Source organism: Populus trichocarpa, chromosome 4 (assembly GCF_000002775.5).
Source record: "Populus trichocarpa isolate Nisqually-1 chromosome 4, P.trichocarpa_v4.1, whole genome shotgun sequence".
Lineage (NCBI taxonomy): Eukaryota > Viridiplantae > Streptophyta > Magnoliopsida > Malpighiales > Salicaceae > Populus > Populus trichocarpa.
In genome coordinates, this window is record NC_037288.2 from 2,296,962 (window position 1) to 2,437,084 (window position 140,123).

General features: G+C 32.8%; 17 protein-coding genes across 24 annotated transcripts in view; 6 read left to right on the forward strand and 11 right to left on the reverse strand.

The window, feature by feature from the left end:
- Positions 1-517: 517 nt before the first annotated feature.
- LOC7479113 (uncharacterized) lies at positions 518-2,223 on the forward strand. 2 transcript variants are annotated; one of them, XR_002981325.2, is made up of 2 exons: positions 518-1,134; positions 1,208-2,223. XR_002981325.2 is itself a non-coding variant. In XM_024599229.2 (2 exons), the coding sequence occupies exons 1-2, from the start codon at positions 1,102-1,104 to the stop codon at positions 1,928-1,930; spliced, it is 597 nt and encodes a 198-aa protein (XP_024454997.1). In that variant the 5' UTR covers positions 712-1,101; the 3' UTR covers positions 1,931-2,223. The 2 variants fall into 2 exon arrangements, 1 of the variants encoding a protein (XP_024454997.1); XM_024599229.2 differs by having other exon boundaries at positions 712-1,134; positions 1,367-2,223.
- Positions 2,224-5,046: 2,823 nt separating this feature from the next.
- LOC7494313 (uncharacterized) lies at positions 5,047-6,608 on the forward strand. The gene is made up of 2 exons (XM_002304940.4): positions 5,047-5,630; positions 6,080-6,608. The coding sequence occupies exons 1-2, from the start codon at positions 5,198-5,200 to the stop codon at positions 6,136-6,138; spliced, it is 492 nt and encodes a 163-aa protein (XP_002304976.2). The 5' UTR covers positions 5,047-5,197; the 3' UTR covers positions 6,139-6,608.
- A 2,816-nt stretch (positions 6,609-9,424) lies between these two features.
- LOC7494314 (transcription factor DYT1) lies at positions 9,425-10,657 on the reverse strand. Its single transcript, XM_024599913.2, has 4 exons — positions 10,475-10,657; positions 10,209-10,385; positions 9,922-10,098; positions 9,425-9,634 (listed from the first exon to the last, which is right to left on the reverse strand). The coding sequence occupies exons 1-4, from the start codon at positions 10,655-10,657 to the stop codon at positions 9,563-9,565; spliced, it is 609 nt and encodes a 202-aa protein (XP_024455681.1). The 3' UTR covers positions 9,425-9,562.
- Positions 10,658-11,994: 1,337 nt separating this feature from the next.
- On the forward strand, positions 11,995-13,444 carry LOC7490687 (pentatricopeptide repeat-containing protein At1g55890, mitochondrial). Its single transcript, XM_002304941.4, has one exon. The coding sequence runs from the start codon at positions 12,051-12,053 to the stop codon at positions 13,194-13,196; it is 1,146 nt and encodes a 381-aa protein (XP_002304977.1). The 5' UTR covers positions 11,995-12,050; the 3' UTR covers positions 13,197-13,444.
- A 1,979-nt stretch (positions 13,445-15,423) lies between these two features.
- LOC7494315 (pentatricopeptide repeat-containing protein At3g13160, mitochondrial) lies at positions 15,424-16,431 on the forward strand. The gene has a single exon (XM_002304942.4). It carries the CDS (start codon positions 15,424-15,426, stop codon positions 16,429-16,431), a length of 1,008 nt encoding a protein of 335 aa, XP_002304978.2.
- A 458-nt stretch (positions 16,432-16,889) lies between these two features.
- On the reverse strand, positions 16,890-21,674 carry LOC7494316 (uncharacterized). 2 transcript variants are annotated; one of them, XM_006383925.3, is made up of 6 exons: positions 21,536-21,674; positions 21,364-21,416; positions 20,629-21,030; positions 18,451-18,504; positions 17,925-18,050; positions 16,890-17,308 (listed from the first exon to the last, which is right to left on the reverse strand). In XM_006383925.3, exons 3-6 carry the CDS (start codon positions 21,022-21,024, stop codon positions 17,102-17,104), a joined length of 783 nt encoding a protein of 260 aa, XP_006383987.2. In that variant the 5' UTR covers positions 21,025-21,030; positions 21,364-21,416; positions 21,536-21,674; the 3' UTR covers positions 16,890-17,101. The 2 variants fall into 2 exon arrangements, with proteins under 2 accessions (XP_006383987.2, XP_024455680.2); XM_024599912.2 differs by having other exon boundaries at positions 21,364-21,541.
- A 6,224-nt stretch (positions 21,675-27,898) lies between these two features.
- LOC7490764 ((3S,6E)-nerolidol synthase 1) lies at positions 27,899-58,905 on the reverse strand. Of its 4 annotated transcripts, XM_052451834.1 has the most exons (8): positions 58,797-58,890; positions 30,628-30,669; positions 30,281-30,548; positions 29,397-29,748; positions 29,099-29,317; positions 28,874-29,012; positions 28,484-28,732; positions 27,899-28,377 (listed from the first exon to the last, which is right to left on the reverse strand). In XM_052451834.1, the coding sequence occupies exons 1-8, from the start codon at positions 58,812-58,814 to the stop codon at positions 28,081-28,083; spliced, it is 1,584 nt and encodes a 527-aa protein (XP_052307794.1). In that variant the 5' UTR covers positions 58,815-58,890; the 3' UTR covers positions 27,899-28,080. The 4 variants fall into 4 exon arrangements, with proteins under 4 accessions (XP_052307794.1, XP_052307793.1, XP_002305633.2 ...); XM_052451833.1 differs by lacking the exon at positions 30,628-30,669 and having other exon boundaries at positions 58,752-58,893; XM_002305597.4 differs by lacking the exon at positions 58,797-58,890 and having other exon boundaries at positions 30,628-30,779.
- Positions 58,906-66,736: 7,831 nt separating this feature from the next.
- LOC7490765 (uncharacterized) lies at positions 66,737-72,131 on the reverse strand. The gene is made up of 3 exons (XM_024599885.2): positions 71,773-72,131; positions 71,169-71,337; positions 66,737-70,787 (listed from the first exon to the last, which is right to left on the reverse strand). The coding sequence occupies exons 1-3, from the start codon at positions 71,884-71,886 to the stop codon at positions 67,006-67,008; spliced, it is 4,065 nt and encodes a 1,354-aa protein (XP_024455653.2). The 5' UTR covers positions 71,887-72,131; the 3' UTR covers positions 66,737-67,005.
- Positions 72,132-89,726: 17,595 nt separating this feature from the next.
- LOC7490767 (BTB/POZ domain-containing protein At3g22104) lies at positions 89,727-92,640 on the reverse strand. Its single transcript, XM_024599886.2, has 3 exons — positions 92,109-92,640; positions 90,413-91,516; positions 89,727-90,286 (listed from the first exon to the last, which is right to left on the reverse strand). The coding sequence occupies exons 1-3, from the start codon at positions 92,169-92,171 to the stop codon at positions 89,840-89,842; spliced, it is 1,614 nt and encodes a 537-aa protein (XP_024455654.1). The 5' UTR covers positions 92,172-92,640; the 3' UTR covers positions 89,727-89,839.
- Positions 92,641-96,463: 3,823 nt separating this feature from the next.
- On the reverse strand, positions 96,464-99,058 carry LOC7490768 (anthocyanidin reductase ((2S)-flavan-3-ol-forming)). The gene is made up of 6 exons (XM_002305603.4): positions 98,542-99,058; positions 97,969-98,135; positions 97,661-97,861; positions 97,338-97,497; positions 97,009-97,222; positions 96,464-96,908 (listed from the first exon to the last, which is right to left on the reverse strand). The coding sequence occupies exons 1-6, from the start codon at positions 98,747-98,749 to the stop codon at positions 96,767-96,769; spliced, it is 1,092 nt and encodes a 363-aa protein (XP_002305639.2). The 5' UTR covers positions 98,750-99,058; the 3' UTR covers positions 96,464-96,766.
- Positions 99,059-103,831: 4,773 nt separating this feature from the next.
- Positions 103,832-105,877, reverse strand: LOC7490769 (uncharacterized). The gene is made up of 2 exons (XM_024599298.2): positions 105,008-105,877; positions 103,832-104,512 (listed from the first exon to the last, which is right to left on the reverse strand). Exons 1-2 carry the CDS (start codon positions 105,588-105,590, stop codon positions 103,872-103,874), a joined length of 1,224 nt encoding a protein of 407 aa, XP_024455066.1. The 5' UTR covers positions 105,591-105,877; the 3' UTR covers positions 103,832-103,871.
- A 9,872-nt stretch (positions 105,878-115,749) lies between these two features.
- On the reverse strand, positions 115,750-117,088 carry LOC18097445 (protein HEAT-STRESS-ASSOCIATED 32). Its single transcript, XM_024598572.2, has 2 exons — positions 116,808-117,088; positions 115,750-116,092 (listed from the first exon to the last, which is right to left on the reverse strand). Exons 1-2 carry the CDS (start codon positions 116,940-116,942, stop codon positions 115,835-115,837), a joined length of 393 nt encoding a protein of 130 aa, XP_024454340.2. The 5' UTR covers positions 116,943-117,088; the 3' UTR covers positions 115,750-115,834.
- A 2,443-nt stretch (positions 117,089-119,531) lies between these two features.
- LOC7490771 (protein DESIGUAL 2) lies at positions 119,532-120,474 on the forward strand. Its single transcript, XM_002304945.4, has 3 exons — positions 119,532-119,722; positions 119,801-120,006; positions 120,087-120,474. The coding sequence occupies exons 1-3, from the start codon at positions 119,624-119,626 to the stop codon at positions 120,301-120,303; spliced, it is 522 nt and encodes a 173-aa protein (XP_002304981.3). The 5' UTR covers positions 119,532-119,623; the 3' UTR covers positions 120,304-120,474.
- Positions 120,475-120,547: 73 nt separating this feature from the next.
- LOC7494319 (probable histone H2A.3) lies at positions 120,548-121,682 on the reverse strand. Its single transcript, XM_002305605.4, has 2 exons — positions 121,405-121,682; positions 120,548-120,957 (listed from the first exon to the last, which is right to left on the reverse strand). The coding sequence occupies exons 1-2, from the start codon at positions 121,591-121,593 to the stop codon at positions 120,754-120,756; spliced, it is 393 nt and encodes a 130-aa protein (XP_002305641.1). The 5' UTR covers positions 121,594-121,682; the 3' UTR covers positions 120,548-120,753.
- A 3,467-nt stretch (positions 121,683-125,149) lies between these two features.
- On the reverse strand, positions 125,150-127,716 carry LOC7490772 (cytosolic sulfotransferase 8). Its single transcript, XM_052452268.1, has 2 exons — positions 126,679-127,716; positions 125,150-125,272 (listed from the first exon to the last, which is right to left on the reverse strand). Exons 1-2 carry the CDS (start codon positions 127,714-127,716, stop codon positions 125,150-125,152), a joined length of 1,161 nt encoding a protein of 386 aa, XP_052308228.1.
- Positions 127,717-131,836: 4,120 nt separating this feature from the next.
- On the reverse strand, positions 131,837-133,320 carry LOC7490773 (oxygen-evolving enhancer protein 3, chloroplastic). The gene is made up of 3 exons (XM_002305607.4): positions 132,909-133,320; positions 132,247-132,542; positions 131,837-132,149 (listed from the first exon to the last, which is right to left on the reverse strand). Exons 1-3 carry the CDS (start codon positions 133,216-133,218, stop codon positions 132,051-132,053), a joined length of 705 nt encoding a protein of 234 aa, XP_002305643.1. The 5' UTR covers positions 133,219-133,320; the 3' UTR covers positions 131,837-132,050.
- A 1,530-nt stretch (positions 133,321-134,850) lies between these two features.
- LOC7490774 (kinesin-like protein KIN-14C) overlaps positions 134,851-140,123 on the forward strand; it is a 6,132-nt gene continuing 859 nt past the window's right edge. For 2 of the 3 annotated variants that reach the window (XR_008059086.1, XM_002304946.4), the window contains exons 1-16: positions 134,851-135,106; positions 135,846-136,091; positions 136,200-136,344; positions 136,883-136,992; positions 137,116-137,235; positions 137,348-137,551; positions 137,637-137,846; positions 137,921-137,995; positions 138,074-138,220; positions 138,293-138,431; positions 138,538-138,650; positions 139,031-139,192; positions 139,275-139,480; positions 139,666-139,747; positions 139,835-139,939; positions 140,020-140,123. The exon at positions 140,020-140,123 is cut by the window's right edge and continues 1 nt beyond it. Coding sequence is in view for 2 of the 3 variants with exons in the window: in XM_002304946.4 (XP_002304982.1) it covers positions 135,062-135,106; positions 135,846-136,091; positions 136,200-136,344; positions 136,883-136,992; positions 137,116-137,235; positions 137,348-137,551; positions 137,637-137,846; positions 137,921-137,995; positions 138,074-138,220; positions 138,293-138,431; positions 138,538-138,650; positions 139,031-139,192; positions 139,275-139,480; positions 139,666-139,747; positions 139,835-139,939; positions 140,020-140,123 (2,213 nt within the window). In the remaining variant the exon portion in view is untranslated. The remainder of the gene's footprint in view (positions 135,107-135,845; positions 136,092-136,199; positions 136,345-136,882; positions 136,993-137,115; positions 137,236-137,347; positions 137,552-137,636; positions 137,847-137,920; positions 137,996-138,073; positions 138,221-138,292; positions 138,432-138,537; positions 138,651-139,030; positions 139,193-139,274; positions 139,481-139,665; positions 139,748-139,834; positions 139,940-140,019) is intronic. The other variant, XM_024600094.2, reaches the window with a different exon arrangement.

Sequence of the window (140,123 nt, forward strand, 5' to 3'; positions counted from 1 at the left end):
TTAAAAGATTATTTTAAAAGATTTTTTTATCTCATATTGAAAAGATATTGTTAGTATATTATCCTTCTAAGTTGAACTATTTCAATCAAAAAAGTATTTTATCACATATTGAAAAAACATAACTTTTTTTTTTATGAACTTAGAGTATATATACTAAAGTACTTCAAATCTCACATTGAAAAAATAAAATATTTTTCTAGTATTTATATAATAAACTTTTAAAAAAGATTAATAATCAACTAAAAAAAATGAGTTTTTGGCTAGGAGAAAAAACACATTTGAAAAAAAAAAAACCGGGTCTCAACCAGGTTTTGTCGGGTTTTTTCTCATTCTGGTTTTTTGTTTTACCCGGACCGGTCCAGCCACCGGGTCGACTGAGTTTCGAGTTGACCTACCGGACGGTTTAATAACTACTTGTTGTACTCTTGTGGGTTACCTGTCTTCTCATTATAATGTCTTGTTAAGCTTACAGCATGGATGATACACTCCTTTCTCAATTCATCCTGTTGAACTTGGATGAAACTTTCCAGTTGGTTAGGTAACAACGTTCTGTAGGATTAACCAATGATAATGACAGACCAACCAACGAAAAAAGAAGTTGCTCCTTGTAGTTTTCCTAAGCTTATAAAGTTGATTCCTTTTCTGTCACATCCATGTCTAACTTTCACACTTGTGTTCTTGAAAAGCAGACTAATCAATGCTCATATGACCATGAATTTCTTGTCCTTTTCCATGGACTAAAAAAGCGTATGCACATGCATGTTTTCTCTAAAATGGCTTGATGGTTGGTTCATTGCAAATATCTGAATTGCTCCCGCATTTGATAATCACGAAGGAAGATTCAATTAGATGGGTTATTAATGCCTAACAAATATATCCTCTTTCTTATCAGATAGGGATTGTATGGTTCTTGTACATAGACAATTGCTAGGTTTTGTGAAATGTGCAGATAAGGTGTTTCTCTTTTGTTGATATTCTTGCAGAGATCTGATTAGCTTATGGAAAATGGTTGCTGGAAACACCATAACATGATTATGTTTTAGTAGCTGAAGATATTAGTTGAGGCAGATTGATCATCAATGGCCTACTACAGCTCCTGCTATGATGATGATTATCAGAGTGAGTACTATAACGGTGAGTCTCTCGAACTCCTTACTATAATGCAATGGTTCTGTCCCAGATATTGATATTCAGTGGCTTATTCCAGCTACAACTATAATGAGCACCAAATTTTTGCCCATGATCCGCTTCCTTATTATGATTTACGATCGTGTCTCAAGTTTACACAAGAATTGCATGCTCTGCCTCTACTTTCTGTGAGCCTGTGTGTATTGAGAATGATCCTGGTCCTTGCTATCATGAACAGACGCGGTTCATTGTCTCGTATAAGGTCTCCGAGTTTAACGAGACTGAGTTCGAAGAATACGATCCAACTGCTTTTGGTGGTGGCTATGATCCTGCTGCAACTTACGGAAAACCTCTTCCTCCCTCGGACAAAATTTGTTACCCTAGTTCAACGCCGGATCCGAATGCCTTATCATTAATGGTGTCTCCTATGGATCGATTACAGCACCTTACGGAAAAGTTGAAGTCAATGAACCTGCTCCGAAACCTCGAAGTGAAAGGAAACCGCTTAGGCTTCCTGCTATTGAAGCAGCGCCGCTGTCCCCTTGAACATGGCAATGGCAAAGGAAATTCCCAAGAGAAGTCTCTAGTCTTGCATAAAGGTGAAGAAAGTGAGGAAAACGAGGGTGATCATCACGATTCTTTGCCTGGCTATGATGCTGGATATTGCAATGGATCAAGTGGAGAACTTGGTTACGAGTATGGCCAGGAAGTGCACAAATTCCATCAGGATATATATGGCTTGGAAGCAATGGACCTTTGTGAAAGTTATTTGGTTACTGGCCTTGTCTTTCTAGCATGCTAGGAATGACAATGATCGTCAACAAGCTACTGATTGTGGAAGTTATGGGAACCAAGGAAGGGAACTGCTGATTATCTATTTGGAAGCTGATCAAATCCTTATGCTGAAAGAAGGGATGCAGGCAGCAGCTATGGGAATGCTATCTATGTCCATGGGAGGCATTATCAAGAGGAAATTCTCTATTAACAGGTCAAGTATATATGTTGAGGATTGCTGGTCAGCTTGAGCATGTTGCGCGGTCATTTGTGCATCTTCTTGAATTATTCATCCATTCCAGCCAAAAGGGTGGGTTTTTAGGTCGTTTTGCAAAAATACGTCTTAAATAATGGACCTTAATAATCTGCAAAGGCTTCATCTATCTTCAAAATCCAATAATTATTAACCCGAACTTGAGATTCGATCCAACACAAAGCCTAGATCACGGTTTGAGCAAGTTTTCAAAAAAATTTAGAAATAAAAACAAAATCAATTTGAAAAAAAATTCTTGAAACAATCTTGTAAGAAGAATAAGAGGGTGGGGTAAAGTCAAAAACAATAGAGACATGGAAATCAAATTCATGTACGAAAATATTATCATTAGAGAGGAAGAAAAGGTCGTAAAGGAAAGGAAAGTGGATCTTTATCACTATGATTATGAACAGAAACCTTTGTTAATCGATATGGCAACCAATGGATTAGTACTATCATATAATATAATATAATACAATAAAGCTTTAAAGCACTCGATTTGTCTTTTTACCTTGGAGAACTTTGGGATGCCCGTGTATTAAAGAAGTCTTGATCTCCCATTAATGGCTGATTGGTTGCCCTTAATTTACTCTTAAGGGAGGCCAATTTGCATATTTTTTTAATTGAGAGAGAGATATCCCTTTGGGTTTGCACCAATGGCTAATGAGATGTGGTCTAATATTTAAGCCTTATGTCTATTCTTGTGCAAAAGATGATGTCATTTGGTAGATAAATAGGTTGCCAAAGGCCCTTGATGACAAGGATTTTACACCAGGATCTGTTTGGGAGTGTAATTATGTTTATTTTTCAAAGTGTTTTGAAATCAGTGCATCAAAACGATCCAAAATATATAAAAAAAATTTAATTTTTAACAAATAAAATTAAACTTTTTAAATTTCAAACCCTTTAACAAGTCAATAATAGTGAATTTATGTTAATTTAATCCTTCAAGTGTTGGCTCATGTGGTCATTTGTTAATGATTTTGCTCGATAAATGAGTTGAACTTAAGGAATATGATGGTGAGAACAAAAGAAACTTTGAATGCGTTAATCTAAATGTGAATTTTTGTTTACATCTCGATAAATGAGTGATATATAACATTAATAAATCAGTTGTTTTAGTTTGTAGATAATAACTATTATTTTAAATTTTAAATTAATCTAAAAAATATATGTATACACATATTTTAATATGTTATGTCATCTCGATAAATTGAGAACAATATAATCTACGTAACTCATGATTGGCTCGAGAATATTTTACCACAAGGCAATATATATATATATATACCTATTGTGTTTAATTAATCAAATTAGACGGATTTATTCAAGAATCTTAATTTGTCAACATTGACTACCAAATTAAAAGATCTTAAGCCAAATTCAATAAAAAAAGAAGAAAAGAAATTGACATGAATGATAAATGTTGTCGTTTTCTTAATGTACGTTTTTGGAAAACATGATAAACATGACATGTCACATACACAAGAAGCACCCTTCTTTGTACAGTCTTGATAAATATCCTTCTTATAAAATATTTTTATTGGTAGTTGTAATTTTCACTCAACAAACAGCCTGTATTTTAAAATATTTTTAAAATTGTTTTTTTTATATTAAATTAATATATATTTTGGATGGTTTTGAATGATTTTTATGCTATTTCATAATATATACGAAATTAATATATATTTCATAAATCTTTTCTCAGGAGACTCAATTATCGAATTGATAAAAACATAAGGACTAAACTGTAAGTTTTCCCACAAACCATATTTGCCATAGAGGGAAAAAACCATGGGGGAGACGAAAGAGAAGTGCTTTTCGAACCTCGAAGTATCCACCATGATCATTTCTTGCCCTTTTGCCAAGTGTCAGCTTTCTGAGTTAGATGCTTTCACCTCTCCTGTTGTTAGGCACAACATACTCTTTGGTCCCAACCTCACTTGACTCGCTACCAAATTTTATGTTTCCCTCATCACCCCTTTGTTCTTTATTACCGATGTTCCTCTTCGTATCCTGTCTTGCTTACTTTACTTATTTACCCTTCTAATATTGTTACCTTGACAAGTCTCCTATTATTTGTTAAAATATAGGTATTCACTATCATATGCTCCTCATGTAGCCTCTCTTGATAAGATTTATATCTGAACTTAAATCATTAAATGATAAAATTAAGAGGGAGTTTGATATAACTTTTATTTGTTGTTAAGTGCTTTTGAAAAGTAAATTTTGTTTGAAAAATTATTAAATTAATGATGTTTTTTTTATTTTCTAATGGTTTTGATGTGTTGGTATAAAAAAAAATCTGAAAAAATTATTTTAATACATTTTTAAGTAAAAAGTTATTTTGAATAGACTTGACGACCAGGTTGAAACGAAGTTTTAATATTATAAAAAATATTAACTTTATTTTTTTTATAAGTAAAACATGAATTCAGACAAAACATATATATACTAATAAATCAAGTGAGATCAAAGTTTTTCTCCTCAAATCTCATACTCATTTGAATTAACTTTGATTTTTATCAATGGCGTATAATTAATGTATACTAAAAACTACTATATGCAATAATGTTTAACAATTTAAAGTATATACATACGAATATGCATAAATATATTACTACTATTTAGTCAGATTATAATAGAAAAACGCAACCTATCATATATCTTACTGGATAAACATTGTGTTATTTTCAAAAAGGAAAGGGCCAATATCCATCAAATCGGACCAAATCATAATCTCAAAAAAAATAAAAAAAGAGGTCATTTAAGTAATTTTGTATAATTAACATTGAGCCCACCCTAAACAAGGTTTATCAAATCAAGGGCAATTTGGACAACAAATCTCGCCAGCACATAATTTGTAATAGGCCTACTCCCACCAGCCTTACATTCACGATCGTCATCACAAAAACTCACTGCCCCAGACTCGAACGGAAGCGAAAGTCCTAAAAACCTGACTTGAAAAACCTCAGACAACACCCATCCATCTGTTAATCTCTCTGAAACTCTGTACTTCATCTGTACACATAAACCTTAACAATGTCTCTGACACAAGTATCTTTCCTCCCTTTCTTTCTCTCCCTTATCTTCCTCCTCTCCACCATCACCACAACCACATCCACTTTACAAAACCTCCTTCAAAGCCACGGCTTACCAGGCGGTCTCTTTCCAAACAATGTCAAGTCCTACAGTCTTGACCAAGATGGTCGCTTAGAGGTGCAGCTAGATGGTCTATGCATGACTAAGTATGAGACAAGAGTGGTCTTTGACAGTGTGGTTAGAGCCAATCTCAGTTATGGCGGGCTTATGGGGTTGGAAGGGCTTATACAAGAAGAGCTTTTTCTTTGGCTTCCAGTCAAAGGTTTTGAAGTAAATGATCCATCTTCTGGGTTGATCTCTGTTGATATTGGTCTTGCTCATAAGCAGCTCTCTCGTTCTCTCTTTGAAGTTCCTCCTGTTTGCAAGCCTCAAGGTAATTAATTCATTTATGGGTTTTGCTCTTCTTTGATTTCTCTTTAATGGGTTTTTCTTAATTTATTTTAGTTTTGCTTGGATTGACTTGAGTTCTGATTAGATTTTGATGAGTATTTTTCTTCAATTCTGCTGTTTTTGTCTCTTTTCTGTTTTTTTTTAATCTCACTTTAGTCCAGAGAAAGATATAAATGGAAAAAAAATGCTGTAATCCTCTCATTCTGGATCATGAAAACAAATGAATTATACACACTCAAGTTGATATGTTCAAACAATTAATTGTTCATTTCGGTAAAAAGAAAAGGAAGATCTTATATCTTTATAAATGGAGAAAATTTTTCTTTTTTCGGAATTTAGCAAATTTGTTTCTTTTAAAGGAATTTCTAGAAAACATTTTGAAATTGAATATTGGAAAGCTAATTGAGAAATTAATTATGTGAAATATTGCAGGGGCTGCAGATCTATTGAAGAACTTTGGAAGGAAAATTGGAGTTCAGTTTCAGAGATGAAAAAAAAAAGAAGCAAATTAAACTCCTTCAAATTGAGACAGAACTTTTTCTTTCTCTTTTTGTTTTTTTGTTTTTTCTTTTCTTTTCTTTCTTGTTTGGATGCTACATAGAGTCTGTCAAAAAGGAAACTGGGGGATTAATTGCGGAATCAAATGGCAAACTTTTGGAATTCTTAGATTCTTAACTGATAAAAATATTTAATTACTTAAAAAAGATATTCAATGATTGTGCTGGTCTGTTATGTTCTTAATGTTTTGCTGAATTTGAAAGGAAAGGTTGTTCGCATCTGAAGACAGGGAAGCTGATGGGATATTTGAAATTTGGTGTGCTATATTATTCCCAACTAGCTTTGTGAATTTATAGCTATAAATTAGGCTAGGAAACATTAAATTCCCTAAATAATTTGTCAGGGAATGATTAATATAGCTAACTGCATTTACTTCTTTGTAAGATAAGGAAATTTGGCTTCATTTCTCTCTCTCTCTCTCTCTCTCCTTTCACTAAATCATTGTTATGTTCTTCCTAAATTTGATTTGAAATAGGGACGACAAAAATAATATTTATTTATTTATTGGAAGGTATATTTGACTTTGTGTTATACAATGGAAATTGTTACCTATTGGAATTGTTAAATTCGAGATTATATTATTAAATTTCAAATATCAAGGTACAAGGATTCGCCAACTTATGGCAAGAAAAACATAGATACGGAGGCGTATGTGAAATTTCAAGACATGAAAAAAATAATAAATTAAACAAAAGGCTGATTTGGAGTACGATTTCTTGTGGATCCAAGTGGGCACCAGCTTGGTTGAGCTAGAAATCCCAAAACCACTTCACATGCAAACGGCTAAAGATACTATTCTATAGATTTGAATTCTTTTATATATATATATAGTCAATAACGTACCGTGGCTGCAGTCTTGTCTTGTCTTGTTTTTTAAACTTGCTATCGGGGTGGGGGTGGATTGGATTCTTATTTCCATGATGAACGGCGCTGTGTTTTAATTTGTTCTTGATTTAAAGTTTGCTTTAAACCTGCAAATCATCCATGTTTCGACACAGAACTAATGGTTGCTGACAATTTACTTCGGGAAAAAATCACAATTCTTGCTTAGAAAATAGAAAGGGAGACAACAAGGGGATTGATTGATGCACGAGTCAATTTGGTTATAAATCGATTTAGATCTTCTTATATTTGAAAAATCAAAATATTTTAAACATTAATGGAACTCAAATGCTTATTTATGTACTTTGAATCAACTCTATTTTTCCTTGATGTTCTCTTGAATATGTGAAATATGAAATTAGCAATCTGAATTAGAAATTTAGTCCCACAACTCACATCATGGATCCATGCTTATCCAGCACAATATCATTGTCAATTTGATTTTCCAGCTCATTGCAATCGCATTGTTCGTGTCATTTGCTAGTTGGAAAATTGGTAAGAGCAGTGATTAACGAAGAAAGTATCTATCAATAGTTTCTTTCATTTAAGATAAAATAATGTAACGATTTGTACTGTGTAGATCTTACATCATCATCGTCTCAAAATTTCAAGAGTTTCTAGGATTCCTTTTTTCCTGAATCCTGAAGAAAAGATAAGTATACATTAGTTAAGTAAGCTGAATCCAACTAACCAAGAGCTATCTCCCAACTTCAAAATTCTTTGAAGAGAAAGAAGAATTCAGGCATCCTGGATTTGGTTTCGTCTCGTGACACGAATGTAACACAAAACCACTGCAACAATGGCTACCAAGAATCCACCAAGAATCACATCTCCCCCAGCTTCAGACTTATCAGAATGATGTCTTGCTATCCGCCTGATCCAGGGACTAGCAGGGATTACTACCCCACCTTCAGATGGTGCTGGACTTGGAGCAGGTGGCTGCGGTAATCCTAACACCGACAGATCAGCCAGCACAATGCTAAGGAGAAGAAGCCTAGCCATCAAGTTACTTGATTATTTCTGTGGCAATTCTTAAATATGTGAATGGAAGTCTTGATCTCATTATATATCCATGCACTGAGACAGCTTTAGATTTGGTCTTCCCTGTCAATATAATAAGAGGACTAGATAAGCAATGTTTGGTTTGAAAAGTTCGGCAGATGACTCCATATGTTGGACTGTGGATCTCTACGCAATATAGGGAAAGTGCTGCTGGGGGAGGTTTATGTAGGGAGATAGATGAATTCCACCATTCGAGGACTTGAATCTTAGGGAGAAGATGAATTCAACCATTCGAGGAATTGAATCTTAGGGAGAAGATGAATTCAACCATTCGAGGACTTGAATCTTAGACAGAATGTTGGGTACCAAACTACCAATGACCATGAGTTTACCATTGTCTTCTGTAATCTTGGGTTTCGAATCCCATTGTTTATCATGTGGGATTTGAATACACAGGTCTGCTGTCTTGATTCTTTAATTATTAGTACTTTCTCGAGGGCTATAATTAATTTATTTTCAATCGATAGACCGTTGTGTCTGTGCTCAACAGAAATGCTGTGTTAAATTTTTTTTTTTTTTAAATTGTTTTGTTGTAATAATATTAAAAATAATTTTTAAAAATAATTTTTAAAAATAAAAAAATATTATTTTAATATATTTTTAAACAAAAAATATTTTAAACTAATATCACAATCTCAAACAACTGTTAATTTATTTATAGTTTTTACATGAATTTCAACTTGAATCATGTATATAAAAATCAAAAGGAGATAAGTCCTAAAACTTAGTTTATAATTTAGTATTATGATAAGGGTTATTTTTTAAAATATTTTTTATATATAAATTTATTAAAATAATTTTTTTATATATAATATTATTTGGATGGCATTTCCAAACCACTTATATAGTCATTTGCATAACTGGTCTTTGGTTTGAAAGTTTGAAAATTGAGTTATGGACTGTTGATATCTCTGCAGTAACTAAACACGTAAGGTGGTGTGTGGAAAAGTTTCCACATCCTAGCCTATGTAAGGGTAAATTTAGGAGTTTAGTGGTGCGATTGATATTACATTTTGTCTAAATTATAATTTTAAAAATATTTAGTTAATTAATACATATTATAATTAGTTTTATATAAATATCACTAAAATTTTTATTTTGAAATCTTGGTTATATAAGAAGGTAGGCAGTGAATATTGTTTTCGACTGTTTTGAAGAAGTGCTAGTGAAAATAGACTTTTCTGCCTCGTCTCAGACACGACAAAAAGCATAAGCAGTTCTGAAAATATATATAAAAAATTGATAATTTTGCACTTTATGTTGAACATGCTGACTTGCATTTATATTTTGAACCACACAGTAGATGATACAGTGTGAATTTTCAAACTCTAAACGAATGTTCCTGCATAAATTAGCTAAATCAACCTTCATAAATTATGAATAATTCTGTAATCAGAAGCACTAGAAGGGTCTCTATATGCCTTTGATGATCTGTGTCAACAGTTCCTTGGTCTGCTGAACTGTGAGAGTATCGCCGAAAGCACCCTGAAATCACATAACATTTGAGCTTAGAAGACAGAAAAACTAACGAGAACTTAGAACACAGAAAAAGGTACATCAGAAACACACAATTATTGGAACATTCTCTTTCTGTTTTATCCTCTTTTTGTCTGTAAATATAGGAACCATGGTGGAATTCTTAGCCTGCTATAACAAGGTAGCCTCACATGTAGCCTTACAAGAACCTCTACCTTGCTATAAAACTAGTCACCTGTCATGGAGGTGCAGAGGGCATCTACTAAAACAAATGACTCTAAATTTTTGCTCCATACCTCAACACAGGCTGTAACAAGCATTGCTCCTTTAGAGGTAGTGACATTGCTGTCAATGAGTTCCAAGCCAAAGCAAGCCATTTTCTCCATCAATCTAGCGAACCCGCCTCTCTTCTTCTCCAAGATAATCTTGATCCAGAGCTTATCCCCTTCGATGTTAGTCACCTGAACATCTTCCTGCAAATATCAACAGAGCCAAACAAATACAAGTTAAGGTTAGAAAAATTACATTAGCAGCTTTTTTAGACTGGTGAAAAAGGCTGTATTGAAGTTTTTTTCAATAAAACCTTAATCCCGCACAGCTTCATTTCCTCAGAAGCGTCAATCTCATTAACCCTTGTCTTGAATTCCTCTTCCGACGATGATGCTTCCATTTCTTGAAGCATGTCAGTAAGAGCCTCCACATTTTTCTTCAGCTCTTGGATGTAAGTAATTGCATCCTCAATTATGGTGCCCTTGTTCATCTAAAAAACAGCCCAAGATTTCATTAGCAAATCATCATTAACTACACATGATCATGTCAAGAAAATAAAATCAAGATTAGGGTAATTACATTTGTGATAATAGGGACTAGTGCACGCAGTGTCAAGAGCCTGTTACTCAGCTTCTCTCTTCTCCTTCTTTCTGCATGAAGGTTCTTTGATTTGTAACCAACTGTATCATCATAACTAGTCCTCTTCCGGCCCATCCTTCCCCAACAACTGCCTTCTTGATCAGCTAAGCCTAACTCATTCATGGCTAAGTATTTCATTGTCATGACAATCGGTACTGACCAAGTGAGAGAGAGAGAGGATGAACTTCTGGATCAATACTACAACTAAAGACATTAGTCGTGTTCTTGGCTTACTTATAAAGCAGTTACTCACACAAGTGAGAAACAGAATCTCTGTTGTTTTAATTGTGTGTGTGAGAGAGAGAGAGGGAGGGAGGGAGAGAATACGGTTAGTTGCATGCAATTTGCCATTCTTTTTGGATTTTCTTTGTTATAAAATTCTTTCGACTGATGATGAATGGTTATTTGCAATGCTTGAGAGCGAAGAAACATAGCAATGTGGTAATTTCAACACAAAAACAATATTATAGTATTAATCAATGTATGGTTACGGCAATAACCGTGAATTATAGTTATGAATTAATCCGGTTAGATGAACTCGAGTCAATTATTTCTACTAAAATTAATCATGTTTTTATCTTAAAAAAATTATTTTTACTAGCACAATTAAATTAAATCGAGTTAATCAAATCACCTTAATATTTTGAGGTTTAATTAATAACTTCCTTTGTAATGTTTGTAATGTTACAAGAAGTGTGAAGAACGAAGGAGACAATATTGTGTCCTATTGAAGGACAGTTTTGTTGTCGAAAGTGTGCTTGGCCACGCTAAAGATGTGTTAAGGGGTGATGTTGTGTACCAAACAGATGCCAGAAACCAAATATTGTGTCGTGTTAAAGCTTTTTTTTTTTTTTTTTTTCTATTTTCACATAAATTTGGTAATCAAAGAAGAAAATATAAATGCTTTTTTTAATATAATTAATAAAATATGAATACTTTTTATTGCTACATTTATTGTAATTACAAATTATTCAATTATATATGAGGTAAAATAAGTACTAATAGTATACTTCTTCTGTCTTTGTTTCCAATAAATTGTTCTAAGTACAATATGAGTGGATTGCTTTTGTATTTCTTCTAAAGCCTTCTGTTCAAAGCTTTTTTTTTTCCCTTTTAGAATTATTACCCTTTTTTGTGTGTGTGAAAGACTCTCATACTCTATTTATTATATATATATATATATATGACTTTATTTATTATGATATAATTAGTTTTAATATTCTTATATCACTTTTATTATGCCTAATGCAGGCGTTAAAAATATTATTATATTTGAAAAAGAAAAAATAATAATCTCAAAACAGAGTCTATGAATATTAGTTGGGTTTGTATAAAATCAGACGCCTACTAGAACAGGGCTTAGGCCCAAGACATCGAACGACAAATCAGTCCAATTGCATAAAGAACGACAAGTCATGCATGAATCGTAAGGGGACATCTTAAACCCTACGAACCACACAACAGTGTCATTTTCACTTTGAATCCCAGGCCCCAGCCTCTCCATAACCCAAAAACTATGTCGGCTTTATCCCGCCTTTTCCGCAGCACATTCTCCACCGCCACCTCCGCCGCAGCAACCGAAAACACCATCGTCAGATCACTCTCTAACGAAGTTTTCAGAGAACGCAGCCTCAAACGTCTTGTTGAAAAATTCAAAAAAGCTTCCGAAAATGAGAGGTTTCGAACTAAAAGTGCCATTTACAAAGACACCATTCGCCGCCTCGCAGCTGCCAAAAAGTTTCGCTACGTAGAAGAGATTCTAGAGAACCAGAAGCAGTATCAGGACATGTCGAAAGAAGGTTTTAATGCTCGTTTGATTTCTCTTTATGGTTCATCGGGCATGTTCGATAATGCGCGCAAGGTGTTTGATGAAATGCTTGAAAGAAAATGTGCCCGGACGGTGCTGTCTTTCAATGCGCTGTTGGGGGCTTGTGTTAATTCGAAGAAGTTTGATGAAGTTGGTGGTTTATTTAGAGGGTTATCGGAGGAGTTAGAGATTGAACCGGATTTGGTTTCGTATAACACGGTCATGAAGGCCTTTTGCGAGATGGGTTCGTTGGATTCGGCTGTTTCGTTGCTAGATGAGATTGAGAAGAAGGGTTTGAAGCCTGATTTGATTACTTTTAATACGCTCTTAAATGGGCTTTATGCGAATGGAAGGTTTGATGCTGGGGAGAGGATTTGGCAGCGAATGAAGGAAAAAAATGTTAAGCCTGATGGCAGGAGTTATAATGAGAAGTTGCTTGGATTGGCATTGGAGAAGAGAATGAAAGATGCGACTAAGGTTGTTGAAGAAATGAAGAGCGAGGGGATTGAATTTGATATCTTTAGTTACAATGCTTTGATTAGAGGGTTTGTTAATGAGGGTGATTTGGAGGAAGCCAAGGGTTGGTATGGTGAGATAAGGAAATCTGATATTAAACCAGATAAATTGACTTTTAAGACATTGATTCCTTTCGTTGTTGAGAAGGGTGATGTTGCCTTTGCCTTTGATCTTTGCAAGGATGCTCTCTCTAGCAAGTTGGCTGTTAAGGAGGCACTGATACAACCTGTGCTGGATGCATTGGCTAAGGAGTCAAAGATCAATGAAGCAAAGGAGCTTGTGGAACTCAGCAAGGCACGTCGTTCCGATTCTTTGAAGTTGACATTGCCTTCAATATAGGCATGCAATTGCCTCTCCGGTTTCGTTTTTTCATCTGGTATACCTGCAGATGTTGAGAAAAGAAGGATTTTATGGAGCTTTCACAGTTAAATAATTCCAAACATCTTATAGCTTGATCAGTGGTACTCCACACTTTCTTTCTTAGTTCGGTTGTCTTTATTTTCTAGTGGTAGTCAATCTATGCTCTAACTTGTCATTGAAATTTTATAGCTTTGCTTCCATTTCTATGTCAAGTTTTTATTGCTGAATTAGTACGTGTTCTTAAGTTTATTCGTAAGTGAGCCAAATTGAAAATTCCGTCTTCAAAGTTTGAGTTTTGATTCTTCTTTTGGAATCACCTTATTGTGGGAAAGACTCATTGTATAAATGGATGTAACCTTGAAAAATTATGCAACCTTTTCACAATTGAAACTGCTTTCATAGATGGTTACCTGTCAATAACAATATCTTTGCTTATGTGACTCCAATATAGACGGTTAAAAAGTACATGGCAGGTGAGATTCTGCCAGCGTCCGGCAAAGTAACTTCCCTTGTGACTTCACCTGAGGTACATTCAACGGAGATTATGATTACAAGTCCTTCCCTTGATTCTTGGGATAGCTTGTAAATTTCTAACTTACTTTTATGGCACACTTGGTGCAAGGCTTAAGAAGTATGCTTCTTCCAAAAGAAAAAACCTGATTTGCCCTTGTCAACGTAAAAGATAGAGAGTGACATGATCTAGTGATAGTGAAATGGTTACAACTTACAAGGTCTGAAGGAATATACTTACAAATGATAATTAAAATAGATATATATAGAAAAGTAATTAATTAAAACTTAAGGGGAAAAATATTATGTAGAGTTGCTAATATTAGAAAAAATTGTTATAAGCATTTAAAATATATATTTCAATTAGTCTCAATTAAAATTAAAATACGCATCAAACACATATTTAATAAATTCATTTATAAAAGAAAAATCCAAAGCTAAAAAAAAAAAAACCAGTGTGTATGCAAAAGCCCCTTGATAGAGGAGTTACTCAACTATAAGAATTAACTTCAATATTAATACATATAAGGATGTTGATAATTTGATTAAAAGGAAGTATTCCCTTCTTAAAATTAATTACTCATTGTAATGATATCCATATTATATTGCAGATTCTTACTGGCTTTTGGGATTCTCAAAGAATCGGTATTCCACTCTAGGTTATCTTTGCAAAGATCCCTTCTTGGTGTTTTGTTGCAGGCATTTCCCATTGCTTGGAAATTAACTGGAAGCTTAAGCTATTTATGTGATGTATATTTTGTGACCTTCGGAGAAGAATCTTAATAAGCTGTGAAATCTGTTCACAATACGAACTCAAATTAGAGAATATAGAACAAAGATCTCAGAAAGCTTTCACAATCCAAACATGTTGATAGCTTACCGCATGAAGACCAAGTTCGCTAGATTCAACAAGAACCCATAGCTAGAGGCGAATAGGTCGCTGACCGACACGGTGATCAATTTACGTCCATCCTTGAAGCAATAGCCTTCTATCCCATCTTCAAAAGAGGAATCGATCGCTGGGATGATGGGCTAGAATTCTTGACCTGGGTTTTCGAGGCTGCTAGAGAAGGTCTTTTAAGGTGTTTGTCTCACGACATGAAGGCTTGTGCAGAGGCCTGTGGCCGCAATGACATGGTTCTCGTTGTCGCCTAGTAGGTCTGGCTGCGACAACATGCTTCCAAGCAAGCGAGGAAGATGAACTTGGAGCTCAACCTTCAAATAAAAGAACAAACCGAAGGAGAAATTTTACAGCAATTCGGCCTCCCTCGATTGTTTGAACAACCAAACTAAAATTAAAGGGTCTGTGTTTTTTTGTGAATTAGGAAAGGTGGGTTCTCTCTCTCTCTCGCAAGAGGAAGGGAGAATTGTTAACATTAAGAATCAAGAATGGGATTGATTGATAAGAATCAGAATTGTTGGGGGACTTAATTGGTATGATCGACGGGTGGGGATCCAAATGAGACATGCATATAGTACGAGGGGCAGATTTTTCCTTTCCCCTTTTGGTTTTAAACACCAACCATTACTAGCAGAGAGGTCTTGAACCCCTTTCTCTCAGTAAGCTCAAACAAAACCCAAAATGATCAAATCGTCCTCTGCCTGTGGCCGCCTCCATGGCATCTTCAAAAGATCTCCCTCCTTCAGACCGCCGGCCGCCGCAACCGCGACCAAAAAAAGAGGCACGCTCGAGAAAATGGTAAGCAGGTTCAAGAAATGCTCAGAGTCCAGCTCATTCCGGTCCCGCTACGACATATATGCTATCACCGTCAAACGCTTAATCAAATACAATCGACTCTCCATGATCAACGAGATCCTTGACCACCAAAAGAACTTCCCTGATATGACAAATGAGACCTTCACTGCGCATCTCATTTACTTATATGGGAAAGCCGGCATGTTTGATGACGCCCGCAAACTGTTTGATGAAATGCCCGATTTAAAATGCCCTCGCACAGTTTTCTCATTTAATGCCTTGTTATTGGCGTGTATTAATGCACGCAGGTTTGATGAGATTAAAAAACTTCTTGCAGATTTTAGATCTGAGTTAGGAATAACTTTTGACGTGGTTTCTTACAGTATTGCTATTAATGGCTTCTGCAAGATGGGTGATTTGGTGTCCGCTGAAATGGTGTTTGATGAAATGATAAAGAGTGATGTAGAGCCGAACTTGATCACGTTTAATACGCTTTTAAATGGGTTTTATTTGAATGGCAAGTTTGCAGACGGAGAGAGGATTTGGAGTCGCATGATGGAAATGAATGTCGTGCCTGATGTAAGAAGTTATAATGCAAAGTTGCATGCTTTGGCGTTGGAGAACAGAATGAAAGAAGCTATTGAAGTAGTTGAGGAAATGAGAGATAAGGGGCTTGAGCTAGATGTGTTTAGTTTCAATGCTTTGATTAGAGGATTTCTTAATGGTGAGGATTTGGAAGAAGCTAAGCAGTGGTATGGTGAGATGAGGAGGCATGGTTGCGAGCCGAACAGGGTGACTTTTCAGTTTTTGATTCCCTTTCTTTGCGAGAAGGGTGATGTTGGTTTTGCTGTTGAGATTTGTGAGGAAATTTTTGACAAGAAGTGGCATGCAAGAGCAGAAGTATTGCAGCTTGTGGTGAATAGATTGGTTATGGAGGCTAAGATCCAAGATGCAGAAAAGCTCGTGCAAGATGGAAAGAAACACAAATATGAACTTCTCATGCCTTGAAATTGCTTGCAAATGAGTGGTACAACGGTTTCTGTTAGAGTGCCAAAGCTTGTGGTGAGATGCAGAGAAAGATGTCACAAGCTCATTCTGCTACTTCAAGTTTTAGTCGAGAAGAGTAGCAATGTTACTGCTATAAATAACTTATCAATCATTGTTGTCCTACTATCCAAATGTTGCATAATAAGCATAAGAATCTTCAATTTTATCCAAGTCGGAATACTGCTTGAAGTTCATCATCATTTACAAAGCCATCAAATTCATTGTTCGTTAATTGCATTATATATGCGGTTTCTTGGGAGGCTGGTGCCATTACAACCTTGGCTATCGGCTTCTCGATCATCGAAAATGTTAGTTTTACCAAAATAAAGTACAATTCAATGTTTGTCATTCTTTTCCCAGTCAAGAAATGAAAGCCCATTAGAGCATTTCAATAGTTTGGTTCCTCCAATCAGAGAAAATTGATCACGAAAGGTTATTTTGATCTTCAAAAAAAGGATTTGTTATAATTACATGTCTGCGGGTAAATAAGCTACTCAAGTCTCAATTGGGTGTAAGATTATCATACAACAAGTAATAAACATCGTAGCAAATGAACAGTATTTTCTTCAAGAAGCTTCTTTATGTTGTTGTATATCATCAGGCACACATTGTTCTTGTACAAGCTTGCATCTCATGATTTTTCCTCAAAATCAACATCAATGATCTCAGGATCTGACTTTGAACTCCTGGTCCCTCTACCACCTCCTGAAAAGAAATCCCCAGGCCCTCTGCCTGGAAAGCCCCCCTTAGGCTGCCACACGATGTTACCACAGCCACCACAACGAATCACTTGGTTCTTGTAACCAACGAACTGTCTTTTACAAGCTGGACAAGCTCCCTGTCCAAATTTGACATATTTATAGTGGAACTCTATGCTAATTTATAAATTACCACAAATAAAGACATAAACAGAAGATGGTGTATTAACTTTTCAGCAGCTCAAGCAAATGTAATAAGCAGTGCAATCAAGAAACTCAAGATATTTAAATTCTTGATGAATGAAAGATGCATGGATTTAAGCCATTCGATCAAGAATTAAGCATGAAATTAGTAGTTTCAGAAAGTCAGAGTTCTAAAGGCACTTAAGGTGCACCAAGTGAAGAAGGGATTTTTTTTAAGAAGAAAGAAAAAGACAAAAGTTGTGCATTTCAATCTTTTTCAAAGACTCCATAGTGTTTGTTCAATCATCAAAATATCAGTGCTTTCAATTGAATACAATATGTTGTGTTCAATAATCTTAATCAAATAAGAACCAGCAACTCCTTATCAACTAATATCCCTAGCCTAATTCTACTAAACATTAAACAACATAAATAAGAAGTTTCCTCTGTTAAAAGGATTTTTTAGATTAATATCAACAAAATTAATTAATGACAGAACCAAAATATCCTTTCTATCAATTGTATAACCATAAAACAATATAGTCAAAAGCAATGTGTCATAGCCAGTGATACCTTGATAACAAGATTATTTGCCAAAGTCCCAATGAGAAGAGGTCCAGCAATCGGCAGAACCCATGTAGCAATTATGAAGAGCCGAAACATCCACCCAGATAATGCAAACCAGAGGAAAAAAATAGTCTAAAAGGCAACAAACAAAGCAAACACACTAAGTAATTCTAAATGTGAGCCTGAAAACAATTAGATAATTAGAAAAGCACAACCAATGGAAAGGAAATCACTTAATTCAAACTAACGAATCCAGAGATATTCATCTATTAAAACTCCTACAAATTTATATTTACACATTGCATTTTCCCCAGAGAAAAACAAAAAGGAATGGACTCCTATTAAACTAGTTTTAATAGGACATGCTTGGTGCAATTTCATGTTTACTTGTTGCATTTTCCCCAGAGAAAAACAAAAAAGGAATGGACCACTATTAAACTAATTTCATTAGGACATGCTTGGTGAAATTTAATGACAATAAAAACATTTTACTTGCAATAACGCATGGAAAGTACAGAGGGATTATACTCACAACAAAACTCCTTCCTATCGGGGTATTGAAAAAGTCATTAATCTGCTTCCTGTACTGCAAAGATAAAATCATTGATCAAACCAAAAGCTCAAATAACTTAGAATGACATTAAAAAAATATGACATCATCAAAACTAATACTATTCCAAACTGTGAAGAGTAAAGGAGACTTGTTTATGCCATTAACTTTATATTAGTGGTAGGCAGAGTTTTTGCCAATAAATTGTTAGTGTCCAACATTAAAATAAATTTTCAATGAAACCAATTAATCAAAACTAAATCTAAAGTCTGTAGGTTTTCCATAATCAATTGCATAATATGGAAAAATTACTATTATAAATTACAAATCCTAGAAAAGCCACCTGGGATGGGGCTCAAATCTTGGTTTTAAATCTTAACTGCATCCATGATAGAGGAGTCAAGTGGTCGTCACCAGCATTATGTAATGGTTGTGGATGTTTCTGTTAAGAATTATTAGCAACTCTATGCAACATGGTAGTACTGCACACGTTAACACAATACCCACACTTTTAGTAGTTATGTATAAGAAACTAAATGGTTTAGTAACTTTTTATGGTCCCTTACTATGGCATTTTTAGCGCATTGTATCATTGACTAGTGACTACTAGAATGTGTAGACCCTGAATATTCACTATGGTGGCAGCAAATATTCCTCAATCCATCTTTGAAAACATGTCATCAAATCAGCATATCACATAAATTTAACCTCAAAATCTTGTGAAATATGCAGCAACCAATATTTAATACACCTCTGGCTACCTAAAGTAAGAATTTGAAAGTTGTGACAGCAATGCAAAGTATGAAAAGAGCTTTATAATATAGGCTAGATGGGGACTGTGGGATGAGTAGTCACAAGCTTCATTTCTTCCAATTCTTTGAAAATGCAAATGAAGTAGCAACTAATTTGCTCCTTTTTCTAGGTGATTTTCACCGGGTATCATTTTCAAGGCTCTCTCAGGGTTATTAACCTCAGTATGTTTTGATTAATTTCCTTGATTATGAGAAGAAACAGAGAAGGAAATAAATATGTCATATGCATGATCTCATCAACAAGAAACTCAAGCAAAAGCGCAATTAAAGATTAAACTAACTTACGTTTCTGGTCCCGGCTTCAACACGGGAGCTAAAATGATTGTAGGTTATTATTTTTCATGTTAGTGTGCAAGCAACTGCTCATAATACAGTGAGGAAATAAATATGTCATGTGTATGATCTCATCAACAAGAAACTCAAGCAAAAGCTCAATTAAAGATTAAAATAACTTACGTTTCTGGTCCCTGCTTCAACACGGGAGCTAAAATGATTGTAGGCTATTATTTTTCATGTTAGTGTCCAAGCAATTGCTCATAATACAGTGCAACACTATGCATAAATATTTCAATTTGTTATATTTAATATACCATGGATCCATTATCGGGGGAGAGGGGGGGTGTATAATTATCAGAATTTCATGGAACTCTATTTTGTTTTAATCAACAGTGTCTGCATGTACTATTTTATCTTCATTTAGTTTTGATAGAGATTAGTTTATTTCAGACAGTTATGATTGCTCGTTATTAAGCTTACATTATCGAAAACTTATATAAGCTTCATAATGTGTTATGTTTTTTTCTAACATTCTTAATAATCTTCAGACGTTTAGTTTCCTGCATGAGGATTTCTACTAAGAAGTGATTCATTAAGCTTACTAATGTGAAGTTATTGGTTCTATAACTAATTTCCTTTTTTCTCACCAAAAAGTCCAGAAACCAAACCAATTTCCCAAAGAATAAATTTCCCAATTCCTATATTAATAATCCCTTACCATATGCTTATTGCCCGAGAACTTACTGCCCTCTACTCCAGTGTCATTGGATCAAGACTTTCTACTTTGTTTCTAGATTTATGATCCAGAGTAGTTTAATGCTTCAGTTTTCAAATTATTATATAGGATTGTTTGGACTCCATGACTTTCTATGGTCCTCGGTTAGACAAGCATGGATTAAAACTCACTACAACAGCCAAGCTAAACAAGTGTATAACAATTAGATGAGCAGATATCTTTTTCTTTCATTTTTTTTTCCATGTATTAAATTCATATACAGGAACAAGAATCATTTTTTCTATTAAAATCACAATATTAGACAGTGCATAAGGAAGGAGAAAGGGAGGAACGAACCCTAGGCCAATTTCTGTTAAAATCCATGGAAAAAGTGCGCCATCGAATACTAATATCATACTCTCTGTCAATCTCACGGGCACGATCAGAAGCAGATTGTGCTACAGCGCTGAGGCGTCGTGACACTGAGTATCTACGGTCAATACGCTCAGCAGTCTTCTTGGCCTCAAAAAGAAACTGCTCAAATCCATCATTGGCAGTGCGCCAAGCATCTTTTGCAAACCTATCAAAGTCACGTCGGAAAGCAAGTGCCTTGCCTGAATGGATGGAGGAGATTGGCCTGTGGATGCGGCATTGGAAAGCATATCCCGTGCCAGCATCAATAAAGGAGCTCGGGTGTGAATGCTTGTGTATGCGTGTGGGCAGCTGGGGCTGCCATGACAGAGCTGTAGCCATAATTACCTGGACAGAATCACAAAAACTGAAGCTAACAAGTCTGCCAATTTCTTATCACCACACTTCACAGCAGAAATCCCAACAAGCAGCCCCAAAAGATTACAAATTTTCATTCAAGAAACTTAACAGTCAAAAGGACCTCTTTCATTTCCACAAAATTTAACTCAAAGAAGCCTCATAAATCATCTTCGAATACATCAACCTTTCAACAAAAATAGAGCCCGCCAACCACTCAAATATAAGAAACAATCCCTTACTTTTCTCAATTTTAATTCAAAGAAACAGGAACCCATATAAATGCAACAAGACTTAAGAACACGAAAGTAAATAAATTTATACCTTTTAAGTGAACTTGTCGAGATAAAAGTGCAACACCCAATTGAGGAACTGACCTGAAAAATCAAATTCAACCATCAAAATTAAAACTGTTCATAATTTTAAAAGAATCCTTTTGCCTGGAATATGTGAGAGAAGAGGGAGTAGAGAGGCTGAGACAGTAGAGACTTCTTACGAGCATGAGCTAGGAAAACGATAATACCCTGTGCCTGGAGAATTTCTGGGGGCGGAGGCAGTTCCTGATTCTTGGGCCAGGAGCTTCCTAGTTATCCATAGAAAAAAAGTTGGATCATTCTGTGTTTGTCAAACCCTTTTGATAAGAGAAATAAATTGAAACAATATTAGTCCAGCCCATATTTTCCTATAAATCAGTCCAGCCCATACAAAAGAGATGCCATTTCTTGCCACTGTTAACTTATCCATGCACTTGGGAATTATTTATTATTATTAAAAAAAACTAGAGGAGAGTTTTGTTGTGTTTCTTCTAATAATATTTTTTAAAATTTTATTTTTTAATATTAAATTTATTAGAGATTAAATTTAATAATTGTTTTTCAATTTACTTTTATAAAATTATCTCAAACTCATGACTCGAACCACAAATTTGACGGGTTATTTTGGTCGACTCAAGTTTATTTTTATAATTATTTTTTTTTCTCAATTTCATCTTTTAATATTAGATTAATGGAAAATTAGACTTCATGATTTATTTCAGTCTGCTTTTTATGATGTTATCCATTTCATAACTCAAGTCACTAGTTCAGCGGGTTAACCCTGATTGACACAAGTTGTTTTTTATGCTTTTTTTTTATAGATTTTTTTTTCAATTTCAAAACTGGATTGATTGAGAATTTGGTTTCATAATTTGTTTTTATTCGCTTTCTATTGTGTTATCCTGGTCTCATGATTTAGGTTACAGATATGACAAGTTAACATGAGTTGACTAGAGTCCATTTTATGGGTTTTTTTTAATTAATTTTTTTCAGTTTCATCTTTCAACATTAAATTTATTGGAAATTAAGTTTTATAATTTATTTTTATTTGCTTTCTATTGTGTTATCATGATCTCAAGTTTTGATAAGTGAATTGATCGGTTAACTCAGGTTAATCTGAATCGATCCAATATATTGTCGTCTTAATGTTTATTAAAAGAATATCATCATAAATATTTATTTTGAGTCAAATTATATTCTTACTAATTATTCAAGTTGTTTTTAAACCCATCAAGATAATCGACTCCAATCATATTAATTCTCATTTTTTTTTACTAAAAGAATTAGCAATGCCAAGATAAGGACTTTTCCACGGAAACACCTTAAAGAATTTAAATATATTTAACAATAGTTTGAAAATCTCATGAACACTACCATATTTTACAAATATTTTAATCTATCTGTCATGTTCATCACCAACTTTAATTAAAATAGTTTTATCAATTTAATAACTTTTTTCTCTCGTAACATATGAATGCTTTTGATCACGTGAATATATCTTGTCTTTACAAACCAGAAAACAATAATCAAAGTAAATTTATTAACATTTCATTTCACGATTTACAATGAAGAATTTTAACATATTTGACATTCGTTTAAAAATCACGTCACCACTGTCATGTTTTTCAATAACTAATCTTTGCATTCATCATACGAAAGTCAACTTTTCTACGTAAAAATAAAAATAATATCTTTATCTTTGCATTTTAAAAGATTAATTTTTTTTTATTTTTTTACTTTAAATTAATATATTTTCAATTTTTCAAATTATTTTAATATACTTATATCAAAAATAATTTTTTAAAATAAAAATAAATATTTTTTTAATATATTTCTAATAAAAAACTTTTTAAAAAAATCATTATCACAATTTTAAACATCTAAATTAATATTTGTTTATGGACCTCTTGAATATAAGAAATGAGAGATTTGGTAATAAACATATGATATATAAATTGAAAAATACTTTATATGGCCTGAATCAATCTATAAGGTACATGGTGGAACCAGTGGTCATGGTTTAAGCAAGGAAAACGTGGATCACAATTTATTTACGTGTAAAGTATATATATATATATATATATATATATATATATATATATATATATATATATATATATATATATGTGTGTGTGTGTGTGTGTGTTTGTGTGAGAGATGATAGTTTTGAAAAACACCTAGATTTTAAGTGGTTTTAAATTATGATAATGATGGTGGTTTAAAATATTTTTTGCTTAAAAATACATTAAAATAAAGTTTTTTAATTTTTTACAAATCATTTTTGACATTAGCATATTAAAATAATTTAAAAATATATATAAAAATTTATCCTAAGCAAAAATAAATTCAAAATTTGATAAACACGCACCCTTTATCAATACATAAATTGCTGATAGGAGGTTATCTTTATTTTCTAAACAATAAATAAATAAAGGTGATACTAACTCATTTGGTTGTTTCACAACAAATTGATATTAAACAATAAGTCTTATATTAAATAGGAAAACTCACCATATATATATTTATTATAAATAGGGATTTGATTTACGATATTTTAATTTTTTTTTGTATAACAAAAATAAGTCTTATATTACACAGCCACGTACACCTTCATGTTCTTGAATCTTGAGGTTAATTTGTCTTCCTTTCTTTCTTAATATTTCAAGATACCTTGAATATTTTGAGATTGGAGAATATTCTAGGCGTCTTTTGTTGACGAATTATAGAGATGGTCTTGAGAACATGGTTTGTCGGAAAAAATATTTTTAATGTTAATCTCACTCCACAATTACTTTTATTATTTATATAGATCAAATTGTGTTCTTAATTTATATTCTTCAAAAATTGATAATATCTCGACATAAAATCTTTTCGTAATTAAATACTATCTTACATACAAATAAATACTATCTTCAACTCAAATTTTTAAATTAATCAGTTATGAGTTCATTATATATATAAACATTTTATTTTTTATTTCTTTAATATGAAATACCCAATTAATGTTCTATTCATTAATTATCAATCATCATATTTATAACTCATTTTTTTCTCATTAAAATATTTTTGAAACTTGTAAATTTTAAATTTGAGGGGAGCCAATCCTAAAATTGTGTCCAAGCACTTCCTTAAATGATTTTTCACTGCTTTCCCAGCTTTCATACAAAACTACAAAGACCAAAACTACATGCTCGTGAGTCGTGTGGATATTCAAATTGCATTTTGCGGTTTCAAACGCGTTTCCATGGGAAAAAGAAAACATTGTGGAGGGAATTATGAGAGTATAGTCAAACAGCCATAGTTGTTGATGGGACGTTAGTATTTTTCATGGTCTAAAAAGCCATAATTAATTGTTGACGAGAATTTAGCAATTCACAAAGACAAAGCCATAATTATATTCGGAAAGAAACATATGGAGGAAATTGCATGCATGCCTTTGAAATATCTGCCAAGAAAAGAGACCTAAATTTCATTAACATATATACTCTCATTAACATATATATTTTTCTTTTTTTCCTCAAAAAACAAAATTCTTTTAGATTCTTATAAACAAAGAATAGTGTGTGTGTGTGTGGATTTATTTTTTTTCTTAATAAATGCAGCTCACATTGCATGCATGCCTTTGAAATATCTGCCAAGAAAAGAGACCTAAATTTCATTAACATATATACTCTCATTAACATATATATTTTTCTTTTTTTCCTCAAAAAAAACAAAATTCTTTTAGATTCTTATAAACAAAGAATAGTGTGTGTCTGTGGATTTATTTTTTTTCTTAATAAATGCAGCTCATATGAATTATCAAACACGCGTTCCGTTTCCATATCCTCAATAGAAATGGACTTAACCTTGCAGGAGGACTCTACCATGCGACGGAGATGTTTAAAAATGAAGTAATGATTATTTTTTAAAATATTTTTTTTATTTAAAAGTATATTAAAATATTATGTTTTATTTATTTTTTAAAAATTATTTTTGACAACAATATATTATAATAATCTAAAAATAAATAAAAATAATTTGAAATAAATAAAAAATTAAAATATTTTTAAATTTTTATAAAATATTTTTAAAACATAAAATTACATAAGTTGATATAACTTGATAAGACTCCTTGCAGCAAGTTTAGCCGTGAAGTTCGAACCATAATTAGCTTGTGTTGGAGTGTAATGTAGATGAACCTCTCAATTTCTTGATAGTAGTTTTTTTTATGATACGAATTAGTCATTATAGAATATATGTAAATTATTTTAATATGTCAATTCAATATCTTAGAATTCTTTATATAAGTTAGGTATCACTAATATTATTCTTAAACAAAACTTCCAATATAAAAGGATTTTTTTTATGATACAAGTTAAAAGAATCTAAACCCCATGGAAAAAAATATTGTACAATAGTGTGAATATTCACTTTCGATTGAAACAATGATTTTACACTTTTGCCCTTCAAAACAAAATCATAAACAATTGGCTTCTCTGATGGTATTTAAAATGATATTTTCACGGGATCCATTATTTTAGAATCGTTTTGAGGCATCTTGGTTTTTTCATGACTTTTCGCAGTAAAATTAATTACTTGATATTTCTTTTTTTTAAGCATAGTACAATAATTTATTTTTCTTTAAGATCAAAATTCTCAAAGCTTACTTACATGGACTTATTTGTCATTTCACAACTGTTCTTTCATAATAGTTATTTGGTTATAGGGGCAATGTGATATTTTGATAAATAAAAAAACAAAAAAAACGCTAACCCATGCACTGCACGCTTCGATCGCTCCACCTTCTTCGGACAACACGTGTAGCTAATTCTGATTGTCAAAAACATTGTTCTGCCACATCATTTGATTTGTCTCCGTGTCCTCTTCCCTCTTAGACATCACATGTGGTTAACGGACCTCTAGTTCGATACTGACATCATTTTTTCCGTATTTGATCTCTTCTCCTAGAAACTAGCACCTGACACAACATTTTGTAGATAAGCTTTTCAATTTTGTTTGCTTTGGATTTGGCCCTCTCATTTTTTACTTATTTTTTTATTTTAATTAATTTTTATAATTAAACTTTTTTTTAATTTCATCATTCTTCAATATTTTAATCTGTCAGATTTGGTCACTATTATTTTAAATGTTGTTTTTTTTATTTGACGTAGTTTTTGAATTTTTTTTATTTCACCCTCCTTTATTTTTTTTTAATTTCAGATTTGATACTCATTTTGTTTGTTACTATTTTCTTTGCTTTGGTAAATATTTAGATTAATAATATTTTTTCTGATTTCATCATTTAACATTAAATTGGTTGAGAATTTAATTTCTTGATTGAACCCGAGTCTATAATTTCATAGTTTGTGAGTTTGAAAGTTTAACTCATGTTTAGAAGATTTGCCCAGGTCAATCATTGTGGATTGAGACATCAAAATTTATAGTTTTATCTTTCAAAAAAATTCACACTTACCTTCCTTCAATTACTGTGGATTAGATATTTTTGAATTGATCGAGGTTACTACTATCTTTTTACAAATGTTTTTGTACAATTAAATTACTAGAATACCCTTAAAAGCAAAATAACAATTAGCTTGGGTTTAGAGGCTTTTTAAAAATTTTATTTTTGAAAGTACAGTGTAATTACTCTATTGTTCTTAAAATCACAATTTTTTAAGCTTGACTTCATGAGCTTATTCGTAATCTCATATTGGTTTTTTTTTATTATAATCATTCGGTTTTAGGGGTAATTTAATCTTTTCATTAATATCAATAATAATTAAATAAAAACTAGCTAGCATTTTTTTGGCCCTTTTTTAAATTTAATTTTTTTTCCTGTTTTCGGTTTTCAATATTTGGTTCATTATAATTTGGCTTCTTGATTTGGTTTGAAATGGGTTTCATGGTTTTATCATGATCTCATACCCCATATTCGCTGGATAACAATAGTTGGCTCATGTCGAGTTAATGTGTTGTCGTCTATGCCGTTCAATGTGTCACTATTTAAGTATTTTAAAAGTGATTTGGCAAGTGCGCATTAATTTGTTTTTAATTTTTGACTTCCTAATGTCTTTATATTTTTTTTTAAGGTTGAAAAAAAATGATCCAACATGTGACATAGTGCAGATCAAAAAACTAGTTAATCACTATATATAGAATATATCCAAGCAAAACTAGATATGTAATTTTTTTTATATAGATATTAGTATTTCAATAGATTAAAATTATTCTATATAAGATAGGCATCATTAGTTATATATTTTAAATACAAACTTTAATATATAAAAAAATAAAAAGAAATCATAGTAACACGTGGGTAATTGGCTAGTTTTATATATCAATGATGACATTTTTTTTATTATTGTCGCTCAACGAATATCACAATTCAAAAAATTCAATTAATTAAGGGCATATTGCCTCTGTGTGTGTGTGTGTGTTGGAGAAGCCTTTAATAAATAAGAACAAGAATTGTAATTCCATTAAATATTTTTCCCGCTAGTTGAGCCAAATCTTACTAAAAGTAATGCAAATAAAAAAGTATATATCGATCGAGATCAGTACAATACTACAATTCCCTTGTGTTTTTTATTTCCCCTTTATTTCTCTTATAAATAATATACACAAAACTAGAAACCGACAAATGAAAACAACAATCGTCCTCGAACGTAGTGATTAGTGATTATTAACTTAATTATATATAGATATTCTTTAGGGTTCTGAATTAAGTAGCACATTCTCTTTCAACCTAGAAAGGTTTACTTTCTAAATGAGCAGCAAGTGACCTCATGTGCTCCTTGAGACTTGCAAGACCAGGATTGTCATCATAACTGTACATCAAAGGAATCATTCTTGCGACATTTAGACAAGCTTTTGTGAAAGACGGTGAAAATGGTGACCGAGACAGACATTCCTGGTTCAGTTTCTTCCACGCATCACAAATTAAATGGCTAACGTGCTCTCTCGCTCTTTCAACCGTAACGTTTGGATGTTCTCTGATGTAGCACTCCAAGTAGGACCCGTCATGACCGTCTTGATTCTCATCCTGAATTCAATCAAAGAAAGATGTCTCAATCATCATATAAAATCATCATTAATGCTATTTTCTTTGTTTATAGACTTTATAGCCTTTTCAGTTTATATAGTTTTACCTTAGCAGTGCCCAAGTCATCCCAAAGACGGAGGATCGTTGCTGTGAATGATATAATGGGAGGAAAGCCAACCACAAAATCAACGGTTTCTTTGTTGATGCCCTGGCCCAGGAGAAAGAACATGTGAACCAGCACCACATGCACACCTGAACTAACAATTCCATTCCTCAAATATTCTTCTGGCTTTGGCAATTTCCCAGAAGCAAACCACTTTGCTTCTTCTAAAAATGCGTTGCACAACTTTTTCCACTGCAACAATCAGATAAGAATATGGCAAACATGTATCATAGATGATCCTTGATGACAAATGTTAGGCAGAAAATATAATGTGTGCGAGAGAATTCCTGGTTGGTTCTAGCATATATTGAATTGTAAATAAATTATGCATACCGATTTCTGTAAGGATTCTATAGGGTTCCATCCATGCTTTTCCAAAATCTTGGTGCTAATGCTCTCAGTGATGTCGAAAAGAGCCTTGAGAGAAATCTTCATGCTTTCTGGTAGCTGATTAGCGGCTGTGAGGTCCCATCTTCAGGCAATGATTTGATGGATTAGAAAATCTTAAACAAAACACACACGAAGAATCAAAGAGAGAGATGATACGAGGGTGCATACTCATTGACTGCTTCTGTGAAGATAGAGAGGTCATTGAGCGTCCCGTAAAGATCGAAAATGTCGTCGATGATGTAGACCAGAGAGATGGGTTTAGTTAATTCGACCCTTTGCTCAGAGAGGTTAGGATCTATGAGGACAGACATGGACCACATGTGCCACTTTAGAGGTTGGTCTCTTGCGAATTTCAACTCCTTAGCCAAGCCTAAGTCTTTCCACCAACTAAAAAAACACAAGATTTTGCATTAGAGGAGGATAATTTAATCTTGTTAGTGCATTTCAAGCAATATATAGTTCTTACTTTGAAATCTGAAGAATTTCCTTCTGATGTATAGATCGTACAATTTCACAATCGATTTTCGCCAACTCTGAAAAAACCTTAATGTTTTCATTTCGGATATCAATATTGTTTAGGAAGTTTTTGACCATGAACCTTGCCAAGCTCTTGTGATAAGGATGCTTCAATGTATTTGCAACAATTTCTGATTCATGATGATTAAGTAGCTTGGCACTGAATTCTCCAGCTTCATCAAGTATATCTTCACTTTCCATACTCAGTTGTGAAGCTTCATACAATGCCATCAAACCCTTTACGTCATTTTCTTGTATCAAATGAAAATTTCCCTCTTCATTCTTGAAGTTGTTAAACACCTCTATAGCACAGACACAACAAAAAAAAATTGATGGTAAATAATTTATTTATTTTTCAGATGCACTAATACTAATCTACATCTAGCATTGGAGTATGACTTGTATTCCTCGACATAGGCACTAAAGCAGTGGTGAAGCGTGGACCAAATTGATGTAGGGTCAAGTTAGAAATATAATGAGGCTTTAGAAGAGAGCTATGAAATATTTTGGATTTTTTTTCTTTTTTTGGTGTCTTAGCAGTAACTCTGGGGGAAGTAGGATGTAAGCATGCCTAAAGTTAGTGAACAAGAGTTATCTTCTAATAATTAATTTGGAGTTCTCATGGCCTCCTCAATCTAGCACGGGGGCTTTTCCTCTGATGACCGAATGTGGTGATGCGGTCCATTACGAAGTGTTATTTCCTAATTTATCTTACTGTGTCCATTACAAAGTGTTTTTAATTCATCGAATTTTAACATATAACAAAACAAATTTACGTACCAGCTAAACATAAAAGTCAAGTTATATTATTCTCTAACATTTTAGTTTGCTCACCTTGAGAGACATTATAACCCTCTTGTCTCAATAATCGAAAGCGAAGAGCAACTCCAAAAACATCAAGAGGAAGATGATTTGGAGAACTAAAGTTCATATATTGAGTATTTAGAAAAGCTTCAATTTCCTCTCGTAAGTGATAGTCAATGCCTAAGCGTTGAAGTGTATCGATCATTACTAAGCCTTCCAGTGGATCTTTTCCAGCAGTATTGCTGAGAATACACCCAGCTTCCTTCACCATTTTTCCATGTCTGAGGCATAGCTCATTCTGCAAAAGTGAAATACAGATTAAGCAATATAAGAAAGCAGAAACAAATTAACATGCAACATGTGAACCGAAACCTTACCTCAAGGCTAGGAAGATGAAAGGATGCTGAGAAGTTGCCATCATTGATGGGAAATGCCATTGATAATATCACCGATACTTAACGAGAAGGGATATTGAGAGATTTGAGTGAGTCTTGTGAATTTGTGATGTGCTATAATTCAGTTTGTGGGACGATATATATAGAGTTATATGTTAACGACCAAGTGCTAGCTAGGACCACACAATGTGTGATTCATGTGTTCTGTCATGTTGACGATATATATAGAGTTACTAGGTGACATGCCCACGTGATGCCGTAGGCTTGTGGCATATTTGTGTATTATCGTGGATTTATGAAAAAAATCATATAAAAAAAAACTGTTACCATCCACAATATTTTAAAGGAAAAAACTACAAAACTATATTCCCAACTAGCTCAATATTAAAAAAAAACAAAATCGACACTTATGAAAAAAAACAAAAAAAAATGAAAAAAAAGAAGATGACAATTTTGGAAGAAAAAAAAAGCAAAAAGCAAATAATAAAAAAATGAAAAAAAAACATGTGGGAAAGGTTAAAGCTAAATTTTCAACCAGCCCAATATTAAAATCATTTAAGAAAACACTGTAGCAATCTATAGTGTTTTGTGAGGAAATATACAATTATAATTCTCAACCAACTCAATATTAAAAAAAATCAACAAAGATAATTTTGACAAATATAAAAAAACAAAAGGAAAAAAAACATGCAGGAAAACACTATAACAATCTATAGTGTTTCATGAAAAAATCTATAGTTGTAATTTTTAACCAGCTCAATATTAAAAGCAATAAAAATGATAAAGACAATTTAAAAAAAAATAAAAAAATCATATGGAAAAACATTGTAGTAATCAATAATGTTTTAAGGAAAAAAAGCTAAATTGTCAACCGGCTCAGTATGAAAAAAATAAATTTGACAAAAACATATTTGAAAAAAAAAACATCGATTAAAAAAACATGTGGGGAAACACTGTAGCAAGGCAAAAATCATGTGGAAAAATACTGTAGCAATTTACAGTGTTTTAAATAACTACAAAGCTAAATTCTCAATCAGCTTAATATGAAAAAAAATAAAATCGACAAAGATAATTCTGAAAAAAAAAATTATTTAATAAAAAACCATGTAGAGAAACACTGTAGCAATCTAGTGTTTTAAAGAAAAAAAATTAAAAAACTACATTCTCAATCAGCTCAATAGTAAAAAAATAAAATCAACAAAAATAATTATGAAAAAAAAAAGAAAATATAAAGAAGAAAGATAATTTTGGGAAAAATTTAAAAATATGAAAAAAAAATGGGGAAAGCTAAAGTTAAAGCTAAATTCTCAACCAACTCAATATTGAAAAAATAAATTCGACAAAGATAATTTAAAAAAAAACATGTGGGGGAAATACTGCAGCCAAACAAAAACCATGTAAGGGAAACACTGTAGCAATCCATATTGTTTTTTTTTTTTTGAAAAAAGCTACAAAGCTAAGTTCTCAACTAGCTCAACATATAAAAAAAATTGACAAAGACTATTTTCAAAAAAAAAAAAGAAGTCAATTTTGGGTAAAATAAATGAAAAAAAAACATGTAAAAAAAAGGAAACAAAAGCGAACAAAAAAAACTCGTGGGGAAAGCTATAGTGTTTTAAATAAAAAAACTAAAAAACTAAATTTTCAACCAGCTCAATAGTAAAAAAATAAAATCAACAAAAATAATTCTGAAAAAAACAAAACAAAAAAAAAGAAAATATGTAAAAAATGACAATTTTGGAAAAAAAGAAAAACAAATAAAAAAATAAAAAAAACATGTGGGGAAAGCTAAAGCTAGATTATCAGCCAGCTCAATATTGAAAAAATAAATTCGATAAAGATAATTTTTTAAAAAAATATGTGGGGAAACATTGAAGCAAAACAAAAACTATATAGGGGAAACACTGTAGCAATTCATATTGTTTTTTTTTAAAAAAAAAACTACAAAGCTAAATTCTCAACCAACTTAATATAAAAAAATTAAAATTTACAAAGACCATTTTTTTAAAAAAAAGAATAAATAAATCATAAAAAGAAAAAAAAAACAATGTATGAGAATATTATAACAATCCACAGTGTTTTAAAGAAAAAAGCTACATAGTTAAATTTTCAACCAACTCAATATTTAAAAAAATTAGCAAAGATAATTTTGAAAAAAAAAAAGAAGAAGAAAAAGAAGAAGTCAATTTTTGATAAAAAAAAAGGGAAAAAAAACATATAAAAAAAAAAAAAAAAAAAAAAAAAAAACTGCTACAGTCAAAAACCTACGCGTTTTAGAGTATTTGTTGATAAGCTAACGAACAAGTGCTAGCTAGGACCACACAATGTGTGATTCATATATATGTTCCGTCATGTTGACTGCACATTCTACAGCAGAGAAGTCTGTAATTTTGTTGTTGCGTTGACTGACTGCACTGTACAATAAAAGTCTAAAATTAAGTGCTGATCATACTTTTATTCTATTATATATTATGCTAAGCTTAAATAGTGAATCTTAACACAAGTAGGCTTCTTATCATTGCTCTTTTTAACTATTTTATATTGTCCCTTCAAATATATATACTCTTACAATTCCACCAAAACTTGATTTGTATAATTTTGTAATATTCAACGTAATGAGTTGAATGAAGAAAGGAAAACTCTGTGATTTCTCATCTTTTATTAACAATATGAATAATACAATTTACATTCTTTATTTAGTCTTCTAATGATTAACACTGTATTTGATTAATTAATATAAAAAAAAAATTATTTTGTTGGTATTCCTGTTGGAAAATATCATTTCTTTTAACATTGTATATCTTATTTGTTCTCACGCGCTTGTAAAATGTTTAATAACTAATGAATCTCGGCTCATTAAAAAATAAAAAGGTGCCCAGATCAAATAAGATTTTAGTTAAATTGATATAATTTTAAGAAATTAAATCATAAAGAAATTCCTATATCCATGCTGAACTCATTTCCATTATTGTTCAATCAATGGATTAGACGCGGGGTGAGGAGGGTCCGGGCCAGCTTGAGCGCACCTCGATTAATCCTACATGTCCTGAAGTTAACGACCATATAAGCCTCTAGTGACCTTGAGGTTTGTGAGACTCGAACTGATGATCTTTAGAAAGCAAACAGAACTATCTATTACTTCATGTGCTAGGTTGTTGGTCGGTTGTAGGGATTTTTTTTTTGGTATTATCAGTACACTTGATCTAGCGGGTCACACTTGAAATTAACTCCCAACCTGACTTTGTTTTTATGGAAAAAAAAATTAATAATACGGTAAGAAAAGATACTCGTAAAATTAAGGATCAACCCAATATGTTTTGTAAATTGCAAGCACTGTTATCTAAAAAAAATACATTATGGTCTTAAAAACAAATCTAAAATAAAACATTCAAACAAATTCTTAGTATTTTTCAATATGATTGAAGAAAAAAATATTGATAAATGTGATAAAATTATATAAAAACATGTATTCAGAATCTTAAAAACATAGATTTTATGTTAAATAGATGTCCATAGTTTTGTTTTTCATATTAGGCACATAATGAGAGAGAGAGAGAGAGAGAATATGGTGCATATTAGTATATGGTGCATTGAAGTCTTAATTTGAGAGAAAAATAAAAACAATAGAAAAACAAGTTAGACGCATAAGCCTAGTTTAGGTAGTCCAGTGCATCGAGGTCTATCCCTGTTTTATTTTTATTTTTTTAAAAGAGGCAGAAGACAAATATTTTCTTGTATTAAAAAAGGTAGGTGACGTGTCATTTATTATGATAGACAACTCCTCACTTACTGCTGCCTAGATTCTAGCCAATGGCAGCTAAAAAGTCAAGGGTTAGGTTTTTTTTGGTTGAAAAATTAAATTTTCAACCAAAAACACATAATAAACACCATAAAAATTATCTTAAATTACCTAATAACTCTAAATCACCTAAAAAACAAAAAATTAACCGAATCAAAATTATACAAGGGAAGTTGATCTCTTTTTTCATGTCATGCATGTTTACATGAAAAAAATCAACGTTATTAAACTTCTATTGTTAAAACCTTTTAACATAAATATTAAAGTTTTTAATCATTGAAAATAGGACAAACTAACAATTTTTTCTCTTTTCATTAATTTTCCAGCTCTTGTCTCTCCCTCTCAAACCATGAACAAAAAAATAAACATAATGAAGTTATGAATCTAAAATAAAATTATAAAAATTAAAGTGGTTGAAAAGGTAATCAAAGGTAAATAAAAGGATTGAGATGATTTTTTTTGCCCAAAATTTAGAGTTGTCATGCATGTTCTTCGTGCTCTAAACTTTGGTCCTTGTTTTAGTCACAAAAGAATCAAATAAAAAAAATTCGATGATGAAAATGCAAAAAGCAAAAAATGGTATTGTGAATTCCTGTAGAAAGAGTCGATGCCTTTTGGTATTTTTTTTTTTTTTAATTGTAATATGAACACTGCATGAAGATTCGACAGCCATTATATTTTGAGGTCACAAGTCGATCGTACATTACGTTCAACAATCTTATGGATACTTCACCACAAAAAAAAAAAAAAAATCTTATGGATAGCTTTCTAGTGGTGTGCTCCACTTTTTTTTGGTCCGTAGAATTGTTTTTTCAAACTATGATTAAATTATAAATTAGTTTCTAGGATTTTATTGAATTTAATAATTTTATTTTTTAAAATTATTTTTTATTCAATAATATAATAATAAAAGTTTTTTATAGAATTATGTATCAACCAAATATCAGGATATTTATTTGAAATTTCAATAACTTCGTAGAAAGTAAATCGAAACAAATTATAAAAAACAATTTAAAATCAATCAAATATTAAATGATAAAATTGATATAAAAAAAGGCAACAAGGATTTAACCAAAAGAAAAAAAAATTGAAAGATGGGATTTTAGAAAAAAAAAATTATTTGACATTGTTATTAAACCAAATACAATAAGTCAATCTTGAAAACTTCCGAACTAACTTCTTATCTAACATGAATTTAAAACAAACTCGTATAAAAATTGACTTTACATGATCTAGTAACTTGACTGGTCCAAAATTTAATATAAAATTTCTTTAATCATTAAATAAAAAATAATAATTATTTTATAAATAATCAGATTTTTTTGTTATTTATTTCGAAGGATGTGGAATATTAATGAATAATTTCTCAGGCTACAACACGTAATCACAATTTGAAGTACAAATTACCAGCATCAAAGAAGTTATTTTATAATACAAATTACCAACTACGAAAATTAGATACTTAAATTCTTTTTATAGATGTCAACACTTCAACATCTTAAAATTCTTTTTATATAAGTTAGACATCAATAATTAAATACGTCTTTTTTAAAATACAAACTCTTATCATATCAATAAATCAGAATTACTAAAAATATATATTAAGAAAAAACACAGTAGCACGAAAGTCATTGGCTAGTTTTCCATATCAACAAGGACATCCTAAGACTAGTATTTAAATTGAAAGTTTTAATTTTTTTTAAGTGTATTAAGTTAATATTATAAATATATTCTTAAAAAGTAAGATATTTCGTGTAGAATGATCGGTTAACATATAATCTAATTCAAAATTACTCGTTATCATCGATAATTAATTATGGGGTGCACAAGATAATAGAAAAAGATTGCAGCCATTGAAAGTAGAAGGGCTAGCTAGAAGGACATTAACATAAATGGACTGCGAGCATTCACTTTTATGCATATAATCAATGAATTAAAGAGAATGTTGCCAGCAATAAGAGGTTCGGTGGAGAGGTAGGTTCCAATGAATGTTGCCAGCAATAAGAGGTTCGGTGGAGAGGTAGGTTCCATCAAAGAACCTCAAGTTAATTATCTTTATGTAATTTTTCAATGAACATAAATGTACTGGGAGCATTCAATTTTATGCATATAATCAATGAAAGAGAATGCTGCCAACAATAAGATGTTAGGTGGAGAGCTTCCATCCAAGAACCTCAAGTTAATTGTCCGTTGTAATTTTTCTATGAAGAAATTTATTTTCCAAACTAGTACTGTCGCACCCTCGTGGAGCACGGCAGAGCGACGACCCTCAATTGATTTCGCGTTGTTTGTTTTTGTGAATAAGGGAGTCGCCACCTAGTATAATGGTCACTAAAAAACCTAAACTAGTCTTTCAGAGATTCTAAGGTAAGGGACTGGTTGCGTAAAGGGAAGGTATTAGCACCCCTAGTACGCCCTACCTATGGTAAGCTGCTTGGTGTTTGATTTGCCTTATAATTGCTATGGTGTTGGTGTTTTCTAATCCCATCAGTTTTCCTAGGATAAGCTTGCTATGATGAACAAACTTGGACTCAAAGTCCAATAAAAAAAAAATAAACCTTGGTCACTGTGGATCACACCTTTAGATATGTCTACAAAAGTACTAAGGAGAATCAATGCATATCTCTTGAAATCTGTGTTTGATTCAGACTAAATTTATAACCTATGATTTATGAGATAGGTAAGATAGAAATCTAAGTAGATTCAATGTGCTTAAGAGCTCATTTTTCCCTTAGTATTTCAAGAGTTTGCGACTCGTAAATCACAAGGAAAAGAGACAAAAAATTTAGAAATTTAAGGAAATTCAGGGTGCTTTAAAAGCTTATTTTTGCCTTAGTGTTTCATACTCTCATGGCTCATAAACCGTTGAGTCAAAAATTGAAATATCCTCAATTATAATCAAGGCTTCTTTCAAGGATGTGTGATGACATATTATTCCTAGAAAATTATTTTGGATATTTACCACTTAGGGTTTCTTTATCCAAATATTAACAGTGAATAATAACAAGTTATTCCCAATAATATTTTGAATATTCATCCTTTTGGAATTTCTTTATCCAAACATTAACGGTGAATAATAGATGAATTCCCCCCCAAAATAAGATTTTTGTATTTTTTGGAATATTGACCAATACCCTTTGGAGTTTTACAAACATGTTGTAAAATCCAGAATGCAAAAAAGTAATTTTTTTGTTGTGTTTAAGAAATCCATGCAAAAACAAATATTCAAAACTTCAAATATTTGTTTTTTTTATATAAAAAAGAAAATTCAAAATATGTTAGGGTATTGGTCGTATGCAACACACACAAAAACATTTTTTATATTTTCTTTGTCAAAAACACAAACATCACGGTTAATCACAATTAAAGTTAACAAACCACATATATATTAGTCAAATTCTTAAAACTTTAATAAATCAGTTATTAAATCCCAAAAAATATATAGAAACATGTTCTTACATTTTCACGGGAAATACAACATGATTTTATTTGTCCCTAAAATACTTGATCATATGCAAATTAAAACATTAATTTTTTTTTGTCTTTTTTGATTTTATAATTCAACAACATATATAAAAAAAGTACAAACACCAAACATCCCTTTTTATTATGTTTTTCTCATACACCCATATGTAATTACAAAAAACAAAAATTTAAAACAAAACAAACAACACATCACACAAATAAAAAAATTACATAATAGCCCCTAAAAATCCAGGAAACTGCTGGGAAGGCTTCTGAATCACAAAAACAGTGGCGGCACGTCTCGTATAAGCGCCACCACCATTAACGGCGTGTGGGTTCACGCGCCGCCGCGAGGAAGAACCTGGAAACAGTGGGATCTGGCTCACCGTAACCTGCAAAAGAAGAAAAACACACGCAATCGATTTTATTTGGGTATTTTTTATTTTTGTTTAAAGCATTATGTTCTCCTCTCCTCCCGATTTGTTTTACTTTCTGCCGATGCCAGATCGGGCGATTGGGGTAGTTATGGGGTTGGCCTTGCTGCTGTGCGTGTGGCCGCTGAAGCTGCTCTTGAGATGGGAGTGGTTGTTCGGTCGACAATGGGACTGTCGATCGGCAGTGAGGAGAAACCGAAACGGCCAGGGAGAGGGAGACCGTGGCTGAGGCAGAGACGGGAGCAGCTAAAGAATACAGCGGGGGCTGCCATCGTGTTCGGTCTGAGGAAAAAAGGAACGGCTGTGGGGCTGCTCCTGTGTGGAGGAGATTGGTGTGTGTGGGTCTAGGAGGAGAAGATGATAAGGAAAAAGCTGGGGGAACAATGGAGGTCGGTTTGTGGGGGAGAGTGAGATCTGGTGAGGGAGAAGAAATGGAGAGTGTTGGCTGGAGGAGGGGAGCCTTGTCCGGCTGCAGGGAGAAGAAGTCGAAGGTTCAAAATCCTAAAGCAGGGTTTCTCTTTTTTTTAGAGAGGGAGGTGGCGGCCCTTGTGTGAAAAGGGAGAGGTTTAGGGTTTTTTTGTGGTTTAGAGTTTTTTGTTGTTCTCTCAAATTGTGCAAAACCCCATGTAAATTTTCTCCTCCCCAGTGCATATGGCTGGAGGTTCACTTATATAGAAAATATCTACACGTGTTATTTAAGGAAATATTGCAATAATTATTGCAGAGATTGTCTTCTATAACTAGCACCAACAAATTCTATATATATGGTATTTTATATTGCAGTGATTATTTTCTATAACCAGCACGAATCAAATTATATATCTATAGTATTTTATATTGCAGTAATTATATATGATTCAGTAATTATCTTCTTGATATATTGCTTCTTTAATATTAGCCCTGATGCTCTATGTTATCGCCACATGTAAACCTTTTTTTTTTTTTTTTGAAAATTTATCAAAACATAGGTCAAAAATTGGGTAGCAACAAGTACACTGAGAAAAATTAATTCCATGTATAAAAAACAATAATGATGCATATATTATATGCATGATTGTGCATGTATTACATGTGCAATAATTGATCGCGTGTATAATAAAAACACAATTGAGTGGTCACGCATATACTACATATCTAATTATTGGATTAATTATTATATGCGTGATAATTGTTCGCGTGTACCGCATGCATAATAATTGTTCGCGTGTACCGCATGCATAATAATTGTTCGCGTGTACAGTAAAATCACAATCGTGTGGTCATGCATATACTACATGCCTGATCAGTACTAGATTAATTATTATATGTGTAATCATTCACGTACCACATGCACAATAATTGTTCGCTCTTACAGTAAAATCACAACCGTCTGGTCACGCATATACTACATGCCTGATAACTGGATTAATTATTAGATGTGTGATCATTCACGTACCACATACGCAATAATTATTCGCTCGAATAGTAAAATCACAACCATCTGGTCACGCATATACTACATGCATGATTATTGTACTAATTATTTTAAAGCCAGATTCCTTTCCCTTCTTCTCCCCAATTGAAGACATGTTGGATTGCATTTACAATTAATACAAGTAGTCAAATCAAATCATTGTGTGTTATATATCATGATTCCATGTAAAGAACATTTAGCATGTTTTAATTAAGTGTATTTTCATGATACATTCTAATCATGGTAGCTAGGTCATATGTGAATTCTTAAATATATTTTTGAAATATGATCGATCATTGAAACACTATGACGTTTATGTTTGATTGAAGTGAAAAGTGTTGCTAATATGTATTTATTCAAATAAAAACTCTATAAGGGATTTAATCATGATATGTTATTAATTTTCTATCAACACTTGATATGTTTTTCGGATTTGAAATGGCTTGGTTAGAAAAATCTAAGATTAAATCATGTCAAATTACCATCATATCCTATGACTTCACTACCAGAAACTCGCTTAATACCAACGGATTTGCCGACGGAATAATTCTGTCGGCCATTTGAGGTCGCCATTACCGACAGCATTCAATCTGTCGGTAATGTCATCGTCACATACCGACGGAAAACATCCGTCGGTATTTACCGACGGACTTACCAACAGAATGTTGAGAATTAAAAAAAGAGGGCAGTTCGCTGACGTGGAGGTTATTATGGGTATTTTTTTACCGACGGAATCACCAAGGGATTCAAAACATCAGCTCCGTACGGTGATGAGATCGGTTCATCGATGAAAATGCCGACGGAATCACCGAGGGATTCAAAACGGCAGCTCCGTACGGTGACGTGTCCTATTTACTGTTAGAATAGTCGGCGGAATCACAGACGAAATATTTTGTCGGTGAATCCGTCGGCAAAAGTTAATACATCCACTCTCACTCGACCCTATTCTCCCCTATTTCTTCTTCCTCATCTAAACTCTCCCCAACTGCAAACAACCAGCCCCCCTCCCAAAAAAAATCTCCCTCTTCTCAGCACAACAAGTCATATATCTTGAAGTCTTCTTGTCACAGCATCCATGTTCTGATTTACCTATGATTTTTTATCAGTTTTTGTAAGTAATTCTATTTTTTAAAATTTTAACATTTAAATATCATGGTTTTTATTGTTTTTTTAGTATATGTATTTTGTTAGTAGATGTACATGTTTTATTGTTATTTCTCAAACAAACTTGTAGTATATGAATGTATAATTTTATACCTGTTATGGTTTGTTTTAGATTTTGTAAGATTGTATTTGTTTGTAAATTGTTGAAACTTTATTGAATTATCGAATTACATGTGTTGTTTTGAAATAATTAATAGCTTGTTTAATGGGTCCGTTTTAATTTTTATCATCAATGGTATTGCGGAGTTGTAATTTTTGTAAATTGATATATATGTATTAATTTGTATGGACGTTGATAATTGATAATGAATATTTAATATTTATGAGAAGTTGTAATTGGTTTGTTGCAAATTTATTTACCTAACATAGTTAATTAATACATGTTGTTATCATAATTTTATAGAGATTCGATAGAAGTCATGAATGATCGTTCATGGATGTATCGAGATTCACCTCAAGGATTGCGGAGGATGGATTATTGTAACGGGGTTCAGGGTTTTATTAATTTCGCAACATCTTTTCCCAGAAATTTTATTGGAGGCGGTATTAGGTATCCATGCAGGAAGTGTAAAAATAAAAAGTATCTGCATCCAGATGTTGTAACGATGCATCTTCTACGCAAAGGGTTTATGGAGAATTATCAGTGTTGATATGCACACGGAGAAGTATTTGTTAGTAAGAGGAGAATGGAAGAAAGGGTGGTTGGGTCAACTTCTAGTGCTAGCAACGTGCATGAAGCAGCAAATGACAACACTAATCCTTACATGAATATGGTTATGGATGCAATGAGAATGAATCAAGGTAATGTCAGTCAATGCCAATTGTAGAAGAAGAACCTAATGCAGATGCAGCTAGGTTTTTTGATTTGTTGAAAGATTCTGACTAACCATTATGGGATGGCTGCACGAACCATAGTAAATTATCGGTCGTAGCACAGGTGTTCACCATCAAGTCAGATCACGGGTTGAGTGAGGCCGGGTATGACAAGATTATTGAATGGGCGAGAAGCATTTTACCTGAAGGGAACAAGCTGAAAGAGAACTTCTATGCTACGAAGTCCATGATGAAACCCATCAGTTTAGGATACCAGAAAATTAACATGTGCCCTAACTTCTGCATGTTATACTACCTTGAAAATGCTGAGATGACCGAGTGCATGACATGCGGACATTCCCGTTACAAACCCGGAACTGGTAGGGAAAAGACTCTAGTGACATATAAAAAACTTAGATACTTCCCAATCACATCTAGACTGCAGAGGTTATTCATGTCACCAAGGACTGCTGAGCACATGACATGGCACCAATCACATGATGCAGTTGATGGAGTAATGGTGCATCCTTCTGACGGCAAAGCGTGGAAACACTTTAATAGTGTGCATCCTCACTTTTCAGCTGAATCAAGGAACGTGCGTCTTGGGTTGTGTATAGACAGATTTAACCCATTCGGGTCATTTGCTGCTCCTTATTCTTGTTGGCCGGTCATACTAACGGTTTATAACTTGCTACCGGGGATGTGTATGAGGCCGGAGTTCATGTTTTTATCTATGGTCATACCAGGTCCGAGCAATCCGAGGCGGAATATAGATGTTTGTCTTCGTCCGTTGATTGATGAGTTGACGCAGTTGTGGTCCTCTGGAGCTTTGACTTATGACATCTCGAGGAAACAAAATTTTGTTATGAGAGCGGCTTTGAAGTGGACTAGAAATGATTTTCCAGCTTATGGAATGCTTTCTAGTTGGAGCACGCATGAGAAACTCGCATGTCCATACTGCATGGAAAACAACAAGGCATTCACGTTAAGAAACAGAGGTAAAGCTTCTTTTTTTGACTGTCACCGTTGTTTCTCGCCATATAATCATAGGTACAGAAAGAACAGAAAAGATTTCTTTGTTGGCAGAGTTGAAAAGGATGTTGCACCCCCGCGTCTTTCTGGTGAAGAATTGCATGATGTTGTAAAATTGTATGGTGGCATTGTCTTTGGTCTCCAATCAGGTAAGCAGAAGTTCCCTAGTTTTGGTTTGACCCATAATTGGGTAAAGCGAAGTATCTTTTGGGAGGTTCCTTATTGGAAGACCAATCTTCTTCGCCATAACCTTGACGTCATGCACATTGAAAAGAACGTGTTTAAGAACATTTTCAACACCGTCATGGATGTGAAGGGGAAGACAAAGGACAACATTGTTGCTACCCAATTTTTGACCCATGTTTTGATAAATTTTCAGAAAAAATCCAAAAATAGCGAAAAGCATTGAAAATCCAAAAAATACGTTTTTAATACATTTGCATCGTTTTTAGCATTTTCAGCGTCATCTAAAAAGAATTTAAATTTTCAAAGGTCTTTCGAACGCGTTCAACTTTTCACGCGTCATTTTTAAAGTTATTGATTTTCCTCATTGAGTCGATATTGATATTGCTTGTTTTAAAAAAAAATAAAAAAAAATTAAGAAAAATCAAATTTACAAAAAAAAAAAGAAGTTGAGGGATCAAGTTGGAAACCTAGCAACATTTTTGCCTATAAATACTGGTCTTCAACACACACAAGAGCAGGGGAGGGCAATTTTGCAAAGTAGTGGGAATCCATAAAAAAACCCTAACCCTAAACCTACCTCTAACCAAACGGCAGCGCTCCCCACTTGAAAAAAACAAAAAGAGCCGCTGCCCCCCCCCACCGGTTCTGGATTTTGCTTCTTCCGTGGCCGCTCCCCCCCGGCCATCTTCACCTTCCCTCTCCCAGCCTCTCCTCTCTCAACCTTTCCCCTCCACAGAGAATCAGCCGACCACAAGACAGCTCCTCAACTCTCATCCAAAGCAGCCGCTCCTTTCCCCAGCCGAAACCAGAGAAACAAAGGGAGCCCCGACCATCTCTCTCTTCCCACAGTTCCCCCTGCCCAACACCATTTCCCTCAACCCTTACAGGGCCCAACAAGCCATCCTCTCCTCTCTCACTGCCTCAGCCTCTCTGTAACCCAACCCCCAATTTTTGCCCACAGACCAGCCACAGCAGCGCCGTCCACAGATTCACCGGCCACCGACAGCTGCAGACCGAACAAAACCCAAAGGCCAGCAGCCCTATGGTCACACCGCCGACCGCTTGAAACAGAGAAGAAAGGGGAAACGAAAAGAAACCGAGCTGCGAAGAGAGATGCAGATCTGCAGAACAAAAGAGAAAAACAAAACTAAAATCAATTGTTGTTGTGCGTTGTTTCCCTTATTGCAGGTGTCGGTGACCTTCACCGCCGGCGTAGGAAGATAGAGAAGAGGAAGACGGCCCCGATCCACCGGTTCTGCCACCTTCAGCGGCGGCGGCGCGTGAATCCACGCGCCGCCACTGTTGCTGCGGTGCAGAAGGCCTTCCCTGCAATTTATGGAGTTTTTAGGGGCTATTTTGTAAATTTAAAATTCTGTAATGTAATTTTTGTTTAGTTTTGAATTTGTATTTTGAAGTGTAGATGAAAAAAAAAACAAAAAGAAGAAAAATAAAAGAAAAAAAATAGTGAAAGTGTATTATGTGTGTGTTTGATTTTTTTTTTATGAATGCTTTATTTATTTATTTATGATAAAATTGCAAAGATTAAAGAAGAATTTAATATTTTGATTTGCTCACGGTCCAGAATTATTAACTTATACGTAAGTTGTATTTCTAATATCCGATGAAAAGACAAAATTTAAAACTTCTTTAACACGTCAAAATCACGAAGCAGCTTACCTCAGGTAGGGTGCGTTAGGGGTGCTAATACCTTCCCTAACCACAACCAGTCTCTTACCCGTGAATCTCTGACAAGACCAGTATATCCGGTTTCCAAGTAGCCTTCAATAAATTACTAGGTGGCGACTCCAACGAACCAATCAAAGCAAAACGCATAAAGAAAAAATCGCCAAGCCGACGCCGCGTGGGTGACGGTCTCCAATCAGGTAAGCAGAAGTTCCCTGGTTTTGGTTTGACCCATAATTGGGTAAAGCGAAGTATCTTTTGAGAGGTTCCTTATTGGAAGACCAATCTTCTTCGTCATAACCTTGACGTCATGCACATTGAAAAGAACGTGTTTAAGAACATTTTCAACACCGTTATGGATGTGAAGGGGAAGACAAAGGACAACATCAAGGCTAGATTGGATGTAGCGTTGTTCTGTAACCGAAAAAATATGGAGTTGGTTTGTGATGGGTCACGAGTCGCAAAACCAAGAGCAAGCTTCGTGTTAGAGAAAAACGCACAACTACTAGTCAACAAATGGCTTAATAGTCTGTGTTTTTTGGATGGACATGCATCGAACATATCAAGGCTGGTTAATATGGAGGAATGCAGATTGTATGGAATGAAAAGTCATGACTACCACGTGTTTATGCAAACACTCATCCCATTAGCTTTTCGAAATTTGTTGCCAAAGGGGATATAGGATGCACTCACAGAGATCAGTCATTTCTTTAGAGATTTATGCTCCAGCAAGTTGAACGTTGATCACATTGAGAGGCTTGAAATGAATATCGTCGAGACACTATGCAAACTTGAGATGATATTCCCTCTATCATTTTTTGACTCAATGGAGCATCTCCCATACATCTACCGTTCGAGGCAAAAGTTGGAGGACCGGTCCATTATAGATGGATGTACCCATTCGAACAGTTAGATATTACAGTTGCAATGTAATTCATATGTAAAAGTATTTTCTTTGTTTTTCTTCATTGAAAATACTTGATTAATTCAATGTAGGTACTTGTTCAATCTCAAGAAAAAGGTTAAGAACAAGGCGCATGTTGAGGCTTCGATATGTGAGGCCTATATTGTTGAGGAGATCTCAACATTTATCTCGTACTATTTCAAACCTCATCTGAGAACGAGAATCAATCGCGTTCCATGACATGATGATGGTGGTGAAGTTTCTTCCAGTAGGAACTTGTCGATATTCTCTAATCCTGGACGACCCACACCTAAAAATGCCGTAAGAGGAAGATATTTGTTAGAAATAGAGTTCAAACAAGCACACAATAATGTTTTATTTAACTGTGATGAGTTGGGACCTTTTATTCAGTAAGTGTATATATGTGTTTTCGTGTTGCTCCTTCGGTTGACTTGGAAGAAAATTCAAATTTTCATGTTTTCAATGATAGTCTTGTTGATGTTAACGCAGAGGAGTTGAATGTTGTTTTGAACTCTAGTGGACAAGCAAATGTCAATGAAGATGATGACCATATTGAAGATTGCGATGAAGGTGATGACTATTCAATTGATGACGAAGAAGAAGAAAATTCTGACTAACTATCAGAATGAAGCCTTTTTTCAAGTAATATAGATTATAGATAATATATCTTGTAACATGAAATATGTATTGTTTAAGCACTGTTGTTATTGTTTTGTGCGATGGACAGTTTATCATTTAAGTGTTTGCATGAAGGTAAATAGGCAATACAAATATAATCTTTCTTGTACACTTACCAACGTCCATACCGACGGACCTTATTCCGTCGATATTTTATAGAGAGTTCGAAAATAATTACTTGAAATGCCACAATTACCTACGTCTATGCCGACGGAATAAGGTCCGTCAGCATTTCATAGAGAGTTCGAAAATAATTACTTGAAATGCCACAATTACCGACGTCTATGCCGACGGAATAAGGTCCATCGACATTTCACAGAGAGTTCAAAAATAATTACTTGAAATGCCACAATTACCGATGTCCATACCGACGGAATAAGGTTTGTCGGCATTTCACACGAAAATAATCACTGGAAATGCCACAATCACCGATGAATGTACCGACGGACCAAAGACCGTCGGTAAATTGTCGGCGGATAATATTACCGATAAAATCACCGACGGAGTGTGAAAATTCCAAAGGGCGGTGCATTAAACGCATCTCTGACCGCGTGATTTTTCCGACGGAACGCGAAAAATATGGAGGGTAATTAAAATTGTTGGTGCGAAATTCAAAAATTACCGATATATTTTCGAACGTCACCGACGGAATAAATTAAAATAATATTTTTTTATTTTCCGTCAGTGAATCCGTCGGTAAAACTGGCCTATATATCCCAACGACCACCCCTTCAGTTCATTTTTTCATCTCTTCCGTTCTTCACCTTCAATTTCAAATTTTTTCCTCTGATTTCTTCAAGGCATTCACCTACATCTCTAGCAAGTGTTCATGTGAATCTTCATCAGATTAAAAGGTATGTGTTCCTTTATTTCATTTACTTTAAGGGTTTTTTTTTGTTTAGCTTTTTTTTTTGTGTTTTTGTTTGGTGTATTTTTATAATGTAGATAAAGTCTTAAAATCAACACATTATTAAGGTAAGCATGTTTCATTCCTAGAGTCTATAGTTTTTTTTTTTTGAATTTATTGAATATATTTTATTGTTGTATTGGCATAATTATTGAATAATTTGTTGAATTGTGATTGTTAATATTGAATTTACCTTAGAATAAGTAATTGAATATGTTGGAATAATAAGTAATTTTACTACATTATTGCATGATTTGTGTTTAATTATTTGCATTAATTTTAATTGTTAGTCTAGAGTTTTTGTTGAATTTATTGAATATTTTTTATTGTTTGTATTTATATAATGATTGAATAATTTGTTGAATTGTAATTGTTAATGTTGAATTTACCTTAGAATAAGTATTTGAATATGTTGGAATAATTAGTAATTTTACTACATTATTGCATGATTTGTGTTTAATTATTTGCATTAATTTTAATTGTTAGTCTAGAGTTTTTTTTTTAATTTATTGAATATTTTTTATTGTTTGTATTTATATAATGATTGAATATGTTGTTAATGTTGAATTTACCTTGTAATTAGAATGAATGTTATATGTATAGATGTTATGTTATATACAATATTAGTATAGATGGAGTCAATTGGTTGTGGCTTTTGTCAATATTTGTAGGTTTGTGGATTTGGGTAGTATCCAGTATAGGGGAGGTGCTGTCGAATTTTTTTTAACATTCGAATTTAATTATATAATTATTCGTATACAATTATGTAGATGCGTAGAACGAAAACCAGAGCTGGTCGCTCACGTATGGTCACAGCTAGTTCTTCTAGCAGCGAGGATGAGGTATCCTTAGGTGCCTCTCAAGAAGAGGCACCTACGCCACTTGCACCATCAACCGATGCTGCCTCTTCTAGTGCGGGTTTACAGCGAAGAAGTGGCGTGCCTTCGCAGCGGAATCAGTTCACCCGCAAGTACGATGCACAGTGGAAGGACGACCTTTCAATGTAAGTTTGTTAAGGTTTTAGTTTTTTCTTTTAAATTATAACATAATTTATGAACATCTAATCAATATTTCATGAATTTAATTTATTTTCAGGTTCACAAACATTGAGGCTGCCCGAGTAATATCATCGGCGTTTAAATCATCAATGGAGATTCCATTATTTCAATAGAGTCAGGTATCCAGACATCCTGAATGGATACCTCAAATCGATGCATGGTTTAACAGATTTGAGGTTGGTGTTAATTTCTAATTTCCAGCTTATTTCTAATAATTTATCAATATAATTGTAAATAAATTATTATTTTTATTTATCTAATTATTTATACACAGCATAAATTCGTCTGGGACAGGGCGCATGACAAAGTTGTGAGGAGGGTGTGGGAAAATCACGCGGCAACTAGGTAACATCGAAAACAATACAAGATTTTTTTAGAAAAAAAATTTATGTTTCAACTTCTAATTTCTCGCTATGGAAGTAGGTTGCGTGATTTTTGGTATGAAGCACAAAAAAAGGCAAAAAACAACCGTGAGAGATAGGGGTTTCCAAGGCTGGAACGATGTGGCGGTTTGGAGGGATTTCAAACCGATATACATCCTGGAAGATATATGGCCGCACTATCTTGAGCACGTGACGTCTGAGCGGTTCACAAGATGCTCATAGTCCGGTACTGGCAACCGGAATTGGCTAATTCATGGCTCGGTGACAATGCGCATCGGCAGCTTCGTTCCGTTTGCTGCACATGCGAACGGATGGTAAGATTAATTTAAATAAAATATATCGTTAAATTAATTTGTTGTTAATTAATCTTTTTTCATTATAGGCTACGTCTCTTGGACGTGAGCCGAGCCCGATGGAGCTGTTTGTGGAGACTCACGTGCGAAGTCAAGACCGCCAAAAGGGGGCGCAACAGTTCGTTGACAACCATGCTCGACACTTCGTGGTATGTTTGTTCAACCATTTTATTTTGTAAGTTATTATTTTTATTGAATTGAATATGATGATTACTTTTTTTATTTTCAGGAGACCTATAATAGCTGGTTGAGGGAGAGATATGGGGACGATCCTTTGAACCATCCGGAATTCGATCCGAATTTGTGGATGGAGGTTGGATCGTCTGGTGGACCCGATAAAAATCGGATTTACGGCCTCTCCAACACTACAACCGAGAACTTGCGGGTGGCCCGTAGTGTTTCAACTATTGGGAGCTCCTAATCATTGTCATAACCCAATTCCGGGTTATTCCCCAAAAATTCACTTTTTTTCAAAATAAAAATCAAAAAATAAAATAAAAGGCTGGCAACGTGGAGAAAGCAGGTTGGGAAATCAAGCTGTAATTTTTAGAGGAAATTCAAGGCCTAATTATACCCCATTATGCCCAAAAATGGAGACAAAATGCAAATTCAAGGTTAAATTAAATGATTATTGGACGAATTTGCATAAAAATTAAGTTCAATGACATAATTAAATTTTTAATAGGCCAATTTGATTTAATCATGGGACAAATTAAATTTTAATTATGTTCAAGAATTAATTTGGGTCCAATTGAAGGATTTAATTAAGTGCAAGGACTTAATTATACTTTAAATGGGTCAAATTAATTTTATTTGAGGCTTAATTGGTGAAAAAATAAGTTTGGGAGCCTAATTTAGGCTTAATTGAGGAGATTGGAATTTTAAGAGACCAAATTTAATTTTTACCAAGTTAATTGATTGAAATCAGGGGCCAAATTGCAAGCAAATTGAAGTTTTGGGGTCAATTAGGGGTTAAATTGACAAAATCCGAGAGCAAGGACCATATTGCGAAAGGCGTGTAACTTCAGGGTTCCAATTGAAGGTCATCAGGGGCTTAATTGCAAACATTTAGGGTCAATTAGGGGTTCAATTGAAAGCAATTAAACGCGGAAGGACGGAAATGCACTTTGGCCAAAACAGAATCCTGAACACTATTCATTATCTTCTTCTTTTTTTCCGGAAAAACTGGTTCAGTCACCTCCTTTGCAGGTGCATTTAATGCACCTAACGTCCACCAAATTTGTCAAACCTTGCACAAAACTGATCACCATACATCCCTCTAAGTCGGGGTATGGTTTTCACCGGCTCACTGGCAAATAAACGGACGTGGAACCACCCCAAAGAGGCCAACTCAGGCAGCCTGTAGCTGCAGATTTGACAATTTGACAGTGCACCATGCCTACTTTGAGCCAACGGTTGGGATCCTTCCCATCTGAATCAAGGGCTGAAATTTTTCTCCATTGTAGAAAATATTTCCCTCTTCCACCTCCTATAAATAGAGGTGGATTTTATGGCCTGAGGAAGGAGAAAATCGGGTCCAAAAATAGCAAAAAACCAGCCTCCCCCTGTTTCCATTTTCCTTCTTTCCCCGTCAGCCTTCTGCAGCTCTCTCTCTACCTCTCCACAGCTGCCTTCTCCGGCGAGGATACCAACAAACCCAGCCTATACACCACCACGAACACCAGCTCCACCACAGGAAGCCAGCACAACCACCAAGCAGCCACCACGACTCTCTCTCTCTTCTCCTTCCGGCCTTTTTCTCTCCTCTGCAAACTTCTTCTTCCTGCGCAGTAGCAACTCCGGCGGCCAAGCTCTCCATCAACGCCGCCACCAGCCTCTCCACCAGCACGACCACAGGCCCTCACCGCCTCAGGTGGTTCTCCATCCCTGCCTTGCATCAACCGCCCGCCCCTGTTGCTCACTGCTGCTGTCGCTGCATGCAGAATTCATTCTGCATGCAGCGACCAAAATAATTAGCTTTGGGCCGGGCCAGTTTTGGCCCAACCCAAATGGCTGGGCTGGATCCGGCCCGGCCCCCATTTTTAAAAAAAAAATTCAAAAAATTTCAAAAATAATTTTTTTAAAAAATGTGATTTTCTCAAATATTTTTCTATCAATTTTGCATAATATCGGGTTGTATATTTACATTCTAAAATACAATTCCGGTATTAAAATACCCGGTTTTCTCCGAAATATTTCAAAAAAAAATAAATAAAAAACATTTAAAAAATATATATATTTTTTATTGCATACGGCCAAATTCTAAAATTTTTCCAAGCATATTTTTCATAAAAAAACAAAAATTGCATCTTTTTCATGTTAAAAATAAAAATAAAAAATGGATATCATAACCAGTTTATGATTATCCATTAGGATTTGGCCAACATGTCAAAAATCTTTTTCCAATCTTTTTAGGATTCAGATGTAGACTTTAATATTTGTGGGGTGTAAAATTACACGATAAAGTACACCCTCAAGTATTAAGATACAAAGTTTAAAAATACGATGTTAAAATTCAGACTTTAGAACGGTTAGGATTTAACCCGATAAGGTAGAGACTCTCTCACGAAGAGAGATCTGCCTTGAGCCTTAGAAAAGACCAACGAATAGAAACTCAACTTAGAAAAAAAAAATCAAACAACAATGCAGCTTACCTTAGGTAGGGTGCACTGAGGGTGATGCGTCTTCCCCTTGCACAACCAATCCCTTACTCAGACTCTCGCAGACCATAGGTTTCTAGTGACCATAATACTAGGTGGCGACTCCTAAACATTAATTATAATTTTATGATTAAATCTGAAAACCTTCCCAACACACAACACCTCACACGGGAGGCACGACAGAGAGCCTCCGCCGTCGCCAGACAACGTCGCGCCCCCCGCGACAATCAGTATTGAGCACCCAATCTAAGGAGTTCGTGGCCTTGCAGCAACACACAGCTCAGCTCACCGAAAAATACGACCACCTATCAGCGGCGTATGCACAACTCAAAGCGGAGAATGCACAACAAAAAGCGGACCATGACCAGCTTCGCGAATTTGTCATGAACATGGCATCACAGAGTGGTGATACTTGTGCGCCTTCTTCTTTTTGGCCGTATAACAACCAGCCTCCTCCTCCTCCTCCAGCTCCGCCATTATGTTAATTTGTAATGAATATTATTTAACTTTAATAGTTAATTTAATATTTTTTTTAAACATATTCAGTTTGTAATGAATATTATTTAACTTTATTTCTTTTGTTTTTTATTTTAATAAAAATTTTATTTGCATAATTGGTTTTTATTACCATTAATTTATATAATTTTATATTATGTATTCTAAATAATTTTTTAAAAACAAATTTAAAAATAATCACAGAGGGTTTTACCGACGGAATATATTCGTCGGCATTTGACAGTAGCTGTCACAGTCACCGATTAATTTACAGACGGATATATTCGGTCGGTGTTAGGGATTCACCGACCAATTTACTGACGGACGTAATCCATCGATATTTTACAGTGCCTGCCACAATGACCGACGAATGTACAGACGGATATCTTCGGTCGGTATTCCAAACATTCACCGATAATTTTACCGACGGTTTTAATCCGTCGGTCTATCACACAATCACCGACGGGATAAATCCGTTGGTATATTTCAAGCGGGAATTTTTTTTTTTGGCACACAATTTTCGTTTGTAAAACCATCGGCAAATGTTTTTTTTTTTTTGTCGACTGATATAGTGATGGAATATGGTATTACCGATGAAAGGAAAGCCAATGGATGTATTCCGTTGGTGTAGACGTCGGTAAATAAATTACCGATGAAATCTTAATCACATACCAACGGAATATTTCCGTCGGTAAAACTGTGAAATCTTGTAGTGCTTTTCCTCTTTTCCTTTTCCAGTGGGGAACATAGTTTCTCTACTACAGTGGTTATTATTTTTTCTATAAAAACTATGGTCGCATATATATATATTGCAAAAGTAGATGTTTAAAATTCTTAGAAGCATAAATTTGAGTATTGTGTTAGAGACAACCATATAATGTTATTTTTCAATGTAAAAGTATGATTTTCACCTGGAGATATCATTCAAATTCTTAGAATGGTTACCAGGTTGTATTATAAGTTATTTTTCAATGTAAAAAAAAAAGTGCAACCGTTATCAAATTATTAAATTAATTAAAAAGCTAACAGATAGAATCAGATTAAAATATCTAAATATTTTGTATCACGAGTTATTATTTAATTTTTTTTATTAAATTATATGTCATTTTTTTAAAAAAAAGTACTAATTTAAATTGTATCAAAATAAGATAATTTTATATTATAATTATTTTTTCTCTTATTAATCTATTTTTCTCATCTAAAAGTATAGTTTTTTTAAGCAATGTACTTCATCTAATATAAACCAAAGGAGATTAGTATAAATATTTAAAAGACTCAAAACTATCCAAAATAAGGATAAAAAAGTTAGTATAAATATTCAAAAGACTCATAACTATCCAAAATAAGGATAAAATAGACATCTTTTTAATTAAAACCTCTTTATCTTATCAATGCAATTTTTTTGGCAATTTGTTTATCCAACTATTTATTTGTTAAGGCAAAAAATTATAATGATCATGAAAACAAAACTTAAAAAATAATGTTTTCATTATCATGTCACAAATGTAATAAAATTAACATGTATGAGTAATACACCTCATTTGCTTTCCCAATTTTTGACCACAGGAATGGTGGTTGAAAAATCGAGTTGGGTATTTTGGACAAAAAAATCTATCTTTCAATCTATTCTTATCTAAAAATATATAATAAATATTTTTATAAAATCAATAAAGTGATTTTTCAACTCAAAACATCCATAAATTGATCCAAAAACACAAAATAAAATCGAAAAACAAATTTTTTAATCTCAATCTCCTTTTTCCAACAAGATGGAGGTTTAAAAACACCTCAAAGAAACTCCTCTTGTTGAATAGAATTCATTAACACCAAGATGGAATGTAAAATGACAAAAAAAATATTTTATGGTCTCTTTTAAAAATACATCTAATTTATATAAAATATAAAAGAAAATAAATTCAAGACATGTGAAACTAATCTCTTCAAAACAAAACAACATGCAAGTTGAAAAAAATGTAAGAAAATCAATTACTATTCAAAAAAAGAGTTAAATCAATAAAAACAATCATTGAAAAGGTATTAAAAAAAATAAAATAAAAAAGAGACCAAATGCCATGTGCAGGGCCACACTTCTGGCTTTAATAAAAAACCTCTGGCCCTCCTCAGGCTATTGTGACCAGAAAATCATGGTTCTTGTGTTCGGACCTTTAAAAGCTTAATTTTCAGCTAGAGGTAAAAACACTTTTACAATATAATATAAATCTATAAAAATTATTTATCAATCCTAAAACATTTTTAAATCACTTTAAAAAACAAAAATCGATTGAATTAAAAAATCAAATGGACCCCGATTTATTTTTTTTGTCATGTTCAGAGAAAAACATCATTTTCATTGAACTCATTAACACTAAGAACATCCTTTATAGTGACCAAAATATAGTCAACCAACTTTCTTTCTTTTTTTTTATTGTTTTTCAACGAGCTTCTCTCTCCTCACTAAAACTCAAAGACTAAAAAAATAAGATTTTAGGCTACAAGTAAAACTTCTAGGAAAAAAAAAAGTGAAATGGAGAAAAAAAGAGAATAGATGGACTGAAAATCACTTTTTCATGTAAATTTGAGATTGGCTAGAAATGTTTCTTTTTGTTTTACACTTTGATCATCTTCTGTTGAATTTTATCTTTTTCTAATAAAATATAAGAAATTAGTCAATGAAGGTTGCAATTGAAAAAGAGATGATGAAAACGGGAAAACATTTTGAGTATTGCACCTAGCATTTTGGTATATTTTATAATTATGTAATTGTAATACAATTTGAGATGAGAAAAAAAAATAGTAAGGATATTGTCGTGCACCCGACATCGCGACGACCTTAAAAAATTTAAATTTTTAACGGAAAGAGCATAATTGCTGGCATCTTGTTCTTTTAGGAAAAAGTCTTGTTTAAGGAGTAGCCACCTAGTATTATGGTCACTAGAAAACCTAATTGATCAGCAGAGATTATATGATACGAGACTGGTTACACAAAAGGAAAGAAATTATCACTCGTTAAGCGTTCTACTTGAGGTGGGCTGCATCGCTGGTATTATCTTAAATTGCTAAGGGTTTATTGTATTTTATCTTTGATGGTCTGCTTATAATATTCTTAACTTTGATGCCAGTGAATATTCGGCTACAGATATTTCCAACTCTAGCGTTAGTCAATATTACGTAGGAAACAAATATGATATTCCTGCCTCCGACGCTAGTGAATAAATTAATAAAATAAATCTAAAACAAAGCATATATAATTTTAATTTTTTTAAGAAAAAAACAAAATGTATCAAATACCAGATTTACATTTCACAGTAAAAATTCACAGATCAAATATACCGTGAAATACCCTAAATTTTAGTAATTTACATATAATTTTTTTTCTTTATTTCTTTTTTTTTTTGGTTTTTTATTTGGCACTCTAAATTTTTTTTATTAGATTCACTTGCTTTTTATTTTTTATTTTGACTTTTGATATGGCTCTTAAATATTATTATAATTTTTTATTTGAATTTTAATCATTTTATTCAATTATTATATATCTGATATGAAAATAATAATACTAATAATAAATTGTTCATATCATTTTTTTATTCTTGAAATTTTTAAATAGATTTTGAATATAATTTTATTATATTTATGATTTTTTTAGCTTTCAATCATACAAAATATAAACATATTATTTTGATATTTTTTTAACTTACTTTAACAATCACAAAATATTAAGGCTTGATGAAGAAAGATTTGAGATATTCTTGATTGCAAATGGCTTACGTAACTGAGCAGCAAGAAAGATTTGATGAAGAAAGATTTGAGATGTTCTTGATTGCAAATGGTCAATAAAAAAGATACCAATAGTTTAGGGAGTGATCGATCGGAACATATTGCCTATATATATGTTGAAGAAGCCTTTAATTAATAAATAAGAACAAGAATTGTAATTCCATTAAATATTTTCCCAACTAGGGGAGCCAAATCTTATTAAAAGTAATGCAAATAAAAAAGTATAGATCTTTAGGGTTCTGAATTAAGTAGCATATTCTCCTTCAACCTAGAAAGGTTTGCTTTCTAAATGAGCAGCAAGTGACCTCATGTGCTCCTTGAGACTTGCAAGACCAGGATTGTCATCATAACTGTACATCAAAGGAATCATTCTTGCGACATTTAGACAAGCATTTGTGAAAGACTGTGAAAATGGTGACCGAGACAGGCATTCCTGGTTCAGTTTCTTCCACGCATCACAAATTAATTGGCTAACGTGCTCTCTCGCTCTTTCAACCGTAACGTTTGGATGTTCTCTGATGTAGCACTCCAAGTAGGACCCGTCATGACCGTTTTGATTCTCATCCTGAATTCAATCAAAGAAAGATGTCTCAATCATCATATAAAATCATCATTAATGCTATTTTCTTTGTTTATTGACTTTATAGCCTTTTCAGATTATATAGTGTTACCTTAGCAGTGCCCAAGTCATCCCAAAGACGGAGGATCGTTGCTGTGAATGATATAATGGGAGGAAAGCCATCCACAAAATCAACGGTTTCTTTGTTGATGCCCTGGCCCAGGAGAAAGAACATGTGAACCAGCACCACATGCACACCTGAACTAACAATTCCATTCCTCAAATATTCTTCTGGCTTTGGCAATTTCCCAGAAGCAAACCACTTTGCTTCTTCTAAAAATGCGTTGCACAACTTTTTCCACTGCAACAATCAGATAAGAGTATGGCAAACATGTATCATAGATGATCCTTGATGACAAATGTTAGGCAGAAAATATAATGTGTGCGAGAGAATTCCTGGTTGGTTCTAGCATATTTGAATTGTAAATAAATAAATCCATACCGATTTCTGTAAGGATTCTATAGGGTTCCATCCATGCTTTTCCAAAATCTTGGTGCTAATGCTCTCAGTGATGTCGAAAAGAGCCATGAGAGAAATCTTCATGCTTTCTGGTAGCTGATTAGCGGGTGTGAGGTCCCATCTTCAGGCAATGATTTGATGGATTAGAAAATCTTAAACAAAACACACAAGAAGAATCAAAGACAGAGATGATACGAGGGTGCATACTCATTGACTGCTTCTGTGAAGATAGAGAGGTCATTGAGCGTCCCGTAAAGATCGAAAATGTCGTCGATGATGTAGACCAGAGAGATGGGTTTAGTTAATTCGACCCTTTGCTCAGAGAGGTTAGGATCTATGAGGACAGACATGGACCACATGTGCCACTTTAGAGGTTGGTCTCTTGCGAATTTCAACTCCTTAGCCAAGCCTAAGTCTTTCCACCAACTAAAAAAACACAAGATTTTGCATTAGAGGAGGATAATTTAATCTTGTTAGTGCATTTCAAGCAATATATAGTTCTTACTTTGAAATCTGAAGAATTTCCTTCTGATGTATAGATCGTACAATTTCACAATCGATTTTCGCCAACTCTGAAAAAACCTTGATGTTTTCATTTCGGATATCAATATTGTTTAGGAAGTTTTTGACCATGAACCTTGCCAAGCTCTTGTGATAAGGATGCTTCAATGTATTTGCAACAATTTCTGATTCATGATGATTAAGTAGCTTGGCACTGAATTCTCCAGCTTCATCAAGTATATCTTCACTTTCCATACTCAGTTGTGAAGCTTCATACAATGCCATCAAACCCTTTACGTCATTTTCTTGTATCAAATGAAAATTTCCCTCTTCATTCTTGAAGTTGTTAAACACCTCTATAGCACAGACACAACAAAAAAAAATTGATGGTAAATAATTTATTTATTTTTCAGATGCACTAATACTAATCTACATCTAGCATTGGAGTATGACTTGTATTCCTCGACATAGGCACTAAAGCAGTGGTGAAGCGTGGACCAAATTGATGTAGGGTCAAGTTAGAAATATCATGAGGCTTTAGAAGAGCTATAAAATATTTTGGATTTTTTTTTCTTTTTTTGGTGTCTTAGCAGTAACTCTGGGGGAAGTAGGATGTAAGCATGCCTAAAGTTAGTGACAAGAGTTATCTTCTGATAATTTGGAGTTCTCATGGCCTCCTCAATCTAGCACGGGAGCTTTTTCCTCTGATGACCGATCGAATGTGGTGATGCGGTCCATTACAAAGTGTTATTTCCTAATTTATCTTACTGTGTCGAATTATTCTTCATGTCATCATGTTTTTAATTCATCGAATTTTAACATATAACAAAACAAATTTACGTACCAGCTAAACATAAGAGTTAAGTAAATGATTAAAATCTCGGTAATGATTATATATTGTTTTCTAATTTGCTCACCTTGAGAGACATTATAACCCTCTTGTCTCAATAATCGAAAGCGAAGAGCAACTCCACAAACGTCAAGAGGAAGATGATTTGGAGAACTAAAGTTCATATATTGAGTATTTAGAAAAGCTTCAATTTCCTCTCGGAAGTGATAGTCAATGCCTAAGCGTTGAAGTGTATCGATCATTACTAAGCCTTCCAGTGGATCTTTTCCAGCAGTATTGCTGAGAATACACCCAGCTTCCTTCACCATTTTTCCATGTCTGAGGCATAGCTCATTCTGCAAAAGTGAAATATAGATTAAGCAATATAAGAAACCAGAAACAAATTAACATGCAACATGTGAACCGAAACCTTACCTCAAGGCTAGGAAGATGAAAGGATGCTGAGAAGTTGCCATCAATATTGATGGGAAATGCCATTGATAATATCACCGATACTTAACGAGAAGCAGATATTGAGAGATCTGAGTGAGTCTTGTGAATTTGTGATGTGCTATAATTCAGTTTGTGGGACGATATATATAGAGTTATATGTTAACGAACAAGAGCTAGCTAGGACCACACAATGTGTGATTCATGTGTTCTGTCATGTTGACTGCACATTCTGCAGCAGAAGTCTATAATTATGTTTTTGTTGACTGACTGCACATTTTCCCATGTTTTTGTTGACTGTACATCAAATTAAAGTCTAAAATTAAGTGCTCATATATATTATTATGCTAAGCTTAAATAGTGAATCTTAGCACCAAAACTTGATTTGTATAATTTTGTAGTATTCAACGTAATGAGTTGAATGAAAAAATAAAAACTCATATAAGCACATTCTTCTATCTTAATCACATGAAACCACTATCACTATCTACATCATAAATATTTGATGAAGACTTATATACTATTGAGAAATATCTTTAGATCTAGTTGTATTGTTGAACTCATTTCCATTATATCTAGGTTACTTCATGAGATCCAAAAATATTCGTGGAATTTTTTGGCATTATCAATACACCTAATCTAGCAGGTTACTTGGAATTAAACTCCCAACCTGACTTTGTTTTTATATAAAAAAAAATTATTTAATAATACAGTAAAAAAAATACTCGTAAAATTAAGAATTAACCCAATATATTATTTTGTAAATTACAAGCACTGTTATCTAAGAAAAACTACATTATGGTCTTAAAAACAAATCTAAAATTAAAAATTCAAACAAATTCTTAGTATTTTTCAATATAATTGAAGAAAAAAAATATTGATAAATGTGAGAAAAATATATAAAAACATGGATTCAGAATCTTAAAAACATAGATTTTATGTTAAATAAATATATATCCATGAGTTTTGTTTTTCACACATAATAATAATAGAGAGAGAGAGAGAGAATTCCCATAAAACAAGCCTATAATATTATTTAAGAAAAATAAAAAAATTGAATAATAATTTTATATGGTGCATTTAAGTCTTAATTTGAGAGAAAAATAAAAACAATAGAAAAACAAGTTAGATACACAAGCGTCTAGGTAGGTAGCCCAAAAAAAAAAAAAACTTATTGATAGCTTTCTAGTGGTGTGCCCCACTTTTTTTTGTTCGTAGAATTGTGCTCCACTTTTTTTTTGTTCGTAGAATTGTGCTTTCAAACTATGATTAAATTATAAATTTGTTTCTAGGATTTTATTAAATTTAATAATTTTATTTTTTAAAATTATTTTTTATTTAATAATATAATAATAATAATAATAATAGTTTTTTAATTATAGAATTGAGAATCAACTAAATATTAGAATATTTGTTTGAGATTACAATAACCTCGTACAAAATAAATCGAAACAAATTATAAAAAGTAATTTAAAATCAATCAAATATTGGATAATAAAATTGATATAAAAAAAAAGGTATAAAAGATTCAACCAAAAGAAAAAAAAAATGAAAGATGGTGGTTTAGAAAAAAAAATTATTTGGTATTGTTATTAAACCAAATTCAACAAGTCAATTTTAAAAACTTCCAACTTCACTTCTTATCTAGCCTGGGTTTAAAACTAGCTCACATGAGAGTTGACTCTATATGATCTAGTAACTTGATGGGTCCAAATGAAACTCGGACATCTGGTAAAAGCATGGTTTCACTTAAAAATATTTCAAGATGATTTTTTTAATATTGAGATGACAACATATTGAATCGTCCTGTGTTTTATGATTTAAGATGCAAAAACCCGTAAACCGAATCATGCATGGACTCTACTCCACTGAGTTTATTTAAAAAAAAATTATTTTTTATTTATTGATATGATAATAAAAAAAATAGATATTTGTAAAAAATTGAGTATTAATCAAATATCATGATATTTGTTTGAGACTACGATAAAAAAAATAAAAAAAAATTATGATGATAAATATAAAATTAATAAAATATTAAAGAATGAAATTAGAAAAAAAACAAATTAGAATGTAGAATTAAAAAAAAAGGAAAAAGTGTTTGAAATTAAAAAAAAAAAACTGGTAAAAATTGAGGTGAAAGCACCATTAGGCAGAAGAGTGCTTGATTAAAAATCAAATTAATTGTGCAAGAATTTTCTTAAGCAAAGATTTTAATATTATCAAAATAAATATTTTATAATACAAATTAATCATTATATAATATATCTAGTTAGTAAAATCGGGTATTCAAATTTTTTTTGTTATGTCAATTCAATATCTTAGAATTATTTTATACAAGTTAGGTATCATTAATTATGTGAATAATTAAAAAAAAAACTTAAATAGTTTAATTCAAATTATGATTAACTGTTATAATTTAAAAAGGTACAATTTACATCTCATCAATAAAATATTTCAAATATGATAAATTTACTATAATACCCTTATATATATAATATTAAATGAAATAAAAACATCTCTCTCAAACCACAATTTTTCTCTTTTTAAACATTATTTTCTCTCTCTTCAAGATTTTTTCTTACAGATGAAATCAAAACCAAAATCTTAATAACCACTGCTATAACACGAAATTTAAACATGTTTATATTAACAAATATCAGTTTAAAAACCCATTTAAAAGAAATTGAGTGCACATCAACAGTACCAACCTCGATAGTTGCATCACCAAGAGAAATACAATTGAAACTGTTTTTAGATATTTTTTAAAATTGTTTTTAGATTAAAAAAATATTTTTAGTGTGTTTTAATAATTTTAATGTATTGATGTTAAAAATAAAAATAAAATAAATATTTTTTTAATATATTTTTAAGTAAAATAATTATTTATATACTTTCAAACACCTCCTATCAGGTCAAAGAACAACACCATCAAAATCTGAAACAGAAAAACAGCATGATAAAAATAAGAACAATAAAACCAACATTTTCCTCCTTGTCCAAAGACTCTTCAGACTTCTTTAAACCAACCAATGCTTTAATCTATTTCCCCGAGACGCCCATGGTGCCACTTCCTGTTTGAAAAAAATCAATCAATTTAAATTCTTCTTATTTACTGCCAAAAATAAAAATAAATTGTTAAGATTGTGAATAAGAAAACAGGTAAAATTGCCTAAAAAACAAAACCCTACATAATTCCAATTATGAAGAATTAAACGAGCTTTCTTTGTGAATTTGAACCTAATCGACCCAATTAAATGCAGAATTCATCATTTGATCATAAGAAGATACATTTTTAATCGTTTGACACTACAAGCAATTATTTGAGGTTTAGGGTTGGGATTTAAAAAATGAAGGAAAAAAGATTGAAGGCAGTGGCTAGGGTATTTTTTTTTAATTTAATGATAATGTCGTTGTAATATTTAATATAAAAATTCTTTAGTCATTAAATAACATTTCATAAATAATCAGAATATTTTGTTATTTGTTTTGAGGATATGGAATATTAATGAACATTATAAATTAAATTTTTAAATACGGAATCACAATTTGAAGTACAAATTACCACCATCTTAATATCAAAAGAAGTTTTTTCATAATACAAATATTTACCAACTACGAAAATTAGATATTTAAATTCTTTTTATAGATGTCAATACTTCAACATCTTAAAATTCTTTTTATATAAGTTAGAAATCAATAATTAAATACGCATTATTTTAAAATACAAACTCTTATCATATCAATAAATCAGAATTACTAAAAATATATATTAAAAAAAAAAACACAGTAGCACGAAAGTCATTGGCTAGTTTTCCATATCAACAAGGACATCTTTCTTCTATTATTTCTCAACGGATATCACGACATCCATATGAATGGTGTTGGCTATGTTCATTGACGAAGAAAATGATAGGAAGAATATTCCACGTTATTACAAGACAAAAGGCGTTGTCTTTTCCAACACCATCAAAAGGGACCGCGACTTTTTGTTTTTGTTTCTCTGTTTCAATCCCAAGACTAGTATTTAAATTGAAGTTTTAATTATTATTTTTTAAGTATATTAAGTTAATATTATAACTATATATTTCCCTTCAAATATATATACTCTTACAATTCCACCAAACTTGATTTTATGCATATAATTAGGAAATTAGCATAAATGGACTGGGAGCATTCAATTTTATGCATATAATCAATGAAAGAGAGAATGCTGCCAGCAATAAGATGTTAGGTGGAGAGGTTCCATCCAAGAACCTCAAGTTAATTGTCCGTTGTAATTTTTCTATGAAGAAATTTATTTTCCAAACTAGTACACTGAGAAAAAGTAATTCCATGTATAAAAAACAATAATCATGCATATATTATATGTGTGAGTGTGCTCCAAGCCCAATAATTGATCACGTGTACAATAAAAACACAATCATGTGATCATCTATATACTATATATTTAATCATAGTATATAGATGATTATTGAAATAATTATTATATGTATGCTCGTTCACGTACCATATGCGCAATAATTATTCGCACGTACACTAAAATCACAATTATGTATGCCTCATCACTGGATTAATTATTATATGCATGATCGTTCATGTCCCTCAAATTCAAAACATGAAAAACTAATCTCTTCAAAACATAATCCAACTTGAAAAAAAATATAAGAAAATCAATTACTATTAAAAAAAAGTTAAATCAATGAAAACAATCAATGAAAAGGTATTAAAAAATTAAAAAAGAGACCAAATGCTATGTGCATGGCCACACGTCTGGCTTTAATAAAAAAACTCAGGCCCCTCCTCAGGCACATCGTCCACTGCTTTTCTTTGTTTTTTATTAATGGTACCTGCTACCTATTGGTTTATTTTTCGGTTGTCTACGGTGACCAGAAAACCAGGTTCTTGTTTTTTTATCTAAAAAACTTAGAGTGTGTTTGGTATTGCGGTAGCTGTTGTGGTTGTGGTTTAAAAAAAGTTGTTTTATAAAAAGTACTTTTAGTTGAGGTTGATTTGAAAAAATAGGTGTTTGGTTAAAACTGTATTTGAAATTGAGGTTGAAGAAAAAGTAGTTTAATGTGTTTGGTTAAGAATGCTTTTGAAATTGAGGTTATAAAATAATTTAAAAATATATATTAATATTAATGATTTTAAATTTAAATATTGTAAAATTAATTACTCCTATTACATCATGAAATAAAAAATACTTTATAAAAAATACTTTTTATTATTCCATTAAACTATTTATAATGTCATTACATACAAAATTCATCCGAGAAGAATTACAATTTTCATAATTTTTTTAGCGTAGATAAAATATTATCAGATTAATTCATTTTATACTAGTGTTTTTTTTAAAAAAATGTTAAAAAAATTAACACACTGAAAAAAAAAAAAAAAAAAAGAATTTCACGTGAACAGTGCAATTCTTGCACTGTTCACATGCCTCCACTGTTCACTGAACAGTGTACCAACCTCTGAATTGAGAGCCGCGCAAAAAAGCACCATTTTTCTGCTTTCTATCTGCTTGCGTTTCACACGCAATTTATGGTGGGACCATGTACAGTAAATCGCTTTTTTTGGTGCGTTTTTGACAAAACGCAAACTCTAACGTGTAGCCAAACGTATTTTTAATTTTTAGCTCAAAGTAAAAATATATTCAAAATACAATATAAATCTATAAAAATTATTTATCAATCTCAAAACACTTCAAAATCACTCTAAAAAACAAAAATCAATTGAATTAAAAAACCAAATGGACCCCTACCTATTTTTCTAGCTATGTTTAGAAAAAAATATCACTTTTATTGAACTCATTGACACTAAAAACATCCTTTATAGTGATTAAAATCTAGTCAACTGATAACTTTTTTTTTTTGTTATTTTTCGACAAGCTTCTCTCTCCCCACTCAAACTCAAAAACTAAAAAAATGAGTTTTTAGGCTAAAAGTAAAATTTCTAGAAAAGAAAAGTGAAATGGAGAAAAAAAAGAATAAGTGGACTGAAAATCACTTTTTCATATAAATTTGAGATTGGGCAGATATGTTTCTTTTTGTTTTACACTTTGATCATCTTTTATTGAATTTTATCTTTCTCTAATAAATTATAAGAAATTGAGGCTTAGGCCAGTTTTTTGCTGCTTTTTCCTTTTTTTGGGGCTGGGTCTGACCCAACCGTACGAGCTGGGCTGGACCCAGCCGGTTTCTACCCGCAAGCATGCGTGAATTGTTCACGCACGCTTGCTACAGCCACAAGGTAACTGTAAGTGCAAGTGCACATTGTTGGTGAATTATCTTGCACAGCTGGAGAAACTTACCTGGAAGCTGGACGAAGGCGATGGCGTGCTTGGGACCCCTCTGTTCCTCCTTTCGTTTTCTTTTCCTCTGGTTCTTTCTTTTCTTTTGCTTTCTCTCGATGCAACCTTTGTCTATGTTTGTTTGTTTGTTCTGGTGCTTGTCTGTGTCTCTCTATGTTTATCTCTTCTCTGTTCCTCTTCTTCGTTTGTTCCCCCCTTGGTTTCTCCTCTGTATTTTTACTTTCTTTTCGGGTTATCTTGGTTTATTCTCTTAAAAAAAAGGAATGAGAATTTAGAAATTGAAAAAAAGGTTATCTCTCACTGTGCAGGCTAAGATCCATTAAAGCATTGATTGAGAAAAAAAATTAAAATTATTTTAAAAGGATTAATTCTAACTTAATTTTTATGTATAAAAAAATAAATAATGAAAGATATTAATCTATTATTAACCAAAACTGAACGAGGAGGTAAATTTATTTTTCATCTTCTCGTAAAGTATTACATATTAAAATAATATTTTTGTTTTTTTAAATTGATTTATTTTTAATTTTATTATTCAACATTATATTGATGGAAAATTTAATTTTATAATTTATTTGGTTTATTTTTTATGAGATTATTTTAATCTTATGATTTAATTTGTGGGTTTGACATGTTAACTCTAATTTATTCAAGTTATTTTTTATATATTTTTTATATTTTTTTAATTTTATTATTTTTGAATAATTTTTTATTTTGTTTTTTAATTTCATCTTTTAATATTGGATTTATTGCAATTTAAGCTTCATAATTTGTTTTAATTTGTTTTTTATAATGTTATTACAGTCTTATAATCCGGATCATAAATTTGATAAATTAATTCAAATTAACCCTAATTAATCTAATATATTATCATCTCATTATTAAAAAAAAAAATTTAATTAAACTGCAATTTAACCATTTGTTTAAGTGTTTTTTTATCCTACCAAGTCACTCGAGACATATTTGGTCAACCTTAACACACTTGGGACACATCTAGTCCCGTAACACGGTCCAATAATCCAGTATTTGCTATATAACCTATATTACTCAATTTGTAACCTTATAGAGGAACAGTAGAAGATAGCACCATTGTTTATCATAGCAGTGAGAATTAGTGTAACGGTGTGTGTGTGTGTGTAAAAGAGATGATAACTTCAATTACAGGATCCGTATGTTTTCAAAGATGTTCAATTCACAAACCAAAGCTCTTGTTCCTCTGCATGAAGCTTGAATTCTATAGAAAGACAAGCGGATTAAGAATATAGAAGAAGAAGAAGAAAAGAATAAACCAGGGAACAAAGATGATGAAGAAAGGAAAAGATTAAACCACTGGAAAAAGGCAGAAAAGCAACCAGCACTTCAGTTCATGCATGTAAGTTCATGTATTTAAATCTGAAATTAGTAACATAACTCCAAAATTTTCGAATAACAGGGAAAAAAATGGTGGGGCAATTTCTAAATGTCCTCATAGAATCTCCAGGGGACTTCACAAAGTTTCTCATTTTTCACAAAATTCATTGTCAGGCAACAGTTTGTGAAAATTCCCAGAATACCTGTCATTGAAAAATCATTAGTTGCTAGTGATAGAATGGTCAAATCTGCAATACTGTTTAACGTTTGAGCAATTATAACATGCAATCATAGAAACAACTAGAGATGAAGCCAAACAGCTCAAACTGTTGTCGTTTTTTAAAATAAATAAATCAGACATTACAGCAGAGAAGAACCTGCTTGAGAACCATTTGAGAACTCTCTCTCTTACCATAAAGGTATGCAAATTCATGTGGTAGGTACACTGTCCCTCTAGTTTCTATAATACAAATTCGTACGGATCCAACGTGGGAAAAGGAACTTTATTTATCTCTAATCCAAATGTGTTCCTGAAAACATACTTGGAAGATTCTCAAGCATCCTTAATGATCAAATTCATTCCAAGGAATTTAGTTTCTTTTCATATAATTTGGCCCGTCGGAAAGCATCCAAAGCTTCAGCTTGCTTCCCTGCACGTTTCAGATTTACTGCCTTTACCTTCTCTGTCTTGATCCGTTCTTCCATCTGATTTCTTTCCTGGCTATTTTTTTCACTCTTGGTAGGACTAACTTTTGCAGGTCCTGGTCTCTCTGAACTTTGTGATATAATACTGCTATCTTCAATTCCAATTGCTTTCAAGGCAGATAGAAGTTGAGGATCGAGAAAATCTTCAACAACTACATCATCTACTGGTTCTGCTATGTTGACAGAAGACTTTCCAGAATCATTAGAAGACATTTCATCCAACTGGGCTTCCAGAGCCTTGGCCAATTCAAACTCAGCTTCTGCTTCTTCCACCTGGCCTTCTCTTCGCAGCTTTAGGGCCTGACGTTTGTGGCTCAGTGACTCCTGTTGCAACTTAAATCGATCACGCCCAGACAGTGGTTTTGGAGAAAATTTTGGGGCACTGGGATCCTTTTGTTGAAAAGGGGGAGCATTTGACACAGATGTTGACCCATCATGGGTACCACTTACAGGCTCAAGGGTCTCGACCTCAAGACTCTTCTCCAACAGCTTTGCCTGCCGAAGTTCCTCTCGAGCCTCCGCCAATTTCCCTTCTCTCTTTAACGCAACTGCCTTCCTCTTACGAGCCAAAACTTCTTGTTGAAGGGCATTTTTGTTGTTCTGAGAAGCCAATCCCTGAGCAGAATCTGTTCTATCAACATGGGGCTTCTTGCCTGAATTAAATGTTTCTTCTCTCTTTCCAGTTCTAACATTTTCTGTGCTTCCAAGATCCATAGGTGCATGTATCATGGAACCCATATGAACATGGGGATCAGGAAAATGGAAAACATCAGAAATAGAATTGGCTTCTCTGTCCTTGCTTCTGAGATTTTCAAGCCCACTTCTCAAGGAGCCAACATGAACATGAGGCTCAGGCAGGCAGGATATATCAGAACCAAAATCGACTTTATCTTCAAATTTTCTGGCTGGTATTTGAGGACTACTCCAATCATCACCAGTCAGCAAATCCATCGGATTCATAGACTGATGAGGTGGAGGAAAGAACTCGGTGCCTTGATTTATTCTCGAGTTACTTAAGGATCCCATTTCATCCAATAGATCAAGCTCTCCTACAGATGGACGGTTGTCTTCATTGATCTCAAAAGGCACTGGATTGACAATATCAGGACTCCATGAGGGAGGAGCAGTTTTGTCACTTCCCTTTCTTCCTAAACCAGTGAATGACTCGATAACTTTTTCATTAGGATCCACTGCTGCTGCCGCCGCCGCCAATTTTTCAATCATTTCCACTGAGTTGTTCACATTATTCTGCTTTACATGATTATTCAATGATCCAGTACTCTGATATTTTTTGTCTTCAGAAGCATCAGGGAAAAGCTCCTTCTTTGGAGCTTCCAGATCATCTATTTGGGACTCTAGTACCTTGGCCATTTTCAACAATTCCTCAGCTTCCTGATTTTCTCCATTATGCCTAAGGGAAAGGGCCTTTCTTTTCAAACCCAAGAGCTCTCTCTGGATTTCACCTTTGCTTCTTGGTCTGGCAGCTGAAATGCTGGAAGAGAGCAGAATTGTGGATGGATCAGTTGAATGCATCAAATGATCCAAAACTTGTTTAGATGGCTTTGCTTGCACGGTTACAACTTCAACTTCATCATCCTTCCACCCTAAATTCATTAGCAATGAGAGCAGGGATGGGTCATGCATATCTTTCTCTGCAATATCATCTACATCTCCTTCCTCTGCTGCACTGCTAACAGGTCTGACAATTTCATCCTTGGGCTTGTTAGACTCAATCTGAATTTCTTTCTTCCGTGTTTCCATCTCTGCAATCTGGGTCTCCAATGCTTTTGCTGCTATAAGCACTTCCTCTGCCTCGTCAATCTTACCTTCACGTCTTAAAGTAAGAGCCTTTCTTTTCAGGCCTAAAAGCTCTCTCTGTATTTCACCTTTGCTTCTTCTTGGTGTCCTCAATGAGATATTGGATGTAGACCGAGTGACTAAAGGATTGATTGTTTGAGTAGAAAGGTTATCACTTTCCTTAGGAGGGTTAAATGGAGAGTTTGCATGCTCATTGTCATCATCTTTCCAACCTAAGTTCCTTAAGAGTGAAAGGTATGCTGGGTCATGCATATCTTGATCTGTTACATCCTCCTCCCCTTCTCTAATTGGTGGACTTCCAGAAATACTAGGATGTTCATTTTCCAAATCTGGGTTCTTACTCCCAACAGCCACCTGTTTCCCTTTGACATTTGAAGCATTGTCTATCTCTTCAAGCTGCTGTTCAAGAACCTTGCCTTTCTTCAACTCTTCCTCTGCCACATCCAATCTACCTTCCCTTTTCAAAGCAAGAGCCTTCTTTTTTATAGCCAAGAGCTCTTTCTGAATCATCAATCTACTTTTTGGTGCAGGTTTAGAACTCGGAGTGCTCTTTGCATTAGTGTTTTGGGAAGGTGAACTTTTCATCATTCGTGTGGTATCATGTGCAATTAAGCTGCCCACTTCACCTCCCAAGCTTTCAAGGTCCCTCTCAAGCAACTTTGCCTTCTTTAGATGAGCCATAGCCTCTACAACATTGCCAGCTCGTTTGTGATTAAGTGCTTCTCTTTTCAGTGAAAGAATTTCACTTCGTAGAGTTTCCCTATCAATTGGGACAGACTGTGTAGCAGTGGTTTCCAAAGTATCAGAATCATCAGTCCAGCCTAATGATTTAAGTGTAGCAGCTAATTCTGGATCCACCAGATCCTCATCTGTCACTTCAAAGTTACCATCAACATGGAGATCATCAGCTGTGCCCACAAGGTGATCAAAATCAAAACCATGACCCTGCTCATCCTCAGCAAATAGCTTGTCTTCTTGATCACTGTCCATGCTAGAGATTAAAGCAGATATCTCATCATCAGAATCTTCATTCACACCCAACAACTCCTGTTCTTCAAGCTGCTGTTCTAAAACTTTTGCTTTCTTCAATTCTTCCTTGGCTTCGGCAAGCTTTCCTTCACGTTTCAAAGCTAGCGCCTTTCTTTTAAGTTCAAAAACCTGGGTTTTGTCAATGCCACTGCTTCCCGTGTTCTTATTAGTTCTACCAGAGATTTCTCCAAGAAGAGAAGACAGTTCACCCTCCAAACTCATTTTCACCAGTTTTTTGTCTTTGTCATGGAGATCCATATCAGACCACCCTAGTTCTCTGAGTTCAGCAGTAAAGCTGTCCTTTTCATTGACTTGAGCAAGGCGTTTACTTTTTCTGACAGATTCTTTGGGGCCATCTTCATTCTGAATCTCAACTGTGTTGCTAGAAGACAAAACCTTCCGACGATTTTTTCTAGTAGACAATTCCAAAGCATCAGCCTGCCTCTCAAGCTCCTTTCCTCTCTTAAAGGCTTTCAAGGCCTCCTCAGACCTCCCCTCAGCTTTCAAAATTTTATACCTCTTCTTTTCATCCAAAGCTTGTTGATGTAATTCCTCAGGAGTGGTTGATCCCACCTCACTATATACATGATTGCGATCATCCACAGAATGACTTCTATGTATTTCTCCTCCATCCAGAGCATCAACTTGTTGAGTATTTGAGTAGGAAGCACAGCTACTTGCCCTTTGAATGCTAGAAAACATGTCAGTGTTCGACTGTCGTCCTGATGAAGAAGATTCCTTTCTATCAGTGCCTAGAATCTCATTCAAAATTTCATCCTCGTTCTTTGGCATCATTCTTGAACTTCCTACACAAAAATCCATCTAGGTTTAGACAAAGGTACCGTTTAAAAAGAAGATGCATTGTATCTCACAGTGCACATATTCATGAACATCAGACAGTGTGCATTTGCATGTCCAAACATCATTTCATGAGCTAGAGAAATGAACTTCAACACAAACTAACAGATTTTCCAAAGTGATTATTAAGCCAGGGAAAGAACGAAGGGGGCTAAAAGTAACCTTTCTATAAACTTGAGTAGCCAAACAACAATCCTTAGATATATTGAATGAATGAAGAACTAGAAGGACAAAGAGAATTTTGCAGTGATGCAATGAGTAAAACAGTACATAAATGAGCTATGTAATGCAAGAAACATCAATGATCATAATCAAAAACTAAAAAATACCTTTCCCAGCTCTATTCTTGTGTCCGTACCGCGTCTCAAAACATGCAGCCTCTTCTAACTTTTTACAAGGATCACAAATACGCACAGAAGAATCACCTTGACCTCGCAAAACCATTCTTTGCTGAGTGCAATTGCCACAAAACAAACCTCCACATCTTCGGCAATAATGCTGCAAATCCAATTACACATGAATCAATATTTCATAAAGTCTAGGCAAGATAAAAACCCATATGGAAATCAACAGTCATCTCATTATAAAATCCGATAAACAAGCTTGCATGATACTAAGAACCAATAATAAACTTATTATAGATTTTTAACATACAAAATTAAATCAAAAGCTAAAACTTATGACAGTTGATATCTACAACAAGCACAAGTCTAATAATTATGAATAACTTCAACTTATGATCCAAATATTCCTAACTAAGCTATAAGTGAGCATCATAACATAGAAATCAAAGAATGAACAAATCATGATCAAGCGATTATACAAAGAGAGAACTGAAAGAAGACATTTGGTGACATGGGTATTGAAGAAAAGATAAAAAAAGATTGAAAAGGTTCAATTTTTACTTTAATAATAATTAAAAAAAAAAAACACCTTGCGATTGATGAAAGTGAACTGAGAAGAGCATCCCTGACAATGTGAAGCATCAGCTACCCAATCATTCCCTCTCAATGATGGCCTTGCTGGTAATCTAATCTTCTCCAACATCTCTCTTTAAGTATAAATACAAATACAGATCAATCTCCACCTCTTTTCCTCGTTAATGGTCAAGAAAACATCAAGGAAGAAACAGGTCAAAAGGGCTATCTGGGTCTTATTTATGTGCTGTTTTAATGGAGAAGTAAATGAGGCAATGCAAGTTTTCTTGGTCTGTGAGTGACTTTTTACGTTAAAGACATGGATGAGTTGATGAAGACGACGGGGAAAGGACTTCGTGTTCGGTCGATTAAAAGCAATTACCAGTACGAACGACTCGTCTTGTACAGGGATTTTTCATTTTACTGCTTATTAATTATTGGGTGAACTTTTTTCTTTTCTTTTTTCTTGAGATAGATGGATAAAATATATATATATTATTTATCCTATGAGTTAAACATTATTGAACCTGGTATTTTATAATTAAATTTAAAAAATATAGTATTGTTTCTGTGTTTTAATTAAATTATCACAAAAGAATTTCAATATCATCTTTGATAATTCAATAGCTAATGGACTTAAGAGAATTGTTTTATTTTATTTTATTTTATTTCCTTTATTTTTATTTTATATATTTAAATTAAGAAATTTGAGACATAATAATCAGCAAATCAATATATCAATTGTTATATCAATAAATATACTAATTTAATAATTAATTTGTTAAATTATCCACAACTATGTTAATATATCAGTTGATGTACATTTTTTTCTAGAATTACATTTTAGTATTGGAAAAAAATATAGTTGAACTCTTTAAAGATTTGATAAAATATCTTATATTATAGTATCTTTAAAAAGTACTCAAAAATCTTCTTTTAAAAAAAAAAAAGACTTTGATAAAAATCAAAAAGTGAATTCACTATTGAAATTCGTTTATTATTCACATAGAAAAATTCCCCTGTTTTGAGAATTATAAAGATAATATTGAAAGGTTTAGAATGTTAATATTTTTTTCAATTTATAATGGCAAAGTAAATTATGGGATTGAACATGGTGGCCATTAGCTAGAGGGTTGCTAGTATTGGATTGGTAGTGGTATGGTACCCAAACATGTCCTAATTTAAATTGATATGGATTTAAATTTTCAAACTGAGCTTTTAGGGTTAGTTTTATAGAGTGATTAGAAATAAGTGTAAATTGTATTTTAAAAATTTTAATTTTTTTTTAAAATAATTTTTTATATATGTTTTCAAGTCGTTTTAATGTACTAATATCAAAAATAATTTTTAAAAAATAAAATAATTTTATTTTAATATAGTTATAAAAAAAAAGTACTTTAAACTGTCATCACCGTCATAATTTCAAACAAGCTCCTAGTAATTTTGATAATGACCGTGGGTTTTTTCTTGGAAACTTAACCATAATAAATAATAAAAGGACAAAATGCTTCTTTTCTTTTTTATAATTTCCTAGAAAAATCAAAGAAATAAAAGAGGATGTTTCTCATTAATATATTAGCTATATATTAGCTATATATATATATATATATATATATATATATATATATATATATATATATATATATAAACTCACCATGTTCAATTGAGTATCAAGCAATCTTAAATTGTCATCTATACAATATTTGAGTTAAAAAATGTGTTGAAATCTTAAATTTAGGATTTGAATTTTATAATTAATTTGGTAATATGAAGTTGAAAACTCAGGTGGATCATATAATTTGACACTATGAATTAAGAACTTCTCCCATAAGCCAAGTGAAAGTGTTTGTTTATGTTAGTGGAACAATTTTAAGTAAGAGTTATATATAAGAAGAGAGTATAGTACTTTTAGGGTGTGTTTAGTAATAGAAAATGGTTATCTTTATTTTTTAAAAGTTTTTTTCCTTTTTTAATAAAAAAATGAAAAACATGTTCATTTGTTGAAAATAAAAATGAGTTTTTTCCACTAAAAAAGCTAAATCCAATACATCAAAATTACAATTATTTTTTATAAAAAATCAAAACCATAATTTATAATAGTAATCTTAATAATTTGTATTTGTTACAATCTCATTATAGAATATTAATTTTATTTCATTCAAATTAAAAATTAATATGAAAATGTTATATTGTTAACTCAATAAAAAAACTTTATATTAGATTTATAATAAAATTTAAATTTATAATACTAATTAAATATGAAAATATAAAAAATAATTTTAATATTTTACATTGCTAAAAAATTGCTTATATATTAAACAAAAATTGTATCATTAATTTTTTTTCTTTATTTGAAAAAAATGAAAAACTATGAACAACCTGCTTTTTAAACTCGATATAAATTTGAAAAATTAAAAGATTATTTTTTAATTTTTGGATGGAGAAATATTATGTTTAAACATAAAGTTTTAATTTTTCAGAAAATTAAAGTATTACTCTGTTTTCAAACAACTCCTTAATACGTTTATAATATTATTCTTGCACTTCTACATCATAACAATAAATGGGAAACCTTAGTTTTTTTTTTATTTTTAATGAATGATGAGAAGTTTATTAATAGTGGATATAGCCATTAAGAGTTTATTTGGCAGTGTGGTTGCGGTTGCTTTTTAAATAGCTTTTCGTGCCAAAATGCATGTCAATGATGTTTTTTTATTTTTTAAAAATCATTTTTGACATCAGCACATCAAAATGATTTGAAAACACTAAAAACATATTAATTTCAAGTTAAAAAAAAATAAAATTTTTTTAAATTTTATCAAAAATACTTTTAAAATGCAGAAACAAACAGACCCTAAAAGCAACAAAAGGATGAAACAGGGTTAGAGTTTCAGGCTCCTTACAAGCAAGCTATAATAACAAAGCAACTAAAACAGCTTCTGTATGGTTGTTTTTTTTATTTTTATATTTTAAAATTAATTTTTTAATTAATATTTTTAGATTATTTTGATATAATAATATTAAAAATAATCTTAAAAAATTAAAATATTTTATTTTAATATATTTTCAAATAAAAATTATAATTATATCAAACTAACAGAACCTGCCATGTTTTTTTTTTAAAATCGAGAAGTAGCATATAAAAAGTCCAAGGGTAACCACGAAAAACCTAAAAGACCTCACTCTATCTTCTCCACACAGAAGCCGCCGTCCCCTGCTTTTGCCTTGGAATTTTCGGCTCCCTCTCCCAGCCGCTACTCACCTTTCTTCGTCCCCAGAAGCCAGAGAGCCCCTCACTGTTCTCTTCGAGCCGCCACCTTCACTCTCATTTTCCCTCCGCCTTCTTCCTCCATTTCCCCCGGCCACACCAATCTTCAAACTCCATTTCCCTCACTCTCTCTTCAACTGCAGCCTCCCCACAACCTTCCCCAACCACTGGTCGCCCTTCCTCTTCCCTGATATCTCCTCCACCTCCCTTCTCTATTTAGCCCCCAATTCCCTTTCTTCTTCCCCAGCCGCCTCTGTCTCTTGGCCAAACCAGGGCCGCCGCTCACTAACACAGGAAACCAACCCCACAGGCAGCCCCTTCACTTTCCTCTCAGCCGAACCATCGGCCTCCCTCTCCTGGCCAACACCAACAGACCACCACCCGATCTGTCTTCCTCTCTCGCCTGCCAAAACCAGCCACTCTCCCCTCTTCCCTCTTCCCTCAGCCGCACACCGTCCCTTTTCCTCTCTCAACCATCCCCCTCACTCTCCTTTTCCCTCGAGTACCAGCCAAGACTTTTCTCTTCCCCATCGCCAGTTCCCTTCATCTCCTTCGACCAGAACCGCAGCCACCTCCCCTCTCTCTGTCATTTTCCATCTTCTGCAACCATCCTCTCCCTCACAGACCCATAGCCTCAGCCACGGGCCACCTCTCCATCTCCATCATTTCCTAGCCGTCCTTCCTCCCCCCCCCCCTCTCAGCCCACAGCTCCTTCCTCCTGAACCAGCCGCCAACTCGCCAAGGCATCACTCCTAGCTAAAACCAGAGCCACCTCCCATCTCCTCTCCCTCTCCGATCTCCACCTTCTTCCCAGGCCAGCCGCCAGCCGCCAGCCCGCCAACGCCTCTTTCCTCAGATCTGCCAGCTGAGAAAGGGAAGAACAACAAACCAAAAAGAAAAAAACAGATCTCAAAAAAATAAGTGAAGAAAAGTTAAAATCATCTGCTGTATGTGTGTTTTTTCTCTTGATGTGGGTTTCGCTTGTTGCAGCTTATGAACCCACGACCCGTGCTGAAAATTTAAAAGTAAAAGCAGGGGCAGCAACTTTCTGGGTATAGAAAATAAATTTAGATTATTTTTAGAGTTTTTTTTAGAGTTTTTTATGGATTTTATTTTTATTTTTTATATGATTTCTCTTTAATTATTTTAAAATTTTTTTATCCTTTTTGTATGTGTTGGAGATGAATATTTATAAATACAGTGATTTTATCTCTAAATATATTAATTTTTATTTTTTTAAATTTTGATTTTTTGATTTTAATTTTTTTTTTAAATGAACAATATCAGTGTGGATCGGATTTAATGAAAAAAATTAATAATTTTAAAAATTAAAATATTAGAATTTGATTTGATAAATTTTAAAAGATAATATTTTTTAAAAAATTAAAGTTAATTTTTAATATATTTATTTTTAAAATCATTAATTTTTTTATTGAGTAAGAAAAATCAAAATTTGCAAAAAAAAAAGTTGAGAAACACACAAAAGAAAGGGAAATTTTTTAAAAGAATCAGGGGGGGAGTCATATGAGAAGTAAAAGAGGAGAAACACAAAAAACTCTAAAAAAAACTTAAATCGATTTTCTCTACACAGAAAGTCTTCATCCTTCTACTTTCGCTTTTGAATTTTCAGCTTCCTCCTAGTGACGGGGTGTGGGTTCATGTGTTGCTGCAAGCAAAATCCACGAGATTGGTGGATCTGGGATATCTTCTCCTCTCCCCTTCTGCACCGGTGGTGACAACCATCGTTACCTGCAAAAGCAACAAAATTGCAACAAGTAGTTTGTTTTAGGTTTTTTTTTTGTTTTCTTCCTCAGTTTTAATTCTTTTGCAGATGGCTGGAGAAGATCCAAGGACTGGCGACAATCTGTTGGAGGAGCGTGGAGTGACTCGTATGGTTTGAGACTCGCTGGATCGAGTAGATCGTTGACCCTTTTTTCTTCTTTGGTTGGCAGTGAGGCATACAGAGGAGAGGTTGGTTCGAGCGACAGTGGAGATGGAAAAGCTGGGGAAGACGGAGGAAGAGTGAGGGGAAGAGAGGAAGTGCAATGGTCAGGGCTATTCGAGTGGTTGAGTTAGCAAATGGGGAAGAGGGTGAGGTGGCTGCCGATAGGGAATGGGAAGGATAGATCTGGGGAAGAGAAGGAAATGTAGGGAAGCTTATGTTGATGAGGGAAATAACGGGGCTCTGGTTTGGTTTTGGGAATGATGGGGAAACGGTGAAGGAGGGGAAAATGAGGCTCTGGTCTTGGGAGATGATGATGAGGATGGGGGATCAACTGAGAGAGGGGACCGTGGGTTTGTAACTGGCTGAAAAGGGAAGATGGGTCGGCTAGGAGAGGGAGAGTGACGACTAAGGCAAAAGAAAATGTAGGTTTAGGGTTTTTTATGGTTCCATAATGGCTTCCCCTAAATTCTTTTAAAAAATTTATCTTTTTTTTTTTGTGTATGTTGTAGACACCTAATAAGTAAAGTGACTTCGTCTCCAAATAAATTGCTCTCTCAACTTTTTTTTTTTTTCAAATTTTGATTTTTTTTATTTTTTTGTGTTTTGATTTTTTTAAAAACGAGCAATATCAACATCGACTCTATGAAAAAAAATCAATGATTTTAAAAATTAACACGTTAGAAATTGATTTAATAAATTTCTGAAAAAAACCAAAAATAGCAAAAAACAACGAAAACTAAAAAAAAAAATACATTCATAATATATTTGCATTGTTTTTATTATTTTCAACGTCGTCTCAAAATAATTTAATTTTCAAAGGTCCTTTGAACGCGTTCGACTTCTAATGCGTCAATTTTTAAAATCATTAATTTTTCTCATTGAGTCGATGTTAATATTGCTCGTTTTTAAAATACAAAAAAAATCAAAATTTATAAAAAAAAAAAACCATAAACCCTAAGAAGTTGAGGACTAATATGTTTGAAGATAAAGTCACTTTATCTATAAATAGGTGTCTACAACACATACAAAATAAATGAGGGAAGATTTTTGGAAAGAATTAAGGGGGAGCAATATGGGAAGTAAAAGAGGGGAACCATAAAAAACCCTACAAGAAACCTAAATCTATCTTCTTTACACAGAAAGTTGTCACCCCTTCGCTTTTGCTTTTGAATTTTCGGCTTCCACTCCCAATCGATACTCACCTTTCTTCTTCCCCACATACCATTTTTTAAAGCTTATGTTAACGAGGGAAATAGAGGGGCTCTGGTTTGGTTTTGGGAATGGCGCGGGTAAACGATGAAGGAGGGAAAAGTAAGGCTCTGGTTTTGGGAGATGATGGTGCGGATGGGGGATCAGCTGAGAGAGGGGACCGTGGGTTTGTGGTTGGCTTAAAAGGGAAGATAGGTTAGCCAGGAGAGGGAGAGCGGCGGCTAGGGTAGAAGAAAATTTAGGTTTAGGGTTTTTTGTGGTTCCCTAATGGTTTTTCCTAATTTTTTTTCAAAATTTTTTCTTTTTGTGTGTATTGTTGACATTTATTTATAGGTAAAGTGACTTTGTCTCCAAATATATTGGTCCCTCAACTTTTTTTTTTTTTTTTGTATTTTGAAATTTTTTAAAAACGAGCAATATCAACGTTGACTCAATAAAAAAAATCAATGATTTTAAAAATTAATGTGTTAGAAGTCGATTTGATAAATTTTCAAAAAAACCAAAAATAGCAAAAAACAAAAAAAATACGTTCATAATATATTTGTATTGTTTTTAGCATTTTCAACGTTGTTTCAAAAGAATTTAATTTTCAAAGGTTTTTTAAACACGATCGACGTTTAACACGTCAATTTTTAAAATAATTGATTTATCTTATAGAATCAACATTAATATTACTCGTTTTCAAAAAAAATTAAAATATAAAAAAAATCAAAATTTGCAAAATAAAAATAAAAATTGAGGAATCAATGTGTTTGAAGAAAAAGTCACTTTACCTATAAATAAGTGTCTATGAGTGTGTTTGGTATTGCGGTAGCTGTTGTGGTTGTGGTTTAAAAAAAGTTGGTTTATAAAAAGTACTTTTAGTTGTGGTTGGTTTGAAAAAATAGGTGTTTGGTTAAAACTGTGGTTGAAATTGAGATTGAAGAAAAAGTAGTTTAATGTGTTTGGTTAAGAATGTTTTTGAAATTGAGGTTATAAAATAATTTTAAAAAATATAAATTAATATTGATGGTTTTTAATTTAAATATTGTGGATTTAACTATTGCGGTAACATTATGAAATAAATCATACTTTATATAAAAAAAATTTATTGTTCTATTAAACTATCTACAATTCCATTACGTACAAAATTTATCTGACAATAACTACAGTTTTCATAATTTTTTAGCGTGTAATAAAATTAGATAAAATATTATCATGTATAAAATTCACGCTAAACTAGTTTTTTTAAAAAAAATTAACAAAAAAAAAACTTAACACACTAAAAAAAAAAAAAAAACAACAACACCGCAGTGCAAGTGAACAGTGGAAGAGAATTGCACTGTTCATTTTTTTAACATGAACAGTGCATCATTTGCACTGTTCACGTAATTGCACTGTTCATTAAACAGTGCAATTACGTGAACAGTGCAAAAAAAGCAAGCAATTCTTGCTTTGCAAATACTGCATTTCCAACGCAGAAAAAAGGTGGGACCCAATGAACAATATACCATAATTTTTTATAACCAAACGGCTATAACTATGTTTTAAAAAAAATACAGCCGCAGCCGCAGAGCCAAACGAGCTCTATAACACAGAGAGATATTTTTAAAAAGAATTGAGGGGAAGCAATATGGGAAATAAAAAAAGGAAACCATAAAAAACCCTAAAAAAAACCTAAATCTATCTTCTCTGCACAGAAAGCTGCCGCCCCTGCTTTTGCTTTTGAATTTTAGGCTTCCTCTCCCAGCCGTTACTCACCTTTCTTCTTCCTCACAAACCAAAGAGCCCTTCACTGTTCTCTTCACCACTACCGCCTCACTTTCCCCTCTATCTGCCAAAAGCAAACCAAAAACTAGCTCCTGCTCCCAGCTTTTTCCCTTTTCTTCTTCTTCTCCACCGAGCTTCCCCATCTCCCAAAACTAGCCAAACCTTTTCCCGTCATCTTCCCCTCTCCCAACTGACCCATCAGCCTCCCTCTTCTGGCGAACACCAACAGACCACCACTTGGCCTCTCTTCCCCTGATCTGTCTTCCTCTCTTCTTCCTGTCCCGACCAAACCCAAACCAGTTCTCCAAGACTCGAACCAACCTCTCCCTGCTGACCGAACCAGGTCTCCATCTCCACCAGTCGCCGCCCAACACTCCCTTCTTCTCCATACCAAAGCCTTCAAACACCGGCAGATCCATCACCTTCCTCGTTCAACCGTTAGCTACTCAACCACCAGATCTGCCACCTACAGAACAAGAAAAACAAAACGAACCGAGGACGAGAGAAGGCAAAAAATTAAACAGATCTAAAAAGGATTAAAATCAACTGTTTGTTGCATTTTTTTTCTCATGTTGCAGATCACGGTGAAAGCCACCACGGGCAGTGAAGGGAAGAGAAGAAGAAGTCAATCCAGATCCCCCTCGTTCCCTGTTTTTTTTCTAGCGGCGACGCATGAAACCACGTGCCCCACTGTTCCTGACACCCAGAAATTTCCAGCATTGTTCCCGAGTTCAAGCAACTTTTTCCAAATGATTTTTGATCTTTGGAAGGTTCATTTTGTAATTTTTACATGTTGGCTGGAATGTGTATTTAAATTATTGTTAGCATTTTAAATTTCTGTGACATTGGAAACTTGTAATTATGGGCGTGGGAGTAAATTATAATAAAAAGAGAATGTGTCTGTGTTTGTATTTTTTTAATGTTAAAATAAAAAATCCAAAAAAAATAAATGATTTAATTTACATATGGCTAGATTTTTTTAAAAATATAAAAAATCATATTGTATTTTACATGAAAATCCTAGAATATGTTTTTGCATATATTTTAGGATTTAATAACAAGTTTATTAAAATTGTGAGAATTTAGTTTATATTTTAAAAAATATCAAAAAATATTTTTTTAAAATTTAAAATTACAAATTTATACATAAAACATGTTTTTGATATTAAATAAAATGGTACTTTTATTTATTTTCATAACAACGATATAACAGTTAGATTTTGATTTTTTTTTTACCGAGAAGAACTTTTATTTTGTTTTCATATTAATGTTAGAACATTTAGATTTTCTTTACATGATAAGAATAAGATCTTTTTATTGATGAGAATTTTTTTTTCTTTTAGGATCTTCTTATTGATAAGAACTTTTTTTTTTTAATAAGTCGTCAACAAGACAATCATCAAAATCTTTAAACTACATTTAAATCACAGAGCAGCTTATCTCAGGTAAGGTGTCCTAGGATGCTAATACATTTCCTAGCCACAACCAGTTCTTTACTTTTGAATCTCTGACAAGACCAATATACCCGAGTTTCCTAGTGATCCTGAATCAAATACTAGGTGACGACTCTAAAAAACAAATGACAATTCACCTCAACACTGCGCAAGCACGTGCGACAAACTCGCTAGGCCAAAACATAACCAAACATCAAGCATAAAAGATGTAATAAAACTATAACTATACTACTAAATTAGCTTTCATATTAACTCCCTACCTAACCAAGTGTTTCGCTACATTATTTCTTTATGTGAACTTGTGTAAAATTCACAGAAGAAAGCATGTTACATGCATTTGAAATATCATTAAAATGTCAAAGCATCATGGTTGCATGATATGTTTGAATTAATCCAAGTATTGGCATTGTATAAATCAAACTCTACAATCCGTCTTCAAAAGAAATGTAACAATAATCAATATCTAATTGAAGAGCTTTTGAAATATTAAAATCTCAATTACATTGGACTCCTTAATACTTGTAGAATATGAGAAAATACAAAGAAAACTATCCTCATGATCTCTTAGTACACCGCTAATTTCAGAGGGAACTAGTTTGTCATTTGTAGAGGCATCTGCAATCTACTTTAACTATCATGTCTGTCTTCGCAATCCAGATGTAGAGTCTCTCAAAAACCTAGTTTGATTTGAATTTATAACCAAATCAAAATTCTTGATTACCTCCCGGATCTCCCAAAACAAATAATTAATAGAATTATTTTGAAAATCAAATCCCATTATGCTTATAAACTTCAATCTCACTTCACACTCATTAAAGAAAAGTGATATATCAGTTTTAGTTTTCTCCATGCCATAGGTATAATCATCTTTATTTGTCCCCATTATATCTGATGTGGAAAGCACATCACCACCATTAACCTTGGTAAAGGGAGAAGTTTTCATGGTATGCTAAATAACATCTAAAACCCTCCAATGTCTTCCAAGAAATAGTAACTTCATAGCTATTCCAGTTATCTGTGAAAATAATATCCTCTATGGAAGTTCTATTATGAGAAGTGCTAATTAAAATTTTTGCCTTAGATAAATTCTCAAAAGAACTTGTAAAATTGTCCACACCAATCACTTAATCATGAGAAGGTATAATAGCTTGAAACTTTTCCTTTGTCCATGCCGATAATAGTGAACTAGCAATCTCAATCCAACAAAAGCAGTCAACAACATTATCTGATGCACTCCAAGGCTTGACATCATCAGAAAAACGACGACAACATAGACTTCATGTACCCTAAGGAGTATCTCATAGATCTAATACCATCAAAAGTCAAAATAGCCCTTGATGCCTCAAGAAAACCTAGTTTGAGAAAAGATAAACCATAATTGGTTAAGTCTTTTGCCAAGGTAACATAATTCACTCCCTTCAAAATATCTCAAACCAAACTGCAATTTAGCCACTCTTTTGTATCATTTAAGGAAATTGCACACACAGACCTTTTATCACAATTAAAATTTTCTTCGAAAACCTCTATATAAGTCTATTTGTCTCTAAGTTTCAATAGAGCTAATTCTACAAGTGATATCGTAATAGGTTTTTCTAATGGCTTTGTCACTCTAACAGTCCTAGTAGGTTTTCTTTCCTTTTATCTCTCGAACTTGGCATAATTAGCATGAAGCTTGAAACTTCCATACCAATTCTCATTAAGAGATTTCATAATTGTATCAATGCTTAACTCTGATGCAATCTTGACAAAGCCAAATCCTTATCCTCTCTTATTTTATTTTTGAGCAATATAGAGGTCTAAAACATCTCAAAAAATCAGAAACTATTTTCTCAAAACATTGGCCTTCAACCAAACCGGAATCATCCAAAATAAAAGTTTTGGAAAATATTGATATTAAAAGCTCAGATGGTTGATAACTTGTAGCATATAATGTTTGGTAAGCTAGATGACCGATAGCTAGTACCTATAAAAGATCCTCTTTAATGGATGTGGGGACTCTTTGATGGTAAAGTTAGTAACTTTATAGAGAGAGAAATGCAATTATATTCTAGAAAGAGATGCTTTGAAAATATATATGCAATAGATAATGAAAAGATTGTAAACCTTTGGCTTGAAGGATTCATTGTGTATTTATAGCACATGAATCTTATCTTTTTATAGAGAGAAGGGGCTGGAATGTAATTTTATGTTTGTGATATTTTAAGTTATATTCTACTAAAAAACTCAAAATAATATGTATTGGGTCAATATAAAATATTGAGGGACCCACATGGGGTCCTGAAAAAATCTTTAGCGAGTGTTGGGCTCGGGCCCATTAGAAATGAGAAATGGGTTCAAGCGCGTTGCCTGAACCCAAACATGTTGGGCTCGAGCGCGCTCCCGAGCCTAAATCCACGGGGCATGTCACGTCCACGCTGGGCGTACACCCTGCATACGCTCGGGCTTCTTGCCCTAGCCCATGTCCTATAAAGAGTTGGGCTTGGGCAGTAGCCTAGGCCTCTTGCGTTTTGGGCTCGGGCTACCATGCTCAATGGATGTTCTTGAAAAAATACCAACGAACATTATTTATCGATGATCCTATATGCATTGAACACAATGAATAGTTTCAAAATAAAAGAAGTGAACAAATTGGACTGTTCAACATACAAGAAGGGAACATAAATGGCTCCTTGGTTCAAACAAATTGGAAAGCTGAAAAGTGAAGAATTACCATCTTCAAAGATGTTTTTTTTCCCATGTGAACCCATGTTTTATGCTACATATATATTGCAATGGTGATATCAAGAATGTTGGTCCATGAAGCTCCGATGGTAGGAGAGAAGCATCTATAATTCAACTTGCATTTAATGTGCATAAAAAAAAGGACGTCCAACACTCCATTGTTTTTCCTAAATTTACTACCCCTCTAACTTCAGCACTCGCTCATTCTTCCTTCATTTTTTTTCAAATCAAGTGCACTTGCTCATTGTTCATTATTATTATTATTATTATTATTATTATTATTATTAAAAATAACAATCTCATTATACTAAAGAAATTACAATTTGTTTTAAGGGTCAAAATATTATTGAGTCGCCGTGAAGTATCAAGATTAATTCCTTTTCAAGTAAGATTTTAAATAGATATGATAGAACTAAATATTGATCAACCATTCTTGAACAGATACATTAAAAAAAAAATCTTAAATTCAAACCAACAACAAAATGAGAAATAAAAAGCAGAAAGGAAGGTTTTTTTTTTTTAAAAAAAAATGGGGGTAGTACTGTAATTGTAGTGGAGCTCTATATAAATAAAAGCATGGGACATATTTGTTTTTACATTTGTCTTATACAAGAACAAAAATGTATGGCATGGTAAAACACCATGCCTTGGTTTTTGGAACTCCATAAATTAATCTGTCTTGTTTCTCCGGGGCTCTCTAGATTTTTGTTTGTGTAGTGAGCCCTGCAACTCGCATGCTATAAGCCGCATAGGTCGCTGTTGCAGTCCACTCTCAATATTCTTTAGAAACAACCATTGATTCTTTGTTTAGGAAAGGACATGGATGCCTCCATCATCTTGGTTTGTTCAATAACCTACAAAAAGGGTATTAACCTTGTTTCACATAACTATGATATGAACATTGAATCTTTAATGTACGATGTATTAAACCATCATGACCATTATTCCACATTTTGTTTGGTTTGAAGCTGGTGGCGCCAGATCTCTGTTTGATAGGATAGGCTCACAAAAATCACAATTTTTAAACTATTCAAGAGTCATGATCATCTCTTATATTTTGTGAGCTTGGCTGCTACTGCTGCTGGTGCTCAGTGGAGACATGGGTGGTGAGTGGCCGGCGTTGATAGAGATGAGGGTGGCTGGTGTTGATTGATAGAATGTTGGATTCTTCACGGCCTGAATTAGGCTAGATTTTGTTCAAGAACTTAAAGTAAGAACAGGATTCTGGGTTGCTCTATGGTAAAGAAATTCTATTACCGGACGGAGAAAAGAGAACATCAAGTTTAATTAGGTAAACTGGTCACGGATTAATCCAATAAATCACCCAAATTTAACATGATCAATGTTCAAAATAGTTCAAAATAAAAACCAGTACAAATCAAGTTTTAGTTTGCTAATACGAGACTCGGAGTCCCGAGTTTAATATTTATGCTTCAGCGACTTTCTTCTTCTTCTTCTTCTTATTTCTTGTTTTTTGCGCCTTAAACAGTTAGATACCAGTCACACCACCCTATTTACCTCTCGTGTGAGGAACTTAATATTGTGGTTTGTTGCCATTCTAATAAACTATGTGGCATGTTAATGATTCAAGTAGCATTATTATAGAATTACTCTAAATGGTGTGGGGGAATCACTGTTCCCCACACACATTTCACTGTGGATTAGAACAGTAATCCACAGTGATTCTTCTCCTGTTTTTTTTTTCTTTTCTTTTTTTGCTAACTTTCCCTCTTTTTTTTTCGTTTTTTTTTCAAATTTTTTTTCAACTTTCCTATTTTTTTCTTTTTTTTTTCATTTATTTTTTTTTCAAAATTATTTTTATTGATTTTACCTTTTAAATATTGACCTGGTTAAAATTTTTGCTTTATAATTTTTTTTCTTTAAAATACTGTGAATTGTTGCGATGTTTTTCCACATAGTTTTTCTATTTTATTTCTTTATTTTTCAAAATTATATTTGTCGATTTTTTTTTTTATATTGAGCTGATTGAGAATTTGGTTTTGTAATTTTTTTCTTTAAAACATTGTTGATTGCTACAGTGTTTCTCCGCATGGTTTTTTTTCTCCAAAATTATCTTTTTTATTTTATTTTTTAATATTGAGCTGGTTAAAAATTATAGTTACAATATGTTAGGAAAGCACTGTAACTTTTTTTGAAAATTACTGTTGATTGCTACAGTGTTTTTTCCCACATGGTTTTTTTCTGTTTTTATAATGTTTTTTCCTAAAATTATCTTTGTCAATTTTATTTTTTAAATATTAAGCTGGTTAAAAATTGCAATTACAAGTAAATACAAGTTTTTTCTCACAAACACTATGGATTGATACAGTTTTTCCTCACATGGTTTTCTTCCAGTTTCTTTTGTGTTTTCTTTTTTTGTGATATTTTTTTCCAAAATTATCTTCGTCAATTTTTTCTTAATATTGAGTTGGTTAGAATTTAACTTTGTAATAAAGCTTAATCATGTGGGGAAAACATTGTAGCTTTGCTCATAAAACATTGTGGATTGCTACAGTGTCTCTCCGCATGGTTTTTTTTTTTAATTTTTTTCAAATTATCTTTTTTCATTTTAATTTTTTAATATTGAGTTGTTTGTAAATTATAATTACAAGTCATTACAAATAAGGCTAAATCATGTAGGGAAGCACTGTAGCTTTCATTACAAAACACTGTGAATTGCTACAGTGTTTCCAACATGATTTTTTTTCCTTTTTTTGGTGTTTTTTTTCTTCTAAAATTGTCTCTGTCGATTTTTTTTTAATATTGAACTGATTAAGAATTTAGCTTTGTAATTTTTTTCTTTAAAACATTGTGAGTTGTTGCAGTGTTTTCCCATGTGATTTTTTTATGATTTTTTCCAAAATTATCTTTGTCAATTTTTTTTTGAATATTGAGTTGGTTAAGAATTATAATTACAATAAAACTAAATCATATGAGAAAAGCGTTGTAGTTTTTCTTACAAAACACTGTGGATTGCTACAATATTTCTCTAAATGGTTTTTTATTTTATTTTATTGGGAAAAGCGCTATAGTTTTTCTCACAAAACATTGTCAATTGCTACAATATTTTTTCTCATGGGTTTTTTTCCTTCCAAAATTATCTTTGTTTTTTTTTTTTTTAATATTAAGTTGGTAGAGAATTTAGTTTTGTAATTTTTTTTCTTTTTATTAACTGAAAAGTTAAATCATGTGGCGAAAGCACTGTATTTTTCCTCACAAAACACGGTAAATTGCTACAAATCATTTTGTTCAGTCTCTAAGTTTTTGATCACCAACACAACTTTTTTTTCGTCATGAAATATTTGCTCCATCATATTTTTAATTTCTATTACTTATCTAGCGCTGGTTCACAATTATAACGCTATCAAGTGCATTTGTTTTATAAGCCTGCGGCAGCGCGCGGGCATGTCATCTCGTAGAATACTCTAAAAGGCGTAGGATATTCACTGCAGCAGCAGGTTTTTTTTTTTTTTTTTTTGCTTTTGTTTTTTTTTTACATGTTTTTTTTGCTTTTTTTTTTACCCAAAATTGATTTCTTCTTCTTTTTTTTGTTTTGTTTTTTTTAAAATTTTTTTGTTTCAAAATTATCTTTGCTAATTTTTTTAAATATTGAGCTGGTTGAAAATTTAACTATGTAGTTTTTTTCTTTAAAACATTGTGGATTGCTATAATATTCTCATACATTGTTTTTTTTTTTAATGATTTCTTTATTCTTCTTTTTTTCAAAATGGTCTTTGTATATTTTATTTTTTTATATTAAGTTGGTTGAAAATTTAGCTTTGTAGTTTTTTTTTAAAAAAAAAACAATATGGATTGCTACAGTGTTTCCCCTACATAGTTTTTGTTTTGCTGCAGTATTTCCCTATATATTTTTTAAAAAAATTATCTTTATCAAATTTATTTTTTCAATATTGAGCTGGCTGATAGCTTTAGCTTTCCCCATATGTTTTTTTTATTTTTTTTATTTTTCTTTTTTTCCAAAATTGTCATTTTTTACATATTTTCTTTTTTTTTGTTTTGTTTTTTTCAGAATTATTTTTTTTTATTTTATTTTTTTTACTGTGGTTGAAAATTTAGTTTTTTTATCTTTTTCTTTAAAACACTGTAGCTTTCCCCACGTGGTTTTTTTTTCGCTTTTGTTTCCTTTTTTGTACATTTTTTTTTTATTTCTTTTACCCAAAATTGACTTTTTTTTTTTAGATAGCCTTTGTCGGTTTTTTTTATATATTGAGCTGGTTGAGAGATTAGCTTTGTAGCTTTAAAAAAAAAAATACTATGGATTACTACAGTGTTTTCCTTACATGGTTTTTGTTTGGTTACAGTGTTTCCCCCACATGTTTTTTCTTTAAAATTATCTTTGTTAAATTTATTTTTTCAATATTGAGTTGGTTGAGAATTTAGCTTTAGCTTTAGCTTTTTCCACTTTTTTTTTTCATTTTTTTAAATTTTCCCCACGTTTTTTCATTATAATTATAATTATAATTATTATTATATTGTATTATATTATATAACTGTTTTTTTTTTTTAATGAATTTCTTTTGTTTGATTTAGTTTGTTAATATTAATTTTTTTTTTAGTTATTAGATTTTCATGATACGAATCTCGGGTTTGATGGGTTAACCTGATTTGACGAGTTATTTTTTTTCATTTAGTTTAGTTTGTTAAAGTTAATTTTCTTTCTATTTAATTATCAGACTTTCATACTTTCATGACACGTATCCTGGGCTTGACGGGTTAACTTGGTTTGATGGGTTAACCCGGTGAATTCTAGGTAAACCCGTCATTTTTTTTCTATTTAGTTATTAAACTTTCATGACGCAAATCTCAGGTTTTACGGGATAACCTGGTTTAAAAGGTTGACCCAATTAATTCAATGTTTTTTTTTTCATTAGTTTTTTCCTTCCTGTTGATTTTTTTTTTGTTTTTTTTAATTAATCTATTTAATTATCACACTTTTATGACACGACCTTATAGCCAAACCCACATCCAGTATTCATGGGTCCGGTGTTACAGCCAGACTCACTTAAACTTGGGTCATGTAAGTTTAATTTTATTATTAATATTATAAATATTACTCTTAGGTCAGGCGTTGCAGCCCAACCCAAGATTATTGGGTATAACTTTGCAGAAAAACTCAAGATTTTTATTTTTTTTATTTGTTTTAATATGTTTTATGCAAAAAAAAATGACCCGCAGCATCGTGCGGGTATCAAAGCTAGTATTATCCAAAGGACAAGCAAATCTCAAGTTACTTTCTAGCATGATGGCTCATGCCTGGCATTTCTATGAAATAGCACTGGTATTTGCTTAAAGTTGGATGGGTTCAAGACCTCAAGTTTGCTTGGTTTCAAAGAAGTGCTTTAGATAACAAATCAAAAGTATAGATTAAGGTGCAATTAGAATTGAACATTTTCCTCACTTTCACTTCGAGGATGCCAAAAGATCAATTCCAGGAAGGCCAGTGGAAAATGATAGTGCTTACATGTTTTGATAAATCCCCTGCAACGTTTTCTTAGTGGTGGTGATGCCAAAGTCTTGTAGGAGGATTGTGCTGTCCTAATGCAGTTCAATTCACTCCCACTCTGCTAAATATGTGCTCTGCACCGAGCTTTGCTAGAGTGAAAGAAAGAAAGAAAGAAAGAAATGCCATATTTACATCAATCCAATTTTCATACTATATACACAATTAGCCAAGGCATAATGTGAAAATCACAAGAATCTTGAGGCCTAATTCCTATCATGAACAAAGTTTCGGCAATGATCTAGCCTTTCCAGGGCCATGCAATCTTGATTTTGTCACACTTGACATCTCCGAATGCATCATTGTACAAACTTTCTCCAATTCTGTCACCTTTTTCTGCATTCCTTGCAATCTGGTTTCAAGATTGTCAATCTCCTTTGAATGTCCATGCTTTCTAGCATAAATAAGGATTTGATCAAAGCCCTCTTGTTCTTCCATGGCATTGCTATGAAACTTCAATTGGCTTGAGACTTCGAAATGAGATAAGCGATTATGGATTAAGCAATTGAGCTTGGATTTCTGAGTAATGAAACTTTTGAGTGTTGATCTTGTTGGAAAGTTTGAGTTTCGAGCAAGGTGTTTGGAAGCTTCTGCCGAGAGCTTATCATGGTTGACAAAAGAACATAGTCTCATCTTTACCTCTTCACATAATTGAACATGGACCTGTGTTAAGCCAAAGTCATTCCAAGCATTCCAAATTTGAAAAGAACACACATAGATTGGCTCAGACAAAATTTAGATATCTTTATGCTTTTTTGCTTTTTAAATGCCATAAGTTAACTAGCATACCTGGAGATACATGTCAATAGCGTGATAGAGTCTGTCACTGAATTCTCTAGCAGAATCTGGCAAAACCATTATCAATGCTGCAAACTTGGAAGGTTTCAGAAGGATATCTGGGGCTACTTCTATAAGGTACGAATCCATCAAGCTAGCAACCTTCTTCAATTGATTTCGAGACATCGTTGAACCTTCAAGGAAAAATGCTTTTAAAAGCCTCAAAACTAAATTCACATCATACACATGATGGTTCCTGTGTGGAGATGGAACAAGTAGATGATCCAAAGTTGCTTGATCTAGCATTGAACCAACCAGATGCTCTAGCTTGAGTGCGTAAAACTTGCTTATATTTTTCAACCTTGAGACTGCTAGTAGAATATCAAATAAGCCTCTGCAAGAAAGAGAGCTCCTATCAAGCAGTGAAAGCAGATTGATTGCAACCTCTGTGATTTTGCACTTCTCAGATGCCGTGACACTGAAATATCTCGATTTTAGGCGAAAAACGATGAACTTAAAAATGGCAGCATGATCTAGTTTCTGGGACATCATCATCCTGATTACTTTGTCAAATGAATTAACATTCAAAACCAAAAGATCTTCAAACCACCAAGTTGTTTGAGACCAGTTGTTTCTCATACTACAGGTGCTGCTTGTATCACATGAGAACTGAAAACTGGAATTGTTTGAAGAACATGTAAATGGGCTTGCCATAGTTGGCAAAGTAAGCCTCCCTACAAGGCAATCCAAGACTTTATCAAGCAAAAATGAAGAATTTATAGTAGGAAGTAAATCTTGGCACAGTTTAAGGGCTTGCAGGAGGTCAGACCAAGTCCAGTAGTTGATCCCTTCAAGAAATTTCTCAGTCTGATCTACTAGATTAAGCTTTGCTGAGCTATTACTGCCCATCTCCATGTAATGAGCAGCATGGTTTAGCAGCACAATGTTAGAAGGAGTTATCTCAATGGTGCCATTGTTGTAGCAAAACCTTGCCATGAGCTCGAAACCATATGCACCTCCTGGAAAGTTGTCAAATATTACTTTCAATTTTCTTGAACCATCAGTCAAATCACCAAATAATTTGCTGAGCCTATCTGAGAAGGATGAAAGAGTTTTCTGCAAAAATTTACACACAATATGACCACATGGTTAAAACAGGACATTTACCAAATTCCTGCAACGAACTCAATGAGAAACTGAAAGTTGAAAACAAAGCAACAACAAGTCAATGAAACTTTCCATGACCAAAGTAGGCAAAAAAACTAGAAAACTTGACAAAAAAACACATTGTTCATTGGATCCTTCTAATCCCAAACAACTACCGACAAGAGAAAGGTATTAAATGCATCAAACAGAACAGTGAAACAGTACTCGAGGACATTGTTGAATCTTGCATTTAATGGAAACTACGGCAATATGTTGCTGGCAGCATTAAATGGTGAAGACCCTATTACAATTTGTGGAAGAGAACAAAAGCTTGGGTGAAAATAACAATTAATGGAAACTTGAAATATGATGAAGAGCCTCACACCATCGTACAGTGGTTTTAGATTAGATAGACGAGAGGCAGGCAGGCAGCAGAGATATTTATTGAGCATAAGAATTAGTACAAAATTCAGTGCAGAAACCACCACGAATATGGATAGAGAGACCTATATAGACGCGAAAGGTAGGCAAGGCTAGGTAAAGCAAAGCGTAGTGTTCTTACCTTGTCCACTATGAAAATTTCTTCTCCATTGACATCAACTTCAAGAATGTAGCAAACTTCCATTGTTGACCAAAAAAAAAACAATAACAGGAACCCTCTCAAATCAGACTGTCATGCAATTGAAAAGGTCTTTTGCCTGAAAAAGAGGGACTTTTCAGCTTAATCCAAAAATGATAATTGAGATATGATTATGATTATGTTTATGATTATGATTATGATTATGAAGAGCTCATTCTCTGAGAAGGGAAAGAGGAAAAGTAAAAAGTGGTGCCTTTGAATCTGCTGTTGCTTGGTCAATGTGCACAGAGACAATGTTTTTATAAGACGCAACGAGGCACTTTCAAAAAAAGAAGAAAATCAACCAAGACTTGGAGGAGACAACAGACAATTTGCAAGAAAATGGGAACAATGAACTATCTAGTTCGCTATAGAAGCTCTCACAACTTTGCGTACGCCATGGCGACAAGCTTTCATTACTGTAGTGACTATTGTCATCCTGTTTTGTGTCAACTTCGTTTAGACATGACATGAAATATCTTCATTTGTAGCTTCAAGCTTTGTGATTTATGCTTGGTAGTATACATTGAATCGAAAATTTTATGATTTAAAATTTAACCTTAAACTATTTTAATTTAAATTAAAAAAAATATTGACCAAATTAAAATCAGTTCATCTATTACGATTTATTGATAAAATTCAGACAGGTTAACTCCTAAAAATTAAAATAATATTATTTTAATAAAAAATAATTAATTCAAGTTGATTTAATAATTTGATAATCTAAATTATTTTGAAGTCAGACGTCTACTTGAATCTGACAAGTATATTTGGGGATTGATAATACAAGTGTGAAAGATAAATTTAATATTTTTCATGGCATTATGATATTTTTATTTATTTACCTATTTTTTTTATAAAAAAAACTTGAGGGATTGTTTAAACAGTAGCGTACCCAAGAATGACCTAAGGCTTACGCTCAAGAAACTACTCTCCAAATTTATTTTTCATAAGAATTTAACTGGACTCGAGCTAGACTTATACACATTAAATCCATACTCATAGGATGCTACTTGCATTGCATCAAGCAACAAATATAGAGGACCAGTGATTGGCACTTGACAGTGTCAAAGTTTTGCTAATGGCATGGTGGATTGGTGGGGATGACCACGCACTTGGAGAAGCTCGAAACCCAAGGTAGTTTTCTTTTCTTTTTTTGTTTTCCTGAGTCTGACTTTCCTCATGGTTCATGGTGTTATTTTTATTTTGAATTCTCATGTGATAAATTCTACTCGACCTAATCACCTCCGCCTTTTTCCGTCACTTGCGCCGCCTATCCTTGTAGTGGCTTGACTCCGAGAGCTGCATTTCTAGTGGATACTGGAGTCCCACATGAATAAAATAATGGAAGAAGCAGCTGACCGGGATCCATAGCAACTGGAAGTGCAGCACACACGTTTTCTCTAGTTCTGTACATACTAGGCATCGCCTTAAATCCAGAAAATGATCCATTCCATGGAAAGCGAAGACTGAACTGGGCTGAGGTGAAGCTGGGAGCTCCTTCCTCGGCAAACCTTCATATAAAACCCAGTTTATCCAAATTTTCATATACCTTCGTTGTTGACTCTGGTTTATCCAATTTTCCATTAGGTAGCTTCGATACATGAGACTGATAGAGATTGACAAAAACAAATTCACTTTTATGCATTGTTATAAAATCTAGTATAGCACAGCTCATTGATCTGATGAATCTCAAATCCTGCCTAAACCGGGTTTATTTTTACTTGTTTTGATGGTTTATCTTATTAAATTTAGGTAAATTAGGAGGTCATTTCAGTTAATTCAATTAAATTTAAATAAATCTTATTATATTATTCAAAACAAAGTTATCTCAATAATTTTTTTAACTTTTTCTATTTAAAACAGAGTTTTTTTTAAAATATATTTGGATTAATTTTACAAATCTATAATCATGATATTAAAGCAAGCCAAACCCTAGACTAGAGCAGACAACTATGTTTTTATTGTTCTACCTCTTGATATCCTGATATGGGACAATGTTGTCCTATCCAGTACACCATCCTATCATATCCAATCCAGTCCTCCATCAGCTCACCGAGCCCATATTCATAGTCTGTGTAGAGTGTCTCATATGATTTTATAGCTTATGTTTCTATCCATGCAAGAGTTAACCCATAAAAACCAAATCCAACTGCTGTTAGAAGCTTAGAACATAGGAAAAGCCAGGAAGATAAACAAGAATTTCTTTTTCCTGTTAGCTTTTTTTTTTTTGCAATCTGATCCATGACAAAAGACCAGCACTAAAAATCCCTGGAAGAACAGAGGAAACATGGGAATCTTAAATTTGAATCCCCAAGCTAGACCTTTACAGTTTCTAGATGAAACTATATGCAGATAAGCACTTGTGCTGAGAATCAAAGTAATAAACAGCCATCGGTCGGGAAAAAGGCATCCTCATGTTTCCATGGAGGCTCCTTCGGACAGAACATCGATCAGCTAATTTTGTTTATTCTGCCTTTCAGAAATTTGTTTCTTACAAAGTACAAACATCAGGAATCTGTAGTTTGTGGGTGTTGATTGATAGAATGATTGAATTTGATTACCCATTTACCCATTTAAAACTTGGCCCAATAAAGTATCAAAAAGGAAGATAGGCCTAAACAGACAGAAGGCAGCAACTGCAAGTCTTTTATATATATATATATATATGCAGGTCAGGGTCATTAATATCCCATATATTTTTATATTTTAAAAATATTTTTAAAAAATAAAAAAAATTAATTTTTTTTATTTCAAATTAATTTTTTTGTATTTTCAGATTACTTTGATGTATTGATGTTAAAAATATTTTTTTAAAAATAAAACAATATATTATTTTAATGTATTTCTAAGTAAAAACATTTAAAAAAACAACTGTTACCACAATTTTAAATACCTTTTAAAATACAATTCCCTTGAAAAAACCACCATTTTTAGTATGAAATCATTATAATTATAATGATTTCAAAAAATGTAAAGGACATGGATTTTTTTTATTATTATTATTGTTGTTATAGATCTCTATTGATAAACAAGACAAAAAATAATTGTGGATTGCATTGTCCTCTGAGTGCAATGGTTATTGTTCCTAAGATGTGGAGAAGTATACCTTAGTCCCTGTACTTTTAGATTTTTACATCTTTAGTCAATGTAGATTTCATTGTTGACGTTTCAATGCTGAATTTTGTTTTTTCACATTTCAATCCCTATAAATTGAGAGGAGAGAAAAAATTACTAAAAACCAGATCAAAATCCCCAAAGTTTATTTTTATTTAGTTTTGAAACTAAATATAAGATATTTTGAGATTGAAAATAGAGTTATTGAGGTTTTTAAGATATTTTCAAAGCATTTTAAGAAAATAATTTGAGTTTTATTTGGTTTCGGAGTTAAGATTATTCTCTATACCAAGTTTTTATACTTGTATTATTTATTTTTATTTCATCATTACAAATTATACTCATGACATGATTTTATATGTTGTGATATATTTTAATTTGCAAGCTCTAGCATATTTGATATGTCATAAAAAGTTTTAACATTAAATTAAAGATTGATTTTTTGAAGAAAACAAATTATGTTATTATTAAAAAAAATAAAAAAAAAATCAAAGATTAAAATCAACATAAAAAAATACCTCGTTCCTCTTACATTGTTCAAAAGATGTGAAAAGTTTAATATGATCATTCAAGTTCCATCTTTTATAGATTTGATCCCTGTTTTCTTTTAAATTTTATATTTCAATTATAGAACTTTCTGGATGCAAAGCAGCAGTGCATGGTTGTTTTTATAAAGTATTTTTAAAAAATTTAAAAATTATTTATTTTTTTATTTTTAAATTATTTAAGATGTTAATATTAAAAATAATTTTTTTAAAAAAAATCACTACTGAACTTCAAACTTTCAAACAGCTGGGCAACTTTTCTCTCTCTTTTTTTATTTAAGAATCGGTCCATTCCTTGGAAAATAGAATGTGAACAGGTATTATTTTTCTCCAGAATTTAAACCATTGCCGCAATTCAAATATCCATTTTAATTGGTATATAATTAAATTTAAAAAGAAATAAATAAGTGCTCTGCGGTATGAGATCAAGTATTTATGTGTGCATTTATTATTTACCTTTTATAATAAAAATCAACTTTTCATTTTAGTTTTAAATTAGCATTAACAATTTTTTTTTTATGATTTTCAGTTTTTTTTTTCAATTTATCTTATTAAATGCATAATTATCCTTTTAGTTCTTAATTAAAAAAAAAAAAAAACGATACTAGAAAACGCATCAACAAATTCTAGCTGTGATGCAAGAAAAGGATCAAGTGTTTTATTTATTGATCAGACATTGTTCTCTGATGACGAACAAAAAGGGGAAGGGCAAGACGTTCTGGATTTCAGTTTCGGTAAATTCCGGGCAACGTCCGGTACATTCTGAATGGGAACGTGCTGTCTGGAAATAAAGACGCTAGATTGCTTCAGCATAATAGCAGTACTACACTTCCTTAATATTAGAGGAATTATTCTTTTACACCAGATACAGCCAAGCTAGAATTTCTCCGCAGTCAAATGCCAATCCTTCTAATGAAGGTGACAAATAACTAGAACTCTTCAATTCAGCAATCCTTTGGCCTTGAAGTATTCCACAGTTTGGTCATAGACCTCTTCAATCCCATACTTGAAACTGAAACCCTCACTGATGAGCTTCTCTGAAGTGATGGCCAACTTGGCCTTGGACGGGAAATCCCCAAAACTGTATATTTTAACAGGAAAAGTTGAGAGAGATTCAGAGGCAGTATAGTTTCTATAAAATGGAAAATTTAAGGTCTAAAATCCTGAGGCTAGTAGCTTACTCAGTTGGGACTTGATACTGAGGGTATCTTTTATTCAGGAACTCTGCAAGCTCGACAACACTGGTATTAACAGCACAGCATATATATCTACCAGAAGCAGATTCCTTCTCAGCTAAAAATATATGGGCTCTACAAACATCCTCTACGTGCGTGATTGAGATCGAGCCTGACAGCATTTGCATACCCTTCAAAGCATTTTTCAGGAATTCATTCCCTGCAATTTGTTGAAAAACCCATAAAAGGGCCAATTATCTGTTAATTTGAACAGATAGAAAACACAAACAAAATAACACATATTTTACTTTCTAGACTTCTAGCTGGTTTAGCACCTGTAATCAATGACATTGACAGGTGTACGCTGCTGGGAATATCTAGCGTGAGAGAAGGACCCGTCATGAGGCTAGGGATGACAGTAATGAGATCGATGTTATTTTCTTCAGCAAATTTCCAGGCTGCCTTCTCAGCTAGTGTCTTGGAGGCAGGGTAGCCCTGCATATAGATTCACATAATTTTGTCAGTGATTAAACTTCTAAAATCTGTTCGGGTATATAGGCCTGCTATACACGTTAAGGATAAGCTTGATTTAGACTGCTAATTTTGTTCAAATAGATCTACTACTATCATGGAATTATGCAAGTAAATTGTTAATTACCCAGGTGGGTGGTTTCTCAGAAGTCAAGAACTCAACATCTGTCCAGTTCTTCTCATCCATGATCAAGCCTGTGCCATTAAGCTTATTGATTGATAAAGCTGCAGCTGAGGATGTCAAAATGACCCTTTTAACTGTTTTTGCTTTTGCGCAGGCTTTCAGAACATTATGTACTCCTTGAATTGCTGGCTTGATCATGTCATTCTATATTCACAGCACAAAAAGTAGAAGCAACCTCAATACCAAAAATTGCAACATGATTAGAATTTCAAGTGACTGTATTACTAGCGTTGTTCTGAGATTTTTTGTACCTCAGGATCCTCAGAAGCAAAATTAACTGGGGTTGCAACATGGAAGACAAGCTCACAGCCTGCTATGGGAGCATTGAAGCTTTCTTCATCAGTCAAATCTGCTCCGAATATGTTTAGGTCCCCCAGATTTTGTAGTGCTATTAGGTGAGCAACCTTCTTTTGATTGTCTGCATACACAAAGCACTACATTGTGATTGTGTAATACAAGTTTTGACAAGTGCCTGAATAAACATAGCCATAACTTAAGAACCATGGAGCATGTTGATAGCCCCTACAGACCACGGGACAGAAGACGAAAGGACTTCTAGATCGTTGACCACTATAAACTATAAAGGGCTCAAATCAGACGAAATTTTAGGTGGAGACTAACCTTTTTCATGGGCTCGATTGACTTGCCCATTTGGCCATCAGGGCCAGGCAATTTAGCAAAAGGGAAAAAAAAAAAAACTAAAGAAACGTCAGAACAAAATTCTCATATGTCTCCCAGGTGTTCACAAGAACGGAAACAACAAGGACCAGGAAACAAAGGGCAAGCCAAGAAAAAGGTGCAAGAAGAGAAAAATGAGCACCAACCTGGGTCCCTGACTGTGGTGTTCACTGCATAGCCCTTCTCAAGCAGCAATTTCACAAGCAAAGATGCCACAAACCCTGTGCCGCCGATCACACAAGCTGTCTTTTTGGTCAACTGGGATGCCATGCTTGATGAAAATATTTGAATTAGCAGAGAATTCTTTCTTAAAATGTGATGGAGAATTATTGTTATGGTATTTATTTCTCTCATAGAGATGTTACTTAATTTATACTGACGTTTCGTTTTCTAGACAACCGAGCGAACAATCCGGCTTGGAGCTACTAGGTAGAAGGTGAGCACGTGAAGTCCACCTACGACTCAAACCAATAACTCTTCCTCTATTTCTTCTTTATTTATTTTCTTTTCTTTTCTTTTCTTATTCTATAATGTAATGAAGAACATATACAGAAAAAAGAGAACATATTTGATAGCAGGAGCAGATCTTGGAAAGAGGGTAGGTATCCGTCTGCCTGAGGTTAGGTGCAGCATTTCCATGTCGGTTAGGTGCTTACTCTCAGCTCCCATGAAATTTATTTACTTTTCATAGATGAATTTAGCTTATTTTATAGATGAAATGGCAGACAACGACCTAACAATCTTCATCTGATGTTTTAAGAAAAATGAAATCAGCCCCACATATGCAAGGCTTCATCCAGTTATATGTATACATGTAGGCAGTCCACCCAAATAATTCAAACCCAAGTCCACACAGCAGGATTCATGTTGTGGTTTCGGCCTTGTGTGTCAACATGTGTGGACAGCTATGACTGAAAAGAACATCGTATAGATAACTTTAAAGGAAAGTACGTTAATAAGTTGGTGCTACTGTAAACAGTATTTTTTAAAAATGTTTTTAAAATAAATAATATAATGTTTATTAAGATTATTTTTTAAAAATATTTTGTATCATGAAATTACAATTACTAAAAAAATAATTGAAGACTTGATAGAAATCCCCTATTAATCTATAGAATGTCCTTAATCACTATTTATGAAAAAGTTGTTGGATTAAGAAAATCTAAAAATTAGAGAAAGAATATTAAAAAAAAACTAAATTTTTTTTTGAATAAAACTAAATAGTGAAATTAATATTGTTCGTCCTAAAAACTAATAATGCCCTATTTCTTCTTCTTTCTTTTCCTAACTTTTTCAAGTTTCTAATTTAATTATCTTTTTTAAATGGTAATTAGGGGGCACTTTGGGTACAAAAGGAGGTTTATAATATATTTTTAAGTTTGAAGGAGTTTTTGTCAAATTCTTTAAATTCATGATTAATAATCTCTTCAATTTCACAATATCTTGAGGAGATTATTATAATTTACCCTTCCTTGTTATTATATATAGTTATCCAAATATTATTAGAATCAATATTTAGGAGAATGAATGCATCAGGACAGTTTTTTTATAAGCCTATTTTAATGAGATTATTTTTATATAGTTATCAAAATGGAGGACAATCCTTGTGATGAGGTTTAGTATCTACTATCTATCCTGGCAAGCTTTTGCTTGAGTGTCATTTATTTTCGAAAATTAATTTATATATAGTTAATGAGTGCAGTAAATAACTAAATATGATGAACAAAATTTTTATACTAATCACCGGTTTGAGCTCCTCAAACCTAAGAGTCACTAAAGACTTACATGGTCGTTAATTTTAGGGCCCGTGGGATTAGTCGAGGTACGTGCAAGTTGGCCTGTAAACTAGGGGTGAGCACAAAAATCGAAAAACCAATTAAACCGGAAAAAAAAACCAAAAAAACCGAACCGGAAAAAAAAACCAATTAAAATTTTGAAAAAACCGACCGGTTCGGTTCGGTTTTGTAAGCCTAAAACCAAAAAAACCGAACCGAACCCAAACTGAAAAATCGGAAAAAACCGAGCCAAACTAGAAAAAAAACCGAGACAAACCGAGCCAAACCGGAAAAAACCGAGCCAAAATCAAGCCAAACGAAAAAAACCGAGCCAAACCGATTTGAACCGGTTTTTTTCCTAAAAAACGAACCAAACCGAAACCTGTCGGTTTGTTTCGGTTTTTTTTTAAAAAAAATTAATTTTTAAAAATGAGTAGACTTTTCCATTTTTAATGTTTCATAGGCGTGAGAATCTATACTTTTGACCCTTAATTTTTAATTATTTAAAATCTGATCCTTTTCATTTTTGTATTTTTCATCTCGATCTCAAACTTCATTCTTTTTTCGTTTCATTCCTTAAAATCTTGACAGAGTAGAGAGGGAGTAGTCAGAAAATCTTGACAAGAGACAAGAGTTTTGAGTGACTAGATCTTGATCACCAATTATTTGGTAAATAACATATCGTTTACCCAATTAAAAAAACTGGAAACCATGCTCATTAAGGGAATTCAAGACCAAGAAAAGGTTGACTTTTTGCCAGCCCAAACACGCCAGAATTTCATGTGGGCTAGGTACATATGTCCAGCCCATGTATGGCCCTTAATTTCTTCATGCCATTGTTTTTTCTTTTTTCATATTTTTTAATTAAATTATTTAAACGAGGTTTAAATAATCACTCAGTTATGCCATTATTTTTAAATAATATTTAGCTTCTTTTATTATAATATTAACAATTACTTTCTTAATAGTTATATATGAAGCTAAATGCATAATTTTATAAATGTGGATGAAATATCTTTTTAATATATACACATCAAAATTATTAATTTATCTTATTTTATTAAAACACTAATATTAAGATTATGATAATATTTTATTTGAAAAAATAAAACCACTGATAAAAAAATATTTTATCAAAATAAAATAATATTTTGACATCCAAACAGCCTACCATATTATGAAAATGACATGAAAATTCAAATAGCCTACTATTTTTTTACTATTTTGACATCCAAACGATCTATCAGTTTGTTTTTGTGTTTTTAAAAATATTTATATTTTTTTATTTTAAATTAATATTTTTTTTATATTTTCAGATCATTTTGATGTGCTGATATCAAAAATAATTTTTAAAAAATAAAAAAATATCATTTTAATATATTTTCAAGTAAACATTTTAAAAAACAACCACAACCACGCTTCTAATCAGTACTAAAAATTGGCTTGTATATACCATTTTTTTACCCCCATCTTCATCCTTTCACCTAAATTCTGCACTGGTGGTTTAATGGCGTGTTTAAACGGTCCTTTTCTAACCCTGTGGTGGTGTTATTGCTTGCCTATACAGAGCACATGTCGTTCCACTGCCATGAAAACAACACCTTTCCATGCCATTATGACCCATTGGTTTCAAGCCATCATTATTCATGCATAACCATGTCGTCTTCTCTGAAATTCTGTGCAACTACAGAAGAAAGTCTTTTTTTTTTAAATTATGTGAAATCATAACAAAATACACATTTCATAAGTCTAAGCTTATAGTGAGTCGTGTTCATCTAATAATTTTTTTATATATAAAAATGAAAGAAATTTTTTTTTTGCTTGGAATTATATTTTTTTAGTGTTTTTAAATTGTTTTGATATGCTGATATTAAAAATAATTTTTAAAAAATAAAAAAATATTATTTCATGTAATTTCAAGTAAAAATACTTTAAAAATTAATGTGGCATGAAATTTGATGACTGGGACGAAATATTAACAAAACACTAAAATAATACGGCTAAATCACTACAACCGTACTCATAGAAAATTATTTATTAGAATAGTTTTTGTGTTTTTTCTTTTGCTATTTTAACGTTTGTTTTTTCAAGTCCACCCTCAAAAACCTAATGTTTTTTTTGAAAAAAAAGATTTTATCTTTTAATATTATATTTTTTTTGTGAATTATGATTTATGATTTTTTTTGTTGGGCTATATATTAATCTTATGGATTTTTTTTTTAATTTCAATATTAAATATTAGATCTGTTGGAAATGAAACTTCATAATTTTTTTAATTTATTTTCTATGAATTTATTTTGATTTCATAATTTAAATCGCTAGTTTAACAGGTTAACCCGAATTGATTCATGAATTTAAAAGACTATGAGTTTTTTCCTAATTTATTTTAATTTTAATTTTATAATTGTTTTTATTAAAAACAAACAAATTACTAATGATTAGAGTTTTTTTTTTTTAAAAAAAAAATACCATACCCAGAACACACGACTGTGATCTAGTTCCTTGGATTGAATGCGGTAGTGTTAAATTGTAATAAGAAGGCATAATTTTGGATATGCTTGTGAGTAGATTGTTTTTAAAAATATTTTTTATTAAAAATATATTAAAATAATACTTTTTATTATTTAAAATTTATTTTTTATATTAGAATTTAAAAAAACTAAAATTTTAATTTAAAATAAAAAAATTTAATTTTCAATGCAAGTCTTAGTGCCTGTTTGAGAATGTCATGCAAACCGTGTTTTCAAAATATTAATTTTTTTTTTTATGATTTTAATTGTTTTAATGTGTTGATATCAAAAATAATTTTTAAAAAATAAAAAAAATATTATTTTAATATATTTCTAAATAAAAAACACTTTAATCCGTAATCCTTCCAAATAAACTCTTACTCGGCTTGTACAGTCAGCCAGTGTCCATGTGTGAGCAATGCAGAAAAAACTCAAATTAATTGACTTTTGGAAGTGAGCAACCTGTGCAGTGAGAGGATAGGGGACCATGCAGTGTTTAATGCACACTGAACCTCCACCAGGAGTGTCAACAGCCTCCAGATAAGCTGATCGGTGGTTACCAGAAAATAAAAATCATGGAAGAAGGGACAAAATCTGCATCTCATTGGGTCATTTTTGTATATAAAAAATCTGAATTCCTAATCCATCCTAGGGTTTTTAACTATTTTTCTCCTCCTTTATAGCAACGAGGACTCCATGCGGAGCTGCGTCCTATTAAGTACCAATTAACCCATGCCCTCAAGATTTTTAAGACGATGGAAAGAATTGAAAAGGCCGAGACATGGGACAGATGAAGCATTATTCAATAACATAGAATGTATGTGCGCTCATGTGTGCTGGTCTTGACGTGCATTTAAAATAATCCATTATTTCATGGCACATTCAAGTTGAACTGGTCAACAAACGTTGTGAGCATATGAATGTTTTTGTTTGTTGTTTTTTATTTGAAAATATATTAAAATAATATATTTTTAATTTTTAAAATTTATTTTTCACATATCAAAATAAAAAAAAAAAACTGTAAATATTCGATTTAATAATTTTTCAAGTTAAATATATTTTTAAAATGCATCAGAACACAGTGACAAATGAAAAAAAAAAACTGTAACTTAAAATTGTATTTCAAAGTGGGGAGAAAAGAATCAAGAAAATGAAAGCAAAGAAGAATTTGCATAACTTGTATTTGATCTCTTAACATTCATGATTACAAGTTACCACAAAGCAAGGAAGGAGAGCTTTGGGATTTAGCAGATACAGTTCCTCAAGTAGATGTGAATTTTGACCAGCTTTCCCAGCAAGTGAATCAAAGCCTGATTGACCTGCAATTTCTTGAACATTTTCCAAAGGCCTATGAACCCTACCAGCAATAACTCTACATAGTAACAAAGCCTTTCTTACATCTTGGTTATCTTGACTTACTTCTACAGATTCCAAGGCTCTTCCACTTGTGGAAGTAGTAAAAATTCCGACCCCAATGCCATTGACATCTTTGTCAGTGAACCCATGTCTCAAAATCTGGCATACACCGCATTTCTCCATTCTACAAAGGCTAGAGGAGCCATTCAGACCAAGAGAACAAGCAACAGTTGTGCCATGGAACCTCAAAAGCTCATTGCCGTCGGCGAGACAACGCGAATGTTTCGTAGGCAGTTTGCTAGCTTTGATTTTCACCATTTCTCTATGTTCTTCAAATTGAACAAGGGTCATTTGCATGTTGTGGACCTTCAAAACCCTCTCTATAGTAACACAGTTGTTCTCAGATTGTAACCACCTTGTTCTGCAGATTAATTCTACTATCCTCCTAGATGAGTTCCCTTCCACAAGTTCAGTAACTGCAGAAGGATAATGACAAGTGGATTCTATTGGCCAATTGAACTAAAAAAATTAAATAGAAAGGACTGCTTGCTTATAAAAAATTGAAACAGTACTGTCAAAGTATAGTTATAATCAGCAATAAGTTGATAGAAAAGACAACACAACTGCAGCAATCATAACAATGGCAGTGACATTTCAGAAAACTGAAATCTATAAGACAAACTGACAATAATGTTCAAGATTTTGACTTAAAAGGTCTCTAAAGTAGACCTGTTGTCATAATAACTCTAGATTATTTCTCTTGATTTTCATCATAAGAAGATGGATTTGTGCAGAAGAAAACACAAATGCAGGCACCCAAATTTTCTGAAAACCAGCGTATTAAGATGAACCTTCAAACATGTTGATTTGAATGACTTTCTAGAGAGATAAGATTGTTGTTAAAAAAAAGCAGGAAAAACTTGATTATACACAGATTAAGAGACAGAAGTTGTTGGATTGAGGCCTCTTACCAGCATGGTTTGAAAGATGATGTGCCTCAAAAGCATCCAACTCCTTAAATTTTGCATGACATTTCTTGCAAACTAAAGATGGAGAACCATAAGAATCTGCATCATGAGAGCTTTTAGGCTTGGAAGATACACCGTTCCCATTACAATATATAGGAGAATCACCATGTTTCTTCCTTGAATAGCTACATGACCTTCTGGGGGACACAATGTCATGTCCTCTAGGACGAGGTGTCCGTAGCTTAAGGATATCCTCAAAGGACGAATCACCCTTGTCACAACCTCTGCCACCCGTAATCTTTAGTTCACATTTAGTGTCACAAAGGACTACTTCATGTGCTATGGAGTTGAGAAAATCAGTGCTTTCTAGAGATCTTGGGCTGCTAGTTAGTGGCTTCTCTGTATACCTCGTGCTCCCATGAATGATCTCTCGTAGATTTGACAAGGATCTTGAACATCCAGACTTGATTGAGTTTCTTGTCTGAATGTTGCTCAGATCGCTCTTGGCCCTTGGATCATGCACGTCTGATGGCTTTAGTTCGCACTTCAATGATTTCTTCACAGAGAACCAAAATTTGGAAGGCATCCCTTCTGTTTCTCCTCTTTTTAATCTTTATTTAGACTTCAAACTCCAAACACTTCTGACGAACTCCATGAGAAAGCGATTTCTGTAACGTTTGAATTGCGAAAGAAAGATGGACTGTCAAGGAAAGCCGGTTCTTACAATGTTGTTTCTCTTTAGTGGACTCCTCGCCATTACTACTAGCTAGTTTCCTTTCTAGGACCAACCACCAGCCACAAAGACAATGACAAGTTAAGAAAGTGCCGGTGTAAATTTTGAGGATCCATATGACAACAAATAATGAGAGGTAACGTTTGGTGTAACAATATCCATCTGAAATATTGATCCAATAAAAAAATTTAAGATGATAGTAAATAAAAACTCAAAGATCATTGATTAGTAACTCATTATTAAAAAACATTTATATTGTCTCCTCGTTTTTTTTTTTTTTTTGTCTCCACTCTCTCTTTCACTCAACAGTCAACAAAACACCCCGTGCAACCTCTTTTTTATTGATTTTTTTCTTGTTTTCATTTATATGGATGATATTTTTCTCCTCTTTTTTTTTTTCATTTATCAGGGCTGATATTTTATTTGTAAATATGATTCTTTCTCTAAAGAGTTCTATGTTTCCAGATATGAAAGATTATGACCTTTGAATAAGAATTTTAAAATTATATCTTATTATTTGAAAAGGATTGATATCTATTAATATTGATGAAAGACTAAAATGTAACATCCCAACATCTGAATATGAATTTTCTTTATAATAAATCCAAAAACAACTTTTTTTTTTTTCAGTTTGAAACAAAATTAAACCAATTTTATTTATTCAATCTAAATAGTCGACCAGTTCATATAGATCTTCCTAAAACTTCAACTGGTCAATAAAATGATCGACCAATTCTATTGATCTAATTAGACAAAAGTAAATTTTACTGTTCATTCTATCTAAAAGGTATATCGATTTGTTTGGCAAACTGAACACTAAGTGACATTCATAATTTCCATTATGATTTTATACTGATAATTTCATCTAACGGTTAAAACATTCTCCCTTTCTCTAAAATATTTATTTATTTACTTTATATTTTTATTTTTTGTAGTTAATTCCTTCGTAAAAACAATTTATTAACTATAAACTAAAAGAGGAGGGGTCTTAATGTACCCCTCCTCACAAAGCACTATTCATTAGAATAGTGCTTTGCTTTGCTTTTTTTTTTTCAATTGATTTGCTGTTTTTTTTTTGTTTTATTAATTAATATTTTATTAATTTTATTTTTTAATATTAGATTTTTTCTATTTAGTTATCACACTTTCATGACATGGATCACAGATTTGACGGGTTAACCCAGTTGACTTAGATTTCCTTTCAATTTCATCATTTAATATTGATTTGATTGAGAATCAAATTTCATGATTTGTTTTGTTTACTTTTCATTAGATTATCTTGGTCTTACGACACAAAAATAATGCTTAACGGATTAACCTAAGTTAATTCGAGTTGTTTTTTGTGTCTTTTATTTAATTGATTTTTTTAAATTGTATCATTCAATATTGGATCGGTTGAGAATTAAGCTTCATAATCTATTTTGATTTGCTTTTTATGAGAATATCTTTACTTGAGTTGTTTTTTGTGTTTTTTATTTAATTGATTTTTTTAAAATTGTATCATTCAACATTGGATCGGTTGAGAATTGAGTTTCATAATCTATTTTGATTTGCTTTTTATGAGAATATATTTGTCTTAAGATCAAGGTTACGGGTTTTGACATTTTAACCATGATTAAATCAAGTTGTTTTTTTTTATTTTCTTTCTAAGAGGTTATATTGGTCACATTGTCTATGTCACGAGTCATTCAAGATTGGACTTGCTTTTAATTGGGTTGTCTCTATCTTATAATCTAGGTCGCGAGTTAACCTAAATGATTCATTTTTTTATCTTCTTTTTAACTGACTTTTCCCCCCAATTTCATAAATTAATATTGTGTTTAATTAGGAATAATGCTTAACGGTTAACTCGGGTTAAATTTTTAATTAAGATTTTTATAAATTTCATCGTTCAACATTAGGTCCGACATGAACGATTGAGAATCAAGCTTTATAATTTGTTTTGACTTTCTCTATATAGGGTTATCTCAGTCTCAATACCAAAGTCACGGATTTGACAGGTTAAATCAGGTTATTAGTTTTTATTTTTTCTTTAAGATTATCTCAGTTTAATGACTCGAGTCATAGGTTTGGTGGATTGACTCAAATTGTTTTTTATGTTCTTTTTTTAATTGAATTTTTTTAATCTCTTCCTTTAATATATATATATATATATATATATATATATATATATATATATATATATTAGTGAAAAATATTAAGATAGTAATTTATTTTGTATCATTTTGATATTATTAATAAAATTATGGTCTTTTTTTTAAAAAAATTCTTATATATTATTTCACTTATACTCCAATCGTATCATTATTATTGGTGTTTTCGCAACAAAAAAATTAAATAAGAACAAAAATATTTTTAAAAATCAATTGTCAAATTATTAAGCATTTTTGGATTGCAAATTTAAAAGACACAAAGGGACACAGTACTAGAAAATTTAATATTTGTAAAAAAAAATGATTTTAAAATAGTTAAATAAAATGGATAATTAAAAACGCAAAACGACTGGTAAAAATGGATGGAGGGAGTATTAAGATAACCTTTAAATTAATTGCGATTATTAGATTGCGTGTAACATTATTAGATTAGATTCATTAGAATCAATCAAATCTCTAATCAATCTCCACTCTTTTCAACTTAACTTATTTTAATCATTAAGATTTAAAAACGTTACATATAAATTATAACTCGATTCAAACAAAAAAACAAGGCTAATAAAGGAAAATAAGAAATTGATGTCATATTAATTGATTTATTCATTATTTACAAATTAGAAACTATATAATAGTAAAACAATTATCAATTATGTGTTTAAAGTAATCATTATTTCCTAGACATATATATTTGAGCTGGTGGAGTACATTCTTATTAATTATTGCACTCTATTATTTTCTTTCTATTTTCTTATTATTTAGTTTTTACACATCAAAATTAAATTGAGAGAAGGAAAAGGGGCGTATTTGGAATGGTTCCATCAAGCTCAGGGGGTTTTGTATTTAGTATTAATATGCTGATGATTAAAAGTTTTTATAATAATATTATTTATTTCTTTATGAATAATTATATATTAATTGTGCTAGTATGCAAAGAATTTAAAATAGTTTGTACAGACCTCGGGGCAATAGGCCCCCTCCTCTTCTCATATCCGCCTCTGGTCAGATTTAACAAGGGACCTCTGAGGACAGGAAAGTTTGCAATCCATATTATAAAAGTGAAAACATAGAAGCATTTATACTGTCTTCATACTTCTTCTGGCTTCAGTTTCAGTACACACTCAGCATTTCTAATATGAACATCATCACATCCCTAAGTTGGAATTATCTATCTCACATTTCTAAAATGAACATCAAAATACTTGGAGTAATTTTCTGTCAATTTTACTTTACAGTGGGGATACGGAATCTTTGGGAGGCCAACTTTTCTTGGCATTTAATCAACTTATAATTTGTTTAAGCGTATTTAGTGATTTCTAAGTAAACTTCCGAATCAAGACCACACAGAAAAAGCAAAGCTTCCATATTCATTTTCCTGTAGTCAACTCTCACACAAAATTTCTCTATAAAACCCCATCAATGAGGTCTTCATCTAACCAACCTTGTTTCACATTACTAGCCATGAAGTTGCTAAAACTCTTCTTTGCTCTATCTGCAACCATAGCTACTGTTGCAGCTCTGCAGTCAGATCATTACAACGAAAACTCAAACACGCAAAGACAACTCTCATTGTCTGAAATTCAAGAAGCTGTAACTTCTTTACGAGGGGTTGGCCGCGTTCTTGCCCAGCAGAACCTGATAGCCAATTCGACATGCAATAAATTGCCTCGCATTTGTCGACTGAAGAGAAGTCCAGGGCCAGATTGCTGCAATAAGAAATGCGTTGACGTTAAGACAGATCGCTTCAACTGTGGAATGTGTGGCTACAAGTGCAAGTACACTGAAACATGCTGCAAAGGAAAGTGTGTGAACCCATCATTTGATAAAAGACATTGTGGTGGATGCAATAAGAAGTGCAAGAAAGGGGAATTTTGTGTTTATGGGATGTGTAGCTATGCATGAATGCGTCACAAACTGTGTAATTCTCTGATATAGAGTATATTTCCTTTCATGTTTCTGCAAGACCGAGTCTCTTTCTCTAAGGAACACCATGGTTCTGTTGGCTTAATGTATATTTCACACCATCAAATTGTGGGAGTGCTTGTGATTTTACTAATCGAAGTGTAAATATGGAGAATTGCCAAAAGCATAACCTTGAAAATCTCATACTTGGGATCAAACAATGTGAATATTGCCAGCATGCATATATGTCTCGTTATTTGTATTTAATTGCTTTAATTATTTACTTAACAAATGATATTCTTAACATTAATTTGTGGGAACTCCTGCTGTTTTGGACAAAACGAAATTTGTATTCAAAATCAATTACTTTTTGCAGAAAATGTATGAAATGACGGTTGTTCAACACTAAAAATGTATACCTAGTCAACTCTCACATGTTTTTGTTGCCTTTCTAAAGCGACTGTGGGCTAACGTGATTGAAACTCTATTTTTAAAATATTTAAAAAATAATTTTTTTTATTGTTTTAATGTACTATATCAAAAATAATATTTTAAAAATAAAAAAAATATTATTTTAATTTATTTTTAAACAAAAATTATTTTAAAAAACAATATTACTCTCAAAGAATCCATGATCTACTTTCACTGTAATTTAAATTAAACTTTGATCTTCCCACTTTGTTCCAACATTTATGGGTGAAATTGTCAACCTAATTAAAAATAAATAATAGAAAATTGATACTCAATGAATAACAAATTAAATTTGCATTTCCTGAGCCTGATCAATGGTTTCGCATGTCAGGTATTTGTTTAGACTCTTGGTAATTTTTGTTTTTTTTTTTAAACTGAATATTTTTCCAACTTCGTAATTTATTTTAGTTTACTTTCTATGAGTTATTCTAATCTTATAACCTGGGTCATGGATTTGACAAATTATCTCGAGTTGATTTTAATTATTTTTTTCTAATCTTTTTTTTTCTAATTTCTTTATCAATTTCATCTTTCAATATTGAGTTTATTGAGATTAGGTTTCATAATTTATTTTGATTTGTTTTAGATGAGGTTATTATGGTTTCATAACCCAAGTCGTGGATTTAGAAAGTTGACCCGGGTTGATCCAATACATTGTTATCTCAATGTTTAAAAAAAATGGATATCGACTTGAATTTTTTTTAGTCAACTATATTTTTACCGATCGTTCAAGTTATTTTGGATCTGTCGAGTTGACTGTGTCATGTTGAGAGAAATCTTATATAATTTAAATTTTTCTTCATGAGAAATATTTGCTAAGTGTGGGTGTTTCTTTTTACATTAAAAGAAATTAATGAAGAATAAAATAAAATAAGGATATTGCATATTGCATCATACCTTATACTCGTTTTTTAATGGTAAAAGATGTTTTTGAATTAATTTATGCATCTAGTAAGATTAAGTTTTATATATGAATGATCTTAAAGTATATCTTTTATATTGGTTTGATATATTTTAAAAACAAATCTTCTAATTTAAAAAAAAAATTACATTCTTAACTATAAAATCAACTCCACACTTGAGTGTAGTCAGGACCTTGTTGTTCAATAAAAAGGTATTATATTCAAACCCAAAACTATGGATGCAATATAGTAATATACCATCTAGATACAGAATGCTTGAAATAGTACTAAAAATGCTTGGAAGAACTTGCTGTCAATTTTACTTTACAATAATGGGGGTACAGAATCAATAGGAGGCCAACTTTTCTTCACATTTAATCAACTTATTTCTTTAAAGTTTCAAGGTATTTAGTGATTTCTAAGTAATCTCCTGGATCAAAGATCACACAGAAAAAGTTGGCTGCAAATTCATTTTCCTATAGGCAGCTTTCACACACAAATTTATCCATAAGGCCCCATCAGTAAGATTTTCTTCCACCAACCTGGCTTCATTTTAGTGGCCATGAAGTTGCTAAAACTCTTCTTTGCTCTATCTGCAACCATAGCTACTGTTGCAGCTCTGCATTCAGATCATTACAGCGAAAACTCAAACATGCAAAGACAACTCTCACTGTGTGAAATTCAAGAAGCTGTAACTTCTTTACGAGGGGTTGGCCGCGTTCTTGCCCAGCAGAACACGATAGCCAATTCGACATGCAATAAATTGCCTCGCATTTGTCGACTGAAGAGAATTCCAGGGCCAGATTGCTGCAATGAGAAATGTGTTGACGTTAATACGTATCGCTTCAACTGTGGAATGTGAGGTACAAGTGCAAGTACACTGAATCATGCTGCAAAGGAAAGTGTGTGAACACATGATCATTTGATAAAATTAAGACATTGTGGTGGATGCAATAAGAAGTGCAAGAAAGGGAAATTTTGTGTTTATGGGATGTGTAGCTATGCATGATTGCTTCACAAACTGTATCATTTTCAGTTTAATTTGATGAATAACCATTGTAATCCACATGCACAAACGAGTGTGACTGGACTATTAAGCTTCCGACTGGCAAGGATATAGGTAAATGTTGTTGCCATACTGAGCTGAGCGTAATAGGTGGCTCGACATCTGCAACTCCTTGAGTTTGCAGGTTTTACACATTCCAACAAAGTTCTTTGTGGCCATAACAAGATTCAAGGTTTGCTTTCACTCAGTGTGGAGTGTCCAGAGGTCGTAGACTTCAGCGTGTGCCAATAAAAAATGGTTGAGGTCTAGTCCATGTTAATTCCTTGATGCCTCCATATATAATTCCTGTTCTTGGAATCTATGTGCATTTTACTTCGTTCCATCATTTATGAATCTATTTTTGGTCAAATTAAATTAAGGAAAAAGAGATGGGATACTTAATGTGTAGTTAAAGGTGCATTTCCTGAGACCTGATTCAATGGTTTAGCATGCCAGGTACTTGCTTAAACTCTAGGTGAAGGCCATAAGGAAGATATTATACTGAGGTCAAACTAGGTGGTGCTTAGGGAAGCTACACAGCAACAACAACAAGAACTTGCTTCATGATGCAAATTAGTATATCGGAGGAGGAGTATTTACTGCCTATAGCTACAGAAGTCAGGCTTCATTTCTTTCAGCCACGGCCTCACGGGTTATTGGCAGTTAGTGAAGGAGAGATTGGCGTGGAGTAAAAGATAAAATAATGCTTTAGAATATTGCATTAGACCTTTACTATATTGATATGCTCACACACCGGAAGGTCTCCTTTGTAACACGTGTGTGTGTGTGTATCACAAGCTTGAAGAGTGTCATAACAGCTTACAAGGAATACGCTATACTAGCTATTTTATCTGTATTTTACTGCGGTTTAATTTTTTTTTTTTAAATTATATATATATAAATTTTTTGATGTGTTTTTGTATATAAAAAAATTTCAAGAGAAATTTAAAAAATTTATGCATGCATCTAATTAAATAAATTAAGAACTATTTATGCGACAAAAAACATTATAGCACGGGGTTCTTACCCAACCAAAATTAATTAATCAAACTCGTGATCAAGGTTAAGGAATCAATTGGGTTCAATAATTTTTTATAATTTTTTTTATCTAAAATAAACACCTATAAAATTAAAAACCAATTAAATATCAAGGTGATTGAAAAAAAATCAAATTGAAACAAATTATGTCGTCAAATTAATAATTAACTAAATATTAAATAATGAAATTAAAAAAATAAGAAAGAATTTTTTTTTAAATCCAATTGTAATGGATAAAAAAAAAGGGCTCTATAGCCCGAGCAAGTGGACCTGAAACAATCCATGTGCTTGGGTTTTATTTTTTTCTATTTTTCTTAAGGGGTGGACGATAAGTCGCCCGCCACTTAATTCTTTAAAAAAACAAAATATTAGGTGATACGTCGTCTATTCTACCCAAATTTCAGTAACCTCCATTTAACAAAAAAATCAAGCAAGTCTATTTCAGACAAAGGAAAACTCACTTTCAACCATATTTTGATCTTAAAAAACTAAAAAAACAAACATCCCAAACACCTTGAAAAATATATTTATAGCCTCATCGAAAATCAAAATTCTTTTTGGATTCATATCTACTATTTCAGTAAGTTTAAGGAAAAAAAGCACCTTGAATAAACTCTTCCCGTAAAAAAAATCATTGACACCGAAATCACCAGTTTCCGTGGCCTGAATTGAATCCAATCGAAATTTTCTTTTTCTATCACTGAAATCCAACCACTTTCTCTCTCATTTCTCAAATTAGGACCAGAATAAAAAAAATTAAAATTAAATTTGAATTTCATTTAGGGACTGACAATTTATAATTTAAAAAATTAAACGACCAAAATATATGCTTAGCCCCAAATTTAGAAAAACCCTTTCATGTAAGTTTAAGGGAAATAAACACCTTGAATAAACTCTTCCCATAAAAAAAAGAATTTATTAATACTAAAATCACGCATTTTCGTGGCCTGAATCAAATCCAACCAAAACTTTCTCTTTCTATCACTAAAATCCAACCACTTTTTCTCTGATTTCTAAAACTAGGACTAGAATAAAAAAAAATTAAAATTAAATTTGAATTTCATAAATTGTTAGTGACTGATAATTTATAATTTAAAAAATTAGAGGATCAAAATATATGCTTACCCCTAAATTTAGAAAAACCAGTCTTTTTTTGCCACATTTTTTAGTGTAATCCCCTATCTATGAATCTTGTCTTTCCTTAATCAATGTGCTTTAATTGACAATCAATTTAGCCTATAAGGATGTGATGGGAAAAAAAGAAGAAGAAAAGGGACTAAAAAGGGGAATAGTATTTTCCCCACGTCTTTTACTGTATTTCTTAATTCTTAATAATTAATTAATAATGTTTACAAAGCAACAGTTCAGAAGTGAAAGTATGCGGAGCCAAGGGCAGAGAAGTATAACTTCTACCCATGCCGTGTCCTCGGAGGCACTCTAGACCAATTACTTGAGAACGATCCACAAGGAGGTTCACCTGAGAAAGAAAGCATGCCCTTAGCAACAGCGAGTTCAATAAACACTGGATTTCACCATATGGTTAAGAAGGAGAGACAGTGGAATATACCTTTGGACCATATCTTTTGATAAACCACTCTGCAGTTTTAGCATTTGATGCTTCAAACATGGTCTTTTCGAGACCTAGTCGTCCGGCGACCGTTGCAATTACATCTTGCAGTTGTCATCTGCATCAATCATTATAATCTGCCCCAGCTTCTAAGCACCTCTGGGCCATTCTGATCAGGAGATTAGCATCTTCAACCATTTCTGCGCAACAAAGATATACCTTGTAAGTTCAGATGCAATTGTCCTGAAGAATTTACATTTCTGTTATAGGCAAATTCATTAATCTCTGGCTCAAGCATCCTTAAAAGACCGCATGTGTCTCTGAATTCAGGTGCTTCATCATCTTCTTGTCACCTGAACCCCAATCTACTAGGGGATACACTAGTCTTTTATCCATAATTGTTTGAACATGTGTGTTTTGATGAATGAACATTAACTAAATATTCTCGTCCATTTTCTCCCAAATTAGCATAATTTCTTTCCACCATCTAGATCTCTCAGATGCTAGTTGTAGGGTTTCCACATGCATAGTGTTCCATACTTCTTTATATCTGAATGAAGCCAATTTATGAAAGAAAGATTGATATCAAAACTGTCAATGGTATGCAACTGCAGAACATGTGAACATGTGCATGCGCGTAGCTGTAATTGCTTATAAATTAAGCTTAGAGCATTGACTGATTGGAGTATCTCATCAGAATCAATAATCCGATTTCAGTCAACAGTTTAACCTATGCTATGATACCGACAACCTTAATATGATCATTAGCAACAATAATCATTCAGTTGACATCAAATGCTTGTCATGTTCTATCAAAAGCATCCTGCATTACATTTCCAATTAGTCGGAGGGAAAGATTCCAAAAATATATCTTAGACATTTTTATATTCATGGATCGATTATCCATTTGAGCTTTATCTAATCATAGTTCAGCCTCTATGTCCTGTGAATGTGATTAGCAACGTATGACTTAGAGTTAAGGATACACCATATTCCTGAGTTCATCAATCATCATGCTAGATTCATATCTCTCCATTTTCAAGCAATATGTAACCATAGCAAACAAACACCAAGACAGGTGCTGCTTCCTTACCAGTGCTTCGAGGTGCTGAGGGATCTTTACGAAGCAAATGCTCAGCCCAATCACCAGTACTAACATACACATCATGCTTGTGAGCCATGTCAATCACTTCTTTAATAGAAGACTTTGGCATTAAACTATGAGAACCACCGGAGAATTTCAGTCCATCAACAAACTGCCCCATTGTCTCGAAAAGATCCTGCCAAGCATTATACGAGTATGCACAAGCACAAGTAAGAAGCAAATAAATACTCAAATTCAATCAATCTGCATTAAGCTTCTTTGATATTACACCACAATTCCACAAATTTACTTGAAGACTCCTTAACGTTCTAAATCGAATAGCCCATTTTCCACAACGTTACCTATAATTATCCGAAATAATAAATAAATAAATCACAGAACATTCTATGAAAACGCCATTGTAGAAACAATCTTTAGATCAAATTATAACAAAAGGCTCAAAACTCGTATTAAGTTCTTAACTTGCAAAATTTCTCTGTACATTTCCCACTTTTGAAGTTACTAGCTAGACTTGGTAATTTCAACCTATTAATTTCTCTATACATGTCCCACTTGGTAACTTTACTTGGGTCATTCAAGAAACACTTCAAATAATTATCGTCTATCTCCTTAAACTTAACACGCCCCCCACCCCACTGTGAAGAAAGAAAGAAAAACCGAGAGAGCGCGGCATCATCTAAGCATTAATTTACCAAAAACACAGCATTGTATTAAACTACATCAAATACATGGTGATTCCTAGCAAAACACACACACAGCTAGAATTTTATTCCTCTAAAGTTGGTCAATAATTAGTTAGTCCACTAAATGGCAAGATGGGCATCCACCAAAATCAACAAAGAAACCATGTTTGTAAGTTAAAGGAGAGAAAACATGTTCTTTATACATACTTGAAGCATGTTCTGGCTCAATAGAGTGTATTGAGGCCCTCTCATCTCTGTAACTCCAAATCTACGAGGCTTCTCTGGTCGATCTCCATCTTCCTCGAAGCTTTTCCATCGGTAATATACTGAGGATGATGACATCTTTTCCTTTCCTTTCCTTTATCTTGATTGTTAATATGCCAAGGAAAGCGTGTTTGCTTTCTTACAATGATTTTGATTTTCGGATACAGGATAGTGATGATGATTCTCATTGGAGAAATGTCCAACTTCTTCTAGAGAATTTGTCCAACAATATTTTGCTCTACAGAGACTGAAGTCTTGACAAGTGTAGCTTCTGATGTTACTGCAATCCATGTCTTGACCAGTGTAGCTTCTTCTAAAGTTGACTGGATTTTGATTTTTGTTTTCCTCCATGAGAGGTGAAAACATAGATACCATATACTCACCCGGGATTTCGTCTGGTTAAAAACAGTTGGTTGGGTTAATTTGTGAGTTATATATCAATTCAGTATATTTTAAAATAATATTTTTTTTTATTTTTTAAATGAAATAATTTTAAATAAAAAAGTAAAAAAAAAAAAAAACAATAGTCCTACAAGATAAAAATTAAAAAAAAATAATGAAGCTGGCTTGACGAGTTCTCATTAGTTTTGCAAGGGTTTGGAGTTCTTTTTATCATTTAAATTTTATTGAATTAAAACAAACAAGGTTGGGAAATTACCAAATCAACTTGTCAAACAAATTTAAATTTGATAACTATAGTTATAAAAAAAAATAAAAGACATTATATTGTATATATTTTGTTTAATGAATTAAGACTCGAGTTTTAATATCAATATTTTTTTTCATTATAATTACATAGAGAGAGGTCTTTTTATGTAATTTAAAATATATTAAATCTTTCATTGGATCAAAATAAGAACGATAACTTCTTAAATAATTGCACTACGCTACGAGTTAGATAAAAAAAATTGAAAGTAATAAAAAATATCTAAGTCATAAAAAATTATTTAGTATTGTTATTAAACTTCTCTTAATGGGTCAATCTTAAAACATCTCAACTTGACTTCTTATATAGCACTAATTTAAAATTAAATCGTAAAAGAGTTGTTTTAATGTGACCCGATCAACTTGACAAATTCAAATGCAATATAGATGACCAATAAAAAGGATGGTTTGGCTTTGGAAAAAACTCAAGATATCATATTTTATTTAATATTGAGACGATGACATATTAGATCAAAATCAAAGCCGATCTACTTTTTCCACGGTGTTTAAAGAGAAAATTTACACCCATTGAAATCCTCTCAAAAAAAGCAACTCATTAACACAAATATCCTCTTTTCTAGTGTTCATATTGTGACAAACTAACAACTGCATTGTTTTTCAATGAGTTTTTCTCACTTTTGTAATATTCAGAACTAAAAAATAAATAAAATAAACTTTTAAATCAAGATAAAAAAATATCGTTAATGTGCTTCTTTAGGAGTGTGGTTGTGATTGCTTTCAAAGTGTTTTTTGTGTCAAAATGCATCAAAATAATTTTTTTTCATTTTTAAAAAAATTATTTTTGAGATCAGCGCATCAAAACGATGCAAAACATACAAAAAAAATAATTTTTTTGAAAATACAGGTATAACCACATTTCGAAACGCTCTCTAGTATCCTGTTTGGCTTCTTCCAACTATGTTTCTACCAATGAGGTTGCTTGTAATTCCTTGTCTAAGGAAAACTAAAAGAAAAAATAGTTTTCTTTTGCATCAAGGGCGTTAAGACCATGAGGAAAAAGCCCAAATAGCAATCGGTTGGCTAGTTGAGGGAAAGGCTATTAAAAAAAAAATGAGTAAATTTCATTTTTACTCCAATAGATTCATCAACTTTCCTCCTTCACCCATAAAGTTTAATATTTTTCAATGTTACCACTATGGTCCTATAAATCTATAGCTACACCCTGATCTTTTGATTAGCTATTATTAAAGCTCACCATTTTTCATTTATCCTCGAAATAGGTGATATTGTTTCAAAAAGATACTTCAAAATAAAAAATAAAAAATATCGAAAGGTGGGTTAATCATTTTAATTTAATTATCAAGGATGAAATTGAAACTATTCATAATTGTGCAATTAACATTAATAGATTCTAAATTATAAGAGTAAAAAAGTCGAAATAAACCAATCTAAATTACAAAAATATAGTTGGCCCAAAAAAAAGTTGACCTTGTAAATAATAGGATACAATACTCTTGGTGTACATACCAAATTTTCCACGTTCTTGTAGGCTATCAAATCCCACATGAATGAGGGGCTTTTTACCTTTGGTTAGATAAGTATTTATAGCATTGTATGAGTTAAGATTTAGGAATGTGCCGATGTAATTAAGGGAATAATTTCAATTTTGAGGTAGGATCTCTGCTTGGGTGTTCATGAACGTCAATGTTACAACCTTGCTGGTGATACCTCAAACCAGTGATATAAGACTCGGCTGGCCTGGCCAGCAAATTCGATGACCCATTGATCTCGAGCTTAATCGATCCTTATTCTTTAAATTTTCCTTGTCTCCCATGAAAGGAATCAGAATTTAGAAAAGAAGCACCAAAAGAAAGAAGAAAAATGTCAAGACAAAAAAAGGTATTGACTCGTAATTCACAGCTAATCTAATATCATTTCCTTTATTGATGATCTCAACTTTATTCTTATTCTGTCTTTCGTGAAGCTTGCTTAAAAAGAAAGACAAATTCCCTATAAAGATTTCCCTAGCCTACCTTCTCCTTGTTCACAGCCTTCTATAGAACTGTTACCTCTGGTCAATTTGGAAAAGAAAAATGGCTAAAAATCATGGTATTTTGGTTTGTCTCCTAATCATAGCACTGGATGTTGTTGCTGGCATACTTGGGATTGAAGCTGATATGGCTCAAAACAAGGTAAACCAGTTATGAATTGAATGTCTTCAGCTTTTGGTTGCAGATCATTTCATTTGGATCTTGATTTGTTGATGGCAGGTGAAGCATTTAAAGATGTGGGTTTTTGAGTGTAGAGACCCGAGCTATCAAGCTTTCAAGCTAGGTTTGGCTGCAATATTATTTCTTCCCCTTGCTCATATCATTGCTAACTTGCTTGGTGGATGCACTTGCATGTGGTCCAAGGAAGATTTCGGAAAGGCATCCGCTACTAGGAAGCTAGCTGTAGCTTCTCTTTTCTTCTCATGGTATTTACTATCAAAACAACACTGCAAACAAAAACTTGATTCAATCTGACATGCATATACTGCTGTTTTGGGCAAATCAGGATCATACTGGCCATTGGGTTCACAATGCTGGTCATAGGGACAATGGCAAACTCAAAATCAAGAAAATCATGTGGATTATCGTATCATCACATTCTCTCCATCGGAGGCATCCTGTGTTTCATTCATGGAATCTTCGCAGTAGCCTATTATGTATCTGCCACTGCTTCAGCCAGAGACCATTCTCGGCATCGAACCCCTGCTACTTCTCAAGCGTAGTCTTTTTTTCCAATTTCCTTTCATTTCAATTGATCCCATCATACTCTAATCCTCCCCATTAGGCATACAATCATCATCCAAGTTATCATGTAAAGGTTTTAAGCTCTTGCTTAATTAGCTACCACTTGATCAACTCCCTTCAATGCTAATGTGTATTCTCATTACTACTTACTGAATATCTCTTGCCATCAATCATATAGTACCCAACAATGAAGTGATCAAGGAATTTCTCAACACATAAAAAGGGCAGAAGAAGCAGCACATTTCATTTAAGAAATCAACAAACTAGAACTACATCAAATCAAGATCAATTCAATAAAAGGGGGGAAAATGAGGGGCAAATAAAACCTAATTAATCCTACTACTGCAACCTAAATTCTTCTCAGTATTTGCCTAAAAGGGCTTCTCTTTGTAACTTCACAATGGACAAAGCCAATTCTGCTTCGTCTCTCATTCATCATCAACTGGACCTTTAGAAACCCTTTTCGGTAACAAAGTGTTGTGAATATTAGGCAAGACACCACCATTAGCAATTGTGACTTGGCCAAGCAGCCTGCTCAGCTCCTCATCGTTCCTCACTGCCAACTGAATGTGCCTCGGGACTATCCTAGTCTTCTTGTTGTCTCTTGCTGCATTCCCAGCCAGTTCTAACACCTACACAACAAAAAAAACACCCAAAATTAATTGAAGCAGATAAAAGAAACGGTCCTGTTGTTGAGCAAATGTAAAATCAGGATAAAGAATCATGAAAAAAATACAAAAACACCCAGAAGATTTGAATCCCAATTAATAAATCAGAGCCAAAAGCTTCCACCAAATTTTTTTATTATTTTCCCGAATTCTTTTCAGTAACTAAACACCCTGTAATTAATGAAAATCAACTAATTGGCACATTTATTTTTAACAAAATCACTAAAAAAAACCCCAAAAAACTTGAAAAACAAAGAACACCAATGTACCCAAACTTCACAAAAATCTACAAGAACATTAAATATTCATATTCCCAAATTTCACAAACTTTTCTCAGTACTCACTAACCCCAAAAAGAAAACCACAAAAAATAGGCAAAGAGGAGGAAAGAAAACAAGGCTAGTTTTATACCTCAGCAGCAAGATACTCAAGAACAGCAGAGAGGTAGACAGGAGCACCAGCACCAACACGTTCGGCGTATTTCCCAGTCTTCAGGAACCGAGCAATACGTCCCACAGGGAACTGCAAACCCGCCTTGCTACTTCTCGAGGTTGCTTTCTTTGCTGCTCCGGACCCCAAAGCCTTTCCTCTTCCTGCCATCTTCCCAAAAGAGACTTGAAATCTACAAAGAAATAGGGATTTTTTAGTTTTTACGAAGAGTTATTGAATGCTAGATGATAGTTTTTTTTTTGGCGCCTGATGGAAGCAAACAATACTGGGTTTATTATATAGGAAGGGAGAGTGATTGTGAACCAATCAATGGGAAGGACGCGGATTCTGATATTTGGCCGCTTGTTTGGATCTTATAGACGGTTGAGATTGTATGGTGAGGTTTAGTTTTGGATCGTGGACTCATGGTATTTTTTAGAGGCGGGAAATTTTACGGTAGTTGGGGGAGGAGAGCGAATTTACGACAATACCCATGCTCTGTTTAAAAATCTAAAAAATGGTCTAGAATAATAATAGTAATGATAATTTCTTCTTTTTTTTGTGAAGATTGTTGATTTAAATAATAAATAAATAAAAATTCATTCTCTTATTAGATATAAATTTTAGGAGCTAAATAGAGAGTAAACCCTCTTGATTGAAAGTTAACCTCCTCACAATTTGGTCCAAACAACCTCTGAACTCTTGTTCAAATCCAATGTAATCCCCCACTTTTTATTTTTCTAATTCTAGCCCCTCAAATTATCAATTCAAAGTAATTAACTACGGAGACGGTCATGACTCACGAGAACCTTTTCGGAAGCCTGTTTATCTTTGCGATGATGTCATATTTTTAAAAAAATTATTAAAAAATATATATATTGATATTAAAAATAATTTTTTAAAAAAATTATTTTAATATATTTTTAAATAAAAATATATTTTAAAATACAATTACTTTCAAAATACCAAACACTATATTAAACCATTAAAATAACCATTACAACAATTTATTTTTAACATTAACCGACAATTACTTTGACCTATAATGTAAATAACTAAAATAAAATCAGAATAATACAAGATTAGAGGTTAACTTTTTTAGTGTTTTTTTTTATAGTTTTAATATACTAATTTTAAAAATAAATTTTAAAAAAATAAAAATATATATTATTTTAATATATTTCTAAAAATAATATTTTAAAAAATAATAAATCAAATACTACCTCATTGGTGTTGATGGGAGGAAATGTTACTAATAATCAGGGCTTTCCCCCACCCCCAGATAATTTAATACATGAGGCTATGGCCTTTGAGCATGGACTCTTTTCTTGAGAGAAATATGGTCTTCAAAAATGTTCGTTGACGTGCTTCTTTCCCAGAGTTAAAATGTTAAAAAAAAAAAAATAAGGGTGGGTGTTGAGGTTTTCTTTTTCATTTATTATCTTACAATTTTATGTTTTATTTAAATATTGTTTGATATTGTGGTAATAGTTGTTTTTCAAAATATTTTTTACTTAAAAATACATCAAATTAATATTTTTAATTTTTTTAAAAAATTTATTTTTTATATCAATACATCAAAATAATCTAAAACAAACAAAAAAAATCATTTTATTTCAAAATCACAAAAAAAAAAAAACACTACCTTAGCTAGTCGGCAGACATCAATAAGCATGCGTGGAGCTACATATAAGATAAGGGGGCAATTTCTCCCTTAATTTTTATAAAAATCTCATTTCAGTCTTTAATAGTTCAAGGATTTTCAATTCACACCCCTCTTTTCTAGACATTTGCTCCCTGTTTTTTTTTTTTTAATCTTTCCCATTACTCCATGGAATATCTATTAAAGAGTGATTTGTTTAGAATAATTGTATATGATTATCTTTTGAATGGACTATTTATTTTTTACAATTTAATTTATTTTGATATAATATGTTTAAGGATTAAAAAAAAATTCTTTTTTATATGAAAACAATCATAATAGGTTTTTTTAATAAAAAAAAATTGGTTGAAAATCATTATTTGAGTATAAATTAAAAATAGACATCCTCACATAAAATTTACACATCCAAGCATAAATCAATAATTTCGTTCATAAAAACATCCACACAATAAAAATCAAAACTTCCGCACATAAAAAACAAAACATTGTCCCATGTAATTAAAACATTCATATAAAAAAGTTAAATTAGGATTTTAATTTTTACCTAATTTTATTTTTCAGTATTTAATGAGCTTTAAATACATTGTTTGTCCTCTTTTATAAAAATATTTTTTTCTTAAATTATCGTGATTTTTTTTATTTGGTCCATTTTTTATTGTTGTCTATTTTTTATTGAAATAAAGCCAACTTATTTGACTCAGTTGGGTTTATGACCCGGGTTATAAATTTTTCTTTATATTTAAAAACACATCTATTGTCAATGAGTTGTATATTCCTAATTAGTTTGAATCAATTATTTGATTCTGTAAGATTATAGGCTCATAAAAACATTTTTAAATAGTTTTCCAACACACACACATCTGCTGTTATAGAAACCATAATGAATAAGAGAATATTACCATCACCAAATCTGATATGGTATCAGAGCGGTCGATTTTGACTGTGTCTTGCCCTAATTTCATAAATCACTTTTGCAACAGCAAACATAAGCTTCCTTCGCAGTAGCAGTGATTTCACAGTAGCAGCCATTAGCCACCCTTCACAACCACGGCTCATTGTTCCCTCAGCCAAATTACGCTAAACAAATTACTCTATTTGTTCTTCCTACTTCTTTCTCTCATCACTTTATAAGCCAAAATTATGGCAGAAGATGATGGTTCAACAAACACCAATAAATCCTTCTTGTCGGGAGACTCCAACACTGCCACACAAATAGTCATCACATTGCAGAGTGACACCTCTAATTTCTTTGCATGAATCAAACCGGATGAGAATAACTATTCTCTATGGCATCAAATTATAAAGATGAAGATAGCTGAGCGAGAAAAACATGGCCAACTGACCGGTGATAGCACCCAACCTGCAGTCACAAATCCCACATTTAATAAATGGTGTGCAGCAGATTGCCAAGTCAAGAGTTGGTTGTTTGACGCCATGTAACCTAATCAGATTAAAAGGTTTATTCGTTATGACACAACAAAACAAGTCTGGGATGCAATCAAGCAAACTTATTCAGATGGGGCTGATGATGCTAAGATTTACGACATTCACAGTAGGTCATTTATAATGAGACAAACGGGTGTTTCAGTTGCCAAATATTACAGTGAGCTCACTGAGATTTTTCAGGAGCTTGATCAATTAAGTCCAAGCACCATGGAGCATCCGTCAGACATTGAAACTAGACGAAAAGAAGTTGATCGTCTCAGAGTTTATATATTAATTTCTTGCAGATTTGGACAATAATTTTGATCAAGTCCGAGGAGAGATTTTGAGGGTGGAGCCAAAGCTAGAACTTGAGGCTGCATATGCATATATTAAAAGAGAAAGTAACCGACAGGGAACCATGTCTGAAGTTGTGTAACCTCCGAAGCCACAACTCTTGCCGCTGCCAAGTCCGAACAATCTCGGCTGCATAACTACAACGTCGACCATGCTCGTAACAAACCTCCAATGAAATGTATCAAATGTGGTTTAGATAATCACACAATTAAGGACTGTTATAAGATCATTGGTTATCTAGAAGGATTGGTTCACAAAGGGCGTAAGAGGGACTCAAACCAAGCCTCATTTTGCATCTGCCCAGTCATTATATGAGACTTCATCAAAAATCCCATCAGGTACAGCTGACTTTAAGGCCTTTGCCACCTCAGGTAACTCTTGTACATCCTCACTTACTGGTAATAGATCCTGGATTTTTGACATTAGTGCAACGGATCACATGACATCTAGTTTTATTGGGGTACACTCTGTCACACCTTTAAGCCAAATACATATTGTTAGTGCCAATGGCACCACCTCCCGAGTTACAGGAGAAGGGTCTTTATCTCTTACATCCTCATTAAATCTTGATCATGTCTTAGTTGTCCCTTCACTTGACTATGACTTGTTATCTGTTCCTCAAATCATTGATTCCCTTAATTGTACCGTGTATTTTTGTCTATTATAATGTCTATTTCAGGATCTTCACACCAGGAGCCATGATTGGATGTGGTACTAGGAGAGGAAAACTATATTATCTGGACTTGACAAACGACACCGCTAAGAGATTGAGTCATGCACATCATGTGAGAGGAGGTGAGTCTATCAGGATGAAGAAAATTTGGCTATGGCATAGACAATTAGGTCATGCCTCATTTGGTTATCTGAAACTTCTATTTCCAAAGTTGTTTTTATGAGTTTACTAAATCAGACTTCCATTGTGAAACTTGCATTTTGGCGAAAAGTTATCGTATTTCTTATCCATTGAGGTTGAATAAAAGTTTTATGCCTTTCATGATTGTCCATTCTAATGTTTTGGGACCATCACGTGTTTCCACAATTAGTGGTTATAAGTGGTTTGCGACGTTCATTGATGATTGCACCCGGATGACCTGGTTTTTTCCTTTAAGACAGAAAAGTGAAGTAATAGTCAAATTCAAACTATTTTATCAATATGTTGCTACTCAATTTGACAAGAAAATCATGACGCTCCGATCTAACAATGGAGTAGAGTACGTCAACCATGATCTGTATAATTTTTTAAGTCAATATGGTATTGTTCATCACACCACATGTGCATATACACCACAACAGAATAGGGTCGCTGAGCGTAAGAATTGACATCTTCTAGAAGTTGTTCGTGCCTCTTTATTTGAAGCCCAAATGTAACATGAATTATGATACTGAGCTAACCATATATAAAACAAACCATAATAAATTATGAAGCCTAATATTTAATAAAACAAATATTAAAGTATAAAATTAAAAAAAATACATAGATTTAGAAAAATAAAAAAATCAAAGGAATAAAAAACACCATTAACAATGTTTTGTGAGTGTCACCTCCTTTAGTTTATTGTTAATTAGACTCATGAAATGGAAACAATTTCTAATTCATGAATTTAGAAAACAAATTAACCTAAAAAGTTTCATAAAGATATTGTCATATATATGTTCATATATTATTAATCTGATGAACACCATTAATTTATTCTAATTAAGATAAATTAACATCTAAAAAGAAGGCTAAACTAGACTCCAAAAAATCATGAAATGGAAACAGTACCTCACATAAGAAAAATGCTTCATGTTTCTCTTTTCCCCGCCTAAATTGCCAGTCCAGACCCTCTGAACTTTGCCTTTGTAATCTCATCAAGTCGCTTAATCATCGTAGGCGTCAGACAAGTCTTCGAATCTCCAACGTTACCTCGCCGGAAGAATGCATTGTTGTCCACCTTTGCTTTGGAGCCCAGATGAAATGTTCCAGTTTTGTTCACCTCCAGATTGCTCAAATTCTCAAGACTACATAGCTTTATTATGTCTTTCACGACACCTTTACTTTTTTCATCCACCGAGAAGGGACGTTCCATGAATTGTGCCAGCTTCTGCACGTAAAAAGCAGTATCCTTCTTCAGATCCTCATACTTGAGAAAAAATACATTATTCGGACGTTCTAAACTTGCGTTCCAGTACTCCGAATTGTACTCCCAAAAGGGTCCTGAAAGACAAACTCCTTTACAGAAAAGCTCAAACCCTTCTTCCAGAGGCAGGGGTAGCATGTTCCTTCCAGATCTTATTTTATTGACAAACTTCCACAAGGAGGCCAAAACATCTTTCGAGTCCCGACAGATACACACAATCTTAGAACCTGAATTTATGATGGATTTCGGCAGTGAAGTGTAAGAGATATGTGTGCCAAGTAGCCTAGGTGAGGGAAGAGAATCTAGGTATGTAATTGGGTCATCTTCATGAGCTTGCAGCTCAAAATAGGGAACACACTTATGAGGGTTTGTAGTGAGTAAAGGGTGAGTTGAATCATTGAGGCAACGATCATTTCTCTTCTGGATGGCAAACATGAGAGCCTTCAGCCATGTGGTGCCACACTTGGGAAATGAAGCCAAAATAATATCACTAGAGCGTGCCTGGAAGTTTTCCTGTGCCCAAAGAACTCCAACAGCCCAAACAGGATCATACCAAAATCCTTCAATCTTGTAATGCTCATCCAACCATCCATATTGATCCTTAGGAAGGGTTGAAATAATCTCTTCATATTTCTGGGACTGGCTTTTGATCTGTTGTTGTTGTTGTTGTTGATCTTCTTCGTAGTGGTTAGTACTGTTTGAAGGTTTTTGAAGATTAGGAGAGTAAGACATCATGTATTCAAGGATTCGTAAACAACTTGCTTGAACTATGAAGCAAGATTAGTGTTATATCTGCTAATTACTTGGAAAGGAAAATTGTTAAAAAACAAGGACTTAGCAAAGGGATATTAATGACTCGTAGATATATATCCAACCTTCTTCTTGGAATATTAATAGTGAATGAAGGAGATGGTATGGTCTTGCATTTCCTAGAAAGAATGCAAGTCTACGAGAGAAATTCGCCAAGATCCTCAATCACCTCTACACTCAAAGGAACTGAAACCGCACGGTCATATGTAAGTTCATTTTTCAAGATTTTTTTTATCAACAAATAGTAAATCTGATTTTTCCCAACAAGTTAATTCCATAAACTCATAACTCAAAGCAAAATCCAAAATGAGTTTTAATTTAAACTAATTTTAAAATTAACCTAGCTAAATCTTGGTAATCAAATGTATTAATTAACTTGTGACCTGGTCAAATTCAAATCGAGTTAAAAATAAGATTCTTTTAAATTAAAATAAAATTGCTTTGAATAAAAATAAGAGACTTCGATTAATTGATTAATTCGATGGTCCAACAAGTTAATCCTATATATGACTCAATGGATTGAGACCTGGCCGGTCTCGCAATTATATTTATGATCATATATACCAACATCTACAAAGAAAGTTTAATGCAACATTTATTAACCATTCAGTCATTGTGGGGGACTTTTCTAGTGAGTAGGTGGCCAGCTGGTTTTGCCGGTATTCATATAAATATGACCAGAAAAGACTAAAGACATGTAGCAATATTGTTAGTAAAGGAATCCTCTCACGAGCCATGATTTTTCTGTTCTGAACTTGGATTTCTTGCTGCAGCTTTGATAAGAGACATACCAATTACCATGAGTTGTCTTTGTTATATATACATGAACAATAACATGGCCATGGGAAAATTTGTGTAGCCATAGACAGGGGCGGAGTTAGGATTATTTGTTAGGGGTGGCCAAAAATAATATAATAAGATATAATATTTGTTTAAATTTATTGTACATGAGTTGTAAACAAACCCAGCATGATTTAGTTTTATTCAACTAACTTATTACAAACATGTAATGACCTTTTGTATAAGGTAAAAGGTTTGGAGCAATAATAAATTGAGTCAAAGCAATAAAGTTAATTTTATTTTTATGATGTATCCATCGCTTTAATGTTGTTGGTCTTTATACCTATCAAATATAAATATACAAAGTATATAAGAAATATTAGCTAAAGCGAAGCATTATTTTATATTTGATAAACTTTGAAATAAAGTAAAAAACAATAAAGAATAATTCTTACATATTTATTTTAATTGTGCTCGTCGTTTTTTTATAAAATAGAAATAATTGATTATCATATCAATTGTGAATCTTTTAGCAATTTCTTTTACTATATAGACAATAAAATAACTTGCAAGAAAATCATCCTCCATCCGATTGCGAAATATTGTTTTAACAATCTTCATCGCTGAGAAAGCTCGTTCAGTAGTTGCTGTCGAAACAAGAAAAGTCAAAATAAGCCGAATCAACCTGTCAACTAGTGGATAAATATTTTTCCTTTTTAAAAAAAAAAATCAATTCTTCTTATTTTGTTCATGGTTCAACCTAAAATCAAAACATATATCGTGAGAAAAAATTGATAATTTTGATGGCTCTGCTAAAAACAAAACATAAAAAAAAATTCAAATATAATCAAAACAAACCAATAAAATATATTTAATTAATTAGAAAAAAAATCACTATCAAGAATTCAAAAAACAATTGTTAGAACTAGCAGATCTGAAAAAAAAAGTAAAAATAATAAAATTATAAAAAAACCATCATCAAATTCTTAATAAATATCTCAAAACAAAATAAAAAATATATTTTAAATTTAAATTTATCTTATTTTGTTTAATAAAAGATGAATTAATCAATACTCTATTTCAATCTTTTCATAAAAAAATTTTGTTTGCAATTTGTATCGACCCGCTGCGTTGAAGACATTTATATTAAGGCTGTAGGGAGAGAAAAAATAGCAAGACACATTGATAACTTTACATTTTTTTTCTTTCCACGTAGGCATGTTGGTACCATAAAATCAAGGCAAAGTCAAAGGAATTCAAAACTAAAGCAAAGGATAACAAATATATTTCCTGTAAGAAGGACCCTCTCATTAAAAAATGTTACAGCTCCTCACATTTAATTACCAAATAAATAAAAAAATCTTGCACGAGCCCGGGCCCCTGCTTGCCACCTTTTCATTCCGCCCCTGGCCATAAACACACTTTATTATTCATCACAACGTCTATGGTTTTGATAGGAAAAATTGATTGCTTTTAATTCTGGGATGTTTTGGTCTTTTTATAAAATTTATTTATTTATTATTAATTTATTTGGGTTGTTTTTGTCGATTTATCTTTTAATATATAGTAAATACTTCTAGAATAAAAATAACTAACATTGCAACACAAGGTGTTTTGGTGCTTTTACTTTTTAATTGTTCATACAATTACACACTTGTCCTTGAGATAAAAAAAAAAAAATAAACCATTTAAATAGTGGTATTTACGTCTTGTCCTCAAGGTTTTTTTGTGGTCAAGTATTAATGAAAATCCAAATTATTTTATAAAATAAATTGAGATTATGTTAATATCCACTTTTAACACGTTGAGTATAAATCTTTGACTCGAAACAAAATATTAATTATATAAATTCATTGGGTTGGAATTATTTCCTAACCAATCTGAAACTATAGCTCGCCTTCTAGTTGAATGAATCAGTTCGACCAATTCAGGCTGGAATTTGAGAAGCAGTGCACCTTCTAGTTCCAATACTACTAATAATTTGAAGCTGTGAAAACCATGCTGAGATAAGGTAAAAGAACGATCTGATACTAAGGATAACAGAGACCAAGGATAAGGGAATCTCATATCAGATTGTACTTCGTCGCAGTTGTTGTGGATTGATCAACGCCTGACCCTGCTAAAATAACCCATCTCCACCACTTGAATCAAACTCCAATTCACTAGTTCATTATGGTTTCCTCTGCTTTTTATCAAGTAATCCTCTGGGGAAACACTTGGATACAAAAAACATTGTTTACAGTAGAATGGGGGATCATTGTAACTTAGTAGAAGCAATCTTCTTAGGCTTGTAAATTGTTCAGCCACTATATATAGGTAGTACCCGACATGGATCTTTGGCAAATCTCACTTGGAAAAAAGGGATATAGCAGGAGAAATTCTTGCCTTCTGCATAACTGGTGCTATGTGAATTTCAATATATTTAGGGTTAGAAGCCATTTGGGAATTACAAGCATTCCCTGATCATTTACATGAGAGATGCAGGTCTATCTGCTTGCAATGGATTCAGGGAATGGTTAGGATAATTTAGGGAGTTAGGATAGTTTGAGAGCAATTAGAGTTGTAAGGACATATTGGAGTCGGTCCTGAAATCTAAGGACAAATTCAGCCAACTACCTCGTTTATCTTGTATTCAGATCCTGACAGGCCCTAGCCTGGTAACCCTTGAAAGGAATGCCACCGGATTGCTGAAATTCACCATCCTTTTGTCATAGGTCTATGGATTGTCAACTTTATCTTGATCCGTACTTCAGTCTATTTCTCACTGAATTATTAGGTGTGGTATGTGCAGTTCACTTGATGATGTTTTACATAGATATTCTAGATAAATTGGGAAAGAAAAAAAATCATCATAGAATTTCTGGTCTGTCGAGAAATAATATTCAAGTTCTTGATTCTGCTTTGTATTAGGAAGCTGACAGCTACTTTCCTTTGCTTGATTATGTAGAGATTGGATAAATTGCCATGATGAAAACTACTTTCCTTTCCTGCATTGGCTGACTGCTTCCTTATCTGGCGCATCAATGTCATGATGCATAGTTTATGAAAGCATACGAACACTTCTAGTAAAGAAACCAGATGTTGCAATTTGATTAAGTTATTATGATCTGGTATTGATGTTTCTGCTTTCATGCCCCATGATTTTCGTGCTCCGAACATTATGTTCCTGCCTGACAAAAGAAATAGCTGTTTTTTTTCCAGTGATTTATATAGTTACTACGAGTTCTCTTCTCATGCTTCCATTAGTTACACTGCTTACTGGTTGGCTTAACTAGCTACGAAGGCTATACAAGGATAGCCTTCTTTGCTTTCAATAAATTAATTCCTCTGTTTAGCATGCTCATGATTGCCTCATAAACAGAATAGCAAGGCAATGATTATTCTTTTTCACAACTAGATTCCCTTCAGAGAACATCCAAATGAAGTGTCTCATAAAGTAATTCACAAAAGCTTAAATCAAATTACATCAGTTTCTCTTAACCAAGCTTAGCAAGAACATCATTCAGAGAAGATACAGTCTGAGCATAGTACTTCTCAGCTTCAGGAGTGCTCTTAATCTTTGCTGCATGGTCGAGCTGAAAAGGGAAAAGGGAAAGAGAAAAACTAATTCCATTAACAACTGAAAGTGTTTGATGATCAAAACAAATTTAATCAAAATAGTGTATTGCTTACATTGCTGATGGTATCAAAGAGCTTTCCAGTAAGTTCCTTAAGGGATTTCTTCTCGTCCTTGGACTTAGCAGAGATAACAGTGTTGAGGTCAAAACGAAGATATCCTGCCTTGAGACGAAGGTCATTTTGGACATAAGGCCAAGCCTTCTGGTCTATCAAAGATTTCACACCAAGAATGTCCTTTGCTGACTCCTTAGCCCTTACTGCCGCCTCAGCTGGGGGAAGTGGTTGCAAGAAAAACCTCTGTTTCAGTGGCAGATCAAAGTCTCTTGCTTCATCAGAGTTCAATGTCCCAGCTGCCAACACACAAAATCATCATACTTGAAAAACAATGTCATATACCATTTGTTAGACATCTGAACTTTCTGTTTAACTTGTTAGACGCTCAGACACCCTCGATGTTTCGACGTGGGATGTCTGCCCAATTGTCATTGGAATAATCTAATCTTATTTTCACCATCTTTTGAAGCATAAAATTAAATTTTCTTTCACCAAAAATGTTATTAGCTTAGGGCTAAGCATGGATCCGAACTCGACTCCTACTCCGAAGCAGGAGAGAGTACCACTAGACTAAAGACCATTGGCAACTACTAATTCAAGATTGAAACATTTGGTTTACAAGTAGAGCAAAATAGCCTAGGAGGACTAATTCATGAACTTACGGAGTCCACCAGAAGGAGGGGGAGGAGGGCCAAGTTTGATAGGAAGAGCATCAGCAAGAACAACTTGAACAAAAGAACCAGAAGCCAAACCAGCAGCAACAAGACCCAACATGGCCCTACGGCTAGTTTCAAGCTCACCAGACACTTGTTGCTGAGCTCTAACAGCAAGCCCAGGGCGTGCCACGGCCACACGAGTGGTGTTGCTAGGCACATTCAACAACCTGTTTGAACCACTTAGCTGGAGGCTACCTTCAAGGACAGCCTGAGATGTTCCACGTAGACCAGCCATCGATGCCATTGCTTGTGCCATGTATGAATTTTCCTTTAACAATCTGTGTGCTCAAGTGGGTGGTTCACTAAATATATATTTTTTTGGGGGGGATTGGATTTTCTTGTTCAATTATGTGTGGTATTTGTGATTTAGATTGGTTCTTGAGCTAGCATACCTTATCTGCCAAATTTTCTACTTGGATAAGCTGGATATAGTCTTAACCAACCATTGTTGTACATGTGTAACTAGATTTCTTGTAATTTGACACGTTGGTTTGGTCTCTCCTTTGGACTAGTAGAATCATGCCAACTAGATTCTAAATAGATTTTAATTCTAACGTTAAAATTGTTCAATCAATCAGTTCCTTTCAAGAATAATTGAATTCGATTTCACCAAGATTTTGTCAAGAATTGTCTGTAAAAATGATTTTCTAAATGGGATGTAGTAAAATAATTTCATGCAATAATCAACTCAAAACCACTCCTTAATTTATGCATCGTACCAACTGAAACAACAAATTCATGTTCTTTTTTCTTTGATCATAAGACAAATAGTAAGCAGGAGACATTAAGACATGCTAATGTAGGATCACTACTAATTTCTCTTACCACATAGCGTGGTAATTACTCGTAACTTGACTAGCATATCTCATATTATTTTAAAAAATTGTTTCTTTGATTATAAGATCATATCTCAATTCCCAAAGATTATCAATATTAAATCCACGTATCTTTTGGGTAGAATAGTTTTATAATAAACTTTATGAGTATATTTATCTTTATTTTAAAAAATTGCTAAACTAAAAATACATTTCTCTTAGTCCAAAACTCTACATCTGTGTTTAATATAGTAAAAAGTATTTTTGTAAAAATGTTTTTCAGTTAAAAATATATCATAATTATATTTATTTATTTTTTTATTTAACATTAACACATAAAAAAACATCAATTTAATATTTTTTTATATGAATAGTAATTTAAAAAACACTTTAAAAAATAAACTGAGCTACAAAAATAAATACACCCTAAGTTTGTAAGTCATCATAGTTCAATTAGTCACAACACAAGCATAGTTGTTACAAGTTGATTTTGAACCTAGCTTTGTTTTTTTTTTTAATTAAATTCAATAAAATACAATGAAAACTAAGTATTTTAATAATTTAGTCAAACTTCATTGAATAAACACAAAACAATTAAAAACATTATTTTAATAAAAAAAATTAATCGAAATTAACCTAGTGATTAGTTTACATGGACTCCATTTTATATCACTCTTTTAACTGGATATGATAACTATGTTTTTAAGTTACTCTATCTCTTTTAACTATTAAAGGGTGTTTGAGAGTGAGATAATAATTATTTTTCAAAGTTTTTTTTGTTAAAAAATATTTCAAAATAATATTTTTTTTATTTTTTAAAAATTATATTTTACATCAACATATAAAAATAATCTGAAAATATAAAAATAAAAATTAATTTAAAGTAAAAAAAATAAAAAAATTTAATATTTTTTAAAAATGATTTTAAAATGTAAATATTTCTAAACGAGGCCTGAACTAATGAGTCGAAAATTTGAATTTTGGTCCGAAAGGTTGCAACGTACACTTTTCTCCAACAAAGGGCAAATCAGTAAACATATATAGCAAACGCCACATCTTCCAGTTTTGAAATCAAAGATTCAATTCAAATTTCACGCTCCGCTCAAAACCCCAACGTTCTCTCTCTCACACTCCTAAAGATCTCAACTTTCTCTCTCTTGCTAATCGAACAATCAACGGTCAGAATTCAATCTTGGCACCTTCTAGTACAATATAAGTGAAAACCAACGGATTTGATTGATTCTGCGTTTGGCTCGAGAAACTTTTTCAGGGTAGTAGCTTCTCATGACTTCTAGGAACCAGAATCGGCCTCCTCGAAGTCCTTCTTCTGTAAGAAGTTTTTAGTTTCTTTCTTGTTCTTGTTTCTGTTGCTGTTTTTGTTTTTATCATCGCTGTTGTTTTCCTTTTGTCTGTTTTAAAGGGGTTGTTTGGTTGCCGAGAAAATAAAAAGGAGGTTCGGATCTTGAAAAATTTAAAGAAAATTTGTTGTTTTTAGGTTTTTCGAAGTAAAATGCTAATGGGTTTTCTGGTTTTTATGTTTAATGCCTTTTCTAATTGTGTGAACTGATTTTATCTTATCGTGTTGCCCTTAATTAGTTTTAATTAATTGTTGCGTGAATTTCAAAATTTGGGTCTCTGTTATATTAATTAATCTGATTTCTGTTTAAGTTTATTTAAATAGCAGTAAATCCCAGTTTAGCCTGAAATTTGCCCTTCTGGGTTTCTTCTGGGTTTCGAAATTTGGGCTTCTGTTATATTAATTTGTCTAACTTTTGTTTAATCTGAATTAAATAGTAGTGAATTTCAGTTTAGTCTGTAATTTGCCCTTCTGGGTTTCAAATTTGGGGTTCTGTTAGGTTAATATTTATGAAATTTATTGGATAATTCGAAGTTTGTTTACTGGGTTGTTGCTGATTTGTGGTTTGTTTTGTGTTGATTAATTGTTCATTTATTGGATGTAATTGTGTTCTTTAGGTTTAATTGAACAATCGTTGCTCTGGTTTTTTGGTCCCATTTCTTTAGTTAGTTGAATTTTCTTTTGATGTGATGCTTTGTTGGGGTTTTGTAGAAGAAGGAAGGGGTGGAAAGTATCCCATTAGATAAGCGGAGGAGGATTGGGATGGGAAGAACAGGAGGAGCCACGAACGCGGAACGCAAGCCATTTGGTTCTGTTAACAAAAAGCTGGATGTTGCTGCCACCAGTGATGTGGGAAGCTGTGTTGAGGGTTCGGATTGTGGCAATGTTGAGTTTACTAAAGAAGAAATTGATGCGCTGGTGAATGAGAGATTGAAGATGAAGAAGTTTGATCACAAGGTTTTACTTGGTTATTTTTGTTTTCTGGTGAATTTGGTTTAGTGAAGGGACTGTTTGTTGGTTTGGTTTTTTTTTGAAAAGTTTGGTACTGTTGTTTTGTTTTGGCAGGGTAATATGGAACTAGTGAGTGAACTTAATGCCAGGCTCAAGGTTTGTATCAAATGGTTCCAGAAGAGGGATGAAGCCCATGTTGAAGGGGAAGGAAAGCTTCAAAAAGCTTTAGATGCTTTGGAGAAGAAGTGTGCTGAAACTGGTACTTTTGGTTCTTTAATGTCTCATTCCAGGACTACATGATCTTATGTTTGTTGACAAGTGATTGACAATCTAATCTATTGCTTGCACCCACATACATTGACTGAGTTGATATAGGATTCATAGGTCAGTGTCATTCTCTATGATAAATTGGTAATCGAGAACCTGCAAATGTAGTTACCCGCATCCATCATTTGTTTCCATGAATTCCATACCAAGTATAGTGAACCATTGATTTAACTCTAGGGGTCTTGTTTATTTGAAATTTCTTGGCTGATCACATGATGTCTGCTGGGAATTGGGATTCCTTTTGTTCTTTTGTAAAATAAGATGGGTTCTACTGATCGTTAGCTTATGTATTGAAGATTAGCCAGTAATTTGTGTCATAGAATGCATTCAAACTGGCCTACCATTTTGATGCACAGTACCGTAAAATGGTATCCCTTTGGTTGGGTATTTTGTTTGTTATTTGACCAATGTGTACTAACTCAAGGAGACAATTTTTTTTTTTTAATGTTGATTCATTTGTGTTCTTCCAGAGGCAGAGATGAAAAACAAGGAGGAGAGATTTAGTGCAACTATTAGTGAGCTGAGGCAAGATAATACTTGTGTACAAGAGAGACTTGTAAAAGAAGAATCAGAAAAGCTGGTAAATTTTCAATTTGTTACTTTCTGCTGTGATATTTTCTTCCTGTTTCTTCATCTTCATCTTCTTCTTCTTGTTTTTTTTTTTTTTTTTCTTATTTTGATATTGTTTTTTTTTTGCAAATAGGATGCAATTGCTTGTCATAGAAAGGAAAATGAAGCAAGAATTGCATTAGAAGCTTTGCAGGCTTCTCTATCGAAAGATCTTGAGAAAGCCCAACAAGATATTTTAGTTGCCAATCAAAGGGTAATTCTTGCATCTTTATTTCTTAATGTTACTTCACCATGTTTTCACTCTATGTCTCTTAATTCCTTATGTTGCTTAACTTAATGATTGATATCTTTGGTGAATTTTGCAGGCTGCCTCGGTTGATGATATGTACAAGCGATTACAAGAGTACAACTTGAGTTTACAACAGTACAATAGCAAGCTGCATTCTGAACTTGAAGTTGCTCGTGAGTCTCTAAAACGTGTAGAAAAAGAGAAGTCTACTATAATGGAGAACCACAGTACATTAAGGGGTCACTATAGTTCATTGCAGGATCAGTTAAATTTAGCCAGGGTATGTTTCTTTCAACTGTCATCAATTTAACAGCTTGCAAGTGTTCTTATTATTTAAATTGCTATGACACTTCGTATTTTTCTAGACTGCTCAAGATGAAGCTTTGAATCAGAAAGACACATTAGCAAATGAAGTGAAATGTCTCCGAGGAGAGTTGCAGCAGGTTAGAGAGGATCGTGATCGCCAAGTAGCTCAAGTGCAGGTTTTAACTTCTGATGTGGTGAAGTATAAAGAAAGTACCAGTGAATCCTGTGCAAAACTAGAATATCTGATGGAAAAAACAAAATCCTTGGAGGTTGTACATGCCACTTTCTTATAGAAGCCTAGTATTCAGTTTTTGAAAACTCTGAGATTAAGGTTTTGTTGCAGGAGACATGCTCTTCTCAGAGGGAGCAGATACGCCTGTTGGAGCATCAGCTCACTGCTACAAATGAAAAGTTAAAGGTATTGGAAGTTGGTTATCTTGTGCATCAACGATTTTTTTAAAGGAAACCTAACAATATCCTTGTTTGTTTGTTTTAGATGTCTGATTTATCTTCTATACAAACAAGGGCAGAATTTGAAGAGCAAAGGAGAAATGTACATGATTTACAGGAGCGCCTAGCAGAGACAGAATATCAACTAGTTGAAGGAGAGAAATTGAGGAAAAAATTGCATAACACTATCTTGGTAAGAGTTTCTTTTGTGCTAATTTGTGAAGCCTTGGATGATGGTACTAACAAAACAAGCCTTGTATTGCAGGAGCTAAAGGGGAATATTCGAGTATTTTGCAGAGTGCGTCCTGTGTTGCCAGATGATGTTGCTGGGTCTGAGCAGCCTGTCATTTCATATCCTACCTCAACAGAAGCTCTTGGCAGAGGCATCGATGTAATACAAAGTGGTATAGACATGTTTCCCAGCATAACTGCACATTACATATTTTTATAAAAATCCATGCTTTCTTTATGACAATTTTTTTTTATAAAAATTCTGGCTTTTGTTCTCAGCAGGACAGAAATATCCTTTTAACTTTGACAAGGTGTTCAATCATGATGCCTCTCAGCAAGAAGTTTTTGTGGAAATATCACAGCTTGTGCAGAGTGCCCTTGATGGCTATAAGGTGATTCTACTGTCCCTTTCTCTTGTACATTGGGATATTATAAAAATAGATTTAAAAAAATTAGCCTTGGTGAATTGAAAAGATGAAAAGAATTCAGTAGCAATTGTCTAGAGTGAATTGTTCTCTAGGCCATTATTCTTAAAATAACTTGTAGAGGAATGCAATTGTATTTGGAAAAGAAGTTTTAGGTTATTATTTTGATTACAAAAATACATTTCAAAATATTAATCTTAATTGGCTCTCCCAATGATTTCTTGTCTTACATGTTTAAAAACATGCATGAAAGTGAAATTTTAAATTGAAATTAGTTCTGTTTGTCTGATAGATCCTTTTAGCTTTACTCATGGCCCTAATCAGCGCCAATGGGCTACATTTGGCAGGTATGCATCTTTGCTTATGGTCAAACAGGTTCAGGAAAAACTTATACTATGATGGGCAAGCCAGAAGCTTCAGAGCAGAAGGGGCTGATACCACGCTCTTTAGAACAAATATTTCAAACAAGTCAATCCCTTATAGCACAGGGTTGGAAGTACAAAATGCAGGTCTGCATCTAAAACTACTGTTCAATGTCTAACACTGACTTGCAAATCTAACTGTCTTTTAATTTGTGATTTAAATTTGCAGGCTTCAATGCTGGAAATATACAATGAAACCATTCGTGATTTGTTGTCAACAAATAAATCGAGTGGTGCAGAAAATGGAGCTCCTGGAAAGCAGTATACCATCAAACACGATGCAAATGGAAACACCAATGTCACTGATCTTACAATTGTGGATGTTTGTAGAATAGAAGAGATTTCTTCTCTTCTTCGGCAAGCTGCACAAAGCAGGTAGAGTAATTTCTTTGATACTTAAAGATGCTTTTGTCTTGTCGTGCAAATTTGTAGAGTTGAATTAATTTTTTTCCCATCATTTTTGGCTTAACAAATTTTGTTAGGAAATGTTAGTGCTTGTTGCATCGTAGTTAAGATTATATTAGTTTGAAAAGTTTTTGCTTGCCTGTTTGCTTTTCTAGGTCCGTTGGTAAGACCCAAATGAATGAACAGTCTTCAAGAAGCCATTTTGTGTTCACATTGCGTATATCAGGAGTAAATGAGGTGCTTATTTGTCCAATGTTTCGTGCAGGTGCTTAAATTTTCTGATCTAAATTGATTAATGTTCAACTTTTTTTCATATGTTGCTAGGGTACTGAACAACAAGTGCAAGGAGTTCTAAACCTCATAGATCTTGCTGGAAGTGAGCGACTCTCAAGGAGTGGGGCTACTGGAGACAGGTTAAAGGAAACTCAGGTTTGCTCCATTATAATCCAGTATTGCGAACTCTGTGTTTCATCTCGATGCTATTATGCTAACTTGTTCTACATGATCAGGCCATTAATAGAAGCTTGTCAAGTTTGAGTGACGTGATATTTGCTTTGGCAAAGAAAGAGGACCATGTTCCTTTTAGGAACTCAAAATTGACTTATCTTCTGCA

What these genes read in the sequence shown, in the direction of transcription:
- LOC7479113 (XM_024599229.2), top strand. Translation starts at nt 1,102, where the DNA reads ATGATGATGATTATCAGAGTGAGTACTATAACG. An exon ending in TCAGAGTGAGTACTATAACG is followed by an intron (nt 1,135 to 1,366) that starts GTGAGTCTCTCG and finishes TATCATGAACAG; the next exon opens with ACGCGGTTCATTGTCTCGTA.
- LOC7494313 (XM_002304940.4), top strand. Translation starts at nt 5,198, where the DNA reads ATGTCTCTGACACAAGTATCTTTCCTCCCTTTCTTTCTCTCCCTTATC. An exon ending in TCCTGTTTGCAAGCCTCAAG is followed by an intron (nt 5,631 to 6,079) that starts GTAATTAATTCA and finishes GAAATATTGCAG; the next exon opens with GGGCTGCAGATCTATTGAAG.
- LOC7494314 (XM_024599913.2), bottom strand. Translation starts at nt 10,657, where the DNA reads ATGAATGAGTTAGGCTTAGCTGATCAAGAAGGCAGTTGTTGGGGAAGG. An exon ending in TGAAGCTGTGCGGGATTAAG is followed by an intron (nt 10,099 to 10,208) that starts GTTTTATTGAAA and finishes TGATATTTGCAG; the next exon opens with GAAGATGTTCAGGTGACTAA. An exon ending in TTGTTACAGCCTGTGTTGAG is followed by an intron (nt 9,635 to 9,921) that starts GTATGGAGCAAA and finishes ATGTGATTTCAG; the next exon opens with GGTGCTTTCGGCGATACTCT.
- LOC7490687 (XM_002304941.4), top strand. Translation starts at nt 12,051, where the DNA reads ATGTCGGCTTTATCCCGCCTTTTCCGCAGCACATTCTCCACCGCCACC.
- LOC7494315 (XM_002304942.4), top strand. Translation starts at nt 15,424, where the DNA reads ATGGTAAGCAGGTTCAAGAAATGCTCAGAGTCCAGCTCATTCCGGTCC.
- LOC7494316 (XM_006383925.3), bottom strand. Translation starts at nt 21,024, where the DNA reads ATGGCTACAGCTCTGTCATGGCAGCCCCAGCTGCCCACACGCATACAC. An exon ending in TTAACAGAAATTGGCCTAGG is followed by an intron (nt 18,505 to 20,628) that starts GTTCGTTCCTCC and finishes TTATCTTTGCAG; the next exon opens with TACAGGAAGCAGATTAATGA. An exon ending in CGATAGGAAGGAGTTTTGTT is followed by an intron (nt 18,051 to 18,450) that starts GTGAGTATAATC and finishes GTTGCCTTTTAG; the next exon opens with ACTATTTTTTTCCTCTGGTT.
- LOC7490764 (XM_052451833.1), bottom strand. Translation starts at nt 58,814, where the DNA reads ATGGCATTTCCCATCAATATTGATGGCAACTTCTCAGCATCCTTTCAT. An exon ending in TTCACAGAAGCAGTCAATGA is followed by an intron (nt 29,013 to 29,098) that starts GTATGCACCCTC and finishes CATTGCCTGAAG; the next exon opens with ATGGGACCTCACAGCCGCTA. An exon ending in TAGAATCCTTACAGAAATCG is followed by an intron (nt 28,733 to 28,873) that starts GTATGCATAATT and finishes TGATTGTTGCAG; the next exon opens with TGGAAAAAGTTGTGCAACGC.
- LOC7490765 (XM_024599885.2), bottom strand. Translation starts at nt 71,886, where the DNA reads ATGTTGGAGAAGATTAGATTACCAGCAAGGCCATCATTGAGAGGGAAT. An exon ending in TCACTTTCATCAATCGCAAG is followed by an intron (nt 71,338 to 71,772) that starts GTGTTTTTTTTT and finishes TTGGATTTGCAG; the next exon opens with CATTATTGCCGAAGATGTGG. An exon ending in CAAGAATAGAGCTGGGAAAG is followed by an intron (nt 70,788 to 71,168) that starts GTATTTTTTAGT and finishes ATTTTTGTGTAG; the next exon opens with GAAGTTCAAGAATGATGCCA.
- LOC7490767 (XM_024599886.2), bottom strand. Translation starts at nt 92,171, where the DNA reads ATGGAAGTTTGCTACATTCTTGAAGTTGATGTCAATGGAGAAGAAATT. An exon ending in AAATTTTCATAGTGGACAAG is followed by an intron (nt 91,517 to 92,108) that starts GTAAGAACACTA and finishes AAATTTTTGCAG; the next exon opens with AAAACTCTTTCATCCTTCTC. An exon ending in CTATTGACATGTATCTCCAG is followed by an intron (nt 90,287 to 90,412) that starts GTATGCTAGTTA and finishes GGCTTAACACAG; the next exon opens with GTCCATGTTCAATTATGTGA.
- LOC7490768 (XM_002305603.4), bottom strand. Translation starts at nt 98,749, where the DNA reads ATGAGAGAAATAAATACCATAACAATAATTCTCCATCACATTTTAAGA. An exon ending in TTGCTTCTGAGGATCCTGAG is followed by an intron (nt 97,862 to 97,968) that starts GTACAAAAAATC and finishes CTGTGAATATAG; the next exon opens with AATGACATGATCAAGCCAGC. An exon ending in GTCAATGTCATTGATTACAG is followed by an intron (nt 97,223 to 97,337) that starts GTGCTAAACCAG and finishes AACAAATTGCAG; the next exon opens with GGAATGAATTCCTGAAAAAT.
- LOC7490769 (XM_024599298.2), bottom strand. Translation starts at nt 105,590, where the DNA reads ATGCCTTCCAAATTTTGGTTCTCTGTGAAGAAATCATTGAAGTGCGAA. An exon ending in TCATCTTTCAAACCATGCTG is followed by an intron (nt 104,513 to 105,007) that starts GTAAGAGGCCTC and finishes ATCCTTCTGCAG; the next exon opens with TTACTGAACTTGTGGAAGGG.
- LOC18097445 (XM_024598572.2), bottom strand. Translation starts at nt 116,942, where the DNA reads ATGTCATCATCCTCAGTATATTACCGATGGAAAAGCTTCGAGGAAGAT. An exon ending in TGAGCCAGAACATGCTTCAA is followed by an intron (nt 116,093 to 116,807) that starts GTATGTATAAAG and finishes AATGCTTGGCAG; the next exon opens with GATCTTTTCGAGACAATGGG.
- LOC7490771 (XM_002304945.4), top strand. Translation starts at nt 119,624, where the DNA reads ATGGCTAAAAATCATGGTATTTTGGTTTGTCTCCTAATCATAGCACTG. An exon ending in CTGATATGGCTCAAAACAAG is followed by an intron (nt 119,723 to 119,800) that starts GTAAACCAGTTA and finishes TGTTGATGGCAG; the next exon opens with GTGAAGCATTTAAAGATGTG. An exon ending in GCTTCTCTTTTCTTCTCATG is followed by an intron (nt 120,007 to 120,086) that starts GTATTTACTATC and finishes TGGGCAAATCAG; the next exon opens with GATCATACTGGCCATTGGGT.
- LOC7494319 (XM_002305605.4), bottom strand. Translation starts at nt 121,593, where the DNA reads ATGGCAGGAAGAGGAAAGGCTTTGGGGTCCGGAGCAGCAAAGAAAGCA. An exon ending in TTGAGTATCTTGCTGCTGAG is followed by an intron (nt 120,958 to 121,404) that starts GTATAAAACTAG and finishes TTTGTTGTGTAG; the next exon opens with GTGTTAGAACTGGCTGGGAA.
- LOC7490772 (XM_052452268.1), bottom strand. Translation starts at nt 127,716, where the DNA reads ATGTCTTACTCTCCTAATCTTCAAAAACCTTCAAACAGTACTAACCAC. An exon ending in AGTTCAGAGGGTCTGGACTG is followed by an intron (nt 125,273 to 126,678) that starts GCAATTTAGGCG and finishes TCAAAAATCCAG; the next exon opens with GATCTATTACCAGTAAGTGA.
- LOC7490773 (XM_002305607.4), bottom strand. Translation starts at nt 133,218, where the DNA reads ATGGCACAAGCAATGGCATCGATGGCTGGTCTACGTGGAACATCTCAG. An exon ending in CCCTCCTTCTGGTGGACTCC is followed by an intron (nt 132,543 to 132,908) that starts GTAAGTTCATGA and finishes GTGTGTTGGCAG; the next exon opens with CTGGGACATTGAACTCTGAT. An exon ending in TCTTTGATACCATCAGCAAT is followed by an intron (nt 132,150 to 132,246) that starts GTAAGCAATACA and finishes TTCCCTTTTCAG; the next exon opens with CTCGACCATGCAGCAAAGAT.